The sequence below is a fragment of the Pararge aegeria genome, chromosome 17 (genome assembly GCF_905163445.1).
Source record: "Pararge aegeria chromosome 17, ilParAegt1.1, whole genome shotgun sequence".
Classification (NCBI taxonomy): Eukaryota; Metazoa; Arthropoda; class Insecta; order Lepidoptera; family Nymphalidae; genus Pararge; species Pararge aegeria.
This window is the reverse complement of record NC_053196.1, coordinates 10010565-10154743: the sequence shown is the minus strand read 5'-3', so window position 1 is coordinate 10154743 and position 144179 is coordinate 10010565. Positions and strand designations below refer to the sequence as shown.

General features: G+C 35.1%; 10 protein-coding genes across 17 annotated transcripts; 6 read left to right on the top strand and 4 right to left on the bottom strand.

Annotated features, from left to right (window-relative positions):
- The first annotated feature begins 19715 nt into the window (after window positions 1-19715).
- LOC120630860 lies at window positions 19716-24949 on the top strand. The gene is made up of 3 exons (XM_039900163.1): window positions 19716-20045; window positions 23477-23686; window positions 24181-24949. Exons 1-3 carry the CDS (start codon window positions 20003-20005, stop codon window positions 24390-24392), a joined length of 465 nt encoding a protein of 154 aa, XP_039756097.1. The 5' UTR covers window positions 19716-20002; the 3' UTR covers window positions 24393-24949.
- On the bottom strand, window positions 24869-33949 carry LOC120630857 (polypeptide N-acetylgalactosaminyltransferase 3-like). 2 transcript variants are annotated; one of them, XM_039900159.1, is made up of 7 exons: window positions 33773-33949; window positions 33506-33654; window positions 33321-33418; window positions 32380-32560; window positions 31466-31604; window positions 31125-31310; window positions 24869-29992 (listed from the first exon to the last, which is right to left on the bottom strand). In XM_039900159.1, exons 1-7 carry the CDS (start codon window positions 33785-33787, stop codon window positions 28961-28963), a joined length of 1800 nt encoding a protein of 599 aa, XP_039756093.1. In that variant the 5' UTR covers window positions 33788-33949; the 3' UTR covers window positions 24869-28960. The 2 variants fall into 2 exon arrangements, with proteins under 2 accessions (XP_039756093.1, XP_039756094.1); XM_039900160.1 differs by lacking the exon at window positions 33506-33654.
- A 1853-nt stretch (window positions 33950-35802) lies between these two features.
- LOC120630856 (ATP-dependent DNA/RNA helicase DHX36-like) lies at window positions 35803-47640 on the top strand. Its single transcript, XM_039900158.1, has 12 exons — window positions 35803-36441; window positions 36547-37194; window positions 37821-37990; window positions 38584-38746; window positions 39219-39489; window positions 40463-40928; window positions 42353-42583; window positions 43161-43339; window positions 44327-44651; window positions 45472-45737; window positions 46290-46470; window positions 47106-47640. Exons 1-12 carry the CDS (start codon window positions 36280-36282, stop codon window positions 47212-47214), a joined length of 3171 nt encoding a protein of 1056 aa, XP_039756092.1. The 5' UTR covers window positions 35803-36279; the 3' UTR covers window positions 47215-47640.
- A 121-nt stretch (window positions 47641-47761) lies between these two features.
- On the top strand, window positions 47762-53143 carry LOC120630858 (enoyl-CoA hydratase domain-containing protein 3, mitochondrial). 2 transcript variants are annotated; one of them, XM_039900161.1, is made up of 7 exons: window positions 47762-47859; window positions 47940-48052; window positions 48559-48694; window positions 49587-49685; window positions 51094-51185; window positions 51619-51707; window positions 52311-53143. In XM_039900161.1, the coding sequence occupies exons 1-7, from the start codon at window positions 47842-47844 to the stop codon at window positions 52598-52600; spliced, it is 837 nt and encodes a 278-aa protein (XP_039756095.1). In that variant the 5' UTR covers window positions 47762-47841; the 3' UTR covers window positions 52601-53143. The 2 variants fall into 2 exon arrangements, with proteins under 2 accessions (XP_039756095.1, XP_039756096.1); XM_039900162.1 differs by lacking the exons at window positions 47762-47859; window positions 47940-48052 and adding an exon at window positions 48118-48339.
- Window positions 53144-55319: 2176 nt separating this feature from the next.
- LOC120630855 (ADP-ribosylation factor 2) lies at window positions 55320-60127 on the bottom strand. The gene is made up of 4 exons (XM_039900157.1): window positions 59928-60127; window positions 59540-59802; window positions 58447-58572; window positions 55320-57517 (listed from the first exon to the last, which is right to left on the bottom strand). The coding sequence occupies exons 1-4, from the start codon at window positions 59992-59994 to the stop codon at window positions 57431-57433; spliced, it is 543 nt and encodes a 180-aa protein (XP_039756091.1). The 5' UTR covers window positions 59995-60127; the 3' UTR covers window positions 55320-57430.
- Window positions 60128-60879: 752 nt separating this feature from the next.
- On the top strand, window positions 60880-101822 carry LOC120630871. 6 transcript variants are annotated; one of them, XM_039900185.1, is made up of 10 exons: window positions 75528-76145; window positions 90547-90879; window positions 91184-91213; window positions 93290-93381; window positions 95073-95272; window positions 95422-95540; window positions 96197-96344; window positions 98430-100019; window positions 100088-100329; window positions 100755-101822. In XM_039900185.1, exons 1-10 carry the CDS (start codon window positions 76094-76096, stop codon window positions 100976-100978), a joined length of 3030 nt encoding a protein of 1009 aa, XP_039756119.1. In that variant the 5' UTR covers window positions 75528-76093; the 3' UTR covers window positions 100979-101822. The 6 variants fall into 6 exon arrangements, with proteins under 6 accessions (XP_039756121.1, XP_039756119.1, XP_039756122.1 ...); XM_039900187.1 differs by lacking the exons at window positions 75528-76145; window positions 91184-91213 and adding an exon at window positions 60880-60971 and having other exon boundaries at window positions 93245-93381; window positions 100755-101821; XM_039900188.1 differs by lacking the exon at window positions 91184-91213.
- Window positions 101823-103202: 1380 nt separating this feature from the next.
- Window positions 103203-106040, bottom strand: LOC120630916 (transcription initiation factor TFIID subunit 11). Its single transcript, XM_039900258.1, has 5 exons — window positions 105830-106040; window positions 105645-105749; window positions 104587-105007; window positions 103861-104045; window positions 103203-103447 (listed from the first exon to the last, which is right to left on the bottom strand). The coding sequence occupies exons 1-5, from the start codon at window positions 105879-105881 to the stop codon at window positions 103314-103316; spliced, it is 897 nt and encodes a 298-aa protein (XP_039756192.1). The 5' UTR covers window positions 105882-106040; the 3' UTR covers window positions 103203-103313.
- A 2470-nt stretch (window positions 106041-108510) lies between these two features.
- On the top strand, window positions 108511-126633 carry LOC120630906 (succinate dehydrogenase [ubiquinone] flavoprotein subunit, mitochondrial). Its single transcript, XM_039900247.1, has 13 exons — window positions 108511-108677; window positions 109045-109300; window positions 109690-109763; window positions 110443-110618; window positions 111407-111559; window positions 116022-116179; window positions 117979-118143; window positions 118831-119030; window positions 120197-120391; window positions 122078-122222; window positions 123846-124081; window positions 124758-124922; window positions 125741-126633. The coding sequence occupies exons 1-12, from the start codon at window positions 108630-108632 to the stop codon at window positions 124911-124913; spliced, it is 1962 nt and encodes a 653-aa protein (XP_039756181.1). The 5' UTR covers window positions 108511-108629; the 3' UTR covers window positions 124914-124922; window positions 125741-126633.
- A 6593-nt stretch (window positions 126634-133226) lies between these two features.
- On the top strand, window positions 133227-137631 carry LOC120631301. The gene is made up of 4 exons (XM_039900789.1): window positions 133227-133454; window positions 134402-134533; window positions 134711-134840; window positions 137151-137631. Exons 1-4 carry the CDS (start codon window positions 133322-133324, stop codon window positions 137248-137250), a joined length of 495 nt encoding a protein of 164 aa, XP_039756723.1. The 5' UTR covers window positions 133227-133321; the 3' UTR covers window positions 137251-137631.
- A 97-nt stretch (window positions 137632-137728) lies between these two features.
- LOC120630967 (iron-sulfur cluster assembly 2 homolog, mitochondrial) lies at window positions 137729-139900 on the bottom strand. The gene is made up of 2 exons (XM_039900337.1): window positions 139540-139900; window positions 137729-138004 (listed from the first exon to the last, which is right to left on the bottom strand). Exons 1-2 carry the CDS (start codon window positions 139773-139775, stop codon window positions 137827-137829), a joined length of 414 nt encoding a protein of 137 aa, XP_039756271.1. The 5' UTR covers window positions 139776-139900; the 3' UTR covers window positions 137729-137826.
- Between the last annotated feature and the right edge of the window lie 4279 nt (window positions 139901-144179).

Sequence of the window (144179 nt, the reverse complement as noted above, 5' to 3'; positions counted from 1 at the left end):
GTTCACAAATTATTATTAGGTACAATTTGAATGTAACAAGGAGAAAAAGCGCTTTTTTTTAACTTTCTCGCGCCATCGTCTGCGTTTTTTACAGTTCTTTACAATCCCATGGGAACGTTGAGGGATTCCATGGCATCGTTTTCCCAGGAAAACGACGTGATTTCAGCCAACTTTATGCTTAAAATTAAGTTGATTGGTTGCTTAGAGCGTGAATTAAGGACAAACAAACAAACACACTTCTGCATTTATAATATTAGAGATGGGATGGTAAGCGGCTAGCTGTAAACAATTGCCTACATGTTGCGATCTTATGCCAGATCCAGTTGAAGGCGTGTCACTCAGCAGGAGCCCTCCGAGCGTCACGATCACTCAATAAAATGTTTCACTGTGACTGGTGAGTAGTTATTCTTAGAGCAATCTAAAGATAAGCTTAATGAACCTTTCAAATTAAATCTATGAATATAACTGTTCATAGAAGAATAATAAATAAAACGTTATAATGCAATATAAACATATTCCAAGACTACAAACTAAGGATGTGTAAGATTCAAAAACATATAGCGCAATATATTTATCATCATCATCATCCGCAGCCTACTATAGTCCCACCGCTGGGTACAGGCCTCCTCTCTCATAGGAGAAACTGTTTTAGAGCATAGACCCATCACGATACAGCAATGCGGCTTTATCGACTAATTTCACAAGTTAGTGATATTAACCAGAATGGACAGCTTTACAAGCTCTCCGAGGCACGGGGGTTGATATAACCAAACTCCTAACCCCGGGCTGGTACTGAAAATTCTCAATACCTTAAATTTTTGGGGGCAGACGTGATTCGAAAAAGGCACTCCCAATGCATTATTGCAGTTTAAAAGCTTATATATAGCAGTATTTTTATTCATTAAAAAATCGCCCTTCAATTATTACAAGCCATAACTTTTTATAATTTATTTGCAAAAGTTTACTCAAAGAATATATTATACATTTCGTATAGGCACCTTAGTACAGTGCCCATAGATCCCATAGTGTAACTAAAACTTACTTAGCTTTCAAGTAAAGTAGTAGTATAGCTTTTTGTGACGGTACTCGTCCGTGGAACTACTACCGCCAAGTTTATTCCTGCCGCCAAGCAGTATTATTGCATTGCTGCGTGTTTTCCGTTATTATTGTAGGCACATGAGGTTCGCCTACGCTTACGCCTCAGGTTCATGGATACAGAGCGGCAATTGTAGGATGAGTTCCTTGCACGCCCTGTTTATAGGCGATGTTTTACCATGAGGTGGGTCATCTCTTGGGTCCGTAAATTATTTCAATATTAAAAAAGTAAATATCAAATGTGTATCTTGGTCCGCCATATAAAATTGCAGGTTCTCGTAAGTATGTTAGAAATAATAAAAGACTTATATTCACTAACTACTAACAAGTTATCGCCGAAATAAATAAATATACTACGACAATACACACATCGCTATCTAGCCCCAAAGTATATAGCTTGTGCCATGGATACTAAGATGACTGATGAATATTTTTATGAATAATAGATACATAAATACTTGACTGAAAAATATTCATGTTCATCACACCAACATTTTCCAGTTGTGGTACTCGAACCCAAGGTCTTTGACTCAGAAAGCAGGGTCGCTGCCCACTGCGCCAGTTTCCGCAGTAACGCCTAATCTATGGAGATTCCTAGTCATACATCAAACCGTTCACCAATAGTTATCACCTAAGAGTGAAACGATTTTTTTCAAAAGACGATATCGCCGAAATCATTTGAAATTCGATTCACGCAACGCCTAGGGTTAGTGAACACGGGCAATAATCGCGTAATTTATAGAATCAGCGCAAGATACGACAGTCAACGCATAAAGCGCCTAATTTACATAGTAAACCCAAGCCGCAGGATTTCACGGGAAACAGTTTTGAAAATTTACAGCGTCCATAAAACCACTTGATGGATTGATCGATATCTCTTATCTGATTATGCACCGAGATGGTCCTCTAAGATCCGCCATTTTGGCTTGGCAATTTTGTTTAATTTTTATTATGTTTTTCTTCAGTTCATTTTCGACCCTGGCGCAACGACTGTCTTAAGTCTGGATTTAAGTCTGAGGTCCCGGGTTCGATTCCCGGCAGGGCAATTTGGGATTTATAATTTCTGAATTTCCTCTAGTCTCGTCCGGTGGGAAGCTTCGGCTGTGGCATAACATCCTAGAGACACAGACGAGCAGCTAAACGATTTAGCGTTCCGGTACGATGTCGCGTTACAGGTTAGCCCTTTACTATCTTAAAATGCATCATCACTTACCAGCAGGGCAGTCAAGGGCTAATTTGTAGTGCAATGACAATAAAGTTTTAATAAATCAGATAAAAAAATATATGCGACGTGCAACTTTCTATACTACTAAGGCGATAATTGATTTGAATGAAAATGCAATATTAGTGTTAAACAGATTTGAGTGCGTAATCTAGTGTGAAATTAAAGGTGCAGACAGTCCCAATTGTTTGACCACAAAACTCATTTCGATATAGAATGTGAAATTTTGATAGTCGGAATAAATTCCGCTACGCAACGCTCCAATGTTGTGGTACTCTATTTTCAAACCTAGTACTGCATAGTACCTATTTAAGTGAGGCTCATTCATTCATGGAGTAATTCATTAAAAAATTTATGAATAGGAGGCAACCAAGATATTCTACAACGTGTAAATTAATACCGAAATAATACTTCACAGGCTTTAGAGATACATAATGTACTGTCTCTGAGACAGTGAGAGTGGAATGGAAAACCTAATAGTTTTTGAGTAAACCACTGCCATAGTTTTTACTGAAAGAAATCAGACACAGCCCATCACATGCAAAATTAAAATCATTTGACTCTTGTCACTTCATTAGGAGAGCGTCGCGTAGCGTAGGTACTATGCACGTGTCGGTATTTTATCTTCAATAGGGTTGCCATAAGTAAACACTTATAATGTTTTGAATTCGTTTGTATGTAAAATGGGTCTGGCTGAAAACCAGTGCTGCGCGTTTTAGTTTGCAGCTATACTGAGCCAGCTCCTTTGTCACACATTTTTTTTTTTTAATTTTTATACTTTAACAATTATTTTATTTCACAAATGTAACATTTTACACAAATGTGTGACAATAAATATGATTTTTCTTTCTTTCTTTCTAAAAATAAATATGCTTCTTTTTATTTAATATTATTATAGGGTGATTCTATATCATATATATTTTTGCATCCTTAAATATTATTTCGTAATTCTGTTACATGTTGTAACTTATGCAACGTGTAATTTGTAAAAAAATGTATAATTCTCCGTGTGGTGACGGCAGATAAGAGAATAGAGTTGTCACCACCCTAACTCTTCCAGCGGGTGTTGGACAAGGCGACTTAGGGAATAAAACGGACGAAAAAAGATAGCAGCATTATATCCGCCACTACTACTACGCGTATACACTGCGATCACCAATACGTTGCCCAGCGTAGTGATTACGGGCCGATCATCGAAAGAAAAACGCTAGCTACTAAGTGTTCATGTGTTCGTTTAATCTCGTTATTGCTATTTATGTCCATATATAGATAAAATTAATCAGTGACGACTGTCTGACGAAGTGAGGTCGTGGGTCGCTGGTTCAATTCCCGCTCCTGACAAAATATATTTAAATCGACCATATTTGTGGCTATGTTCTCGCGCTGTTTAGTGCTACATTAATTACCAGTTTATTGTTACTGAAGAGTTTAAAGCTAGAGGCTAAATCTTTAATTTTCTGGCTAGATATTTAGGAATACTTAAGTCGCGAATAGGCAGACAAGAATAAGAATTTTTTCCCCTCGGTAATGAAGTCTTTAGTCCAGCAGAGTTCTTTTATAGGTTATTGATGATGATAATTTTCCGTTGGTCTAATTGTCTAATTGTAAACAACTCGGCCCACTACAGAGCACGGGTCTCCCTTCCACAGAGAAAAGAGTTTTAGGCCGTAGTCCAACACGCTGGCCCAGTGTGGATTAGCAGACTTCAAATTCCTTAGAGAACATTATAGAGAGCTCTCAGGCATGCATGTTTACTCACGATGATTTCCTTCACCTTTAAAGCAAGTGATATTTTGATTGCTTAAAATGTGAACAAAAATGTTTTTTTTTTTACTACTAATTGACGGACGGAAGGCTTACCAGATGGTCAGTGGAAAACTAACGCCTAATAAAAGAGTAGGGTATGCAAGAAGCAAGTCCTGCAGTATGCCGCCCTGTGTCCATCAATTTGAGGCGTCGGTGTTAAACCTCATGTGCCTGTAATTACACCGGCAACCCTTCAGACCGGAACACAGCATAGCAACAATTATATAACTGCATATTATAACTGCTTAGTGGCAAAAATGAGCATGGCGATAGTACTTCCCCGGACGAGCTGTGTCCAGAAAGCTCTACTACTAATAGTTATGTGAACTTAGAGAATTAGAGATGTTTGATAGGATTCGAACTCAGACCCCCGAAAGTGAAGCTGAAGTCCTCCTAGCCACTAGGCTATCACCGCTTTTTTTGAGTTTCAATGTGTTATTAACTGATTACCCAATCGATACAACTAGACCATAGGAAAACATGATACACGCTTTGTATCGAGTTGAAGCCGAAGATATTATGACAAAATACCCGTATATCCTATGTATGCTTAATGCTGCTATAGCAGTAAAAAATCTTTATGGAATCTAATCTAAAATCTTTACACGTTACAATATAAGATTTACTGTTGCAGACCTAAAGTATATGATGTTTAAAAGCACATTTAACACATCGAGGTCACCATACAATTATTGATGAATTTTTAAATGACAAGGTTGCTTGGAAACAGCTTCACTTTCGTCGCATACAAGATGGTTGTTAAAATGAAATTGGTAAAGAGAGTTTCTTGCTAGCTTCTTCTGACAACAATCTTTCATCAAAGCCGGTTGAAGAGGCAGTGCAAACAGACAGACTCGATGTTTTACAAGTACTTGTATTTTTACAAGTACTTGTATTGTAAACCTACTTGAAATAAATTAATACTTAAATATTAAATTAAATAATTGAATTAGTACCTGAATAAATTATATTTCTACGCAACATTAGTAATAATCATTTGGCGGCAAGTCTCTTATTGATAAGATGGTAACCAGCCTCCCTCGAGGCGAAAGAATACATATTTGAAAAATGCCAAATATTAGAGCAAAGAGACGCTACAGCCTACAAAAGCATGAATAAAACGTCAAGGACTCAATGAGTTCAATAAGTAACAATCTATGCCAACATTAAAATAACAATTGGGGACAATATAAATTCGCTTTCAATTGTTACAGTTTAGATTTAAGAGTCACCTCTCACCGTGCCTAGTAAAATGTAAATGGTATTCGACAGGGGCTGTTATATCGTCAGGTGTGGCCGGTACAATGAGTCATGCCTGCACAGGCCGAATTCCGCAGATAACCGGCAACTCCTTTAGGGCCTCTTTCTCAATGTGCTCTTAAACTCAAGAATAGCAAAATAGATAATAATTAAATTGTAACACGCAACCACCATACAACACAAGGATCAAACTACTGACAATGCAAACTTTCGTTATTGCCTGACTTTTTTTAAACTTTGGTTTAGATTGTCCTTTGGCTTAACCTTGCCACAGAATGACAAGTTCTATGATCATCATTATCATATCATGGATGATGGACAATGGACGTGCACTTCTCGACATTGGTCTTTTGTAGAGAATTAATGCCTTGCGTCCAGCGGCTCGTTTAATGTCCACCTAGTCCGTGGTCTACCAAAGCTGCGTTTACCAGTGCGAAGTCGTCACCCTGGCCCCAACATCCAATGGTTCCTGAGTACATAAATAAGTCCATTGCCACTTTCGTTTGCAATTCTTTGAACTATTTGAGTAACTCTACTTCTACTCACTTCTCCTCTCTTACTATCTCCTCATTTCTCATTTGCTCACGTAGAGATACTCTTAGCCCAGTATGTGTCTCTGAACGTTCTTATGAGGTCTATAGAAATAATGTCAACAAAACTTTACACCTCCATTATCTCCACTTCTTTAAAATGTTCATATAATGTACTCAGTGGCGTGCATAGCGTATGCCGATGATATAAAATGAAGAAAATCTCCAGTACTAGCCTATAAATACTTAAGTGTAGGGTTTTTATAACTCTTACAATGCCTATCCTTAAGTTTTTTATAAATCGTACTTGAGATTTTCTTCATTTTATATCATCGGCATACGCTGTGCATACCCTCTATGCACGCCATTGACTGTACTCATGCTTAGCTCTAAATTTTGATTAAATCAAATAAATATTTTACGGTCCTTTGAGCCGCATTATATGATCTGATACCATTACACCTTTTTACGCCTTGCGTAAATTATTGCTAGGTTTTAGTTTTCGTTGGACTGGCAGTATTTTAGTCAAATCTTTTTGTTAAGTTCTAATTATTTTATAATTATAGTAACTGTGCATTGTGAATGACGCCCTTATTCTTTCAGAGCTATACCGAACATGGCTACGTTATTCCTTGTGCCCTTTACTGCCGCGGTCAGATGTTGTCTTGTGCGCTCGGAATATATTTCGGTCATTATTAGAAATGATTGTAATTATCCGTTTAATGTGGACCGAATACAACAAGGCTAGCTTGGATGTATTGATAATGGAGTGCGTTATATTTGGTTATAAGTCTATGTCGTATTTGAAACTGGCTGTTCTTTGTTAGGCATAAGAATTTATGACATTTTGTTTGTCATGTCTCATTGGGTGGAGCAGTGAAATATCTCCTTTGGAGTTTACGGATTTTGCAATCCATTATCTTGTACGTCATCCCAGATGGATTTCTTCAAATTACAAATAGTGCAGTTATGGTCGATAATGGATACACGATCATCTATAAAATATGCTTTTAACATTTAACATTTATCTCAAGATCCTTAATGCTTTATAACAGTAGTCGAAATGAATTAATACTTTAATACTAATGGAATAAAATATCAGCACCATTTATCATAGGGACCAATTTGGGCAAGCGGCTTACACAAAAGTGAATTAATGAAATGCATTTATAAAATACGCTTGCACATTCATTTCTGCTTTGTGATAATATTTGAATAATCGATTAATTTTGATAAGCTTTATCTCTAAATTTGGCCACATTTAGAACAGGCATTTAAATGAAGATAACCTTGAACGAATCCATTATGCAAGACTCAATTTATACTATATCGTACGTCGAGCCACCCTCAAAGTTATTATGAGGTTGTAAGATTTCTTACGGTAAGAGAAGCCTTCTGCGGTCCTAATAATAAAAAGTCGATGGCCACAAAAAAGACGAAAACCCCACAAGCAATCGTGCATTCAAAATGAAATGACTTTAATATGCCTATCATAAACCAGATTTTAGAATTTTTATTTTTTAATCATACGGTGCGGAAAACGGTGATAGCCTAGTGCTTCGGCTTTCCTTTCGTGGAGACAACCGTTCGAGCCACTGACTTTTCCGAGTTATATGCGTTTTCATTTTAAGCAGGTGAAGGAAAACATCGTGAGGAAACCTGCATGCCGGGAGTTCTCCATAATGTTCCCAACGGTGTGTGAAGTCTACCCATCCGCACTTGGCCACCGTGGTAGACTACGGCCTAAACCATTCTCATTCTAAGACCCGTGCCCGTGCCCTGTAGAGGGAATAGTACCAACAATGTAACTCATTACCTGTCCATTGCCCTAACGTTTTCCATGATCACCACGCTGGGCAGACGGGTTGATGATCGCAGTAGATGTTAGTAGCACCCAGGAAGCTGCCGCCTCCGTTCTATTCCCTTACTGGCCTTGTACCACACCCGCAGGAAAAAGGGGGGGGTGGTGGTGGTGACAACTGTATTCTGATCTGACGTCACCATACGGCTCTACTACTAGACCACCGATACATATCCGTGAAACTGACCCATATTCTCAATGGCCCCGTAGCAATTCTTAATTAACCTAAAATATAACGAAGTCTTTATTGCAAAAAGAAATGTATCGAATGTGCAAAGTCATTGGAATGCAATTTAAAATGTCTGTCTTTGTCTGCAAGCGATCTCTATCTGAATGTATTACATAAATATTGACAGAGTACAAACATTTGGAGCTTATGATTGTACTGTAATGAATAAATATTGCAATTATTTATATTTTAAAAGTTATTAATCAATTTTATACGATTCAGATACCTATTAATTTATTTTACTAGTACAATTTAGCGACTACAAACTTACCTGGTGTTGATGCAATTTTAGATGTTTTTTTAATTCCACCACAAGATAGCCCTTGATTGCAATTGCTATTTTCTTGTTAGGGGTAAGGTAGTTATATGAAACCCTTACCCCCATAATCGATATACCCCTGAATCGGTTTCTTTGCGACATCTTACCGGAACGCTACTTCGCTTAGCGGGTCAGCACGCCTTTGTCGGTAGGGTGGCAACTAGCCAGGCTGAAGATACCAACCAGACAAAACCTGTTAGGGGTAGCGGGCTAACCTGTTAGGGATATCGCAGTTATAAGCCTAATCGCGTCATCGTAGCAGAACGATAAATCGCTTGGTGACTCGTCCTTGTATGTTTTTCATAAAATAAATACTTTTAATTACATATTATTAAAGTTATATTATAAACGAATATTTGCGATACGATCAGCTATTTTAGCTGTTCCATTACTTTAAGTCGATTTTGAAATAGTAAAAGTCATTTCTGTATGTTATAATGTGACCTATTTTCAAATAGTCAACATAGCCCAACATATATTTTTTTTAATTTTGTTTGCACTGTTTTATTTCATTTTTGTATTTTATATGATAGATCCTCAACTGTTTATTTTGCAATAGATCAACCGAGTTAGGTTTTTCTCGACCATTGACATTTCACTTTAATTTCTGACAAGTTGCTTTTACTTCATTATACCTATTACTATTATCGCCTAAGAACATACTCATTAGCTGAAGGCTGAGGCCGGTAATAGTCTATAGTAAGATGATGACTGCATAACTGTTTATCTGTAGGTTTTAGTGCGTTACCAATAAGTATTGCAGCAAGGTTATTCCAGTCGCATTTCTGATTGTTCATTAATTGTTTACCAGCTGTTGCCCGCGTCTTGGTACGCGGTTTATTTGCTTTTTCATGAATGCTGCGGGATCTGTTTATTTTTCTTGGATAAAAAGCAGCCTTTGTTTTCAATCCAGGGTATAATCTATCTCCATTCCAAAATTCTGTCAAATTGGCTCAGTAGTTTTTGTATGAAAGAGTAACAAACAACCATCCATACAAACTTTCGCATTTAAATATAATATTAGTAGGTTTCTGGTTTTTGAATTTGATATACTTATTTATTTATTATATTTTATTTAATTCATTACATATTGTACACATTGCAACTACAAAAAAACAAATTTGTAAAAACTTCACAAGTTATTTAGATGTACCTATAATATTTATAGGTTACAGTTATTTGGTAGGTAAATTTACATCGCAAAATAACTATGTGCAATTGTAAAACAATCCAATTGTTCATTGACTACTGAACTAGTATAAACTGTGTTTCAGTAGTCAGCCTTCCTCAATTATACAGGAAAAATTACACAACGACCAAATAGGGAGAAATTTTAACAAAAGGACATTTAAAATAAATATTATTTGCTTATGTAACGATATAGGTAGTAAGACATTATTTTGAGACATCTTCAGCAAAAATGCAACTCAAATCTTTGCTGCCAGGTAAAGTTTCTTCAGCGTCTTAGAGTCCACCATATTGTTCTTAAGGGCGTGTGAAGTCTACAGACCTCAGGCTAGAGCTGAAGCCCTTATTCTGAGTGAAGACGCATGCCCTGTAGTGTGCCAGTAATAGGCTATAGTGAAGATGATGTCAACATAACTGTATGTCAGTAGGTTTTAGTGCGTTACCGATAGGTACCTAATGTTATTTCGGTCGCATTTCTGATTGTTAATTAATTGAATATTGCATTCACTTCCGGTTCATTCCCGGGTTCAGACTTACTGCTGGACTGGTCATTTAAATGTCAGTTCAATTTGTATTGTGTTACAATGTACCTACGTTGTTTGTATCGCACGTTGATAATAGAAGTAGGTTCCTATATAAGCAGCATAAAGTCTTTTGATAAAACACAGATAATAAAGTACGTGACTTTCAGATAATGCTACCGGATGCTGTAATTTTTGCGTATTTCAAATAAGCAGTTCTCGTTACCGAACAATTTTGATGATCTCGAGTAGGTAGATACAGTGATACTATCATCGTCATATAAACCCATTACCTGTCTAATATAGTGATACTATATATACACAGAGCGGTTATAGCCAGTGGGTGGGGCATAGACTTCACTGTTCATGACGCGGACCCGAGTTCGAATCCCAGCACGTACCTCTAACTTTAATAAGTTATAGGCTTTTTAAGCAATTAGAGTATCACATGCTTCAACGGTGAGGGGAAACATCGTGAAGAAACATGCATGCCTGAAAGTTCTCCATAATGTTCTGAAAGATGTGTGGAGTCAACCAACACGCACTGGGCCAACTCGGCTTTAACCCCTTCTCATTGTGGGAGGAGACCTGTGCCCAGTAGTGGGCCGGAAATGGGTTGATATGATGCTGATGGATAGGTACATTTTACTCGATGCAAAGCTGAACTAATTTTGCACTGTAAATGTATCTTCATTGTAAATGCTTTCGAACAGCTTTCTTATACTTTCTACAAATTTAGTAAATTTTATTCAGGCTGTTCTTTTTTAAACAACTGTTTTACCCACGGGACGGGAGTCTATTGTTTTCTAAACATGAGATATAAACGTGAATATTACGGTTCGGAGCTATAAAAATCTAATTTACTTTGTCCCTGACACTTGCTTGCTTCTACATTGGGCACGTTCTATATTTGGATGATTAAGGTTACTTTGGATGAAATCAATTATTCTTCAATCATTCGCCATATAACTCACAATGAATATCCGCAGATCTGTACGTGTACTCAATGTATTGGCTGCCGTTTCAACTGACCTTTGCAACATTACCACAAAAACTGGGATGTTGAATTTACATGAACTAATAAGTAATAAATAGCTCAGCATTTCAATTTGATTTGATTTTCTAGTAATTTAGAAAATAACGTTATAGGCCGGATGAAGAGCTGATGTGGATTGTAGTTGAGTGCTATCTTCAATGGAATCAATCAAAGTTGATCTACAAAACGAGATCGACCATTAAAGAGCCTCCAGCTGTTTTAATTGTTGTACGGTACTGAAAACAAAACCACTCGAATACTAGGTACATAATATAAGGATAGATTTATTTCTAAACTTATGTAAATTCTTCATAAGGATAAGAATTCTTTTCCTTTATGACTTCTTTATGACATATATTGTATATATTAGATTATATTTATTGTTTATAAATATTCTATTATATTTTTTATATTATATGTTTTATTTAGTATTATTTATTTATTTTTGTAATTTATGTTTATTATTTAAGTATTATTTTATGTACACCCTAACCCTTCTTCTTAACTTCATGTACTTACTCAATTTGATTTGGTAGGTTGTCTGGTTGAGATCGCTTTTAAGCGATAAGATAAGGCCGCCTATTGTACCTGTTCTTCTTTAGTTTAATTGTGTATTTTTTAAATGCTTGGTTACAATAAACTGTATTTGATTTGATTTAGATTCTAGTGATAATCAAAAGCCTATAACAAGCCTCTGCTGGGCTAAGGCCTCTCCCAACGGGAAGATTTGTCCAGTATCACCACGCTGGGCAGACGGTAGGTGATCGTAGTATATGGTTGAAGTAGCACAGAGGACGTGGCTGTCCGTTCGTCGTTATATTGCCTTAGTTGCCTCATACGTCACACGCGAGATGAGGAGAGGTGGTGATATCTGTATTGAGGTCCGCCGTCACAACACGGCACACGGTCTCGCGTGATGCTCAATTCATTGTGAATTAATGACGGCCGACTGGCGCAGTTAGCAGCGATCGCGATGTGGCTTCGATTCCTACAATTGGAACATGTTTGTGTGATGAACATGAATGTTTTTCAGCGTCTGGGTGTTTATCTATATATAGTATAAGTATTTATGTATATTATTCATAAAAATATTCATCAGTCATCTTAGTCCCCCTAACACAAGCTACGCTTACTTTGGGGCTAGATGTCGATGTGTGTTTTGTCGTGGTATATTTATTTTATTTATTTAACTTATTAATCTTTAATCGCCGAATATATGATCTCGTATCTCACCGCACTATATTGGATAGAAGCAGGTAGCACTTTGCGGAATCCATGATATATTATGAAAAATAAAACTTAATTTGCTATACTCCCACTATTTTCAAAGCTACCCAGATTACAAACGACAACATGAAATCTCGACGTTTCCGGCAGTATATTAGTGCTGTTGTCGGTGGAAAATTTACAAGACAGCCATGTCGAAAACAGTAAACTTGCTGATACATTCTGATGAGCGCGATTAAAGGCAAGTAAATAGGTCTCCGCGAAGCAATCTCACCTACACTTAAATCGAAAACCACCCCGCGAGTTCTCTGTACCGAATAATAAACGAGTGTAATAATGGGAACGGCTTTCCGCAGCCCATAAACTGCACTGATCGTTGCTCGGTTACGATTACAATATTTTCGCTTCGACAAGGTTTAACGACACTTTAAACGGTGCTCCAACCAATTTTCGCGCCTTCAATTCTTATTTTTTCACTTCCCAATCCAGTTTAACACCCATCGAAGTTTATGTGCTGTGTCGCGTATTCTTTAAAAGTAAATTATGTTGATCGTAAAAGCGTGGTGATTGAATAAGATTTTCATAAAATACAAATAATGAGAAATTACTGGGCTACAACCAGTGGTGTGCACAGGGTGTTCTTTTGATTTAACAGCAGTGGCAGTATGCAGGTAGCAGAAAGATGATATGAAAAATAATTCTTAAATCCAGCTTTAAGAGAAATCCCTGTCCACTAAGTTTTCCGCGTAAATAAATATGATGCCATAATACCTGTTAGTTTTGCCGAACAGTACCCATGGAATCGAACCTATATGCCAGCTCCCCTGGTGACGAGCAACCCCTCAGGTGGTTATCGGCAAGTGTCCATCCGAAAATCACACAGATCAATGGGGTTATACCTCAAAAACTCTAATAAATAAAGTATTCTTGAGTAGGATCGGAGTTTATTGGGTTGAAACAGATATTATATTTATTGTTAAATTATTTAGTGTTAAAAAAAAAAATCATTTCATTCTAATGGCAGACTTGACAGTGACAGTTGTAAACCTAAACTCGTCACCAAATTTGCACGGAAGAACCACGTCGCCATCGGTTGCAACTGACAGAGAACTAACTGAATAGGGAGTTGTCCGAACATCCTGTACTTACCACTGATTACAACGCGCTTATAATCGCCTTTATAAATTCTGAATTGGATAGCAAACTTAGCAGTTTCATCACACCCGATTTTTTGATAACTTCCCATTAAATAAACGCTTTGTATGGTCATGTTTTTAAAAGCTCATGACACATTTTTGTTTATTATTTCTTACTACTACGGGTGACAGTATCGTCGAAGCCTAACTTAACATTGAAAAAAGAATCAGGAACGGCTTCTTATACGCTTGTACTGCTTGAAGGCTATACACAGTATTATATAACCCAAAAAAAAATATATGTCGTTTAAGGCGATGTTATGTCCTTGGAAATATAACAAAAGTAAACTATAGATACCCCGATGAGGGATAGATATAATAAGATATAAGTCCCTTTGATAGATCGCTATGGCGATGGCATCACAGGAAGCTCGTGCAAGTAAAATTCCTTCATTTATTTGTGGAAATAGTAGGTATTTTCTTGTTCAAAGCCTCTGGAATGAGCTCGAATGGCTGGAGTAACCCAGTGGGGAGCCGTACTAGCAGCTCTTCGTGCAACAGACGATCCGGCCAACCAAGTTCGGAGACAGGCACAGGAAGAAGAACAGACTGTTTTTTCACGATGTTTCAAAAAGTGTAAAGGTCGTGTGAGTGTATATGGGAGTGTGTGTAAGTAACTTTCACCAAGTCTAATATCGCCCCTTTTACCGTTGAGCAACTGAAGCTTTTGGTGACACCTGATTGATAGTAGTACTAAGTAGTAACAAGCTGCCGGTACATTTCCTGGATTTAAATGCTTTTCAGTAGTGTCAGTCACGCAATACCCAGTTCACTTATCGCCACTATAAATAAGATACTTGGTACATATTTATTGCTTGCCAATTGAAGTTGATTGCAGTGAGACATGTAAATGTAACGTTAAATATTTTTTGTCAAAATGTCAAACAACTGATTTTCGTTTCTCTTTTCAAACTTTACTTCTTGGTTAGAATACCAATCGCTGTATGAACTAGTACTTACAATTTTGGCAAATTTATTCCAATAAACCAAGAGTAAATTTTTACACTAAATATTGTTTGAATAATAAAATTAAACATTTATATTGTTTTGCAATGTAGGTATATACATTGTAGTTTGTACAAATATATACTTCCCCACTCATGAGCAAAATGTTTAATAGATTGCTCCACATTCGCGCAGCAGACGTGATTTCTTGGGTACGGAGAGTAAAAAGGCATTGGCTACTTAAAAATCCACGCTTATGGGATTGAACTAACACACAATTCGGTTATTGCCTTTTCAAGCACAAATTGCTACGCGCATCTATGGATAATATTTTTTAATAGTTTAATAACTAATTCTACTTAGAATATAAATGTATTTCTTAGTTTACTAGCTAGGCTTTTTTGACCCAGCAAACTCTTGAATTTATATTATAATTTATATTATGGCTTAGTATATTTATAATATACTAAGCCATAAAAACATAGCCAGATGGAAAGCTTACTATTTAATAGTAAAAACAGCTGTCAGTAGGCGAGATAATTAAAGTCGAGTACGGTCGAGTGAGGGTAGACGTGAGCAAGAATATCTCTCGCGATCACGTCGTTCTTTCGATGATATCGGCGGGTCACTATGTCAGCATTTTACCATACCTTTTATGTCTGCCACATCTTCTTAAGATTACTAAATGAACTGAATACAAAATGCGCGCAATCTTAGAAATTGGTTGACGATTTACTTGCAACATGATAAGAAAAATTTACTACAGTATATAGCGAGTATGTGGGGGAATGAAATGTTTTTTTTTTATGAAAAGTTTTGAACATACTGTAAGAAGACAGATGAAAAATGCGCAGGAATAACTTGTGTTAAAACCATTGCATACATAGAAATAATCGTTTCTATGTATAGAATGTAAATAAGCGACGACAAGGATTTTTATCTGCGAGAAATACAATGTTAAAAATTTCAAGTCGCAATACTTTTAATGTTTACATTCTCGTAACTTGACTATACTATAATTATAATAATATTACAACTATAACAGCTCGAATACAAAGTATGGATACCTACTCTGTCTTACTTTATAAACTTATTATTTCCGCGTAAATCTAAATCTCGAATGACGAACAAACTTTAGTGGCCGACGACGTGACCGCATGTCTATCACGCCATTCTCAAAACAGAGCTACCAACTTGAAACACTAACGACAACGTCTGTGAAACGACTTCTTGCCATTTACGTCAATGCGAGTGCTACAATCTCTCTGAAATCACAAGATATTTTGAACATCACATCAAGTGGGCATATTGTTAGAGTACTTGGACCAATGGTTCAAAGCATCACGTTATAGTAAGCATATAAAAAAATAAAAAAATACTGCCAGTTTTTAATTTACCATACGATATGCGTGCATTTCGAATTGAATAAATTAACCTAGACCTAGAATTTATTACAGCAATTAACATTTTAATTCATAGTAGTTACACGTGTGATATCCTTATTATCACTAATTAAAACATTCTGAGTCCTCATTTAGTGGGCTTAAGTTAAGGATGATCTTATTTAAAGCAAAGATAAACATCGCGTCAGCCATGTATTCCGTTAAAAGCATTTTAATTCCAACGCATGTTGCCGAAAAGCAAAGATGCCGCACCCCACAGACGACCCGCTAATCAAGGGCGGTAGCTCAATCAAATGGACGCTATAAATCTCCGAAAACCAGAAGATTCAATTACACGGCTACCGGAAGGCAAGAAGAGTGGCAATAACAAATTGTCCAAGATAAATAAAAACTTTTTAATGCGGCAGATGCTTTGAACTCGTTTTAGTTATCGCGCGGGGTTTTTGTTAAAAAAAATATAGCGACTTAATGGCTCGCTCTGAAATTGATCACATCTCAGCAACATTTTGATACCAAATAGATACTTTTATTATTATTTTTGATTCACTGGTTGGTAATGTCCTCATAAAATTTCAATTTATTAAACTTCGCTAAGTTCTACGACTTTCTTATCGTGTTTAGAAAATTTACGACTAGATAAACAAATAAAGTGTAATATGTAGTGTACAAAATGCACGTACGAATGGTGCTCTAAATAAGATTTCCATGACGTGGGCAGAGAATTATTAGGGCTAGCAACAATCCATCTTAACATCTGTGCGGTTTATCTATCGAAGGCATCCAAGTTGCATGCCGACACGATGCGATGTCGCTTTTAAGACTGATCTCGGCCACTATTTCGCGCTCTGCACTACCAAACTAAAGAAACCCCTATTTATCGTCGTAAACTAATGTTCTTGTGGCTCAATTTATATTGGTGGATTATGAAATCTTGATGCATACATTGGGTCAACCCTATTTGAGAAGATAGTCTCATGCAACACCTTCCTCAATCGATGAAGCGTGACGCTATTTCCACAGTTGAAGACTTATAAGTATGCACCAGTTTATGTCCGCAATTATGTTTAAGTGCACGGGTCGCTTAAACTAACTAAGAATATTTTATTTATATATAATATTATATTATATTAATTTCTATATAAATTAACCTTTACAAATTACATTAAGATAGCAAGGTATAAAGAATAAAAAATTCTACATAATGCCACTTGTTTAACTTAAGGAACACCTATTATGATTAGAATTGGTTCATCATTCTAATTCATTGGTCCTTGTTTACTGATGCTCTAACTTACAATCGGATACCCAACCATAACTCCTTTACACAAAAATCACTTTCTTGGATCTTTATAAGTGAACATGATATATGCAAAGTGCTTAAGTCACTAGATCCCAGCAAAGGTGCCGGACCAGACGGTATACCCCCAATTTTCATTAAAAAATGCCGGAAATATCTAAGCTTACCACTCAAATTCATTTTAAATAAATCTTTGGAAACATCAACTTTCCCTGATACGTGGAAGGCTGCAAATATCTTGCCCATCTTTAAGAAAGGAGCTAAAAACAACGTTCGCAATTACCGACCTATATCGGTGTTAAACGTATTTTCGAAAGTCTTTGAAAAACTTATATGTCCCATTCTGTCCCGTCACTCAAACAATATCTTATCAGTGTCGCAGCACGGATTCTGTCGCAACCGTTCCACAGTCTCTAACCTAGTGAGCTATGTTTCTGATTTATGTAAGAGCATTGACAACAAGCAACAAGTCGATTCAATATACACTGACTTCAGTAGCGCTTTCGACAAGGTCGACCATCATATCTTAATTTTAAAGCTAGGGGCTTATGGAATTCACGATCCATTGCTGTCGTGGCTAAAATCTTACCTCATAAACAGATCTCTAAGAGTAACTCTGAAAGGCTACACTTCCGATCCCTACACCGCCACCTCAGGAGTTCCCCAAGGTTCCCATCTTGGGCCTATCCTGTTCTTGCTCTTTATTAACGATATCACACTTAGTGTTCAGCATAGCGAGTGTTCTATTTTTGCCGATGATCTTAAGATATTCCGTGTGATTAAGAATATTGAAGATAGTCGTTTACTCCAAGAAGACCTTAATTCCATTTACGAATGGTGTACTAAAAATAAAATGTTATTAAATGCCTCAAAATGTGCACACATCAAATTTACCCGTAAAAAACACATAATTGATACGAAGTACTACATCCATAACCAAGAGCTTGAAGAAGTCTCAGTTATTAAAGATCTTGGTATTATAATGGACAGTAAGCTCACTTTTAAAAATCATATAGATTACATTGTCTGTAAAGCTTGGAAACTGCTAGGTTTTATCAAGCGCAATACCGCCGACTTTAAAAGAACTGAGTGTATCTCCGGAATTTACAGTGCGCTAGTACGTAGCATTCTCGAATATGCGGCCCCGGCATGGAACCCGCACTACAAAACATATGTTGAAAGAATAGAGCGCGTTCAACGTTCCTTTACGAGGTACCTGGCCTTTAAAGACAAATCCTGTCCCTACAGAGCTGATTACGACGCTCGCCTAACTCACTTTAAAATCCATTCCCTGGAAAAACGTAGGCAAGTGACTGACCTCTTGACTCTCTATAAAATTGTTCGTAATACTTTGGATGCCCCTGACCTGCTTTATCAGATAAGTATCAATGTTCCCCGTCGTATTCCGAGATACCCAGAGTCAAAAACCTTCGCTCCTAAATTTTCCAACACTAACCTAGGACAATCCTCACCTATTAACCGAATGACTAATCTTTTTAACAACTTAAAAAACCCTGACATTGACATTTTTCACGACACTTTATTTAGCTTTAAGGCGAAATTGTACTTAGAGTAATATTTTTCAAATTCTTTTTCTTAATTGTTTTAAATTTTTTTATTTTTATTTTAATTTTAATCATTATTTTCATTTGTTTAATCTTACTATTTTTGTTTTAGACTTAATTTAATTATTTTTAACCGGACTTACTTTAATGTTGTGTATACCTGTAAGTGATAACTGTACTCGGACATTAAACTATAATGTAAAATGATAAATGATAATACAGTGTATCGTTGGTATATCTAATGAAATAAATAAATAAATAAATCATCAGCCTATTGCATCCACTGCTGGACGAAGGCCTCTTCATTAGCACGCTATCTTGCTACATTGCTGGTGATCCATCCAGTTCCTTCCTACTGCCTTTACGATACCATCCCTCAATGGTGGTTGCCAATGCTTTTGTGCCGCGGTAAGAATTGGCTATTTAATGCTTATATTTTCGATAGTTTTTTATATTACTAGCCGTTACAACTTCAATTACCCGCAATTAAATCAATTGAATCGTTCAAATACGTACTTAAACATTGACAATTACAAATAACACACAAAATATGACTGCATATATTGAAATAAGTGTGTCCTAGAAGCACTATTCATAAAGGTAAGTCGATAGCATCGCTTCCGCTCGGATATTGGGTAAAAAAAGTATTGACATGAATTAAATTAGTATTTACGTCATTGAAATATCCCTATTACAATTAAATTAAATATGTATTACTTATCTATCAAATAGATCCTAGAACAATTATCAGTCATCTCGGCATAGAATGCGTGATGAATTATCATTTTTTACCACATATTCGCTAAATTACTCCGAAGAATTACCAATTAAGGGATAATTATATCAAGGGATGTTTAGTCAAACGTAATAAGCACAAACAAAGACATCTGAAGAGCAATATTTGATGACGATAAAAGTACGTTATTATAATGACGTCAACGAGAGCGATATGCCGCAAATTATTTGTATGAATGGCATTCGGAAATAAATTTTCCATGCCGAGTAGTGGCGCATCTCTGCGTATTGCAATCGCAGACTAACAATCCGTAGCTCACGAATTTATTTTTGTCTTCAACTTCAGATTTCACAGCCAACAAGGCTTCTGAGCGTTCTATTTCCATTCTAATATTAGCCCTGCAATCTTTGTTTTTCGTTTGAAAACGTCGAAATAGTTTACCGTCCAGTGATAACGAACATGTAAAAGATAAAACCAAAGGCAGTGTAGATTAGTATGATAAACGCTCCCGTGTGAAGACGCGCTTCTAGTAATATCCATACATTGTTTTGTGTATAAGAATCGATATGTTTGTGTTTATATTAACTATTTCAGGAGTTATATCACTGGGTAAGTGGTAAGAACATGAGACGAACGATATAATTCACGAAGGCCATTATGTACTTTATGGAATAATAGCGGTTGCCCACGACTTTGTCCGTTTTTGTTTTTAAGGCATCCCGTAGGAACAGTTTATTTGAGAGAATTGTGGCATTCGATATAGGTGTAAGTAATTCGACTGATATTTTTTAGTTCTGTAGGTACCTATTCTTGTGAAAAAAATCAGGTGTAGTTTTTAGATCAAAATTGAACAATTCACTTAATATAAAGAATAAAATATATGAAAAGAGCTGTTTTGTATAAGTTTAGGTTCCTTAATTTTTTATAAACTGGCGATAACTTTTAAATTAAATGTCAAATTTGAACGATCTAATAAAAATTTTACTGGAGATTAAACCATTCATTTGAATAGGAATTAATACTGCGATACTAATGCACCTAACCCACGTTTGTTTGTACCGGCGATCTAATAATTTTTTTTAACACTAAAGCTTCTAATTCGACTTAACTATGATAGTTAGATAATTCCCGTTACGTAGTTAGATACACTTTTTGTAGGTATAACGATTATTTTAATTATGTAATACATAATTTTAGTGTTATCAATAGGCGCACGCAAAGTATTGAATTTCATAGGCAAAATTTTGCGTCCTAGGGTTACTTAATTGCAATTTAATTTTATTTGTTTATTTATTATTATATGTTACTTAATAAAATTTAATTTAAGGATCTCCAATTTAAATAATATAATATTATAACCTGTGTTACTTCGTCATAGTTCAGCTGTCTTTTGGTAAAGAAATAGTTAAAATCGGTACAGTACTTTCGAAGCCCACTCGATACAAACAAACAAATAAATCTTTCCTAATTATAATATTAGTATAGAAGTATAGATGGTAGTTAGTAACCTTGTCTATCGCATTAGGGTAATCTGTAGGATAGATTTAATTAGGTATGTTTAGTTAGTTAAATATTTAATTTAAAAAACAAAATTAAAGTAATTTTTAATATATTAAATGATTACCAATAAAAAATAATATAAAGCTATAGCTGTTTGCAACATTCAATTGTGTAACTACTGAGTTTCGTTACATACTTTTAGTTTGGACCATCGTTAAGAATTAACAAACTCCAACCGCCCGCGTCCCTGTTAATACACAATGGACCAGACGCATCTCGCTTTACAACTACCGGTTAATAAATATTTATTTAATTCACTGTTGACAATCTTATTTACATTGTAACAATGCGCCGCGCCGTGTCACCACGATGCGTGGGTTTAAAGTTTTTATGATGAGTACCACTAGTTTTGAATTTAGGTTAGTGTTACAAATGATAATCAGCCATATCGCAGTTGGAATAGATAGCGTTTAACGCGTGTAATTAATGTAATAATTAATGTATACACTGTACGTCACTATTTAGTTGCTATAGTTATATGGGATATATTTCTCACATCAATAACGTTTGTATTTGCTCTCAGAAGAATTTCAAAAATTGCTTATAAAAGTACAACATTACTGGCATATCATGGGTACGTTGCATCCAGTATACGATACGGGATTATGCTTTGGGGCAATGCTACGGAATTCAAGATCAAGACTCATTTTATATTTATGAAATAAAACAGTACACGGATCTCCTTTGAGCATGAGATGGGGTTAACCACGCTGGACAATGGCGAGTTGGAGACTTCACACGCATTTAAGAACGTTATAGGGAACTCTTAGGCATGCAGGTTTCCATGATGTTTTCCTTCACCGTTTAAGCAAGTTATATTTTAAAAGCTTTAAACTAGCTCCAAACAGGAAGAGCGGCAATCCGAGGATTGAACTCGAACCCCCGAAATTGAGGCTGCTGAAGCCCAGTGGTTAGGGTTATTTTTACGTTTAAATAAAACAATAACATTAGGTTATTGTTTAATTTGCCGAATACGTAAACAATATATTTCATAGTCAACTTTTCTACCGTGAAAGCAAGTTATCGCTGTGGCTATTGGCTAGGTGGGTAAGTATCTCTCGATAAATATCTCCTCGTATTATGTTACAATCTAGACAAGGTGAACACGTTATTTGTGAACAATTATGTCAAACGTCGATCATACACTTTCTCTGACGATGGGCGATCTTTTCTCGCATCAATGAATCTTTGAAGGTCGCTTGATTAAGTTCTAGGGCTTTATGAACTCCCTTTCATAACCAAAATTTCTAGTTTAATTTATATGATAGATAGACAGGACACCTACATTATGGCAATAAGTTTGACTAGGGATTACCAGATTTTACTGTAAAGTAAAAGTCCGAAGTTAGGGAATAAGCGTTAAGCACCCTCGTGTCTCGGAATTACGCTGTCAATTGCGGTTATCGTCACTTACATGTGATACAAACTTTAATAAAACATGCCAACCAGTTTTGGAATAGCGTGGTGGGTCCCAAATAAGAAGGATTTGTGCCCTAACACCAACAGCACATTCATATGTAAAAGACAATAAAATTATAATATTAATTTCTGTAAGATACCTTCCATTCCTATTAGTCATATTATTTTAGCTGCTTGTAACTGCTTAATCCCAACGTAAGAGTTTATCTTCATCGTTTGACGAACTATTCAAGCTGTGATTTAAAAGTATAATGATAATTTTAGATTGCTCAAAAAAACCTTTTTCGGTTGGTAACAGCAACGCTGCCTATTTGTAAACAAGGTCGTATTAAAATTCACATTCCACGTTAATAAGGCAATAAATAAATATAGACTTTTATCTATATTTATTTATTGCTTTATAAGAGCAATAATTCTAAAATAGCACTTCAGTTTTACTATCTTAAATTTAATTTAGCATGCATTATAAGCAAATAGCGATTTTTATTTGTGATATAAAAGCACAGCAATATAATTACTTTTAATTGGAAAAGGTAAACAGTTTAATAGATGAGGAAGCACACAGAAGCGTTAATAAAAATACAAGCCAAAGAAAGCAAAGCAAAGAAATCAACTGCATAACGATACACTCTGAGCAGATTCTCTCGCTTTCGATAATCATGTATCATACGTGCGGTTCAGATCCGAATGTTCTGATGGCCGGTAAAACGGTGCGAAACGCGAGAAAATGACGTATGATTGCAGCCTTAAAACAAACGTAAACTGCGCTCTGGAGCACTCATTACACGGGTCTATCTGTTCCGGGCGAGAAGGCTGCTGCACAATCCGATTCGACACGCTGCAAAAATGTCATAAGTCAAGTGTAGTACGAATAAACATGACAGGTTATCGGACTTTCATTAATCCTTGCGATTGTTTAAAAATTACCGGAGTATGTACGAGAGCGGACCAAATTAATTCGTCATGTTAACCTCAATATTTAAGCGAGCAAAGCAAAAAAGCATTTTAATGTATCCATTAACTATAATACACTAGTTATTAAAGTTGATTTTCGGTTTCAGTGTCTTCAGAAAGCTGCATCTATCGACGATGCTTAGGTTGTCATCCTCAGGAAACAGTTTGGGAAGGGTCCTCGGTAGAATGCAACCCATCCAACTGGGTGTCAGCACAATGGGTGCACAATCTTGGGCATCCTCCACCGTCTACGGGTTCAATTATACCTATAGAAATGCGATGCTTAAAAATGATAGCAACACCGGATGATAAGTCCTGTAAGTACCAAACTCACACACATCCAGCTGTGTCGTAAAATAATAAAGAAATATTGATGAACCTAACCAAACTCTTTATAAAACTGACATCTCCTTAATATTTTTTTTACAAAAACCCAAAAGAAATTCATTATTTCATTCAAGAAATTTAAAACTACATAGTTAAGCACGAAAATGTAAAGATGCATTTCTAAATTCAAATATAACGCGTATGGGTTTAATATAATTGCCATACTCTAACAGATTAGCCCGCTACCATCGTAGACTAACCGAAACCTACGAGAATTGAATTGAATTTAATAATATATGAGACGTGCGAAATTTCACTCACGAATTGGAAGTTACCTATATTCGTTCGGTTTTTTAAACAAAAACGGGATCCTATTTCATTACATTATTGATCGAAATTTATAACAATCTAAACCTCTATTTAGTTCCACCTTTAGTTAATCCAATATGCAACTAAAAATCTTGTTATTTGAAACTTGTTACAGTTGGAAATACAGTGGACACAATACGAGGATGTGTGCCAAAAGCACAAGTAGACTCAGTCTGCAACGCACTCGTCGCAGTAGAACGAGCTCGAGGGCACAGTGACGCTCGCTGTTTTATTTGTTACGGCGATAACTGTAACTTTGCGAAGAAAGACCAAGCGCCTATAAATATCCTATTAGTGTCAGCGGTTTTATACTTTATCCTAAGGTGAATTTCCGTCCTGTTAATAGCTATTTTCTTAACATTATCCGATTTCCAGAACTTGGGTTGATAATTTTCGTAGGTGAGCGACAAACTCTGTATTCTGTAAACACAAACGTATGTCTGTAGACCCGGGATCCTTATAATTGTAACCAAGCAAAACCGCAGCCTGTAGTATTTCAACTCACGGTAAATAGGCGAACTTTAGTCGGTTTAACTTTAAAATACGTTCGTTGCAAACGAATTGAATTATACTAAAAATTTATTTAGAGCATCAAAAAGATTGGTTAACGAAAAGGGATGCCTGAGTATAAAGAGAAACCTACATAATGAGTGATTTAACAGGACCGTTGTTGTATGCATTTAGCAAGTTGCAGCGATAACAACGGGTCTATTTTTTATACAGTAGCTTTTATGTCGCCCACCTAGAATCAATTTCCTAATTTTGTACTTTGTAATTGCGGGTCTTAGAATAAAAGAAGAAAATACAAAAACTCGTGTTAACTTTAATAAAAATATGAACTACAAAAGTGAATATACTGTGTTAATAAAAACATTCGTTAAGCACCGTGGTATAAAATTAAATACATTTTTCCCTGTGATGTTAACACAACCTTGTAAATATTTAATACTAGCTATTGCCTGCGTTTTATTGGTATTGAGTAACTGCACGCTCCTTAATGGAGTACCTAGTGTGAGAATTTCAACCTCCGTTTACTTATTCGACCGCGTGAAAGTTACCTATATTAATATATTTATTAAATCGAAAAAGTGCCATCTAGTTACAATACTAGGAAGCATGAATAAGTAAACGCAGGTAGAAAATATCAACCTAAAATATTATATTATGGACACCCTGTACGCTTAGTTAAAAAATTATATGCTTATGCCCGGTGCCTACTGATTTAGGCGATGTCTATAAAAAACGTTTCACCAACCCTTAAGTGATAACTATTAGTGAACGGTTGATGCATCCCTAGGAATCTCCTTAGATTAGGCGTTACTTATTTAGAAATTGCCTTGTTCGTCGTTAAAGAAAACGGGCATTAGTCACATAGTAAGACAGTGTTATTTCGTTTTATATGCTTTAGAGCTATAAGAAGATAATGGTTCCGATTTTATTGCACATAAATATCTTAACTAACTAATTTAACATTCCTATGAGTAAGAATAGTGCTCTCCTTGTCACAATGTTAGCCGTAAATAAGGAAAGCACTACTTTAGGTAAGTTTTGAGATTTGCGTTAACAGAATTGATACCATCATTAACAGTTTAAGGAGACGTAAAATTGAAATTCTCATACATATTATGTTTACGTCATAATTACATTAGCTAACATAACTCTACCAGGAATCTACAGGTACGGGACTTGTAGGGCTAACTTGCGTGCCATGGTATAGTCTACCAATTTTCTCGTTATGTCTAAAAGAAATAGGAAGAGAAAGTGGTAGACCTTATTGTCTCACGGCGAGCTCGCAACAAGCTTAGCCTGGTAAAATCCGTAAAACATGTGGTATGTTTTTGGGACAATCTTGAATATCATACTAATTGATACTTATATTTTTTTTAAATGACAAAATTACTCAGATCAACTTGTAATCCGAACTGGCATTTTGGTAAACGCATCTCAAAAAGGCGATTTTCGGTTTCGCCAGAATAACAGCGCTCAGGTTTTTATTTAAAAATTTGCAGCACTATGCTGCGTCATGTCATGTAATTTTGTTTCTGCGGCATATGGAAGCAGTTGATTTAGAAGTAGGTTTAGTTGTTACCAAGTTTTTTAATTTTTCAGTTCTACCTTTTTTATTTTTGTATTTCTTGTGTTTTATGTTGCAGATCAAAAAAAACTTTTTCTTTTAAAAATGTACACTAATGTGCAAAAATTTACCTACTACAAATACATTTTTGACAAAAATATGCCTAGTTTTAACAAGTTCAACACATTAACACCATATACAGACTAGCGATTATACAAGTACGTGTGTCTCAAATATTAATAAATGCTTTAGTCTTTTCGGGAGTTATTTGTCGTTAATATACAATTAATAATAATGTTTACTTACTATTCTAGATTTTATATAAATAATAATTATGTAAAGCACATATTATAAATCAGCCGTTGAATGAATGTGTTCCTGACCCATGTCAGTTGGTCATATAAAACATCAAACTTAATTTATTCGAGTAGGCCTAGTTTATGCACTTTTAAAATGTCAAGTCAGTCTATTTGTAGAGTCTCTTCCACCGGTTCGGATCGCCGAGCCTACCGAGAAGAGCCGGCAAGAAACTCAGCAAATTGCTCTTTTTCAGCATCATTTTACAGTTTACAATCTTTAGAATTGTTCTAGCTTATGGGTCATGTGAGGGGAGCGGCCTGCATCCACGCAGGTAGTCCAGTATGAAGTTTTACAAAATATTGTTTTTTACACGCGATTCTGGAAATATTACTTGCGATAGTGATGAAGGAAAACATAGTGTGGGACTTGCAAGCCAGAGACTTGTTCACTATGGTGAGGCATGTGAAGTCTAACAATCCGCACTTGGCGTGTTGGACTAAGGCGGTCGGTAACGGATTCATAAGGATAACTGGTTTCTCATTTATATAACATTTCATTTAGCGCAATATTAGTTTTATAATCATGCATTAGGATGGAAAATTAACATTAAAAATATTTTTATCTCCAAGCAACGTCGCTTAGTAAATGTTACATCGTCCATTTAATATCGACCTGCCCGGAACACATTTATTAAACGACCGAATTATAACACAAAATTTCTCACTGTGAGATAATTCACTGATTTCATAAATAATAAAGAAAAGGTTAATTTACAAAAAAAAATTTAATCTTACAAAAAGTAGTTAAGTATAATAACACGCCTATTGCCTATTTGTAATAATTTGACAACCAATAAACAAAAAAAAATCATAAAAAAAATAGGAATCCTAACAGATTATAACTAGGTCATTAAATTAGTTGACAACATTTTATTATCTATTTTTTAGTAAAAAAATATAATCACAGTTAGTGTTCGATTTACAATACTGTATTAGTAAATTAAATACATACGTACAAATGTGTATATATAAATTCAGGAACCGACATACATTTTTAGGATTCCCTACCCGAGGGTGCCAACAGATCCGTTTTACTAGGCCAGACTCCGCAATCTATCTATCCGTCTGTCCGCCCGTCCGTCAGCGAGCTGTATCTCATAAACCGGCATAGTGCCACAGCATGTGCGTTTCTATTGCAAGTTTTAAATTGAAGTACATCACCGTACTAGAAATATAGTTTTTTTATGTTCTTGGCCGATCCTAATAATGTTAATACCAAGTAGTAATATTCAAAATGAACCTTGGTACTGAACCCCGCGTGTGTGAATCACACACATTTTATTTAGCCAGTTATATTTGGGTAAGGTAAAACCTTGCTTGTAAATTTATCCATAATAATGGTTCGGCTGTATACCAAAATTGGCAAATAAAACGATACTAGGAACATCGCGACTTGCTCTACTCTTAACTTTCTCTTTAATTCAATATAATGAGCAATATTAACGCTTGTGATCCAAGCGGTTATCCGTGGGTTGATCAAGCAGATCAGTTAACCTGGATGTATCCATATTATATCAAAAAGGTATTTATTAGTTGTATATATTAATTTAGTATGTGAATAATATTGTATGAACTGCCTCGTTTGTCTAGTGGTTAGCATGTTCAAATACGTTTCACGAGGTGCTGGGTTCGAATCCCAGGTGGGGCCAAAATTTTATGGTATGGTGTTTTTCTTTTAAACATTATCAGTACCAGCCCGTGTTAGGAAATCGGCGGTGTCCCGAAGAGATTATCACTTGCTTGTGGTAATTGTCGTAAAGCCAACATACCCGCATTGGAGCAGCGTGGTGGGTCTACGCTCTAAACCTATCCCTTCAATGAGAGAGGAGGTGCTCAGCAGTGGAACGTTAATAGGCGGCTGATGATGATAATCTGCTAGATTGTAAACTTTGAACTAACCTCGATCATCCTAATCATTTTAATGGTTTAACAAACAAACAACAAACTGACATCAGCAAGTTGCAGGAGTAGGGGTGAGTCTTGTACGTTATACCCTTAAAACTCCCCTTGAAACCTTGATTAAAACGCACATAACTTCGATAATTCATAGGTGAGTGCCAGGGATTTAGCTCGGTCTCTCCGAAAGGGAGGCCAAAATCCTAACCATTAGGCTATCACCGCTTTCTCGTTGAGAGTACCTGTCGGCAAATATAGCCGAGCCAGCCAAACACAAGCGCCGCAAGCAGGGGTGCGTCACCTAAATATAGTGTAATTCACCAGTAATAGGCCGCTAATGGGATGTCAATGATGACTATGAGGATATATATTATATAGACTCTACACATAAACTATTCAGCAAGCAAAAGATTGAGTACATGCTAACAACCAGTAAAAAAACTTATATTATAAATAATCAGATCATATACTGAAATATCACTTTGATTGTATTCAAATTGTAACTTGTATGTTAAACTAAATTATATTGTTCCTAAAATTTGTACGAATATTCATAATATCACATATCAACGCCAAGGCACTCTCTCAAAATGCCAAATTTGCCTGCTCTCGTTCAAGCATCGTTTAGCCGTTAACGGATCACCACCATCTTTACTGTCACTAGCTACCAAGGTCAGGCAAAGACCATCCACTGTTTTTAACCTTGGACCCTTTTGCTGCCATATTTGTTTTTTGCTATTACTGCAAGTTTTCCACACCGCCCTGCCGTTTCCCTGCTCTAAGCACAAACCTTCGTCGGCCATAACTTTTCCTTCGAGCGTATAAACTAATAACCTGTCAAGATCTAGGTCACTGCCGCAATTTATCCCTGATGCAGGACCACCGAGTCCAGGCGTTCCAGCAACCACTCCTATACAACTTCCTTTGTCGTTACGTATTCTTCCAAACCAGCGCTCGCTGTTCGGGAAGAAGTTTTGCGGCCACACGTTATCCAAATACCATTTAAAGCTTTTACAGTTTAAACTCTTGCGCAACTCTACTCTGTCTGCCACACTCTGGGTATCGCGGATCGCAGCTATAGAAGGATTGAACTTGAAGAAGAAATCAGCCCATTCGTCCATCCAAACTGTTGCTGCTCGAGCTAAATTCGAATTGAGCACTTTGGCGACCCCTCCTGGATATTTGTATGGACTGTGCCTCCTGAAAATGTGACCTACTCTGGAGCATGGTGATATTTCTATTCGCGCACCGCATTGCCATGCGCGCCAAGAAAGTTCGAGATTCTCAGCACCCCATATAATCATACCTTCATCGTATCCACCTAAACGCCAAAATAGGCTCTTTCTTACGGCGAATAGACCTCCAGCCATCGCCGGTGTTGGGTACGGTTTTGAAGGGTTTTTAGATTTGTTTATCATTACCTCATTGCTCGGCATTAGCCAACGGAAATGTAATCGCCAACTGAACGCGCCCCAGTGCGCGTCAATGCTTTTTGTGTATGCTAATGTGTCGTCCGAGAGGAGGTCAATGTGTGGACAGATAAACACGTCATCACTTCCCGCTCTGTCTAACAGTGGCTCGATCCATCCTTGCGTGACCTGGGAATGTAATAAAAATTCAAATGACACTCATCTGCTAAGAAAAAATATTTATTTGATATTACACAATAAACGGACTGAGATCTAACCTAATGATACGTGGTGAGGTAGTCAAGAAGGGGCTGTGGCAGTTTATTAAACGCATATTTTATTTATACCCTTTATTTGTACACCACTCAGAAAAACGCGAAAAAAAAAAGAACAAACATATGAAGAATGAAGCAGGATACAAAAGGCGGTCATATCGCTAAATAGCGGTCTCTGCCAGGCAACCTTAGGATCCTTAATTGGTTTATAAGAAGCATCGTTTTAGTATGCTAAAGCAACAGAACTTACTGTCAGTAATAGTGTAGCTTATTATTACTTTTTTTTAAACAATTAAAAGTTTTATAATATTCATCACTTCAACCGATAGATATAAACTGCTGGACATTATTATTTTGTAAGTACTTCGACAGTCCTCCACAGTTGGAACTCGTTTAGCTATGTCGCAACTCTGGTTCTTCTACGGATGTTCTCATTTCTGATTTTGACACGCAGCACACGGCTTCTATGCTTGCTCAGCGACTCTGAGCTTTCTTATGAAGTTCGCGACCATGTTTTGGAGCCACAATTTATAACTGGCAATAGGGACAAACAAAATAATCGATCCTATTGAGAATCTGTAGGGCTGCCGGATGGCTAGGCTTATTGTTGTAGGACAAGGCTAGCCGAAAAGGAACGGTTGGCTCAAGCACTGAGCTTTATTAATGAGTCAGTTCGAGACAATTTGGGACTAGACGTCTCTCACACCCAACCAAACAAAAAAAAAAATTTGTACTTGTGCATTTAAAATTGTTATTTCTGCTCATGTGTGTTATATTTTTTTTTTATTTAATTAAGTGTAATCAATGTAGCTTGGGGAAACGACTCGGAAACTGTAATTTCTCTCTGGGTGTTTAAATATATAAACAAATAAATAAATTCCCACTTTGTATCGCCAGTCAAAACCACTGCGCCAGAGCAGTCGTCGAAGCTTAAGGTGGAAAAGACATACTATCGTGGAATGGCTTGGCACCACTCGACTTGCGACATTCCCACTTTCAAAATTGATTTTATGCAAAAGTTTACTTTAATAACACAAAACACTTGCCTCACAATGTGCGTCGAGAAATACCAAAACATTTCCTGTAGCCACCCGAGCGCCCATAAGCCTTGCACCCACCAAACCGGTTCGATTTACACTTCTTAATAGCTTTACTTTGTTTAATCTAGCTACAGCATCTTCTAATTCTTGACCTAAATACTTTCTTTCACTTGCGTCGTCCACTAGAATAATCTGAAATACAAAAGTACATGACTAAAGTGATAATGGTGTTCACACTAATCTCGAAATTAAATGGTTGGGTCTGAAAAGTAAAGCTACAAATAGTAGAGTGGATACCGATTTCTAAACGTTAGTTTTAGTAGTAGATTTTAGCAACATGTACTTGCCTGTTTTAGTAATACTACTGGAGTTCTAATCAAAACTGACATCACAGTTCTCATCAGAGTAGACCAGGCTTCATTATGGAAGACTATAATTACACTCGCTGTTGGCAGATCACCCAAGTTATATAGAATACTCCTACAGCTGCAAAATTATGACCATCATTAAACAAACAATACCTCAAAATTATGTTCGTAAATTAAATCAATTCATCAAAACTTTTGAACAATTGCAAGTGGACTCTACAGTCATTTGATAGTTGAAATGCTGTATTTTCTATTGTATCCAAACTGCTTTTTAGCTCACTTCCAGTTTAAATAGCATCCTACCCTACCCTTACGGAGATAAGCTAGACTATATATGTAACCTTCAACCTGTAGATGGATACAGGATTCTTTCTCCTGGAAATACTTATGGAAACATTGTCTGCTGCTTTAAAAAAAATGCCCTTGTCTTCACAGCTAAACTAATATCGATGGAATTTTCCATGGGATATCTTGCATTGTTACCAAAGAATACTTTTTATTCTGGGTAAAACAATTCCTGTTTTTTTTTAAATACCAAAAGAAACGAAAGTGCAAGAGCTAGTTTTAGTATTAACCTAATATATTATATATTCGGCTATCACCACTACCCAAAAATTAGGTTGTGTACAACCTAACCCTTAAGTATAAGTGTTTTTTTACCCTTTCCTTTGTTGGGTTAACTGGCAGAGATCGCTTTTTAGCGATAAGGCCGCCCATTGTACCTGTGTTTTATTTAGTGTTGTTTTGTTTATAATTTCAATCCTGTTAGGTGTACAATAAAGTTTATTTTCATTATTCTCTTTAAATTGGGATTATTAATTCTGTATTGATGAATCAGCAAATAATGAAATAATCAACAAGTACAAAACTTAGGTATGAACCATGCATCTCACCTCTCACTGCGCATATCAGGAAGACTTCTGTTAATTGATATTCTATCACTGACAACTATATTGTATGAATGCAGAGAATAAAGATCACGTGCTGGTATGATCTCTCTTTGGGATAATTGGACTGGCCTTCCACCTTCACCAGCCCCTTCTACTGGTGCATAATGGTTTGTATTGATCACATCTTTGGAAAAACAGAAATAGTTATTATATGTCATATTTCTGTAATTATATTTAAAAAAAAATCATTGAATTAAAATTATTCTCAGAAAAAAAGGGTATTGTAATACCCTTTTTTTTTTAATTTTATGTCATAATCTAAACACCAGACTTTGGATTTATAATTTCTTATTAGAATCATATTGAAATTTAGACTTGCCTAATTGAATTGTTTCTTAACTCAAAACTTCTTTATTCAAACATGTTTAATGAAGATACTTATGAATCATACATTTATACACTGAAGTGTGTGAGTAGGATAAATATGCTCATAACACCCAAGATATTTGATATTAATGGTGAAACAGTGTCTATAAATTTTAACTGCTACTCCGCTCTACAATTATAGATCTAAGCAGTATGCAATGTGGAAATGTGGATGGAAATCCTATAAAATGCACAAAATCAATGCAGTATACAATAGATGCAATCTTTTTTTATATATATTCTTTATTTCAAGTAGCATTCCCTTACAAACTCTTTTAAAAATTAAATAATGGAATAAAATAAGTAAAGGATGGAATGCTGATATTACTGATAAGAAGCCTGAAAGAATCTCAGAGTTGTTCTTTTTAATTAAGGTAAACTTTTATGTGACATATCTTTTGCAAGGTTCATTTTCCAAATATTTTCCCAGGATCTGAGAGGAAGAATAATGTTAATCTTAACTTCCAGCCTGAGTGAATGTAAATTAAATTAACTTTATTTTTCATTGAGTCACATACCTTCAGATAAACTACCTCCAGAGTTTCCTCCTACATAATGTCCTACAATAACTCTCATACCAGTCTTGTCTACATAGGAGTCTTGATCATAGTGTAAACTGTAAACACACATAAAAAAAAATTTAAGGAGCTAAAACTAATTTATATTAGCATGTTTCACTATTTATTGTTTAATATAACTTTACCTCTTGTACCATGGCTCTTTATTCCTTTTCTTTATAATATTGTATAACTCTAAACTTACATAGAACATAGCATTTATCAAAAATATCAAAACTATGACTAAACTTGTTATTTTTTTTCTACGTCCTCTGCACAAAAGTGCTCGAAGTTGCTAAAATAAGATAAAGAACATTATTTTTTTAGTAATTGTGCTCAACTGCCTAAGGTTACTTTCACAGTTACCGTAGTCAGATATTGTTTTAAAACTTAGTGCAAAAGATTACACTTACACTTTTCAAAAACATGTTTTTTCTATCGATGTCTGTACAATTACTTTTAATATGAAGTAGATTAGCTCTATACTAGTAGAATTAAGTATAAAAATATGTTCATCTTTTCCCGATAAATATGTTGCTGTGTAAAATTTATTTGAGCTCCACAGTGGTCAGTGACATATCATCACAATAGTTCATACTACAGAGTACAGACCAGGTTCTTTCTTTTTTGTTAGTTTCTTTCAAAGTTCAAACTTCAAAATCGATTCATCCAATTGGCTTAGGTATTTGGCATTTCGTTTGATTTTCTGTGACATTTCTGTGTCAAAAACTAGTCAAAATTGCGTAGACAGAGAAGTAAATAGACAAATGGATGGCATCCGTCGCATTCACACAAGTAAGAGAACAACTTATGTATACGTCTTGTAAATAAACGAGATAAAGCGATAGGGTCTTTTGTCTCATACCGCGTGCCGGTTTTTTCATGGATTAGCAAAGCACTTTGCGAAACAAGTTTGACTGTTAGCCATCGTTTTATTAGTAAGAGATACTTTTATTAGTAAGAAATTCAAGATAAACTGATTGTGAGCACAAAAATACAGACCCAACTAATTTGACATTGTTAATAACCAGCTTCCGTGAAGAATTTTTGCGAAAACATGGTTCGGTGCAGTGTTTTAGGATGTAAAGTGATAGTGAACGTAAATTTCCGGATTTGTCGTTCCACTCGTAAGTACAATACTTTTGATTTGCTAAAAGTATAAATAATTATCGTTTATTATATTTCTATAATATACAACATAATTTGCAATAGAAAATAGATCGTTTATAAGGTTTTATGCTCATTTTAATCATACATAACCTAAAGTATGATAGAGTGCAGTGCTGCCTACATTCAACATGAAAATTGCCCAAACTGCGCAGTTTAATTTATTAAAATTATAGAATTTCAAGTTTTATGTGTCAATAATCATAAATTTAATACCATGGATGATACGATGTTGATTTATTAGAGAAAAAATGTATTTGGTGGAACGGTAAGAAAAACAATTGTTGACTCCAACAAATATGCAAGCACTACGTTGTAAAGTCTAAAGCTAATTTTTTTTTATATTTCGGAATCCATCGAAGATAGTCTTTGACCATTTTCATGTACAGAAAAGTAAACTTAAAACTATACTATGCGGGGAAACGAATCTCCCAACTATAATTAAAAATTATGTTTAAAATATTTTGTTCCAGTTTTCCTACGGTCCATAATTTATTGTTGCTATGGGTTGAATCCACAGGTCGCACTAATTAGACTCCCAAAAAGAGTTCAAAGATTTGCAGCAAACACTTTCATAAAAATATATGATCATTAAAAAGAACAAGCTAACGGTTCTGTATCCTAACGCTGTTCCAACACTGGTCAGTGAATAATTTAGCTTTTGAGTTTTCATTGTATGGAGATATGCTGGATGATATAATTATGACACTTTTTGTTTATTAGCCTACTATAAAATCATCTTTAGTTTGTATATATATAGATTTATAATGTTAATGACAAAGTTGCCTGGAAGCTAGCCGCTCCGCTTTCATCTCACACAAGATAGAACAATGATTGTTAAATTGTAAAATGATGTTGAATGAATATGAATACATTTTGCTACACTGATAAAGTTTAGTATGTAGGTAGGCATAAGTATCTACGCTAGTGCATTAGGAAAATTCCTGTAAAACTAGTCGTAAGTTGAAAATAAATAAATATATTTTGTATGGAACAAATAGTAATAAACAGAAACCAACAAACTATAAGTGTGGTAGAAGACCTGAAATCTGGGACCTTAGAATCGGGGTTAAAACAATGTATGGCAACACTTCTCAAATATGCTCTGTCTCACAAGCGGCACGCTAACCATTCGTCTATTTACTTGCCTGTCTACGCAAAATTGAGATAATTTCATCTGTACGGTTTTTTTATCCTCTGTGCTGAGATAATGTTATATACAGATTTTATCTTTGGAAAATTTAACAAAATATGGACTTCATAATCTGTAGGGAGCTTTGAAAGTAGAAGCAATATCAAAACAACCGGTCTGTGTTCAAAATTTAAAAAAATAGAATAGTATACCTAATCTAGGAACTGTGGTAATAACTATATAAAGCCATCTTTACTGTTTTATAGGAGGTTAATGACCTCCTATAAAATTTATAATAATCGTCTGATGTCTATAGCAAATCAATAATAAGACCGATTGATGCCTACCTGAGGTACGGCGAGCCGCTAGTTGCGCTTTGCGACCATACGATTCGGCTTCTGCGCGCACGGCTCAGGTTAATAATTGATTAATGATTGTATGCCCGGTGGCCGGCGTGGCGGCCGCAGAGTTACGGAACAAAGACTTATTAAGTCTACATGTTGATGCTGTGTTTCTAGTAATTCAAAGAACAAAAAATCACCGATAAGTTATGCACAGTAAATACTTGTTTATTTGCCAATTTGAGAATCTCCGGAATTTTGCTTGATTACTTGATAAATCATGTCTCGGAATTTTAACAACTGGACCAGACCTCGAGGAACCAGAGGCAGAAGTTGGGGTTCATCGAATCAAAGGGGAATACCGCCGGGACTGCGAGGCAAACAAATTGGATTATATTTCAGGGATCAAAGCTTGAAAAAAAAGAAACCGAAGGATCGTGTGGTAAATATTATTGTTTTTATAATATTCCAAACATAACATGCAAGCTAAGTGTATTGCGTTATTATTGGACGCCTCCAGGTATTATCTTCTTCAAAATTGTTGCAGATTAATTTGACCATTCCTACCCATATTATGTCAGCAGTGGAAAAAAACTTGTCAATGATATCAAAAATAGCTTCTCGCTGTAATATCAAAATTCCTCAGCCTAAAAGTTTTATGATAAAGAAAGAACCAGATTTGGACATGGACAGTAATCGTGATACTAAAAAAATCAAGGTTGAAAAAGAACCAGCATGGACCCAATCCAACATAACTGAAGTTAAAACAGAAACTGAGGTAAAAAGTGCAATCAAAGTTGAAAACACTTGCGAGCCTAGTACCTCTGATTTTATTCCTATTAGTAAACAGGAACCAGTGTTGGATTCACCCAAATCAAGATGTCTTAGCTTAAGACGCATGTGTGACTACAAGTATGGGTATGAAGATATCATAACAGGAACATTCAATGAGAAACTTGACATATGCCTTTCAAAAGGCATCAGTATTAATTTCATAAATGAAGAAATCCAAAATTTAAACACAGCCTTGTATATAGAATATGAAGAAATGACAAAGAGTCATAGTTACAAAGAGATGTTGAAGTTTAGAGAGAGATTACCTGCTTATGTGAAATCCAAGGAAATTTATAATGCTATCAACAATAGTCAGGTTGTTGTAATAAGTGGAGAGACTGGTTGTGGGAAATCTACTCAGGTAAATTATTAAAAAAAAATCTCTGCACTTTTGTATAATGCTCCCTTATCCTCAAGGTTTCATATACATAGTATAGTCTAGAAGCACCAAATTAATTCTGTGCTGTGCGTTTTTACAGATTTAAGTTAGTGTTTATGAGATGTGTGGGAGTGAATTCAAATTTCATGCTAATGGCTGTGCATTTATTTTATATTATAAAGTCATCTAGACTTATTTGAATTAAACTTTAATGTGTGATAATAATAACCTATGCTTTATGGACAATTTTAATATCTATAGCTTGTGTGCATATAATATAAAAGTCTACAGCAGTATTTTTGGCGAATTATAAACAGGATCTTATGCATGGGTGTATTTACCCTAGGGCCAAAAGGGCCTGGGCAGCACAAGCAGAGTCAATTTATTTATTATTGCATTGTAGTGAAAAGTACTGCGGACAAAGCTGCCTGCACTTCTAGTATTAAGTAAGTTTTTTGTGGTGCCTAAACTTACCGGCCCAGGGAGCTGAATCTTAAAATTCCTTACTGGTCTTGTGCAGAAACTGCTGATGAATATTCCATAATAAACTGCTAAACTCTTCATGCATTTGATTGTCAGGTATAATTTACAAAAATGTGTCATTTTAGGTACCGCAAATAATTTTAGATACAGCCCTGCAAGCCAAAAAAGGTGCTAATGTAAAAGTTCTTGTTACTCAACCAAGGCGTATAGCTGCATCATCATTGGCTATGAGAGTTTCCAAAGAGAGAAATGAAAATCTTGGAAATTCTGTAGGGTATGCTGTCAGATTAGAGAAGTAAGTTTGTCTCTAAATGCTTTATTGTTTATTTAAAGTAAAATTCAAAGTTATTTAAACATTTTGGTTGCGGTATCGTTCTAATCCTGAAAAATGACTTATGAATGGCACACTGATGAACACAGGCCTCCTCGTAGGAGGGAAGGAACTACATGACCCACTTGCTCCAATGCTGGTCGGTGGGCTTAACAATAACATATTAGTTAATTTGGAACAACAGCTTAATTTAATCATCGAGGCACATAGACAAAAAGGAGGGTTGATAAGAGGCATTTTATCGCCCATCAAACATTGTAATCAAAAAGTTTCGGTATCCGATTATTTTTAAATGCTTTTGTATAGTTCAAGATGTATATTGTATTATTCAAATAGATTTAGGTGATAAATAAAATCTGATAAATTATTTGAGCCAAAAAAGTCCTAACTCTGGGTTAAGATGAAATAATTTTTTACGTAACACTGATACCTAACAATTATTGTACTGACTGATGCATCGGATCGCGGACGTTGTGGTCAGTAGTCTCCATTATTAAAGCTACCCAACCTCCACCAACAATCACCACTCTATGATACTTTTTCTATGATATTTTTAGAGTCGAAGAAAGACCCAGAGCTAGTATCCAATATTGCACTACAGGCATTCTCTTGGCGAATCTTGAAATGGACCAATCCTTGTCGGACTACAGCCACATAATTCTGGACGAAGTACATGAAAGGGATGTTCATGTCGACTTATCAATGTGCATGTTGAAACAGGTGTTTATTTTTTTTTAAAGATACATAAATAACAACACTAGAATACATATATGGTTGTAGAAAGTTTAATGCAATTTTGTCTTATAAATCGTTGAAAAGTTGAATGCTGCACGAACGAAAACATGACTCATTGTCACGTACCGCCTGAGCTGAGCGTGTAAGCTAGAGCGCATAGTAAGCGATAGAGAGGCAAAATCGGCCTAAGCATTCGGCTCATGACGCATACGTTTTCCTGTGACGTAATCACGTGAAATTATCGTCCGTAAACCGAATTTAACGACACACGACTTTTGTTTTTACAATGTAGTGCATATGCCATAGGTTCCCAGAGGGGTATCATTTTTCGATCCAAAAACCTAAAAATTCCTCTATCTAACTAAATGTTAAAATCATTTCGCTATAAATTATCAAATTATAACAACTTGGTATTCTGACAATATAATAATTAAGATTAATAAATACTTTATTTAAGGTACTAAAAAAACGTACAGATTTAAAACTAATCCTTATGAGCGCCACAATAGATGCTGACAGTCTCTCCCAATACTTTGATGACTGCCCTTTGTTGCACATAGAAGGGCTAGCCTACCCAGTCCAGGATATTTATTTGGAACAAATACTGGAAATGACTAAATTCAAACTGCCTTTGGAAAAACCCAGAAATGTACCTAAATGGAAAAGATATGCAAATAAAGGCGTTCCTGATGAGATGGAGAAAAGTATCAAATACAGAGCTGAGATCAGTATGTTTTATCTTCTATCTATTTTTTTTTAAATTAATAATTTATTATCTTTAAATTGTTAACAACTATAGTAATTTAATCATTTTTTTATTAATTATGTATTGATGAATCAGCAAATAATGAAATTATCTTAATCAGCAATATGAAATCCGCATTGTTAGATAATAATTAGATATAATCAATACATATTTGTGATATCTTAATGATTGCAAAAAACCAGGATGAAAATGTAACATTTATGAATGCTTTGTAACAAAATCGACTATTCTGGTTTACATATGGGCCTTATGGCTATCAATACTAAAAAGTTTTAAATATTGGATAGAAGCAGGCGTTACTTTGCGGAAATATTATGATAATTAAGCTTAATTTGCTATACCCCGCAATACTATTAATAATTGTTAAGTCTTAACAAATTCATTGTAAAGTCAACATCTCCTGAGGATGCTCCGGTTTCGGAGCGAAACGTGCGTAGAGGGTACATTGCCGAGGATCTGTTGGGTGTGGAGTATACGGATTGAAGTCATTATAAATTACACAATACAAATTCTCCTGCTGTTCGCGGAGTATAGCAAATTAAGCTTAATTTTCATAAAAAGTTTTAAAATAAATGTTTAACTTGACGTTTTTTGTATTGTTAAAATTTCTAAATCAGTTTGAAAATCAAAAAACTGCATTACAATTATGCTGTCCTTTTCCAGATGATACAATGTGAAACGAACAGCACTACTTTTAAAGATAGCCTGTCCTTTTCTACAGGGAATATTGAGAATAGGATAGCGTTACTTGAAAACCTGTAGATTTCGTTTAAATTACAGATTTTCGTACAACAAAACTAGCCATAATGATTTTTTTGCACAAATCTCTGAATAAAATCTCAAAGATTGATTTTGATTTTTCGAGGATTTATTGTTTCTGCAACCATGCGGACTGGCATATTTTGTATAATGTTAACATAAAGAAAATGTTTTAGGTCCTTGGCTGGAATCAAAAAAGAGCGAGCTCAGTAATGAAGTATACAAAACATTACAGGATTGTAGGATTGAATCGTTACATTTGGGACTGATAATGGAACTATTGATACATATTTGCGAGAAGGAACCACCGGGTGCCATACTAGTATTTTTACCGGGAATGGGCGACATTAAGAAATTAAAGTCGATAATGGAAGATTCGCAACAATTCCCGCCTTCACGTTTTGAGATATATCCATTGCATTCAAAGTTGGCAACACTTGAACAGCATAAGATATTTGCGCGGCCGCCAGAACATATAAGAAAGATTATTATAGCAACTAATATAGCTGAAACGTCGATTACGATAGATGACGTGGTATATGTTGTGGATTGTGGGAAAATAAAAATAAACGGTTTGAATATCGAAACAAATATATCGACCTTGAGCACAGAATGGATGTCACAGGCTAATTTACGTCAAAGGTAAGTTGATTTTACAAACTTGAATTGATTTATCGTGAGTATCGAGTACAGAGTCTTATGGTTCCATAACTAGTTACGTCGCGATGACAAATGTCAAAACGGGCCTATTACATTTTTACGACTATAATAATTGTTAAGTCTTAACAATTTCATTGTAAAGTCAACATCTACTGAGGATGCTCCGGTTTCGGAGTTAAACGTGCACATTGGGTACATTGCCGAAGATCTGTTTGGCGTGGAGTATAAGGATTGAAGAAATTATAAATTACAGCATACAGATTCTCCTGCTTTTCGCGGAGTATAGCAAATTAAGCTTAATTTTCATAATATCTATCTATCTTCATCTCCTGTTAGCTTAGCTTCGGTGGACAGCTGATTTAAGCTGGGGTCCGGTGAAGTAATACCACCATGATTATTTTTGTCGCCAAGCAGCATTGTTGCAATGTTGGTTCCGGTGAGCGGTCTGAAGAGCTTGGTGACGGTTTAATTATAGGCACATTAAGCTTAACACGTACCACGGACACGCTCCTTGCATGCCCTGCGAAGTGTTCTTCTGTTTATACGATTACGATTTTCGACTTACCACCAGGTGGGCTAGCTGCTTGGTCCGCCGATCATTACTATAAAAGCTGAAGATGAGGCTACAAAACTTATGAGTCAAGCGAAATGATCGCAGATGCGTTCTAACCATGGGATCTATGGCTTCGGAATTCCTTATACTTTGAACAGCGATCAGAGACTCCAATTATTGGCTTAACGTTGGTGAAACATTTCTCACCATCTCGCATCCCGCTTAACTTACTTATATGAAAAGTAGTGTAAACAGTTCATGACGTACAACTGCAGTGGCGTGCACAGGGTTTTCGACCAGATGCACAAAGCACGACAGTGGCAAAAAAATGGCAAAATTGCCCACCTATAAAATAATTTAGGTAGGCAGTGCTTTTGTGCATGTATAAATAATAAAATAAAAAAAATTAAAATAGTTTATTTCAGTAAGAAACAAAGTGGTATCAATATATCGCTGAAGCCTTCTTTTAAGAGTAGTATTACTACCCCTGTGTCAGAAGACACGCTCTTCCATTACAATTAAAATAAACTTTACAAAATACATTAAAATGAAGTTAGGTAAACAAACAAAACGATACAATGATATACAAAAGGACAGACATGTTACAAAGAAATTTAGATGATAATAAAAAATTACAACCTATATACAAAATAAGTATGCGTGTTTCTGTGTATGTTTGTGTGTGTGTGTGTGTGTATTTTTGTGTGTGTGTGTTTGTGTGCGTGATCAAAGTTTGTAAGACAGAATTTGTGAAAATTAACGACTGATAAACGATGTATGACGTGTACGCCACTGAGTACAAGGACATTTGTAATATTATTTTGAAAATAAAAAAATATTTTTTTTCCCCAAGACGAGGCCGTGCCGGTAGGTGTCAACCGGGTGTGTGCTATCATCTCCTGACTTCTTATCGAGCGGAAGCTATCCCAGAGCGTTTGTTACCTGAGTTACAGCGGAGCAATCTCCTGGAACCAGTGCTCATGATAAAGAGGCTCAGGCTTGGTTTAGCGGCAGAGGCCCTAAAAATGGTCCCGTCACCGCCGGCTCAGGCCACTATCAGTAGGGCTGTGCAACACTTGCAAAGGTATGATTTGCGTTACTAATGTTAATACTGAATGGGGGTTCGGTAAGGCTTCTTGCATCAACTTGCGTCCATTTTCATTATTCCATCCATCTGTAGTCCATAGATTTATTACTACTACTACTTTCATTTCTATCTTTTCCGGTTACTAATCTTTTGTAACGGCAGATTTCTGTATCGTTAAGTAAAACATAAAAATAAAAATATATGTTCATAAATTTTGTTCATCAGATGAACTAAAGCAATAATAAAGCAGAATTGTTTGAACGCACTCATATTTGGAACTACCATCATGTCTAGTCCAATATTTTTTGGTAGGCTATACAGGATAAGTTTGAAACCACTGCGGATTTTTTGTTTGGTAATGGAACATATTTCCACTAAATTTTTCATATATCTTTGTATAAATTAAATATACTACAACAATACACACATCGCCATCTAGTCCCAAAGTAAGCGTAGCTTGTGTTATGGGTACTAAGATAACTGATGAATAATTTTTATGAATGTATATTACATAAATACTCATAATATATAGATAAACACCCAGACACTGAAGACTATGGTTTTATGTATTTAGCTGTGGCGCATTAGATGAAACGGAAACTTTAACACCCTTGGGATGGCATCTAGCGAGGTTACCTGTACACCCAGCGGCTGGTAAACTGTTACTTCTCGGTGCACTTTTCGGCTGCCTCGATCGAGCTGCTAGCGTTGCTGCTGTTTGGGGCTTCAAGGACCCCTTCCAACTAGTCCTCGGTAAGATTTTTTTATTGTTACGTTTCTTGGAACTCTTCGTCCATACCCACCTGTCACCACGCAGCTCCATAAATAAAAACATAATCTACGCTTATAAAGTCTATTTGTAGTAGTCAAACTTATCTTTATTCAAGTAGGCCCATAGCTGGCACTTACCAAAAATATTGGACTAGACATGATGGTAGTTCCAAATATGAGTGCGTTCAAACTATTCTGCATTATTATTGCTTTAGTTTACGAATGTGCGTGCATTACATGAGAATTACACGGTATTGAGATGATGGCGATAACCATATTCGTAAACTAAAGCAATAATAAAGCAGAATAATTTGAACGCACTCATATTTGGAACTACCATCATGTCTAGTCCAATATTTTTGGTAGGCTATACAGGATAATTTTGAAACCACTTCTGATTTTTCTTTTGGTGGTTCGGTATCGGTAATAGAACATATTTACACTATTTTTTTTTTTTTATTATGCCCGAGCTTAAAATAAGCAAATCATGGCTAGTCGTAATAGGTATCTACATAAATAATAATAGCCCACTACCATCTTAGGCTGCATCATCACATACCACCAGGTGAGATTGCAGTTATGGACTAACTTGTAGTGGATTAAAAAAAATACATCGTAATGTGTGGCATGCATAGGTATGTAATGGGTTTTTTCAATTTCAAATGTTTAAGTCATTATTATGCGACGATAGAACAGAGTGCGAGAACGTTGATCACAAGTTAACAGATGAGAGCTATTGTAGGATGCCCATAATTATCTTTTCCGCGGACCAATCTTTTGTAACCGATAATTCCTGTATCGTTAAGTAAAACATAAAAAAATATATATATGTTCATAAATTTGGTTCATGACATATTAAAATATCCGCACTGAAAAAAAAATTATCCTGTATGATATGAACGGGAGCATGGGCCCAATGTTTAGGTATACCCTTAGATACGAGACTATACCATTACGTTTTTGGTTCAGGTAAAGAGCAAGAAGTGGACCGGGCAAAACGTAGTTTCGCCCTAGGGGAACCCAGCGACCACGTTGCGATATCCGAAGCAATCATCAGATGGGAAGAGTGTTGGGGAAAAAAACGACGCGCATTCGCATACGAGAATTTCCTATCCAACAATACACTAGAATTACTGACTGAAATGAAAAAACAATTAGCCGATAATCTGCGACAAATGGGATTTTTGTCGTCAGGAAATATAAAATCCTCGTATGAAAACAGAAACTCGAACAATATGAGTTTGTTTAAAGGCATAATAGCTGCGTCGTTGTATCCAAACATCGCTCATGTCAGGTACGCAAAGGAGTTTTATTTTGAATACTCAAAACTTTAAAATGTAATTTTATTTAAGTAAGGGTAAGTCTAGCAATACAAAGGGGTTATAGCGCCAGCATTTTGGGTACCATGCCCATAAGTGTAACAGTTAGTTCATACGCCTTCATACATTATGGAAAACTCAACCAGGTTTTTGGCGATTTTTTAATACACCGATAAAGCAAATGATATTTAATTTATCGGACATAACTCTGTGGACATAAAGGTGCGTACGTGCGGGGATTGAAATCGGTATCTCCGAAAGGGCCGTAAGGCTAAAGTTTTACCCTTTAAGCGATGACCTATTTTTTTTTGTTATTGCTGAAAGAGAAATAATTTAAAATCCGCGTAAGCTATGAATGAACTATCGACTTATATATTTTTTTGTTGTGAAGAAGGTCCTAATGAAGGATCATTAGCCAATGTCAAGATGATAAAGTCTAGCTTAAACAAGAACTATCGAAATATTTATTATTAGCCCATAAAGGAAAAAATACAAATCTATATATATAAAAATGTTATGTTGGTTTGTGTACGCTTCAAAAACTCAAAAAGTTCTGCACCGATAGAGCTGAAATTTTAGCATTATATATAATACGCATCAAGGATTGTTTTTATCTATTTTTCTCAACCATTCAATCACTATGTGCCACAGCGAAGCGTGGCAGAGTACAGCTAGTATTTCATAAAACAATTATACATGGTACTGAGTAGATAACTACATTTGTACAGTCAAATATGAAATTACGAAGTTTTATTAGTCGCCTACGTCTAAGTCTGAATTGTATTGTTATTACAGATGGACCTGCTTAAACCAAGGTCGTAAGGTTCCAAGATTTGTGGCACGCAGCCCTGAAGATGGTAAACTGACCATACACCCAAGCAGTGTAATGTGTATGCCCAAGTTCAAAGGTAGTTATGGTAGCGTGAAGCTATGTGACAACCCAGGCGCCAACTGGTTGGTGTACTGGCTGAAGCAAAGATCCAGTGATCTGTTTATATTTGACGTCACCCTTATTTATACTCTGCCATTACTGTTCTTCGGGGAATTTATGATTACCGACGGTAAGCTACTACAGTGATCATGTAACCATGTCTTGGCGTGGTGCGAGTGACGTTTTCATGAAATCAACCGATTGACGTCCACTGTTGGACATAGGTCTTTTGTTAAGCGTTCCAAACTCCATGATTCTGGGCCGCTTGTATCCAGCGGCTCTCCGCGACTCGTTTGATGTCATCTGTCCACCGGTTGGCGGTCGACCAACGCTGCGCTTACCGGTGCGGGGTTGCCACTCTAACACCTTGGAACCCCAACGTCCATCGGTTCTCCGAGCTATGTGCCCCGCCCATTGCCACTTCAGTTTCACGACTCGTTAAGCTATGTCGGTAACTCTAGTTCTTCTACGGATCTCCTCATTTTTGATTTGATAACTTAGAGAGAGATACTCCTAAAAAAGCACTTTCCATCGCCCGCTGAGTGACTCTTTCAAATTCTTACATATACATACTGCATAACATCACTTGCACCATGCTATTGAAAAGCATGTCATTGAGCCATTATAGAATAATAATTTTCTAGAAAATTAAAAGCTAATAATATTTTATATTTTATTACAGATGAAGAAGATCCGAATAGCTGTTTTATGTCGATAATGAATGTCAAAGTCCGATGCAAAAAAGACAATGCAAGCAAACTCTTTGAACTGAGATGCCTATTGGATAAGGTTCTAGCGTCAAAGATCACCGACACGATGAGTCATTCCACACAACACAATGAGTTTGAAGAACATGTTCTAAAGTAAGATTCATATGATCATCATCATAAACAGCCTATTGCATTCGAATTCGTGGTGATTAAGGTTGGGTTAGTAAGAGGGTTATTCTTTATATTCCCTTAGTCTTTTAAAGCCGGCAACGCATCGGTTGCTCCTCTGGTGCAGATGTTTATTGGCGGCGGTGATCACTTAACATCAGGTGACCCACTTGCTCGTTTGCCCGCTATTAATATTTAAAAAAAAAAAGTCTTCTACGAAACCCGCGTGAAGAGAGGGGTGGTGACATCTTTATTCTGATCTGTTTTTATTTATATTAGAAACCATTTTATTTGTATTTTTTCTTTAATGCGTAATATGTGAACATCGGAAACAGTCTGCAACAGCAGTCTAGACTATCTGAATCGAATGTGACTTCAATGAGGCTATCGGTTCTACGTGAATATCATCACAATGTTTTGTGTAAAAAAACATCAGCGAATCTACCCCTTCCTCTTAATGTTGTAAGCCGAAAAAAATATGAAATAATAATGACTTCAACTTTGGAATTTGCATTTTTACGATAAAAACCTGCGATAAGAAAATGTTGATCAAACTAAAGAAAAGTTCTAACACTATCAAATAAACGTGTATTGTATCATTGTCTACCTTTTTGTTCTAGCACATTAATTCAACTTATAACTGCAGAGGACGAGAAAGCTGAATATTTGGGTGAAGACTTCCCAGAATCCGATAACTCTGAAAGTGAATATGATAGTAGAAACTATTAAGAAGATATAATGGAATTATGAGATGTCATGGACATTTACCAAAGATCTTTATTGAACTATTTAGAACTAAGAAGACTTATATCTTAAGCGAAGTCATTGTTTAAAAATTTCTGGCTATGTGCAATTTTAAACTTAGTAACTTTTGTAAATCACTCTTTTCTTATGTGTATTACAGACTTGTATTAACAAAGAATGAAGTCAAAGTGTATTGATCCTATCTGGCATAGCAACCGTCCGCCATTTAGATTTTGAATGTAAGTGGTATGGTTTGTATGGAAAAGTCTATGCCAGCTTCAATTCTAAAATGATACGATCAATGTTTACTATAGTCAGCAATTTCTAATATAATATTAGACAAGGTTCGATTATTCGGAACGTCAATGTAATTTTCATAAAATACCGTAATAAAACGTTTATTTATGTGTCGTAATATTGTTATTAATTTTTCCCGATTTTCCTATGAATTTCGACTATGGCAACACGAAATTTGACAAGTCGCCAGTTTGTTTTAGCTCAAGACTGTCATAATATGTCAAGATTGACAAGTTCTATTTTAGGTTATTTCGTGTTTACGAAACTGCAGATTCTGTGTTTTTTACAGATTTGAAAAAGTGAAAAAAATTTGAAATGTTATCTATAATCCAGGCAAGAACAATTATAATTCATATATTTAACTTGTTAATTGCTACCTAATTACTAAAATAAATCTTAATCTACTGTTTCAGAGGAAAACAGTTAGACCTTTACTGATATTAAGCCGCTATGCACATAACCAATATCTTATAACAAAAGAAAATAATGGTACGCGGGAAATTATTCTTAATCATGAGAAAACCAAGTAAGATAAATTAAATTATCGAACTGATTTTTAAAGTACAATAATTAGTTTCATCTACTTTTACAAAATTTTAAACATATCACTGTTAATCATATATTTTAAGATTACCTATGGATAATAAGATAAAATATTCACCATATCAACCCATTGCCGGCCCACTACAGGGCACAGGTCTCCTCCCACAATAAGAAGAGGTTAAGGCCCTAGTCCACCTCGCTGACCCAAAGCGGATTGGTGGCAGATAAATTATGATTATGAGTAAATTCTACACTGTTTTACAAAAAGAGGTAACCTCAATAGCATATTTATTGTTTTAACACGAAAAAATTTATTTATTTTAAATATAATATACAGCTGATAAGTTTAAAATAACTCAAACCTGCTGTTCCCAGCAAACTTCTAGTAATTCTTATAATCATATTTTTATTTATGGAACTAAGTCCAGTTTTTAAATTGTTCTAAACTTGACTAAAAGACTAAATTGTTATTGATGTATTTTTGTTCAGAAACTCACTATCACTTGATATGATGAACCAACTCATTAATGCAATTAACCTAAACAAAGGAGACACTGCATTAAGGGCAATAGTTTTATCAGCTAACGGAAATGTATTCTCTGCTGGTCATAATTTAAAGGAATTAGTAAGTATTGAGTAAACAACCAAATACTGGAGAAAATGCAATCTTTAAGCTGACCTAAATAGATTAAGTTACTGTATTTGACGTTTTGTGTGTGAACAAACAGCATAATTAATAACTATTAAGTTTGTTATTAAACACAATAAAAAAAAAAAAGAATGAATGTAAGCAAAGGTTTTAAATATTTGTTTGTATTTTAAATGCGTTAAATGGATTAGGCTGAAATTTGGTATACAGATAGCAATCAAATCACAGGCGTCTGGGTTTTTATAATTTCATCACCTTTTATCATTTCTAAACCCATCAACTATTTAAAATTAATAGAACTTTACGTAAGCGCAATTGCGGGTAAGAGCGAGAACCAGGCAAACCTGCACGGTGCGAATGTTGACTTGTTTGTTGTGAAGTCAATCTCATTGCCCATTCTCGTGTCGCGAAACGTGTGTACAGATTTAAACGATCTGTTAAATTAAGTTGGGCCGTGCAAATTTGTCTGATGGGCGCGGATTATAGCAAACTAGCTTTTGCCCACGATTATCTGAAGTTAAATTTGTTTGCCGCAACGCAATGCATGGTTCTATTTTGAACACAAATCGACCGAATATGCAGTCTCATTTTTTTAAAGCAATATATGGATACGATTACAATTATCGCCAACTGGGCGACTTATAATCGTATCAATATATGGATACGATTATAAGTCGCCCATTCACGGCAAGCGTGAATGGGCGACTTATAATCGTAACGCGTTGCACTCAAGATTTGCTCACGCGTTGCACACCAAAGCTACGCGTATAAAAAACGGATAGACAAATTCGGGCATCCGGATGTTGTGATAGAAAAATGAAGGAACACGATTGTGATGACATTTAACATAATCTCACTGTATTTACAGCAAATGTCTTCAGGGATTGAACAACATAAACTAGTGTTTAGTACAGCAACAGAATTAATGAAATCTATCATCCAAAGTCCTGTGCCAGTGATAGCAAAGGTAAAAAATATTTTGTTAACATTTATACTGCTCCAAGAGTTTTGCGTTTTGAGTTTTTTGATGAATGTTTATAAAATAGTAGGTACCATATGTTAGCGACGCAAACAGCCCTCTAGTTAATTATTAATGAATGAATGAATGAATACACTTTTATTGTACACCAAAGAAACAAAAAGTAGTTACAAAGATATAAATACAATCAAGAGAAATAATATAAATAATTAATGTTATATAATTTTGGCTGCAATAAATATTTGTCTATGTTTTTTTAATAAACAATGTGCCAAAAACGGAACGTATGTGGCGGGGGTGGCAAACCGTCATTGGGACAACCGGTTCAAATTTGAGAAGTTCACCGCAACCGACCGCAGCCGCATCGTTTTAAATTTAAAACCAACCAACCGCCCGCCAAGTCACTTATGAAATCCTGTGTTTTCACTTGCCCTGACCCCTACACCATTCCTTTGTAGAAGGCTGGCAGGTGCTGATTTCAGTAAAATTCTCTACTTTTAATACGCTCCGCATTTCTCCGCTTCAACGTAAACAACATACCTACCTATAATAGGCAGTACCTCGTCAAAACTCCTTACCAATTCATAGTGTACTATCTACAATGCCCATCCAGTAATAGTTTTCATAAGAAACAACCACTTTGTCGGATGGTTCTTGAATAGCTTCTAGGAATACTTACTCTAGATAGATGCTACTCATACCTATTAATTAGTGCAGAAAAATTACATGATATTATATAAAGGAGATTGCACCGCCTCTTGCTAGTCTACATATGGTATATCCCGGAAGTAAGGCTCCGATGATGTAACTTCTCATGGAAATCGCAACCTACCCAAATACACATGGTAGGTACATGATACTGTACGTTTTTGTTTCTGCTCAAGTCTCCTTACAAGATCGCTGTGTACCTAAACATTTACATAGATACACTTATTTTAAAAACTTTGCAAATCGAAGGCAAGATACTCTACTCATGAAAATATTTTTGACATTTTTAAATTTTTACATTTCTATGGTAGTCCACATGCTCTAAGTAAGTTATCTTCGAGGTAACCTGCTTATTAAAGGATTTGTTGAGTGCTCCAATTATGTACAGTTCGCAGAACTTTAAAATTGATTCTCCCAAATGTTTGCTAATCATTTTCTGTGTGCAAATGGCATCTCAGACTATTATTGAAATCCTCAATAACTATCTTCATAGCCACTGGCGACTAGCCCGGCCAACTTAAATCACGTCTGGGCCGAAAGCTATTAAACCTGTATTAGTTCAAAATGGTTTTGTATAACACACTTAGGTTAGGAACTATGAAAATTCAGAAACAAGACCGTCAACAATATTAAAATAATTCTTATTTTAGTCCCGTATGTCATTGATTGCGAGATTATTTTTTTGTAGGTAAACGGATTTGCAACTGCCGCGGGATGTCAGTTGGTAGCCACTTGCGACATTATTGTATGTTCAGAAACAAGCAAATTTTCAACACCAGGGTAATAATAAAATTATACTGACTTGAAAAATTTAACACATTAAGATCATTTTATTAGCATTCGAACGTGCCACATTTTCTTTAACTTACATAGACACTTAGCGGTGAAATCTCTGCCTCGAATGGATCCGAATTGTTTCATCAGCGTATATTGGAGGCGATTTAGAATGGTGGCATTAAATCAAAAGTTAATTGAAAAGCTTACGCATACAACCTGCTTTTGAGCGGTGTGGCGGGTCTATGGTCGATATACCTCTCTCATATTAGATAAGCATTGGGTCATTAATATGGTGAAAATGATAATGCATTACGCTAGTAAAAACTTTTAACGGCCAGTCGTGGTCAGCACCTAAATAAAAAATAGGTACTCAAGTTTTATTATAGTACCTACGTATTTTATTCTTATTTTATTTTTGTTTTATTTGAAACGTTAGAGCCAACTTTGGGATATTTTGCTCGACGCCGGGAATCGCTGTGGGAAGGAGTGTGCCAAAGTCTAGAGCCATGTACATGTTACTAACTGGTCAGTATTTCTAATTTATATTTCATTATGCCACGAGGTAGCACTTGAAAACTGCTAATAAGAATTTGAAAATGCCACCTATAAGTTTCTTCCAGTAATGATAGTAGAAACATAATGTTTCGTGAAACTTTTACCTATTATGTGTCAAATAACCCCTTTGCGCAAAAGTGGAAAGACGAAACGCTGGTGTTTTTCACAATAATGGGAAACATCGGGCTACGAATAAAGTTATTAACCCCCGACGCATAAATTAGGGGGTGCTATTAGTTTAACGTGTCTGTGTGTGTGTGTGTCTGTCTGTGGCGTCGTATTTACCAAACGGAAGAACCGATTTTGCTTGTTGTTTTTTTGTATGAAAGGTTAATTCGTTGGGAGTGTTCTCCCATGCGTTGATTAAATGTAATGTTTGATGAAAATCTAAGCTTAGTGGCTTAGATACATCTTCACAACTCGACTCGTAGGTAGGTAGGTACTACAAATTGCAAATCCAAGATGGCCGCCACCCTAAAATGACGGATTATATTTTTTTGGGTAACAAAAGGGCTAATGATGATATTGAAAGTCGGCGGATTTTTAAATGTTAATTAAATTCGAATGTTTTAGGTGAACCGATATCTGCAAGAGAAGCATACGAAAGCGGACTCGTCACTAGAGTAGTATCCGCTGATAAATTAGATGACGAAGTAAATTCAATAATTGAACAGATTAAAAGAAAAAGTCGCAGTGTTATCACACTGGGCAAAGAGTTCTTTTATGAGCAAATAGACCTAAGTGTTCTTGAAGCGTACAAGTTAGGTGAAGAAACAATGGTTCGAAATATTAACTCCGACGACGGACAAGAGGGTATCAAGAGTTTTGTTGAGAAACGGGAAGCGTCGTGGAGTCATAAATAAGGAATAACAGGGAGGTACTCAAGACACTAGTGGGTAACTACGTTTAAATCTACTAAATCAAAGCTGAATGTACTAAAATAAATACTTTAGAATAATAAATATTCTTTAATAGCTGCTTATATCTCATCACAGCTAGCATAGCCAGGATACAAAAATGATATCCCCTGGCAACGGATAAAATTAACGTGTCAACCTGCCAAAGCACGGCAACAGGGAGTAGAAGTTTTTCGCCGTGTATTATTAATTGCATATTATTATTACCACTTGTAATGCTCGGCGAGTTGATAAAGCTGGGAGAGAAGATCAAATTTTATCCTCTTCACCGAGGGAGAAAGTTCTTCTGCTAGCCGTGCAGAAACTATAAGTTTTCGTATCATAATATACCTAAATATCACTTATTATTATTGTATGTTAAATGATATTTAGGTAGTACATTATGATATGAAAACTTTACATTTAGGAGTTTCGTGAGCACGTATATTTTAATGCCATATTTTTAAGACAACGTAAGTAATTAAATAATGAATTTTGAAAATATTTTTGTACACGTTTTTCAGTTTTATTTGTTGATTATATTGAAAATAAATAAAATTCTGTTATTATTTACACCTATATTTATTTGCCACTATATTTACCTTTAGTGTATATCCAAAGCAAGAATAATATTATCTGAAAAGCATATTTTCTTCACATACACATCAAAACATTTGGCCAAACATTTCACAGTATATACATTAAAATGTAATTTTTTTTATTTGATAAATATGCAAAAAGATTTATACTCACAACATATTATAGTTTATAAATGTAGGAAAGTTAATAATAAAAAAAGTGCAGTGAAAACACGAGCTTCATCAAATCGTGAATTCTCAGTTTCCATAAACAAATAATAACTCTTAATTAAAAATCCAATATAATTAATTAAACATGTCTAATGAAATGTTATTTTTACTGTATAGAGGACGAGAACTTATAATTATTGTCAGTATTAAAAAGATAAACCAGATGGTATGATAACATTTAAAAATAAGAGGACATCATCTGTTTAAGGCAATTTTAACTGGACTACACAGTTACACCTTTAGAAATTTAAAATGCAGTCTAATGGCTAGCAAATCCGGTGACAGCGCGTTACAAGGCGTAGAAAGTAAAGTTATAGCGGTAAAACAAGGAATGTCAAATAAAAGATTTTAAACTAAGATTTTCGTGGTTATTCAACATTTTTTAATTTAGTTCAACGGGTAAATACCACGATAATATTTTTGGATTTGACTCCCGGGGTCCCGTCGTTACCACGATCCATGTAACTGTGTCGAAATAACGACAAATCCAAAATATTATCGTGGTTCGTCCCAACTCGACGACTGATTGGCGCAGTGGGCAGCGACCCTGCTTTCTAAGCCAAGGCCGTGGGTTCGATTCCCACTGGACAATGTTTGTGTGATGAACATAAATGTTTTTCAGTGTCTGGGTGTTTATCTATATATTATAAGTATTTAATTTATATAATTATTCATCAGTCATCTTCGTACCCATAACACAAGCTACGCTTACTTTGGGGCTAAATTGCGATGTGTGTATTGTCGTAGGATATTATATATATAACTATTTTGCGGGTATTCTCTATCGTAGGAAACTACAGGAAGTACGTTAATTTCCTAACTATGGGCTGGTGTTAAGAATATGTTGGTAGAAAATTCCATTATCTAACAATTTCCAGCCCGACATAGGGAATCGAACTGAAGACTTGCTAAGAATTAGATGATCTAATATCGTAATTTAGATCAATGAGGCGTCGTTTGATAAGTTTGAATAACCATAGAGATACAAAACTAGGAAGGTGTTATAGAATTAAAAATAAGTTTCGGTAGGGCAAATTACCAGTAATGCTATAAACATCGTATTTATAATTTATAAGGCTAGAAATATACAACAGTTGACCAGATGTTGACAAATAATTTACACAAGTTTTTGATTCCGTGCCATTCCTTTGCCTTTTACCCTTTTACTTTTCTCCTGTCATTAGGATAGGTTTATTAGGGCCATCACACACAAGGGCGGGACGCGGCCGACCACAGTGCCTAAATGCATGTAATCGGCATTTAGAAAGCCTTGCCATTCAGTCCGTTCTCGAGAAACTCTAAAAATATAATATGTTATTGCACTCCAAATAGTGCTTAGTCTTTTACTTTTGAAATGGTATGAACAATAATTATAAATGTACTGAACAATAGAACATAGAACTTTGTTATCTTTAAACATATACATATATTATAATAATTAAATTATTAAACTTATTTTTAGGAATCCCTGATAAAAATCTAAAACATTTCGTTAAGTAATTTTTGTTTGATACATTCGTTACTTATGATACAAGTGTGCATAGTTGGTTGAAAAAGGCGCATTTTTAGTCTAAGCCAAAGGCGAGAATTTCGAAATGTTTAAATAGCAATGCACACTTGTGTCACAATGTATTTTAAAACATTTGTTAGTCAAAGCCATTCGAAGCTATGTAAATAATACATTGTGTATTATTTAAAAACTTTTAAAGGTTTGCAAAAAGAAAAAAATATTTTCGCAGATTTTGTAGGCAGACCGCGTAGCTAAAAGTATAGGTATTTATTTTACAGTCTGTCTAATTATTCCCACTCCACTTTTGAAACAAATGTATTAAAAATGTATTATTATTAATTACAGATAAATGAAAAATCGTGCAATCTAAACGTTAACTATTTTTTAATTTTATTAACTATTACTAATAATGCGTCATAATAAATCATGTAGTAACAAACCCTAAGATAATAATAAACATTTTCTTTTTCACATCACACAAATGTGTATGAAAATGAAAATAAATGCATACATTTGGTTTTTAAACACATTTCTACTTTTATTGTAAGCCAATATTGGACGTAGTTATGCGAAAACGTTCCAACCATGATCCATTGAGCTCCAAAACGGTTCAATACTTATTATCTTTCAATAACAATGTTTGTGGGTTGAAACCTACATTGAAAACAAATACTTCTTATAAAAGTACCCGAAACATTTTTATATCAAATTTACACATTTATTTGTGTGGATGTGAATGAACATTTGTAATTTTTCTTTTAATATAACATAGGACCTTAATCTTTCTTCTATTGCCATAAAATTTTCTGACTCCCATTTGACCCTAACTGTATACACAGCTGATGTTATGGTTGTCACTGCGTAATTTTTATGAAAACAAATTCCTTTCGTTATTAAGTAATTCTAATCATTTGTAATATTATTGATCCCCGGATAAGTAATAACTAATAACCCCTAGCGGCATTATCGGCTACCCCATTTCCATAGACCAGCGCTCGGCTGCAATCACACCTGATGGAAAGTGATCATGCAGCCTATGGAATGAGTACGATGCCTTGAAGATGCTGATGCCTGAAATACTTTATACTCATATTTAGGTGGTGAGTACAGCAGCCATTTAATCTTTGTAGTGCGTATTATAAACGAGAAAGCGAAGCTTTTCTTATGTCCATGTGATACCACCAACTTAAGGACGCAGATTCTTATGATGTAATATAGTAAAAAGTTATGAGAACCGTGACTCGAGGACTAAAAACATTTTTAGGGTAAAAACGCAATATATTAAAAAGTGTAGACTAGCACTTTATCTCAAAATTGTTGACTTGCATGTTGGTTTGTTTTCGCATAACTACATTATATTAAAATTAGCCAAGAATAATAGAGTGGGATACTTTTTTAAATTAATAAATTATACATCACATTAATAAATTTGGAATGGCAGCAATATATTTTTTAGCAAGTTAATTATTTTCCAATATACATAATACTTAATTTTCACATTTGACAATTATAGTAACACTTCATAAGAAATAGAAATATTATAGACAAAATAAGATATTAGACAAATTAAATAATTATACACTTATTGAAATAAACCATGTTTCTTTTTTCATGTAGCTCATTGAGAAGTTGGTTTCAAATCAATTTCAAAATTGTACCCAAAGATATTACATAGACCAAAACAAGTTTTTAAAAACATGCTAATAATAAAATATGAATATTGGGGCTTATAGTTTTTTACGTCATTTGGAGATCATAAAGTCACTGAGTCCAATGAATAACCAGATTGGTGCTGGATTGCTACTGGAATAATTTGAACAACATTTGGATTCCAGTAACGGAAATCACAGGAACTTTACTGGATTTGGATATGTTTTGACTAAAAGCAGGCTTAAATACAATTATCGTTTTAACATAAACATAAAAACTGCTTGGGTATAAATTGCTGAAATTTAGTACTTGGTTTTAGGATCACTGTACCTTTAAAACTAGAGTGCATTTGGAACCTTAATAGCTTTTAGTTCAAATTAAAAACAAGTAGGTATTACCATCATAGATTGATTAATTATAAATGTATACCATGGTTTCAGTCTAGACTGCTTTTATATGGCTAAATATTGGTTTTTTCTTCACAATAAATTTTAACATTTTGTCCATACAGTTACCTTCTATTAAATTGTCAATAAATAGTTGAAGTGGCTTTAACAAAATTAAATTAATTAGTATGTAGTATTCAGCTGATTGGGACTTAAATTTCTAACTGTGGGTATTTGTTTATAATTTTGCAGACAAAGTATATAAGGAGTTTATAATAAATAACTGCCACTTACACAATAATTAATTTAAATAAAGATACATTTAAATAAGATTTAAAAAAGGTCTCAGTTTTATTAAGTCTGAACAGCATTCACAATATGCAAGTTTGTTGTGCCATTTGGGACAATTGGATGTTCTTTCCCAGGATTTAACAGTTAGGTCTCACTTCTTTGCAAGTTCATTCGAGAGCCAGTCTAGGCCTTCGTAGAGTCCTTGCCCCTGTGTGGCACATGTTGCTTGGATATACCACTGTAATCAAATAAATTAAAAAAAATTAATATCTTAAAAGCTCTCAAAAGTTACCTGATTTTATTTTATATAACAAACTGACAACAGAGTATCTGGCTTAACTCGTTTCTGTTTCTGTTCTCAGGCGAAAAGTATTTTAAGTCAGGATGCAAAATATACAAATATTACGTGCCAAAATTCCATCCAGATGAGTGCTTATAGAAAACAAGCAAAAAATAAATAAACAAACAGACACACTTTCACATTCATAATATTAATGAAGAATAATTAAAAATCATTGACGGCCGATTGGAGAAGTGGGCAGTGGCCCTACTTTCTGAGTCCAAGGCTGTTGGTTCGATTGCCACAACTGGAAAATGTTTGTGCTGAAAATAAATGTTTTCAGAGCCTGGGTGTTTAAGTATTAACATACATTATTCATCAGTTATCTTAACTGTACCTATAACACAAGCTTTGATTACTTTGGTAGTAGATGGTGATGTGTGTATTATTATTTATTAGTTATTTATAATACTCTGCAAATACAACTAATCTTTATTTCAAATTAAACTATATATTTTACTTGCTTGTTTACCCGTTATAAATATTTTAAAAAAAACCATACATAACATAAAAACACACATTTTTAATGAAATGATAACACCCATAATAGTTTAGGAGAAAATAATGGATCAATGATAATCAAAACATATGTAAGAAACATAGGTTCCATGGTCTACATAAACACATTAGATAACTAATTGACTTTCTTATCTAAAATTAGAAATTAACTGCTAGTAATAATATAAAGATTACCTGTTTTTGTTTAAATACATTATAAAAATTCATCACAAGTTGTATGTAAGGCTTAGGGAACAAGAACTGGGATTTCAGATAAAATAATTTTTTGCTCGCAAATTACAATACAATTGGATAAGCAATATACTTACACGTCGGTTTCTCATGTTGTTCAGATTTAAGGCGTTTGTTAATTCCGCTGCTGTCATTGCATTAGGCATGTCCTGCTTGTTTGCAAAAACTAGAATAACTGCATCTCGTAGTTCATCTTCCTTTAGCTGCAACAAGTGACTTATTAATAGGCATTCTCACAGGCACAGAAATTAATAAATATAAAAAAAAATATTAAAAACATTAAATTAATAAAATAATAAATATTGAATTATAAAAAATTATACATATTCTTAGTTTGTAATACATACGATTAATCCTTTGAACAATTATTGATTCCTGAGGAATTCCTAATGAGGAAGGCATCAGCTCCCATTGAGGCTTTAAATTTAGAATCTAATTTTTAATAGACAAATAAGCAAATAAAAAATGAACAGTTCAACAATATTTAAAAATCTATTTAAAAAAAATTATGACTTATTGTAATTTCTGTTTATGATACAAGTGGCTGGAACCATAAAATGTAAATGTTCTTTGATATTCCATAAATTGCATGTAATTTTAATGTGAGGATAATATTAACTGTAATAAATTCCTTTGACTTAGTCAAACCACAGGTGTCGAATTGAGATGCTAAGCAATGGTATTGTTATTAATTGTATTGTATTGTACTACATTACTAGTAAACATATAAAAAAATATGTTTGAAGTACAGTTTTCCTGACAGATTTCCATTAAGATTTTCCAACTACATGGAAGAAATTATACTGCAATTGTGCTCCGTGTAGTATCTCCCGTGGGGTGAATCAATGCCAAATTAAATCTCAGGGCTGGTATTAAAAAGTTCTTTGTAGAAAAACGCAATAATAATCCATGGCCCAAGCCGGGAATCAAACCCAGGACCCTTGTGATCTGCAGGGAAATAAGCTAATTTATAAATGTGTGTTTGTCTATTTGCTTATTTGTCTGTTTGTCCTTACTTTACATCCTAACTAAGAATCCAATCAACTTGATTTTTGGCATAGTTAGTTTAAAGAATGTGGAGTGACAGTTTATAAAACACTTATATTGACATAAGATGTAATCCATTGGCAGAAGTTTAATTTGGTCATAAATAGATGAGTAAAATCTTACCATATTAGCTAGTTCATTTTCAGCTTCGGCTATTCGCTTCGTATCACTTGAATCAACAACAAATATCAATCCTTGGGTATTCTGATAGTAGTGACGCCACAGAGGCCTAATTTTGTCCTGGCCACCAACATCCCAAACAGTGAAACTTATGTTCTTATACTCCACTGTCTCAACATTGAAACCGATTGTAGGTATAGTCGTCACGATTTCACCCAGTTTTAGTTTGTAAAGTATTGTGGTTTTGCCAGCGGCATCGAGTCCGACTAAGAAACAAAGATATTAACAAACTTTTAACCAAGTACTCACAGCTAAATTGTTAAACTACAAGTGTAAGATAAACAAAAAACATTCTACGCAATCTTGCATCACGGATTGTCGTGTCACTTACCCATTAGGATACGCATTTGTTTTTTTCCAAATAACCTGGTGAAGACACTTGAAATTGTTAAACCCATGATGTATTTCTCACAAAGTTTTAGTTTATATACAGGATAATGGAATAAAAACACAGTTATATAGACAAATCGATGACAAAAACTGGAATTATACGTCAGTCGCAACACGGTATCGTCAACGCGGGCAACGTCATTAGAGTTGCCATAACTAGTATTTTTAAACTGCCTTGCTCTGCTTCTGTCATTTTGAAGATGAAGATCAGCTGATTATTTTATAGCCCCACAACCTTAACTGGGACAGTGTCAATTTATTTCAGTGGCGCTGATTTTAGTTGCGAGTGGCAGGCGAATTGACATTTTTTTTTATCTATGAAAGAATACTCACTTTTGATAACATTTTCATGGCATAAATTAAGAAACCATAAACACTACGCAGTAAATGAAGCATAAAGTGTTAACCAACTGTCTTCAAGCTCTAGTAAAATTGACAACAGTTAATAAAGTAGAGTTAAAAATTATGAAATGCCATTTCTAATTAGGATAATTAACCACTTGACGCGAAAGAATGTAAAAAATGCTGTTCAACAAATATTTGCCTCAATCAAGGGACAATATATTTAGTTTGGTAACATTATCTAACCATAAACTAGAATAATTTGGAGTCAACCGGAAGCAAAAGGAACACAAAGACTTATAAGCGGAAGTGAAGTAATATATGCCACTCTTACAATCTCGCTTGTGTAAAAATTACGGCAATTTTTATTACAGGTACATATTTTTAAAATAATCAAATAAATCTAAGAAGATAAGCTTCTGGCTTTCCACAGTTCCAAGAATCGACAAATACAGACCCGCCGACGATATGGACACCAACATTCGCAGGTCGCATCAGTCTGATACAGCCTTCACTATGTCTATGAGATTGTTTATTCTGTAACCAATAAGATTCAGCGAAGGCTGCTGTCATGCGTCGTCATAGAAACGTTTTCGAAAACTTTTGATTTTTTTGGCCGGGACCGACATGGAGATTTATGAAGGTGAGTATTTAAATATTTAATTTAAATATTGTTTGTGTTATTAGTGACGTGTTATTCGGGAATAAACGCACTTTAAGTAGTGTTAGAGTCATTAACAAAACAGGTTCTTCTGAAGGTCCTATACGGGAGGATGATTGTAATTATTAAGTTGTTACTTGATTGATTAAAATAAATACAGTCCTACGCAACAATACGATTTATAAATAAAATTAAGTAATACGTGAGTCTATCGTGCTTGCAATTAATTTTATTAATCGTTTAAATTAATTGTAGGCAGTGCCCTATTGTTTTGAATTTTCCAGGACGTCAAGTGTCATGCTGGGGGTGTGGGTTTTCCGATGGGTTTTCATTTGAATTTAATGAAATAACTACTTGCTAAATTGTGCAAACAATATAGATAGGTACTACGGTAAATAGATTTTAAATATTTGTTATCTACCTACTTAAATAAATATCATTAACTAATCATTATAGAATAAAATATTTTCTTAGCTTTTGTTCCGCAATCTGTTGGTACAAACTACTATCCTAGCAAACTAAGTAGGTGTACTATTTCCCTACTTATCTAGGTAAGCTTAACATGAATTACTTGAATATGTAGGTGGTCTAGCAAAAAAGTACCAGTTTCAAAGATCATTAGGCGTTATCACTGGGCTTGCTTTTTAAGGTAAAGGCAAACAGCAAATATGGAATAAGCTGGTTTATCGACTAAGTAAGTCGACATGGCTATTGCTGGCTATGGCTTTAGAAATATGCAATGGCGCGCAATTCGCACATTACGTCATCAAAATAAACATACAAGTCCACACCTATGTCAGGTGAATAGGTATCCGTACGCCCTTGAACGCGAATAATTAACAAATGCATTAGCTTCGATCTTTTTCAAGGTTGACCAACTCTATAATATCTTATTTTATGTAGTAGTAAAAAAACGTGTGAGCCGTCACGGGACGCCTGGCAGATGAAACATCGAAATTGTTTTCTGTAAGTTATTGCAGATATTGCATAATGAAAAGATAAAGCATTACAAATTTGTTCCACAAATAAAAAATAAAAATACAACCAAATGGATAACCACTCCTTTTTGTAAGTCGGTTAATAATGACTGTTTTATTACAAAATTAATATTCATTTTAATGTTACATACGAAATACAAAAATTCAATCATACAGCGTGGCTATGCGTCGCCATGGCCTGCGTCGCCACGGTAAAAATCAGGTTTACCCTCCGCGTATAGATGTTTCACATCAACAAAGCTCTACTTTTTGTGACAGAGACAGCGTTGATGTATTCTGGTCTAAAGCCTGAAGGGCGTCGTTGCCGATGTAACTTACGGTATATGAGTCTTAACACCTACGCCTGAGTTTGATGGACTCAGGGCGACACTTTGAAGGACGGGTTCCTTGGATGCCCTGTGAAGTTTTGCTCTGTTTATAGGCGATTGTTTTTCACCGATCAATAAGGGGGCGATCTGCTAGGTCCATCAATTATTACCTACTATAAAAAAACCTGGTCATTACATACCTATATTCGCACTTATAAAATATTCATACAATATCTTTAAAAGTAGGTGAGTACTTGATATTAATACCGCTTTTATATACGGAAACGATTAGGCGCTTTTGTATCGTCATCCCTCTTAAAAAACGCAACGTAACTTTGGTGCTCCACTTTACAAAATAGATAGGTAGTTACTTTAATACACCTACATAAAACTAGCGGTCCCTCGCGTCTTAAAAGATAGACATAAACTCTCGTGACTTTTTTAAGAACATCTAAAGGGGAACATCTTTGTTATACATGATTTTATCGAAACTTCAACCGTTTACGCAGCGCACGCAGCGGTCGCTCGATCGATTTTGAAACATTCTTCAATGGTGCTATGCTCCTAAGCGTCTTAGCGTGGTGATATATAGCCTACAGCCTTCTTCGCTAAATAGGCTATCCAACACTGAAATAACATTTCAAATCGGACCAGTAGTTCCTGAGATCATCGCGTTCAAGTAAACAAACAAGCAAACACAAACTCTTCAGCTATATATATTTTATTAGTATAAGATTCTCAATAATCGTTTTTTCGCTACTTAATAATTCATCCATGAGAGCTCTAAACTTTTATCAGTGTTAAATGCAGGTAGATTCTGACCTCTATTATACTTTAGTACAAGTGTACTACGTAGATGAGCGGTCAGTCGTCATGTCTCAAAAAAAAACAGTTTCACTTACGATTTCGGAGTAAATTTTCGTTACTTTTTTATTGAAAAAGCCAGCTTAGCGTATGAAAAGCAATAAAATTGACGAAATATTTTATTTTAATCAAGGTTATGAGTACATATGGTTTATATTCAATGTTTTTAAACACTTCACTTCGTTTAACCTTTGTTGATGACAAGAGCATGCTAGTTTTTTCAACGTTATAAAATAGTGCATAACCAAGAAACAAAAATTTTATCTTCCCATTATATTCACTGACATTAGGATAAAATTTACTTAATTTAGCACAGTATAATATGTTCAGCAAGGAAAATTTGAAGTTTTTAATTATTATTTTCACCAGTGCGCCCATGCTCGAATCAGCTATGTGGGAGAAGATAAAAAATTTCCCGTGAAGAAAATGTCTTAATCATGCTAGCCTAGCCTTGCTGATTAAACTTGATTGTACCTACAATAAATACAATTTCTACTGGCGGCTAACTTGGGTATAACAGAGAAACACGAATGGTCCAAATATTCCGTGAAGTTATTTTCTCGTTTGGAATTTAACTATAACCAATGCCTATCTATTTACTTCTATTACTCAATTCACGATTAGATCCATCAATCAATTGTTGGTGAAAGCGATTACCACCTCAAAACCAAACAGTCTGGCTCTTTTCATGACTATTAAAAAGCTTTATCGGACTTTAAAAACGCATGGTCATCGGATGTTTTGTGTGGGACTCACGACATCGCCCACTTGAGATCGGATGTGATCTTTTAAGACCGTTAATTAGGGTTCCGTAGCTCTAAATGGAAAACAGTTCATATTGTTATGAATCTTAAACAAAGGGAAATAGTCGCCAGCAAAATAGTGTCCCATAAGAGCACCCATGTGTCTTTTTCTCGAATAAAACAACAAGAAAATTATACATTTAAAATCGATATTGAATGTTTAAACAGAAAATCATTAGTTTTTAAAGCCCGTGTGAAATTATTACCGCACTAAGTTTTATTTGCGGTTACACGCTATATTAAATTAACCGCAAACGTACGTATGTCGCTTCTTAAATTGAGATCCCAGTTTTCCTTTCCCGTTAGGTTGATGTTAATAAACATGGCGTAATGGCAGGGAACGGTAAAACAATATTGTGGATTCTTATTAAATATCATCCTCAGCGTATTCCCAATTTCCCACAGCTTGTTTTTTTTGAACATAGTCTCAACACGTTGCCCCAATGGTGGAGGACTTTAACGACTACTTTCGCATGTCAGTGATACTAAACGTGACCGACAAGGCTGCATTGAGCAAATTTTATATCTTTGGGCTTGTACTGAGAATTTATTATAGAAAACCCCAATCAATAACGAATTTTGTATGTATCTCGTTATTCGTAACCAAACATGCTTACCACTTTAGATACTATCGAGATTCGAGGCAGTTGAACGGCTCAGGACTATATGTGTATTCTAATTAATACAGTCCACTGTCCATATTTGCCCATAATTACCACGCTGGACAGACGGTATTATATATTTGTGACCGTAGTAGATGGCAGTAGTAGCATAGAGAACCCTACTGCCCGTTCTCCGTTATACTCCCTTAGTTGCCTCGTTCAACCCCCCCGGGAGGAGGTGAGGTGATGACTACTGTATTCTGATCTGCCGTAACCACATATTATTAATATAGATAATATAGATACCACCTACCTAGGTACCACCTACAAAAAAATATATACGGGACCATCTCACAGCACAAATCCCGCTCGCAACTAGCCGCCTTTTTGCAATTTATTTTTTGGATGTCATTGAACGTATTGAATCATTCGGATCGCAAAATACTAAATTGATAGCGCTAATAAGAGCAGTTGTTGAAATGATACTCTGTTCTACTTTCGTGCTTCGTTATAGCAAATGTATCAGACCAACCGACAACGTTTACGTTTAATTGGTGAACATATTTGGCTCTTATCTACCAATTAAGACTGCGCTCTTCAAAATTCATAGTACAAATATCTGAAACTCGGTTACAGATTCTGGTACAAATGTTATCATTGTTTTTTAATCTATTTTAAAGCCTTTAAACGAGCAATTATTTGTGTATATGTATCTATGTATATATATAAAATCTGAATCTCGGAGACGGTTCCAACGATTTTCATGAAATTTAGTATGCGAAAAATCGATCTATTCCGTCGTTTTTTCCGTGTTTTCGGGCGATGAAAAACTGCTACAATTTCCTTAGAATACGAATTATAATAGATCAGGTGGGAAATCGGGCGGTTTCGCAACCAGAAGATCCCTGTTCAAGTCCAGATGATTTGTGATTGTTCTTTCCCCTTTTTTTGCTCAGTCTGTTTTTAGTAAATAAAAAAAACTTGGTCATCCTGGTACTTATACGTCTTGCAGACCTTTGTTCATAGGGTTAGAATTGAAGATGAATAATTTTATAATTATCGTATAGGTACTAGTTGTTCTTTTGGGTTTTCTTCGGGTTTTCCGATTATATACCTAGGATGCTAACCATGTGCATGATGATAAGCTTTTGATGGTGTACTTTAAAAAATGTGTAAAAACGCATCTAGTACAGCGAGGTTACTATACATTTGATGAATTCCTCAATGACAAGGTAGAATGGAAGCAGCCAGCCTCGCTCTCATCTCCCGCAAGATAACAAAATGATTGTAAATGTTGATGTTGGAAAAGAGCAACTACTGAGTTTCTTGCCGGCTCTTCTCGGTAGAATCTGCTTTCTGAACCGGTGGTAGTCACACAAACATACATACTTGACGTTTCAAAAGTGCTTATAAAGTAGGCCTACTTGAAATAATTGAATTTGAATTTGAATTTAATCCAAACCATACGGCTGGGATTGAGTTTTTTAAATCACGTTTGCAAGAAAGAATAGATAACCCGAAAAAAGTATTTCTTTTTCTTCTATCTATACCTTTGCCATAATATAGGTTGTACAAACTATGGTCCAAAAGCTTCACTACGTTTCATTGCTTACATTTATGTCAAATTACATCTAATTATGTAATTGCCTTGCGTTGCCGGAAGTCGGCAACCATAGCAATACAAATAAAAAATTCACTTAAAAAATTTACATTTTCACGTCAAAGAATGTAAACTTTTGCATATTAAAGTCCAGACAAACCGCTCCAGATATTTTCCGCAAACTAGGTTAACTTTATGGTAAATTTTGTATGATGTAACGAAGAGAATAACTCTACCAAAAATAACCCAAACTGTTTTTAAAACAGTTGATTATATTTCGGATTAAATCCGTTGTCCTCAATCAGAACCGTAGGTATAGCTTTAAATTAAGAATTATTGTAAGTGCTCCAGTCCAACAAATTCACATGTTCACATTAATTTGTATTTTTAAATTTATGAAGTGTTTTGTCAAACTTCAACTGAGGACACACATTATTAATGGGCTAATAGGCCCTAGAATACTTCCAATTCCAAAATAATAATTTCGGCCTACGAGAAATCGAACAAGTTTCGGGCTGGAAACTAAGAAACGACATCAAACAATAATTGTTTGATGAAATCAAAATTGTATCCGCAATACTCTACGAGTAATCTATGTTAAAGCAAACGATATATATGGTTAATCAGGCATCTCATCTGTCGGGACTGAAAGAAATTGGATTCTAAGATAAGTCCTTCAGCCATCGATATCTAGGCTGAAGACCTCTGATCCCAATTAAATTAATAGCCTTATGACAAGCGAGCAAACTCTGATATTATATGGGTAGTATTTGCGATTTAGATCCGCGAGTCGTCTCGGCCTCGTTACACAAGACAGTGCATTGACTCCGAAGTCGGCCTACACTGCAGCAAAGATGCATTGTTTAAGATCATCGTTCAGGAAATTTAAAATTAAAATCGATTATAATATAATCCGAGTGGCAAAAGAATGTGGAGTATTAATAAAGAGAGATAACTTGTGAACGAAGCGATGTCAAATAAATGATTAACATTAAATCAAATGCATGTATTTATTTATTTTTATTAATTTATACTCTTTATTTGCACACAAAAAAAAAGATACAGTAAAAGAATAAAAAAACACAGACAGAAGCAGTATACAAAAGGCGGCCTTATCGCTTTGTAGCGTTCTCTTCCAAGCAATTAGGATAAGGAAAACAAAAGGATAACAGACTGCAGGTTGTGCATCTTAAAAAAAATCATCCGTAGAAATATTATAAATGCGAAAGCATGCCTGCTTGTTTATTTGTTGCTAAAGATAGCATTTACCCTAAAGACTGCACTTACAATGTTCTGTTGATATAACCATCAGCACCAGTGACTTTTCTGTCGTACATCAGTTACCGAGTTAATTTGATCAATTTGTACTATTCATTAGTAAAAAAAAGAACCCTACAAAGTATGGTGTATAAGAAGTATGTATCTTATATGGAGTGTATGCGGTGCGACGGCGGCGGTATCAATTCACTCAATTCTGGTTGCTACAGAAGAAAAAAAATCGTATAGATACTTAATTTGATAAGCTGTCCAAATTTCTAAAGGCCGAAATTAATGTTATATTTTTTAACACTGGTGTCGTAAACTACAATTATTATGTATAAGTGTTTCTTAGAGCTACTTAAGATCGGATTGGTTAAAGGGGTTGTCTAAAGTAGTTATTGTCGATGAAAAAATCACTGTGTATAGTTTAGACACCCACATGTTACCTAACTCCTTAGGCGAATAAATGCTCTGAAATAAAATGCTCGGATATATATCGGTCAATAGGAAATTGGGTTCATTGATCAATTCTTTTATCGTTACACAATAACTCGAATCTCTATAGCTAGTCATAATCTACCAGTAGGTAATTGGATCACATAAGCAGAATGGCCTAATGTGCATTTTAAGTATGTGATAAAGATTTTTTTTCCAATAAAGAAAAACCGCGCGCCCGTTGCCTTATTTTTATAACTAAGAGTTATAAATTTTAATAAAAAATTGAAATAGTAATTACAATAAATTGTAAAAAAGAACAAATACAACGTACACAATCAGTACATATCAAACAGTAAAAAGTAAAAAAAGGGGTAAAAGTTTTCTAATCTCATCCCCTATTTATATAAATATGTATCTATAATGTTATATGTATATAATATTTCGAATATTAGCGAGCAAACCGAAAGACACGTAAAGTGGTTTGAATATTTTATTATGGAGCCTGATTAACCTACTAGTTCGACTTTATTTTCTTTGCAATCTGAGTCTTCGTCTTTTAGTCGCTAGGGTACTGCACATGGGTATTGCACGAGTCATCATCGACAAAGTTCCACGTGGATTAAAGTTACGGGTAAAGTACCACGTCACAATAACCACGTATCACTGGAAAGGAGCATTCCGACTGGGAGGAAATGCGTGAACAAATGTGATGAAATGTATCTGATGAATCATTTAAAATTGTGGCCAGTCATTTGTAACCATCTTCCTCCGACTTTTTGAGGAGGTTATGAAACCGGATGTTTTTTATTTGTATGTTCGGGCATAACTCCGTAATTTATGGACGGATTTGCAAAATATTTTTTTTGTTTATCATACAAATATTTTTGTATGATTAGAAATAATATGTATTACACTGGTTGCGCCTCAAGTATATAGTTTTTTTTTTTATTAATTTAGTTTTCTTACAGTTACCAGTTTCGTAAGGTACAATTTTTGAAAAAGAAAAGTAAAGCCCTGCTTCTGCGATTTGATACATCGGCCAGGTTGTTCTTCCTATACACATTAGATAAACTAAAACTATAAAATTTACACACTTATAATAATTATTACTAAAAATTTTTAATATACTAAGTGTTGTTGAATTTCTTGAGGTCACTCAGGATGGAGTTTACCGAAGTTTAACCGAAGATAAACGTAAAGTCGCGGGCAACAGATTATTTAATAATATTAATACGAATTTACTGCAACTAATCCATCCAGATCTCAGTTTGCTCAACAGACAAAAGCTCGTTCAGCAATGCGAACAAAGCGCAATACAGGCTTCAGAATCGTATCAGCTATCAACTATCACGACCACGACATAGACATTTGATTCCAGTGACAAGAGCTGATTATAGTCACGTCTTGGACATTACCTGTTGTAAATCATTACATTAGAAAGTGATATACATAGTGTTATATACTCGAACATTAGCATTAGTTGTTAGCTTCATGGCAACTTTCTTTGCTTTTATGAATTAAGTGCCGTTTGTGTGAAAAGTTTAAATTTGCTAAATGCCACTACAGAATTAAGTCATTCATTCATTTTTTTTGGATTTTTATAGTGAAGTTTTCAGCTTCATCCTTAGTTAATATTATAAATGCGGAAGCGTGTTTGTTTGTTTGATTGTCCTTTCTTTACGTCCTAATTCAACCAATCAACTTGATTGTTTACATAGAGTTAGTTCAAAGACCCCAGAATAGCATAGGCTACTTTTTAGCCCAGGAAAATAAATGGTTACCAAGGGATTTGTTAAAAAATAAATAAATGCGTAAATACAAATAAAATCAGCCTTTTTGGAAGTCGGTTTATTTTTTATCACATTTCGTAACACAATGCAACTACGTCGAACCGAAAAAGCCAGTAATGTGGACACCTGCCATTGCTTTAATTACAGCTTACGTGAACATCTCAAGTTTTTTTCGTGTTAATTAAGCATGTTATGATATATTATGCCACATTTTAGGGTTCCGTAAGCGAATGATGCTGACAGAATCTTATTACTTATCTTCCGCTTTCTATCCCGACATTAAGCTCGGTTCCTTTGAGAGAGGGGATTAAAGTGTTTGACGATTTTACACCATAACTCCGACAAGTTATAACCGATTTAAATAATTATTTTTGTACTATAGAGGTTATTTTATGTGTGTTTGTGTAGATCTGATGAATGTGGTTGGAGATTGAGGACAGAACTCCTCAGCGGACTGCAGCAAACCCCTCATTTAAGGCTTAGCGATACTGAATACTTTAAATTTTTTCAGAACTACTACTAAATTGAATGCCACATCAAAAAACAAAATCAAACGCAGACGAAGTCGCGGGTAATAGCTAGTACATAATAAATAGACAATACACACATTGCCATCTAGCCCCAAAGTAAGCGTAGCTTGTGTTATGCGCACTAAGATGACTAATGAATATTTTTATGAATAATATACTTTAAATCTTATCATACACAAAAAAACACCCAGACATTTAAGAACATCACACAAACATTTTCCAGTTGTGGGAATCGAACCCACATCCTTGGACTCAGAAAGTAGGGTCACGGCAATCGGCCGTCAAATAACATATCAATCAAAAAATAATAGATAGACGGTTAACAAAGGGTTAACAAGGGAGGGTTTTGCATTGCCGCTGTAACAGAAATATCTAAAATATCCAAATATACGAATTGCAAAAAGCCGGTCATCATTCTGCATGATGACGCCTCTTCACGTCACGTCCCTTAGAACAAAGGCGTTTGTTGAGAAATATTGTGTTGACAACCTTACTTAGACTTATTGTCCCTGAGATTTCTTTTTCTCAATAGTAGAAGGTTTCCGAGCGGCAAATAAACGGTGGCAGCTTATGAAGAAGCGATTTCGGACCTATCAGATCCAGACTGACAAAAGTGTTTTCGAAGTTGGCTTTAACGAATGGAACTCTATATCGAGCACGATGAAGAATATTTTTAAAAAGATGTAAAATTTCGAATACTTTTTTGTCTCTCAAAATTTATTGCGTGACCTGCGTACTTGTATGGACGGATGTAATTAAATTAAACAGTAACCTCATTTTCTTTTCCTTGCTAAGGAAACCTTCACACGCTAGTACGACTCGCACTTGGCCGGATTTATACAAAACCATGACTTAATCTAAAGATATAATATTATTATTATAGGACGATAAAAAAGCTGCCTCTACGCACCACACAACGAGGCACATATCTGAGGCCTATTTTCTGATGAGCCTTTGGAGCCTCAACTTGTGATGAGTGGCCGCCGAGGTATTCTTTAATGAATTAGGGGATCCACATATCCATACTATCTCTCCATTAGAATGTCGAGTATCTGATATTAACTAAATCCTCCACCAATTCCGTTAACAAAATACGGTTAAATTTCAGATATTTTGTCATTTAATCATCAAATCATCATCACCCTGTTAACTTCTGGCTGCTCTTTGCTGCACAGGCCCCCTATCTGATAGAGAAGAGAAGAAAAAGAGAAGAGGCCTATGTGTGCGGGTTAGAGGACTTTCGATTTAAACGATGACTCTCAGCTTGTAAAATTTTTTTATGTTTCCCTTTCCGTAGGACCTTTACTACGCATAATACGAGTAATTATAACTAGCGGACCCGAGCGACTTTGTCCGCGAATGAGCCGACTTAAAAATTATTCGTATGTTGTCGCGAACTTTAAAGAAAAGTAGTTTGGCGTAACGTTTACCGTTCACGCATCACGATATTTTTTGCAGTTTTTGCCCGAGATTCCAATATAAATGAATCCTAGCTAGATCGATTTATCGCCCCCGAAACCCCCTGTATACTAAATTTCATGAAAATCGTTGGAGCTGATTCCGAGATTCCAATTATATATATATAAGAATTGCTCGTTTGAAGATATAAGATTTACGTATCTATATAAAATACCAGTGTCCCCAATCAAGGGATTAGCTTTAGTTAAAAATTAGGAGCTCTATCTTAATTATTCTTAGGGTTTTGTAGCAAAGTTAGGTATATTGTCGTAATAAAAATAATGTTAGATGCTACAGATTACAAATATAATAATAACTTTTCGTCTTGTGGGACTTTTCTTTAGGCTGCTGTTGAAGCTGATTTGCCAATTACATAATACGCGATAGTCAACTTTAATTTGACTTCACGCTCTTTGTCTGCTGTCTCACACGTCCATATTATAAACAATAATAAACGATTACCCGTCGGTCGTGTGACTCCATTACGTCATTTCCTCGTTATGTAGTATGAACGTTTAAGAGGCCAAAACCTGTTTGTCATAGGACCACATTTCTTAACCGGTAAAACATAATGCTCTGCAAATCTTTGTTATGCGAAGCAAATAGGCTTATGTGCTTATGTCCTTTGTTAGCTACATAGATGAAAACAATATTCTTGTGTTTCCTATTACATATGTATAGATTTTCTGCAGCAATGCTGACTTAACCATTTATATCTAGTGTTATAACTTATAATGCACTATCTACTTATCAACGTTAAGGCAAATATTATGAACGGATGTAAATTGAAATAATGTAATAAGTAAAATCTATAAACACTCAAAAGTGATAAGTAACTCTTTCCAAACTAATGTAGATTCTTGCAAAGCTGAATCTTGTAAATTCAAGTTTAATTAGGATACCTATGATTAAGGTTGTTTACGATCAATAGTAATAATATTATGACTGCCTACAAAATTTCCGGAATTACTGCATCAATGCTCTGGCTTTACATAATATTTGGTTTCAATAAATAAGTACAAATTACTGTACTAACTTATGAACACAATTATATTAGAAAACATTACAATACATAACTACAGAATAGGCTGACAGTTAGTAGGTTGGCTGACCAAATAAAGCTGCAATCACAACGTTCATTATTCAACAACTATTTTTTTGGTGGAAGTCTTCTGTTTCTTTTTATCACTTTTAGTGTTAAAAAAAAAATCGAGTAATCGAGATTTTTTTAAATACTATAATAATTCAGAAAATACGTAGTATATTTTGATCGCTTAGTATTTATTACTCTAACTATGATATTTTTTGGAACTATTAGAAGATATTCCCCTAACCCATCGTCATTTTAAGTGTGCAGTTCAATGCTTCTCATCTGTCTTATAAACTTTTTGATTATTTTTGGTGTTTATTTATGACTTGTTTTATACACAAATTTCGAAACTATACATAACTGACTGCTCTTATTTCTCTTTTTTTTCTCTTCTACTTTACTTTTTTTGACGTGTTTTTTACTTTACTTTTGAGATTTATCTACGACAAAATTTGCACCAGTAGAAACAAACTGATGTTTTCAAAATAAAAACAGCAGAAATTCTAAATAATTAAAAAAATATATGAAATAAACAGTGATTAAATTGTTTATTTTCTCTTATTTCTGTTACTTTAATACTGGATTTTTGCTACCAAATGCATAAACGAGATTTTTCGTCGTGAAGTCATTGAACGGGTAGACGCGTACCGTTGTCTTTTTAAAGTTCAATAATTTTGGCATAGGTATGATCCGTCTATTTATAAGATATCTATATATAAAAACAAAAGTTCCGAATCATTCAGTGACTCATTCATACACGTACAGTCCATTCCCTAAGACCTAGGAAGCCCAAATTTTGCACAGAGGTTCCCTTTATTGATGAAGAAAAGGAATAAGGCCAAGAGTTTTGAAATACGCACGGAATAAGGAAATTAATAGGATAGGTTCGCTTTTAAGCTGTCTTGTATTAAAGCTTTCAAAGTATTTAATGTATAGCCTAACATTTTAATATTATAAAAGGAACCACTGAGCATAGTTAGTCATAAAAAATAACTTTTGTAATACTGGTGCACTTGAATATAAAGTTAGTTTTAGAACTCGAGATGGTAATAAATTCTTCTACTTAGGTTAGTGCTTATTAAGAAACTATTAAATAATATCGATTGTTACGCATTAAACGAGCTGGCGATCGTGAAATACAGTTCGTTCACATTGTCTGTTTATAATCAGACGTAATGGTAAATCGAGAGGGGAGTTCATCAATTCACTACGGATTTCTTAGTGTACCAACTAGTTGCGGAGCGTAGACTAAAGATCAGACAATCTAAACTGCTTTACGAAATACTTATAAATTGGGCATATTTTATAAGCATTATATTGTACGTATAAACTTATCAGATATCACTAAAAAAAGTTTATTTTTTCTCTCTTAATAACTGTTGCATTCAGGCTTTATATTCTGTTGATTTACTGTCTAACTGAAACTTATTTTTATTATATTAATTTTGTAAATAGTGATAGCTATTTTCTATTCTATGATTTCGTGTGGATAAATGATTTTATTGGCGGACAATTAATCTGTCAGCATCGATTAGCGAACATAACAAAATGCCTGCGGGCCACACTTCATAAGCCACTCCCACCGAGGCTATGTTTTCTTTGCGCTATTTTTGAGCAGTAGTTATGCTTCTATGTTTTTTCATTCGCTGCCAATACCTAAACATATCTATCAAGAACTGTTAGACAAATCCAAAAACCTTTTCGGTCTTATGTCTGCGCTTTTCGAACACCGTAGCTGTAACGCAATGGTGCAAGACGGGACCGCTGTCTTCCACTTGGATGAGTTCACGCATAGGTACTACCTACTGGATTGTAACTACTTTAATATATAAAAATATTGAACATTTTACCTCTTTTGGTACTGAGTACTCCAAAATTAGGTTGAAAGAACTAAAAGCAATTTTTTTTCGTTGATTTTACATATTTGTTTGTAAATGATTATCCGCTTTACACGATTTATTAAAAAAAAACAGATTAAAAAAAAGACAAAGTAACCACTAATTTATTAAAATTTCGGCATAAAATAAAATAAATATTTAATATATGTATGATTATTTGGGTTATATATTTTTTATTACTTATTTATATTTCCTCCAAGCGTAGGTTAAAACACATCAATAACAATATAAAATTTAATTTATGATGAACATGAGAATTGAGACTCGTTGAAATTATCAAATGCAAAAAGTTAATAGTTATTTTACAAAAAAAAGAATAAAAACAAAAGCAGAATCTACGTAACAGTAATATTTATTTTAAGATTGCAAGAACAAATTTGTCTTAAAACAATTCTTAAAGTCGTTATTCCCACGTATCGTGGCTACATTTTTAAAGAAATTCTGTTGTGTTTTTTCTATATTTTGTCCCTTTCCGCCCTAAGCAATATTTATATTCAGAACCCTTCGCACCCCGTGTGATTTATGTCCGCCCTTCTCCTGAATGGAACGTCAAACGGCTCTTCCCAAAAGTGCCACTCGTTAGTTCCATTTTTAAAAAGGGCCAACGGATATTGTGTCTCCGGTGTTGTCACCACCGTCATGATGAAACGATTCAAAAGCTTCGTGAGATTCGTTCATTTCATTCCACCGCTTGATTGAGTTTTAGGCGGAAACGGAATTTTTGTTAACGGAAAGAGAACCATAGTTTCGTAGTAATTTTTGTGTCAGACCAGTGCGTCCTCGGGGGCCAGCAACGCTCTATTATACTCGCGCGCGGCGTTTGCGCTGCCCTACCGCTGCGTTTAGTATATTCCGCAGCACGAACAAGAATAGCCGTCGGTTCAGAGTGTACCCGGAACATTATACGCTCATCTTATTCTGAATTAGTTCACTGATTGATTAACCACTTGTTGCGTTGTACGCGGCGTTTTCAAAACTCAAACATTTAGTGCTCCAGAGGTATGCGTTCCTAGTAACCTATTTAAAACTACTTTATAACTCAGTGTTATTATTTCCGACTTTTATCACCATGCGTATACTTATATATGATACCTAATTGATAAGCCTGAGTATATACAGATAACACCATACCGACACTCAGTTACGCATACTTCAGTTAGTGTAGAACCTTGCATAATTAGTGTTTACGAAACGGACCAGTTTTCAGTGCTTGTTTTAGAAACAAATCAGTGATTGTGGTGATATGTATGAGTGATGCGCCCGCGCTGATGCAAGTGTAGAGTGTAGCGATAGACCTATTTTCGTAGCACGGAAATAAGAGCGGCAAAAGGAGCAAAAAGCATTCACTACCTAAAAACTTGAGGACGCATACATCTATGTCGAGAGTGTATTTTTGTCTGATGTGATTCAATGTCCATAACGGTTGAGTGTGAAGTTTAGTTTTAGTGTAATTATAACTACGAAAATGAAGAAAAGAACGATTTCCAAACTGATATCAATATTTGGCTCGAAGAAAGGTAAGCATATTGTTCTTAGTTCTAATATCGAATAAATCCAATGAGAAACCGTGAGAGCTATGGAAACTTTTACTATAGGTACATACCTATGTGTTTTTGATTGTTTAGTGATTTGTCACGTGCCGCCAATTACTTCTCTTGCTAAGGCTTGTAAAACAACACCGGCTTGTTATGCAAAGTTTTGTTTAAATGAATGAAATCTCCAGTCACAATTTTTTTTTAACATTTTTAGTGCCCCCTCTGTTAAGTATAGTGTTGCTTTGGAGATTTATTAAAAATTAACTAAAATAATTTGTAAAAACATCCGATTATAGTTTTCCAGAAAACATATAGCTAAAGCCACCACCTCCAACGTAAAACATTTATGGTCATGTTAAATTAGCAATGTTTGCCTCATGGTTTTTTTTTTTTGAAACTGCTTGCAAATATAATACATAAATTACGCTAAGTTGGCTATTTAAAAGCTTATGAAACATATGTTTCCACACTTACTTAATTTTCATTACTCTGCTACTGTAGGTACTGGGTACCTATAGAAAGTTCTCAGGAGGGAAATTAATACAATTTCTATTGCATCAATATCTTGCTACAATGTTGGTTCTTCCTCGAGACAAACGGAAATTAATACAATTTCTATTGCATCAATATCTTGCTACAATGTTGGTTCTTCCTCGAGAGTTACTTTAAAAATTCATTTCGTATTCCAAGTAAGTTCTACATTATTGACACGTTACGTAGGTTTTGAATTATTTGAAAAATTTACATTTCCAATAAGCTTTGAAATAATCACTTAACGCATACGTTTTCCAATCGGCGCACTTTATTGTCACGCGATCGAAGAATGACAATATTGCTAATGAAGTTAATTCATCGTCAATTATTATTTTCGCTGGCATTCCTGAATGAGATTTTATTAAAAAATTGATCTTCTTCGCACGCTAACTCCGCAGCTGTTATTATTTTTTTTATATTTTACTTAACGCACACCCCGCGTAAGACGTGCAGCTGCCCGTGTTAACATTAAGCCAAGCCTAAAGTGATTTTAAAAAGCCCTATAAATTTTTGTGTCAGTTAAAAGAAGTGCATTATTTATTGCAACGTCTTCCCCATAAATAAATCTACCGCCACGGACGTAATTGGTTACGTGATTTATATTAACTTATTTGTCAATTAAACATGCTAACTAATTGTAATTAGATTGTATTCAAATAAACTAGGTAGTGTGTTTATTAAAATAGTTTTAGTATGCAGCAAAAAGTGAAACTCCAACCAAGTATTGAAGATTAATGTGCGTTTTAAAGTTAAAAAGTTGTTAGCGTTAAAAGTGATATTTATAGTGAGTGCAAACAATAAATAATTTCATTATACGAATTGAAGTTGAATTTTCGGCGATGCATTATATAAATATCTGTTTTTAAGATCCTTGAATAACTTTATCGTATAATATTTATAAAGTGTTAAATAGTTAAATACCAAAGACTTTACTCAGCTGACATTAATGAAGATTCTGAGAATTTAATAATATGATTTCCTACTATGCATCGCCTGTAAAATGACTGAAGACCTATATACATGATCGAGATAACCTAGACTCTTTAGTAAGCATAAAGCTGGTGATAAGCACGTGTGGAACAGTGTGATATTGGTGCCCGCTGTTTACGTGTGTTATTTTGTGTTCAGTATTCGAGATAGCGCGCTTAACGTTACAAGTTTCAGTGTTAGTTACAGTTTTATAAAATGCTTGCTTGCTTTTGTGTTAAACGGAAACAAGGTAAGAATATCTCATGTTTTGTTTAATTACAGACTTAAAAATACAATCAAAAATATGTTTTTGGTTTAAAAAGGAGTATACAATTTGTGTTCTGTCATATGGTACGTTAAATATATTGAATCAATGTTTTCATTGTTGTGTAATTGTATCATATAGAATTTTCTCAAATAATCTTGTTAATCATATTAATTTCTTGAAATTATATAATTTTGTTGTGAAACTGAAATTTTCTAAATAATATAATATGAAATATCACTACATTGTACAAACAAAAGTCCGTATGTTAATAATACAATTTTATTGTTTTAAGTGTTCATGGGTACAAATATGAGTTCAACAAGGCTTCAAAAACGTTAGACATCATAGAATCTATATTATTAATGCGAATGTGTTTTGTTCGTTTGTTTGGATAGTTGTTTGTTTGTCCTTAGTAAAGTAGCGTAGTAAGCAAACAATCTCTTTGAAACTTAGCTGAGAGTAGTTTAGTTGAAAGGACGGAGAGTAACATAGGCTACTTTTTATCCTAGGAAACGAAACGGTTCCCACGGGATTTTTGAACAACGTAATAACCGAGGACGAATAACAGGGGCTACAACTAGTATCCCTATATTATCTATTAAAAATTTGCTCTTTACAGCAATAAAGATTGGGATACAGTTTAATATAGATACCTCTACACATCTCATGTCCAACAAACTACTTGAATACGTTTTAGAAGTTACTTACCATAAGAGATTTAGGTAGTATTTATTGCGTTACTATGGTAAATAAACCGATATTTGTAATAACGACAAGAAAATAAACTTTCCTTTAAAAACCTTTAGCGGAATATATTGGATGTATCAGTTGCAGTTCCCAGCTTTGTTATGTATTATATAAAAAAATGTATACCAAGGACTTTGATGTCAAGACAATCAGAGTCACAATCATGAGAGAGCCATCAATAAATGAAGCACGATTTAAGTTCTTCAGAAATCAATTACTCATATAATTTGCAATGCCTTTAATTATTACTGCTGATACTTTGCCTTATCCACGCATAACACTAGATACATTTAACGCTTGACAAATGCAAATATAAACGTAAGGTCATAACGAACACGTTAAGTCAATTGTATACACAAGTTTCAAAACGTCCATTCGAAATTTTTATACATTTATGTTAATTTGTGTACATGTAGACATTTTTAGTTTTGAAAGAGTTGTGATTTACGTATATTTCCAAGAGACAGATGTCTGCGCTTACCTATTTGTGATTTACATTGTTGCAAATAATGTTACGTTCGAATACAGAAGGTAAGCCATGATGCATAAAATATCAAACTGTTGAATACCTACACGAAAAGAATTCAAGTAACCAAGTATGTATACACTTATTGTAAGCAATACACGATAATGGAAAACAAACTACAAAACATAAACAGTTACAATAGGAATCTTCAGTTCAAGATACTAATCTTTAGTTCAAGATACTTTTTGGATAAAATGAGAGAAATCTGTAATCACAGAAGGTTTTCAAGAATACAATTGATATTTAAATTAAACATTAAGAAACATTGTAATTTAACTTCTACTTAGCATGCATCCGCGTGCTAGTAACGTTTTTTGTCAGTTTTTTGGCCATACACACTGCTGGAACCAAATGGGTGGCTAGCTTTCACAATAACAGAAACGAAAAACCGATGTAATTTGCGGAAGGAAACCCACAACTTAGATTTTAATAATATGAGCGTTCCCGATGGGATACTAGTAAAAGTGCTCGCTGTTTCACTGGATATTTCGAAAGCTTTTGACTGGGAAAGCCTCGTAAACAAGCTTCCTGCAAAGAGGATACCTACTAACTTTTGCAAGTGCACATCAGAATTCCTGAGTGGGCGAACAATTGACTTGCTCTTATTACTACATATATGGTACTATAGTAGTACCTTTTAATATTGTATTAGTATATGCATACTAGTGTAGCTGTGCCTTAGCATATAGAACTCATTAATATAGACTTAAACAAGGTCCGATTTGCAGTACTATCCAGTCAATATATAATGCAACCGAAACTGAAGCGTGTTATATCACCGCTAATATCTACGGGGACTTATCCCCGTGACTCGGATTTTCCGTTCCAATATTTCGTTGAATCTCAACTTGAACAATTTATCGAAACCAATGAGAAATTATTAGCAGAAAAACTTGGTATCCTCAATAAGGTCATGCGGTACTTCACGCCCAAACAAGTTCTACTCTTTATACCAAATTCGGTAGCTCACGGAGTACTGTATTATGGGATAGCCTAGTACCAGCTTGATGAGTAGAATTCGTCCCGTCCTACGTTCAGACCGAAAGGCATCTGTTTGGCTGATCATTGTACTATATTTTATATTTGATACATATTTGTTTGGACTATATTGTTATATTTGATATCCCAATCCCAAATCCCAAACCCAAATCCCAATCCCAAATCCCAAAATATCAAGTAGGAAAATTCCCATCGGGCTTTCGTTTTTCCTGCCAATCTATGCTTCGTCAAATTTAATTAATCATGGGAACTCAAATAAACTAAAATTCTAATTTTTAATTTTTTCGTTAAAATATAACCCATCGATGAAGAACAACTTTATCTAATATTGTTCCGCACACATAGTAAATGCTACATATAACGAACAAACTTGGACTATCAAAAATCGAATTAGAAATAAAATAAATCGAATATTCAATTAATATTCACAAATCGATTAACTGTATTGTTATTTTTTGTAAATATTATAGTTTATCTTTTATCTAGCACTTAATGTTTTTGTTAAATAAATTATTTTTTAAAAATTAATTAGTTTAAAAGTGAAAATGAAAAAAGTTTTTAAAAGATATTTTTTGTTTTTCAATCATCGGATTCATTACGGTTAAGCGACTCTACTATGAATCCTACTTTTTTCGGAAACTGCATTTTAATCATATTATACCCTTGGTCAAACCTCTAGGCTACCGCAAGACTCATTTGAGGCATATAAGTATTAATTTTCATAATATGAAATCGCGGGCTCGGTTGCGACGCGACGCAGCCAACGTGAACGTAGATTTCTATTTGTCTATTGGAAATATGATTCAGATTGCTTTCACTATACTTACTAATTCATTTTCAGTTGTTTCAAAAATGTTTGACAACAATTTAAATAATCTATTTAAATTGTTGTCGAACATTAAATAAAAATTAGTGATCAAGATCTCGAGGTAAAAGATCACATCCTTCTCAGCTATGCGTTTCGCTCTTTTTACTCTCACCCTTTAGCTTCTCCTAAGAGGCGTCATATTGATTTACTATTTGGATAACGTGTTGTATATTAAAAAAAAACCGAGTTTGGGATCAGTAAAGCAAATTTTCCTCAAAATTAAAGATTAAATCCAATGTGATATATCAGAAATTGAAACTAATTAAACACCTTTGAGGATGTTATATGTTATATATTTATATAGGTATTTATGTTTTATATTTTATTTGTATTTATATGTAAAATATTTATATATATATATATATATATATATATTATAGTTATATTTATATATATATATATTTTATTTCTATATTTGTATAATTTTAAATCTTATTTATTGCACCACCTACCTCTTTTCTATGTTTTTTTCCTTTTACACCATTGGTTGCCTGGAAGAAATCGCTATGTAGCGATAAGGTCACCAAATTGTACTCTCTTTATATGTATTTATATCTTTGTAACTACTTTTTCTCTTTGGTGTACAATAAAAGTGTATTCATTCATTCATTCACCTTTTTCAGTAAAACATGCAACTAGTAATCTATCTCAAGATCGTCTTCAATGTTTGGCGTTATAAACTATAAGCTAAATGCACGAAATTATAACTTAGACACACATGCCTGACCTTTGTTTACGTAAGGAGCGTGAACCAGCGATGTAAGCACTGGCTTCATATGTTTTTCTCACGAGTCTTTCGTATAGGTAGATGCGGTTAAACGTAACCTTTCGTTCGAAGAAAGTGTCCGACATTGTCTAATAGACTTTAATGTCTTAACCAACGTGAGAGACTTGTTCCCCACATTAGAGTATAGAGATCACGTGAACAAAAGTATTGGTGTTTGTGGGTGGGCTTAATAATTTTCATAGTAAAATATTAATAATTATATCCAAAAATTTTTTAATAGAAAAGTTCAAATCATAAATTATTAAAAGATTTTTATATACTCGTATACAGTAGGTAACACGCCTTCGAATATATGTCAAAACTTCTTTAATATAAATTTATATAAAACGTCCTTTGCTTCTATTCAAAAAGTTAAAAAAAAACTCAATAACAATTAGTCAATACATTTTTTGTAACACAACCTTTGAGTGATTTTGTTATAAGAGATGCATTTCATTGGTACAATGTCGATGTCATTTCGTGCCGGGTATGGGATATCATTAAGATATAATGTTTCTTTGTTTCTGGTGATTGGATCTGATATATATTTCATCAATTTATTGAAACTTTCTAATTTTGCATCTATATTTTATTGTAGTTATAATGAAACTGTTACTAAGCTTCGGTTAATGTTACTTTCTGTGACACGGGTAACCCAAAACACATCGAGGTGCATACGCTAATTTTTTGATACAACTTTTTATTTCAATTGCATTTATTAACTTTGTGTGCAAATTAAAACATTTGTTTCGTATAATTTCCTGTTGTGTAAATTGGATCAACTTTTTTAGGTAGCTTACATTTTCGTAAATATTCTTACATATTCAACTTTCTTTAACTCTTATGAAATGGTTCCAACGTAAAATATCTTGAGAAAAATTTCAATCTTGAAGACCAATGCAGACTGTAAGATTTTTGTTCTCAATCAGTATTTTACGATTTTATATCAGAATTCAACATGAGTAGATGCAATTGCTAGGCAATAAGATATAAACAAGCCATTACATTCCAGTTAATATAAAAGTATCGCATAACGTCGGGGTGAACAAACTGTTCATTTGCAATTTTATTATCTACGAGTATTACAGCATTAGATATAGCCACCGAGTAATTGTCTTTTATTAGTTCAACGGTAACATTTTTCTCTTATTGAATTTAATGGTCGAACTAGCTTGCTTTGATAAACCAGTTCGTCATCGTCTACTTTTAATTTATATTACAGTTGGGGTAATTTACAATTTACTGTATCTTCTTATAATTTGAGGAAGGTATTTCTGGCTAAGACAGTTCAAAGTAAAGAATCCTTTAAATGACAAGACTGACTGCTATCAAGATATGCCCATTTATGTATATATGTGTGTAGTAAATTATCTCATGAATTTGTATAGAGTTATTTTAAGTTATGTTTACGTGTTAGTTCTCGTGTTTTTTTGTACGAAATATGCTAACCCGAATGTTTTGCATTGATATATTATATTCAAATATAATGAAACTTTAAAAAAGAGTACTTGGTCTTTGAATACAAACCTATGACCTTAATTAAGTTTATCTAAACTGTTTTAAAATTGTCTTAAGAAAAACCAAATTCAAAACTCCAAATACGGTCAGATTTATTACTAAGCATTAAAACAAAGCCCTTAAAAGCTCCCTTCCGTCTTCAGTACCTGGTATTGCCCAGCACAGGTACCCCTCAATACAATGACGTGTTTTCTTTATCCCTAAAAACACGTTTCTTACACTTTATGATATTTTAAGCAACATAAATATATTCAAAACAATAATTTTTAACTAGTTACTACATATCTGTTTTAAAAACATATTCTAATTTTGAAAGAATGTTTTATAAATTTAGACTATTATTCAGGATGTTATAATACTCATCACTTATAAAAAACTATTATCGATAGACCGCGAAAGTAGCATGAAACATTCTAGCCAAACTGTTCTGCAGCTTATCCAACTTTGAGTCTTTCACGTTGGTATTACAGTTAAAATACGGCTACTGAACTTTCAAATTGTCGGATTTTCTTGAGCGGATAAAAGTTATAAGACAAGCTTATTTCTGAACACAAAAAGTTCGTAACTAATTTAACTGATTGAAACATTCAAAAAGTCATTCGTTAAGAAAACAACGCCGTTTGAAAGAACGAAGACCAGACTAGGTAAAAAAATTTTTTACCTTCATAATGATAGACAAAGATGACACTTAAGATAAGGCGGCAAAAAATAATCAGTGGTATCAAAAAAATCCGATACCTTTCTGTAGCCACAGGCCGACGCAACGCTGCCATCCCACATTATGATTGTAATTAAAAATAGAAACAAGTCATAAATAACGTAAAATAATGAGAGATAAATCGTAACTAACTTGCTTTTCGCTTATCTTTCTTCGTATCGGGACCTCAATCGTAAGTTTTTTTTTAATTATGCCTACTGCTTACTTACCCACCACCTGATATAGTGAAAGTCCTATCAAATTTCTAATGTTTTTACAACAAGATTAAATATTATAAGATACAACTTATGGTTGTTCGACCGTAGCTTCTGTTCCGTAGATTGTAAATACGGAGGCAAATAAAGATAAGTGGTGTAGTTTAATAAACGGTACTTTTAAAATCATCGCTACTGAAACAGGATGAATGAATTATGAAATAAGAAGTAGCCACGTAGGTATCATTTCTTGTATTGAAACCATGGGACCGCCAGGAACTGTTTTCTAGTAGCTTGATTTCCTATAGCCAGCCAGCCGGTATCTCTGCACAATATAATATATTTAATTATTTATTCGCAAGACAACACATAAATCCTTTAGGCTCTTTACGCGCGTTACTCTCTGATTGCCTCCTCCTCCAACGCACAATTGGAAAGAGACGTCTATAAAATACTAATTCAAATAATAGATAGGCTGGCGTTTGGCGAATATCATGCCTGATGAAAAGGAATGACGAGGTCTTGGTTGGGTCACGCTTGTGTGTTCTCCCTGTCCTTGAAAGCACTCAAGCTCTACGGGGAACACAGATGCCGGACGAGCGTTTCACACTTTTCCTGTCAGAAAATTTAATAAAGAACGCTTCTTTTCCACTGCATCACCACCACATCTCACTATTCTATAATAGCCGCCGGGGTAACAAGATTGAAAAATTCCTGAATAACCTCGCCAAATTATATCCTATAAAAACCAATAAACAGGAAACGTTACAGTTACTGTGAGCCATGCTCAAGCTATTTTCATGTTAATGCCTTCTGAATATTTTCTGCAAAAACTTCTAGTATGTTAAAAACCTTTCATCCCATTTCCCATGAATGACCCATTTCGAAAGTTACACCGAAAAAATGTTTTCGGGCTCGGTTAATTAGTAACAGGAGCCAGTTGTTTGCTTAACGCTCATTACTTGTACTACTCTTTTGATGTGCTCGGAACCGGGGTCGTCAGACAGCGGCCCGCTTGTTAAAACACTCCATGTAAAACCTGTAGCAATTTACGTTCTCGGCACGCGTGAGCGATGAGCTACGCATCATAATGGGATATAAATGCTCTTTAGTATTGGGAGCGGCGAATATCTTCTTGGAATGGCGATAATTGGTAAAATCCTGCACACGGTCAGCCTTCACAAATATCTTTTATTTTGTCCCATTAGCTTCAATATTATGTAGGTAGATGTCTTATTATGCGATAAGCTTCTTCTGGCTAGTACAGTAAATTTTATTCTATTTTGTTGTCTGGCGACCCTGCTTTCTGGGTAACACCAGGCTGGTAGGCACCAGGCTGTGGGTTCGATTCCCGCAACTGGAAAATGTTTCTGTGTGAACATGAATGTTTTTCAGTTTCGGGGTGTTTATCTGTATAGTAAGTATTTATTTACATTATTCATAAATTATTGTTCTACCACCGGTTATACTAGAATCTAACATTATGGATGGAAAAGATCCAACAGCACGATCATTTCTTCTGCGCACATGCTAATAATAATTGAACAACTTAGATATGTTGTACAAAACTAGTTTTCAGTGGCATGCACAGGGTTTTCAACTAGGATAGGCAATAGGAATGTAAATTGTAAAAATTATATAAGTTTTGTTCTTTTTCACTGCTTCCAAGTGACCTTCGCTTAGACCACTCCGCTTTCATCTAACACAAGATACAGCAATGATTATTCAATTGTAAAATTATTATGGAAAAGAACAACTGCTGAGTTTCTTGCCGGCAATCTGCCTGCATGCCGGAACGGTGGTAGAGTCTCTACAAACAGACATTCAAAAGTGACGTTTCAAAAGAACTTATATTAGACCTACTTGAAGTAAAGAATTTTAAAGGATCTTTAAAAGAAAATCTAACACCAAAAAAGGTTATAAAAATATATTTCTCTCTGCTAGTGCCTTGGTACCTATATACCTATATACAAGTGATGAATTAACAAATTCCTTGACAACCGAAAACGCTTCGCTAGTAGGACTTAAAATACCAACATATTAAAGTCCTTTTTGCCATTGCGGTGACCTTGAAACGGATTCTCAATTTAACGAAATTCGTGTTGTTTTTTTATCGTTATAATATATCTAAACGCAATATTACTTTGTTTATAAAGGCACCGTACCGTTCAAGGTCGTAGACGTAAAGCCGGTTTGGATTTGAATGAAATTTCTTGATAATCGGTATAGTACACGTTGCATAAGCTTGGGCGATAAAGGTGTGTCGCCTGTCAACAGAACCGGAATCGGGTGACACTGATGTTATTAAAGAAAGGAAGCGGCTATTCAACGTCGGGCTTGGGCTTATTATCAGAATACGAAATTAGTAGTACTTGGACTTTATGTTATATGGCCGACATCCACAATTTCGAGCAATGTATGTTTAGATATTGTAATCTGGTTTGTTTATGGTCTTATTTTAACAAAATATGAAAAACCGGTTCTAAAACCTTCTATTTGACTTATAAAGTCACATAACAAACTAAACAATTTATAAAATACTAGCTGTTGCTCGGGTTCTTCGTCCGCGTTTATGATGGTTTTTTACAAATCCCGTGGGAACCGTTTGTTTTCTGGGGTAAAAATATAAGTTACTCTCCGACTTTTCAGTTAACTCTATGCATCAATCTCTAATAAAATGTCTATGCCAAAAATTAAGTCGATTTTTGACTTGGTTACGGGCTAATGTAAGGACAAAGAAACATACTTTCGTGTTTATAATAATAGAATGGATTTATTAGTAACAACACGTCACCACAGAAATGTTGTATTTTGCAACTATTATAACCATTTGGTCACATTTGTTTACGAATTATCTCTAAATATTGCTTCATCTTATGAAAGTCATGTTGGAGATTATTTTTCTCCTTAATGACGAAACACGCATAGATATTTAGGTATCCTCTTCCACACAATCCATCCATATCTTCTTTGGCTTCCTACTTTTTGCTTTGGCACTTCTTTGTCTTTCCACATAAATAAATAATAAATACTATTAAAGGTATGTTCAAACTTTAATAAGATCATACCCTTTTTTGCGTGAGCATCTCCTGTCTACCCATATGAAATAATATTTCATGTAAATCTGTCTAGAAACGGCGGAGATATCGACATACACTGCGCAGTGTAAACATTACGAACCGCTGCATGTTTAAAAGAACTAGTGTTACGTTTGGCAGTTGTTTAGTTTAAGCAGTAATATTATTCAATTCATCAATTACGTGGGAAGGCACACTGTGAACTAACTAATGCATATTAGGCAACTTGCGAGACTTCGAATTTATCGACTTGAAAGAAGAAAAATTCTCATGCAAAGTTACTTCCGCTAATCTACACAATATACCTATATACAGTGGCGTGCATAGAGGGTATGCACGGGGTATGCAGATGATATTAAAATGAAAAAAATCTCCACTACGAATTATAAAAATCTTAAGGATAGGCATTGTAAGAGTTATAAAAAGCCTACGCTTAAATATTTATAACTCGTACTAGAGATTTTCTTCATTTAATATCATCTGCATACCCTGTGCATACCCTCTATGCACGCCAATGCCTATATAATATAATTTGAATTTGAATTTTTTGAATTTGAATTTGAAGGAAGGTAGTATAAATGGGGATACAATATATCCGAATTATATCCCCTGACAAGGGATATAAATAACGTGTCCAGCTGTTAAAGCACGGGAACATTATATTTACATTATCAACAATAACAGTATATATTACACATATATTATTTCGTTATTATTACCACTTGTGCGCCAGTGCTCTGAGAGTTCATAAAGCTGAGAGAGAAGATAAATTTTTATCCTTTCTCCGGGGAGATAAATGTCTACTGCCCATGCTAGCCGTGCTGCTGTGATAGCTTTAAGTTACGTTACGTGGCTGTCATAGGAAAAAAGCAATTTATTTACAAAACAGTGAAATTAAAATTCCACAAACTCAAACTCATGCAAGGGCATAGAGAAGGTAACCATGACGCAACGGCGTCTCCAACCTCCATATCGATTTTGTTAATAAGTACCAAATAGTCACGCAAGTTTCTAGCTCTATAACACGAAAATACTTCGTTATTAAAATAATGCGAGCGCGAAAACTGAAAGCTATTATGTAGGGATACTTGCTGTTGCCCGCGACTATCGTGCTTATAAAAACACCTTTGCGTAATATTATAGTTACGTTATAAATATCTACATGCCAAGTAGAGTGCATACTAAGAACCCAGTGCATACTAAGAAATAAAAAATTAAAATAGTTCTATACCTCAATAGAATCATACGAGAGGCTATGTTGCTTTTTGATGTCACTTTACTTTGCTCAGATTTTATGGAATTATAAGAAATAAAATATTTTTCATTTTGTCAATATACAAACATTTTAGCTTGTCCCCAAGCTCGATACAAAGTCGTTTAATACTACTTAGTTATACTATAAGAAAGGTTATAGCGAGTCAACCTTAAAAGATAGACTTGCCGCGGACTTTATTTTTTATAAATTTAAAATGGAAAATTTCATACATTCGTAATTTATGGGTATAAATTTTAGTATATTTTGGTATATTTATGGCATCTTCCTTCTTTATGCATACTCTGGACATAAACCCTGTGCACGCCACTGGCCGTACCTAACGTTTATATAACTTAAATATTGAATGAGCGCATTATCAATACATTTTGCTCTGTTTCAATAAAAAAACATTCAGGGAAGAAGGACTGAGCTACAAGTTAACAAGAAATAAAATAAGAGACAAAAATTTAAACATTATATGTCATACTATTTTATAATTTGTCTGGTAACAAACAAGATGATAAGGTAATTTTAAAATGTAAACAGAGTAGCAATGTTTGAATAGGTAGGTACATAGTTTACTCTGAGACCAAACAAATAAAAGCCCCTTCACAAACATTCCTTGACTTCAATTTGCCACTCAAAGGTAAGATACACTTAGCATAAGCTGCAAAACAACCGTGATTGTCAGTCGTTTTAAAGATAGGAGAATAATTGATGTATACATTTTTATCACTACCTAATCTAATAACATGGGTACCTATCTATCTTTTTCGTAGAAGAATAACGCTCGGAATAAGACGATAACACTTGAGTTTAATGTCAACACCTTTGAGATTTGAGGTTGTGACGACACATATCTCATTAATTAAAGCAGCTACAAATTTTCAAGTGCTACTTTAGTATTAATTGGCAACTTTATATGATTGTTTTTATAGGTGATTACCTATATATAGACATTAAGACCGAGTAAAGGAACTTTTTTAAAAATCTGAATAGTTTTCCTAAATGACCTTTTTGAAAAAGCCTTAGTCAGTTATTTTATTTTTATGCCACTAAACAAGTTAAGCGGAAGCGGTGATAGCCCAGTGGCTAGGGGCTCGACTTCCATTTCGGGTGGCAAAGTTCGAATCCCAGCACGCACTTCAAACTTTTATAAGTTATGTGCGTTTGAGGTAATTAAAATATCTCTGGCTTCAATGGTGTAGGAGAACATCGTGAGGAACCTGCATGCCTGAGAGTTCTCCATAATGTTCTCAAAGTTGTGTGGAGTCCACCAACCGCAATCGGCCAGCGTGGTGGACTACGGCCGTAACCCCTTATCATTGTGGGAGGAGACCCATGTTCTGTAGTATGCCGGTAGTGGGTTTATATGATAGAAATAGTTAGCCCTTGCAACATCACCTGGTAGTAATTGATACTGCAGTAGAAGATGGCAGTGGATGGTATCAGGCTAACCTGTTGTCTATGACAATTATTAAAACCCATACCTAATCAGTTCCTACGACGTATCGTTCCTAACGGAGCTTGTCGTCAAGTTTTCGATAGGATGATAACTAGTTACTACGCAAGACAGAAATAGAAAAGTCCTATTATAATATAAAGGACTATGTAATCGATAAAAAAGCTTGGGTGTGAATTATTGCTCTAATCAGGTTGCTCTTCTAATAATTTTAAATGACAATGTAAGATGGTGATAACAAAAAAAACACCCGGCTAAGTTTGTTGTGGGCTTCTTCTTAGACCAGGACGCGTTTGGAACCCTCGTAGCTTTAGTTTTAAGTTTACGAATGTGGGTATCGCCATCATCTCACTACCGTGTAATTCTTATGTACGCATCAAAAGTGCCACCTATGGGACTACTTGAATAAAGATATTTTTGACTTTGACTTAGAAAAAAACACGCAATTAATCATACTAAAACAGCAATAATTTAATTTGCAGGCAAACGACAAGCACAACAGCAATCGTCAAAGTCCTCGCGGTCCCCGTCGCCGGAATCAGCGGGTCCGGTTTCCCCGGCCAGCAATGAATCCTTTCGACCAATCCTCCGAACTCCGCCGCCTTCCCGTGCTGGTCCCCCACCTTCCCCGCCAGTACCAACTCACCCTATAGCCCCTGTCGCCCCAGAGCCATCTGGGCCTTTACCTCTCCTACCATGTCCGGTGTGCGACAGAACCTTCGTACCTCAATCCCTCGCCAAACACGTGAAGATCTGCGAAAAGATGACCGTGAAGAAACGAAAGACCTTCGACTCCTCGAGACAACGACGTGAAGGTATTCGTCTTTTCTATTTCTTACCATTTTTGAACTCGCTACTAGTACGAATAGGTGGTGGTATTATATTGCAAGTTTAGGGTTTGAGGTTTTTTTATGTTACTAAAATAGGTAGTTTTCGTAGAGTTTTTTTAAACTACTCATAGATTGTTTAAACATTCTGAATTGTGACACACTGAGCTATTATTAGTTTTACATCCGATGACCCAAATAAGCCAGATATTTTTTCTTATGAGGTTGGATGCAGTAGAGCATGATTTGAATAAAATGTTCTGATTGAAATATTTTGTTTGTGGGTAACAAGGGGTGTCCACACCGAGCGATTGTAATCTTGGTGAGTGAACATGACACGTATTCCTTGCCAATTTAACTGTTACTGTAAATGTTTTACTAACACAGCCCGTACATAATGTTTGCATGTTCCAAGTTCTACGCGAGCGCTGACTTGAATTGTATATCTTTATTGACCTACAAATATAATGTTTATAGTTATTTGCTCGAGTAGCCTACATCGTGAGAGACGCGTGAAAGTTGTCTTGCTCTTAATGTCCCCTTTCGGATGAATGAGTCCCGATCTCGTTAAGTACTAAGGACAGTTAGTTCTATGCAAAACCTATCAACTTTTCAAACATATTCACAGCGCATTTAACTTTGTAAGTGAAATGAAAATTAAACTCCATTTCATATACTCCGCGAGAAGCAGGAGAATCTGTACGGTGTAATTTTTAATTTCTTCACTTTGTACTCCACACCCAACAGATCTTAACAATGAGCTCTCTACGCACTTTTCTCTCCGACTCCGGAGCATCCTCAGGAGATGTTGACTTTACAATCCTGAGGATGATCTGGTGTCGCAAAAATTATGAATCACACCGTACCTCCTGTTTTCCTTGCCTGTCGTCTCCTGCTTTTCGGGTATAGCAAATTAAGCTTCATTTTCATTGTATATTATGGAATTTCGCAAATCAACGCCTGCTTCTATCGAATACTTGAAGAAGTGTCTAAATTATTAAAATAACAGAGATATTTGCTGACGACTTTGGTCATACTGCTGTAACTAGGTTTAAAGTTTTTGGAAGGCTTCGGGGTTTGACTTAGTTTCCATTATGAAAATGCGTAACGTAAGACGGTCGAGAAACCCACAAATAACTCGCTTCTATTCTATATCTTAGCTATGTAATATGATATGTGGTAAGGTATGAAAATGAAATGATGAAGAGAAAATATAAATGGCCAACCCTTTATGGGATCCACATCTAAGCGGGAAGGCTGCCATGAGTCTGTTAGTTAAAAAAAAGAACCGCTATACAATGAATTACTTGTAAAAAGACGAAACAAAACGACATTGATAGGAAAATATTGACTCTTAACCGTCCTTGACTTCGAATTACGATTCAAAGTCACAAAGATCATATTACACAGTGAATACAAATGCAAAATTTAACCGCAAAATCTAGCACCTTACCTGTACACGTACCTTGTACCCATCTATCTTTACTTACTGTGAATAATAAGGAAGAACGACATCTTGTGAATTTGCGATGTTTTACGATGACTTGAGGTTTAGAACTTCTGATTTTTAAATTTATTTTGGCAAATAATATTTAACACTTTATTTTACAAATGCAGATACTTGTGCTGGATAAAATGTCTTGGATATAAAACAAAAAGAATAAACAACTGACTAAACCGGTCCCTCTTAGGGCAGTCTGATATTATTTACCATTCCTGTGCACTTTTGGTTGGTCTATAAATGTTACGTATCACATTCAAGGTTTATAGAACTTTTCTTAGAATTATAAATTGTATGTTTCAGCATAGGCATCAGAGATAACAATTTTTGTATTACATAAAAACATAAACTTTTCGCCACATACTTTCGTAAATTTTTCTGCTCATTATAAGAAACCAAGCCTGTGCTTTCTAATCTATTTTTATAATGAGAAGCGCGATTAATTTCAACCTATACTAAGGTTAATTTGCAAATCTTACGTCTTAAATATCGTTATATTCCTAAATAACAATTCCATAACAAATAGCTGCGTCCTAAATCCCAATACAATAAAGAAGACAACATTTGCATCAAATGTGTGTGTCGCGCTTAGTTTGGTACCCGACGCCCACGATAATCATTCTAACTTACTATACATATGGCAGTATTGAGTCATGATTAATAAATAAGCATTGTGAAGGCATGAATGGTGTTTGCTCTGCCTGTTACGTCTTGGCGTTTCGATTAAATGCACGTATTGCTTAATCTAACTATCTCAGTTTAATGAATAAAATGCGATCTAAAATTTCAAATAGAACACGGATTCTGCAAGGATTCACTGTAGCATGCTCACACCATGTACCGCAATTGCAGGCACGGACTTAGAACAATACTTGCCAAAGAATTTCGGTCTTCCAGAAAACAGCCCCTTCATCGAGAAGAGCCCGCCCAACACTGCCAAGACAACACTGAAGCCCAAAACTCAGTCAGTCAGAAAAGCTATTATGAAGGTAAGAGTTTGAATTACTTTTTCAGTTCTAAATATTTACATTTATGTTTTAATTGTGTAGTTTATTTCTCAGTTTAAGTAAAACTGATTTTCATGGTGCTTAAATATTTCAATGCTTTTTTTGGTTGTTTAATCATAATAGAGTGGCCATGGACTCAGGGTATGGAAAACGATCCTTTTGTTATCACACTTAAGTCTTAACCTACCTCTGAGTGTTGCATTTCGTTATGAAGGAGCAAGTTGCAGATCTGATTAGGTCGGTCGTGTTAGGGATCGACTTCGTGAACTCGTGACTTCTACTCGACCTTCTGCCATCAAATGTTATATGGTATCTATTTGGTATTTATATATATTCTAACTTATGATATTGTTCAAGAAGTAATAGATTGGATTAGACATTTAAAAAAAGCGTTCAAAGTCTCTACTTTATTTTAAGTTTCTTGATTATTGAGACATTTGTCTGATATGCTGTCGAGTTGTGTTGAATACTCATGTTCTATTTATATGACCTTTTCTTATGTTAAGTTACTATACCTGCACTCACGCGTTGCATTGTTGACTGCTAAGAAATTTTTGATATGCTAATATATCCTTCCCGTGTGACATGCTCAATGCTGGCAATAATGCTAACGCCACACGTTTTGAGTGGTTCGTTTAAATAATGGATGGAAATCGGGAAGAACTTCAGGAAAATTTAAATCGGGAAATGTCTTTATGTTTTACATACGTACCGTACGTTAAACGCACGTTAATACGTGCGTTTAACGTACGGCAGCGGTGATATAGCCCAGTACCCACTGGGCTATAACAACATTGACTTCACTTTCGGGGGACCAAGTTCGAATAACAGCACGCACCTCTAACTTTGCTAAGTTATGTGTGTTTTAACCAATTAAAATATCACTTGCTTCAACGGTGAAGGAGAAAATCGTGAGAAAACCTGCATGCCTGAGAGTTTTCCATAATGTTCAAGAGGTGAGTGGAGTCCACCCATCCGCACTGGGCCAGCGTGATGGACTACGGCCTTAACCCCATCTCATTGTGGAAGATCTGTGCCCTGTTATGGGCCGGCAATGGGTTGATATGATGATGACTATGAACGTGCGGCACGTGAGGCTTTATTTGATGCACTTACGTTCGGTCTATTGTGATTTAAAGATTTGTGGACAACGGAATTGGCATATATTTCTTTCAACTAGCTTTTTCGTCTTGCATGGCGTTTTCTGCAAGTAAGCATATCGCCTTGTATGTACGTCGAACTATCCTGTTTTTATACCTCGCTATCGCGACGCAACCTCGTTCGAAGCTTAGCGGGCCACCCCGGTCGCTAAAGACTTTCGGGAATGTGGCTGGCGATCTCGGTAGACGAAGCGATATTCTGCCACGTCTGGTTTTTCCAGCATTTGCCTTGGTGTTTCGTCTGCTTTTTATTGTACACCACAGAAAGTTCTTAAAAAAGTGTTAAAAACTTAATATAGATTTAATTTATTACACCACTTATGCAAAACCTTAACCCTTTAACATGAATAAAATAGTATTATGTGTATGAGCTACCTAATGATAGGTTATCGGTGTATATACATTAAAAAAAACCAACCTCCTCCTTTTTGAAGGAATGGAAAGTTTTTTTTTTTTTATGGGCTTCTTTCAACTATATTCAGCAGTAAATCATAAAGGTCTGCTTTATTCCAGCCAGCGGCGGATTTACAGAAGTGCCCGCACTGTAGCCGCAACTTCGGAATGCGTGCGTTCGAACGCCACGTGGAGTGGTGTGCGGACAAGGCGAAGATACTGCCGGCCGCACCGCAACAGCCTCCGCCGCACATCGCCGACGCAAAACAAAGACTCAACGCACGGACACAGTACAAAGCACCTCTTGCTCGCGGGAGACGGTATGTGTCAGTCTTACGATATTATTAAATACAAAAATCTCGTGTCACGGCACGGCTTGATAGTAAATAACTTAATTTTATACCGCTAGGTGATAAGGGTGTGAAGGTTAATAAAAGTTTGATAATGATGATAAATCTGTTCTTTTCAGTTCGTCGCAAACTCGAGACAAATCTTCCAATAGTCGGTCTGCGTCAGTAGAGTCGGTTCGCGGCGTATCCCCACCCCGCGAATATGGTGACTACAGACACCCCAGGACAAGAGCATCGGGTACGTATTTATTATGAAAATATTATTTAGTCTCTACTACTCTCCACTCTCCACTCTTTTCCTGGTAGACTTGGGGCTAGTTACCACTCTAGCGACAAAGAAGTGCCGTCGAACGATCTAGCGTAAGGTTTCATATAAATGCCACACTCCTTAACAGGTTAGCCAGCTAACATCTAAGACTGCATCATCACTTACCACCAGGTGAGATTGTCAAGTAGTCAGTCAAGAACTTTAGTGAAAGAAAAAAAATAGATGACATGCGCGGAAGGCTTGGTGTGGGTCCCCAAATCCGTCGGTGCCGGGTTTTTGCTTATGCAGCTCGATGCTTAGTCGTAAAACTCCGTCACCTGCTTTTCAATATAAGTTCTCTGCTGTATTCGTAAAATAATTTTGCATGCTCGCGGAGTACCTACATTTCTAGTATAGCAAAACTGTAAAGTCAAAGCAAAAGGAACCTAATAAAACTCTTATTAGAGTCGCAAATTCTGTAGTCCTGTTTTTTATTTTGCTAAGAGCGCTTACTGTAGAAGTTCGGATGAATTGGATCTTTAATACAGGATGCATTCATTTCATTTTAGTCCGACGTTACACAAAATCGCTGGTCGATCTGAACTCCGATTACACGTAATGATATGAGTTGTCCTTTTTTTTTACAGAGTCGATGTCAAGTAATGACTGCCACGAAGAAGCTTCCCCTCACGTTCCAATTATCAGGAATTTGAGGACATCGCAAAATAACTCATCGGGTGATGCTAACATCAAAGCGAGACAAGCGAGACTGGCTAGAGATCTAAGCAGTTCTAGGTAAGTTTAAGTTATTTTTTTCCCTATAACATCACCTGTTTCTATTAAGCAAATAAGGGGAAAGGAAGCAGAAAAGTTAATTTAATCGGGTACAGTTATTTCGATGCAGTATATATCTATTGTGTTTGTTCCTGACTCCTTGTTTGTTAAATGTATCCAAAATTGATACTGAAATCCTTCCTTTCCCTTTCCATAGAAATAAACGAGAACCAAAACCGTCCCCTATCCCACAAACCAATACAGTTCCTAATATAAAGCAGGCATTGCAAAGAAAACCTCGTAATCAATTGAATTCTAAAAAGAGGCAAGAAAATTTTAAAATCCTTGAAGATACGGTCTGTAAGTACAATGAAAAAATTATTGAGAAAGCAAAACAGGAAAAAAGTTCTAAAATAACCGCAGAGTCAAAAGACCTTGCAGTTAAAACGCAAATTCCAATACCAAAGAGAAAGCTTAAAGAAAGGAAGCAAGTTGAAAAAAAATTTACTGACGATAATAAAAGTGTAGATATAAAAAAGAACAAACCATTATCAGTGAATAAGTCAAGCATAGGGTCACCAGGATCATTGAAAGCCACTTCACAAATAAAACTAAAAGAACAAGTCAAAACAGCAAGAAAGGATTCCAAGAACCACATAAAAGAAAGTACTATAAGTTTGGATAGTCTAGATGACGGTTCACCGATTACGAATAATAACAAAACCTGCCAATCAATAGGTGTAAATACAGAACTTTTATGTCCGTGTGTACCGTGCGTGATACATGATACAATGGAGCAGAAATTATTCATTAAAAGGCAAAATAAAACTAATTATAAACAGCTAGATCAAAAATCCCAACCAAATCCAGAAGTAGAACTATTATTTCAAAATCCAAAAATGACTAGTTTCTCTGACATTATGTTTAGCAAAAATGATCTGCAGCTGGAATCAATCCAAGATTCATCATTAATAACTTGTAATCGACCGGCAATGACATTACATAAATCTGTCGATAGCAATAAATATTCTCTAGGTAAATTAGATAAAGACGTGAACCAATTGGACGCTGTTCATGTAGAAAATACAGAAGTAGACCATTTTATTAATACAAATCATTACAAATTAAACCAAAATACAACAGATGATATTGCAGATTTATCAGTAGAAAACATAGTAGAAAATTACGAACACGATATAAGTGCGAATAATTTTGAAGAGTCGTTCGAAAAAAATGAAGTTGTTGAAAGCAATGTAGTATGCCGTCATGGAAGTGGAGACACATATACGAAATTTACAGAGGATCCTGCTGATTTAGAAGAATTTCTTCAATTAACTGATAAATTGATACAAAGCAAAAATGGAAATCATCTAAACAAAAATAATTTAGCCACATCACTTGAAAATATTCACACTCCTCAGACCAGTTCACTTGAATCTATCAACGAACAAACGGAATATGCAAAGCGCGACTTTTCAGACACTTTACAAGAATTAAAAAGTGACTTGAAAGATCTTTTACAAGGAGCGCGTGACCAAGAAAACGATGTTGATGTTATAAATAACGGTGGACATCTTACAGATGACAGTGGACGAAACGTTTCTGATATGGAACATATCACTGTATATCAACTCAAGTTTTATGAGGGAGAATCAAACACAGATAGTAATTTATTGGATAAAATTTCTTCAGAACTAAAGTTACCTGCAATAAATAAGACGAATAAATTTACACTAGGAGAAAACAGTAGTAGAAGTCCGAATTCAAAAATCTACAAAGGACATAAAAAGTATAAATTATTTGGTCAACAAAATAAAACTGATAATGAATATCGAACATTTATCATAAAGAAAAAACAGGAAGACAACAGCGATGAAGAACCACCCTTGAAATTGCCCCGTATCGATATAAAGAGGTTTAATTTTAACTAATTTTTCATTGATTGTTTCATAAAATTACCGAATATAACGTAGAAATTGTTTGTAGTTTGTTTAGATTTCTAAATTCGCCTAACGCACTCAAAATCCAAAATATCAAGTAAATGTCTGTCTACTCAACTACTCGTTAGAAATCACCGTTTTTATATTTGACTTTGATCTATTTCAGACTCGATGACACTTACGATCCCTTTGTGTCAGCTGCTAGGCAGATGAAGGAACTCATGTCATCTGACACAAACATTCCTAAAAAAGTTCATAATATCTCCAAAGATCCTAATAGAACCTTACCTAGCTTACGTCCTGTTAAAGATAAGCAGTCTACACCACATCTGCGATCAGACAACTCTAAAAAAATAAAAGACACGATAAACAAAACTTACCAAAAAACACCAACCTTGCAAAGAATGAAATCTTTCGGTAGCACAAATAATGACAACAGTAGTAACTCTTTCGGTGGTAGGTGCAATTCCTTCAGACTTAACAGAAATGATAAAAAAGGTAATCAAAAGCTAAATACAACATTTACGAAATCTAGTAAGGAAAACATAAGCACAACCGAAAAATCTTACTTCAGTCGTAGCAGTAATTTAAATAGGTCCTTTTCAAGTTACTCAAATTCTAGTTACAGCACACCTAAACTAAAAGACAAAATCCCAAAAATATCACAATCAATGCATCACGGTTTTCAGCGTAATACTACTAAACAACCTCTAAAGTTAGACAAAATCAATAAAAACGAAGGGAAGAAAGATTTCATAAATCTCAATTCATTACTTTCCTTTGACAATAATACATCAATGACAGATAGTAATTACATAGACCCTAGGCTTATTAACGAAAACGACAACTTGCCAATAAATGTTAATACCATATTCAATAATCCAGACATCATAAGTAGCATGGAATCACTGCTTACCACAGAAAATTTACCCGCAAAATTCGAATCTTTTAGTGCAGCTAAAAATAACCATACCGAAAGTAACAACATGACCGATTCCTTGTGCCTTAAAGTTGAAAAGAATAACAATCTTAATCTCAAAAAAAATAGCTCTTCAACTATTAGCGATTTTAGCTCTAAGTACGATAAAATTATGTCTTCTATAGAACAAACTATAGCATCGAAGACTTCCGTTAGAGATGATGATTCTCTATGTGAAGACTTTGATCTTGAAGAATTTATGATTTCTTTTGATGAAGAGGTTCATAAACAAAAACCAGAAAATATGCGCATTTGTAGTTCCACAACCAGAGTCGTAGCGTCTGACATGTGTAATGATGTTAGAGGTTCCGAAACTAAAGTTGTTAATTCTCCAAAAGTAGTTAATGGTGTTAGTAATGGATTTATTCCAGTAAATAAATCTACGTCCCTTATTTTTAGCAGTAACAATGTTGTGGGTGATAAGCTTTTCCCATCCTCTGTCAAACGTTCCATGTCCCTCCTCGATTCCATTCAAAAGAAGGCCGGTACAAAGATAGACAATTCGAAAGGACGTCACCAAACAGACCAATTAGAAGAAGATTTAATGCAGTCTCTAAAGGATTTTGATAAATTTTACGAGTCAGAAAAAAATGATAACCACTCGTCGAACAAAGAGGTGGTCAGTAATCATAACAAAAATACATACCACAATACGACCAAGAAAGAGTTTCGTCGAAAAACTGACCATAAGAAAGGAAAAAATGATAACATCTCCAACGGAAACTACACACCGAATGGGAAATCAAGCACAGATTCGGCGTATAGCAGGTTAGTCAGGTAACTGTTCCGTAAAAAATATTGAGATAACTATTATTGTATATTTTTATAAATTGTGTATGTTTCAGCTTAAATAGAATTTCTCCATCTAAACTATCTTTATGCAACGCAAAAGAATCGAATGGAGTCGCATCATTGGAACAAATACCTGCCGGGTCAGATACAAGCGGGAGTCACAAAGATGACATTCGCTCCATATCCAGTGAAGAGTTCTTAGCGATGGAACGATCGGCGGAGTTAGATGGACCAATTAAATCTTCCAATGGAAGATTGGACATGAACAAGGAATTGGAACCTTTAGCAATCAATGGTAACTTTATACGTTTCTCTCTTTCTTTGTTTATCTTCTCTGCTTCGTATTCACGTGATGAAAATGCCAGCTCATTACCACGGGGCGTGGCCTCTCTACTTACAACCTTTCGATGGACGATGCGCTGTTAGAGCTCTGCTTTCTAAATGAGTTGTGTACGTCATTTTTCATATATTTTTAATATATGAGACATTTAAGTGTTGCGTCTTCGCAAGGCAAGTGTCTGACTACAATACGTTGATCGGTTGAATACGCAACGCATCGCTAATGAAGCATCGCCCCTATTTGGCTCTTTGGTAATTTCACCTGAAATCATCTATCTCATTTTTTTAGGAAATTCTGTACAACTGTCTTTGTTATGAACTGCATTGAAATACATTGTCGTTTACTTTGCTGTCACGTTATATTTAATTTATTTCTGACAGATAAGCGCGTCAGTTCTCGCGCATCTTCACGCCACAGTCCTACGTGGCGAGCTCGGCCGGAACCAATAAGCTCGAGCGGGTCAGAGTCATCGCTACATCGACCCCGAAGAGACTCTGTTCCCGCTCAGCGCCTATCTCGCTTCTGTCACGAATGCGGAAATAAGTTTCCCGTTGAAACCGCCAAATTTTGCATTGAATGTGGTGTTAAAAGACTTTTAATATAAAATTTATAGTGACCGTGTGTGAGCGATTTCTAGTCTAAATAGCTTATCGAAGAGTTTGAGCTACGTCATATTTACTGCTCCAAATAAGGCAGTACCAATGCCATTTAAAGCGTTTTTATTGCAGTGTTTGATGCAGAGATACCGAGAGTTTTTTCCGGTGTACCATTGTAATGTTTGGGTTTTGCTAATTTTTAATACAATAGGTATAAACAAATTATGGTCTCGATAAATACAATGAGTAAAAGTTTAATATTACATTCGTTATTTGTTATACAGAGTTTTGGCTTTGTTATTTTTATGCAATCGTGGCAAAGGATCTCTTTATCACTGGCAGCTATAGTAAAAATGATTTTTTAAAAATTTAAATACCCATTTAAGAAAGAATGTCAGATCTTTGAAAAAGAAAGCATATTGCTTTTATAGAAATAAAACGTAGGAAGTAGCTCTATTAATTTTGTAACTACCAATAACATAGTGTTACCAAAAATAACTGCTATAGTAATTAGTGCCTTCCCCTGTATTTGATTAAATACTAAATAATCCTAGAAATATTTTAAATTTTATTTATTGAACTGGGGCCAGAAGCTTTCAAATTAAAAAAATCTGTGATATATCAGAAAAACATGATCGATAAAAATATAATTTATTTCAATCACAAATGAATTAAGTGCCAATTTTTCTTTCAGTTTTGAATGGAATTTTACGAATCTATATTTTTATTTAAGTTTTGCAATTGTTGTTAAAAGAATGTTTACTTATTCTTTTTTAATTTAAACACACTTAATTGAATTCTAATAATTAACATCTCCTATTCTACAAATGTAGCCATTTTTAACAAGACTGATTTTATTTTCAATGGTTTGAAAGTATGATCCTAACTTATTGTTGTAATGAATTGTTTTAATAATTATTATTACAATATCATCATGTAATAAATTAACATTTGAATATTTATTTGTTTTAATTATCCCCAGTGGAATAGTCAGTATTCCAGAGCATCTTTTACAAAAACAAAAAGCAAACTGCTAAAGATCGTCAATCTTCTTTTACCTCTTTGAAGCTGGCTACTCAATCTTAGAGATTAACATAATTTATGAAGTACTAGAAGAATCTTAAGAAGAAAGTTGTTAGATACAAGCAGCACAAGACCATGGATGTGGAACTAGTTTTGGAGTGGGTGTGTAGTCCCCACTACCTCAGATTGCATCATTATTTATCACCGGGTGAGATTGCAGACAAGGGGTTACTTTCAGTGGATTAAAGTGCTTACTCCTCGTTGTGCCACCAGCTCGTTCCACCAGTGGCACGAGAAGGAATTATCTTTCCTCATGGTACCACTGGGTGACTACTTAACTTCACTATAGATATACCTAACTATTATATTAAACTTGTTAATATATTTGCGTGTTATTGTCTTTTAATTACTTCTCTGAGTATATCATTTATTAAACGATTTAGATTTTTTGTAAATATACTTCCTATGTGGTCCCATTATCATCTTGTTGGATTTTTTTGGAAAAATTAAGGCAAAACTTCAAAAAAATTCAAAATTCAAAATTCATTTATTTCAAGTAGGCCTAATATAAGCACTTTCGAAACATCAAGTCTGTCTGTCTGTAGTGACTCTACCACCGATTCGGAAAGCAGATTCTACCGAGAAGAAGCCGGCAAGATAATCAGCAGTTGCTCTTTTCCAATATCAACAATTTACATTTTTCATTTTAAAATTCATTTTTAAATCTTGTGAGAGATGAAAGCGGAGCCGGATGCTTCCAAGCCACCTTGTTATTACTACTTATAACAATACAGTGGTACATGTTCCTTCCTTTGTATGTTAAATCCTTTGGTAGATAGAAATAATGATTTTCTGGCGAGTTCCCGTGATCAGATTGGTACTTAGACTAATCTAGCCAACAGAAAGATGTGTGGTTCGCCATTATCTAATAATGGCAAACCACACATCTTTCTGTTGTGTTGTTCAAATTAATAATTGCTTGCAAAATTGATTTGTTGGTAACTTCGTAGGTAACTCATCTCATAATGTAAACAATCTTTTCATTTATTTTTAGTGTAAAATCTATTTTAAATTGTTAAGAAAATAATAAAAACCCTCTTTTTATAATTTAAAAATATGTTTTACACTAAAAAGAAAAGTCAGAAAACATGCAAGTGTAGTGTGAAATTAATAAAAAGTACTTATTAGAAAACAATAAAACCAATGCAAATATAATTCCAGCAGACTGAAGATTTATTTTATGTTAAACAACTCTGTTTATTTATTTTTTATATTAGAATAGAAAGTTAATAGTAATATTTACAGTAACAATGTTGCATGCTATAATCTGAATGAGCCTTTATAGGCTTTCCTGGTAGGAATGGCCCCTCTAACTCTAAGTCTTCGCAAGGCTTCTCGAAGATGTTTTGGTTGTAAGGGCCCTGGCTCACCAGATGTTTCCAATACTTCTAATGCTGGAAAAATAAAAAGTAATATGAACTCTAATTTTGCCTTCATTTCAAATTTTTATAGGTAAATTCTTGTCTTTATCATCTTTGAGTCCTTTAACACCTGGTGGTGAATAGGGCGGTAACTACTTTTTTCCATCCAGACCTATCCCAAGCTACAGACTTAATATTGTTCCAAGATAAGTTTAAAGCCTTCATTTCCATTTATATTTTCAGTTTCTGTTTATAATTTAAATTCTAGATATGTGGCGTTAGTTAGTTTTTATCATATCCTTAAAAAAGTGTAGATATGACATCAATTTTACTTACAAACATTTCCAAGAAGTTTTACTTAAAAGACATTTTCAAGTATACACCCTAGGTGGGGTGAGGTTACGGTGATAAATTATGATGAAAATATAAAAAAAAAAAATACATACCTTCCTCAACCACCTCTCCCACAAATACTTTGGCAATACCAGACATGGCTATTACTACATTCTGTCCTACTGAACAACCAGTTATAGTCTGCATCAATCTTTTTACAGCTGCCTTGGGGAATGCTGCTCGCCTGTACATCTCATATCTGTTTAGTTGTTCTTCAGTGAAGTTTGATACTAATACTCTGTGAAGAAGGTTCTTTTTAAGGTTTCTCAATTTGTAAGGAATTTCACAGACATCCTTAGATGGCAAAACAATAAATGACTCAACAATAATAAATAAAAAACTAAAACACTTGATTCTAAAACATTTACAATACAATATGTTTAAATCTGCTTTCAATTATAAACTAAACTTTACTTTTTCATTCTACTAGGTATCAGTCAAAGAAGGCATGGCATAATTATGGCACAAATGCTATTTGAGTCAAATTGAATCTTAATCGGTGGATCTAAATCGGTAATAAAATCTCCACTCCATAAGGATAATAATTGTAAGAGTTATTAAAGCCTACCCTAAAGTATTGATAACTTGTACAGGAGATTTTCTTCAATTTATATCATCTGCATACTCTGTGCATACCCTCTGTGCACACCACTGATCTTAATAATAAATAAAGAATGGTTGTATGGTGGTGTGTTATAGGTATACAAACACACGAACTTTAAAGGTTAACAGTTTGTCTTATATTTAAGAAACAGTGTTAATGTAATACAATAACTTACTGCATTTTTTCTCTTTCCTCTTCCTCCATTTCCTTTTTAGTTTTTTTCTCTCTTTCTCTTTCACTCATCAGCATTTCTTCTGTTGTTTGGTAATCCATACCAGACATATCATTTAGTTGATAGTGATCCATATTGGATATATCAGTCCCATCTCTGAGGTTGAATACCTCCCTACTATTTAACTCAGACTCATCTATAGTATGGTTATTGTCAAAAGAATAATCATTTAAATATGACTCATATTGATCATTTGCATCAGTCAATGTATCATTGTTAAAATTTAATTTATCATTTGTTTCAGTATATACATTTCCGAGCCCTTCTTCCATTGCCACATTTTGTAAATTATCAGAGAACTGATCTCTCATTGTGTTGTCATCTGCGCTGTTTATGCTTTCACTGCAGTTAGTTAATGTAGTGTCTGAAATGTTTTTAACATGATACATATATGTTCATATTTAATATTCATATAAAATATATTTAGTTTTACTAATTAAATTTGGTTTTACTAATTAATGTTCAACAGCTGAACACTGAGCAGCACTCCACTCTCCAAAAGGAGAGAAGTATACTATGGTATTGTAGTGGTAGAGCTCATCTGGGGAGTACTGACCCCATGCTAATTTCTGCTGCCATGTATTGCTATTTTCAAGAATGAGTGTTGTATCATAGTTGCTATGCTGGTGTAGTTTCAGGCACATGTGGCTTAACAGCTTTGTGGTCAGCAGGATGTGTTCCTTGCATGCCATAATTGATTTGATGGTCCAAGCAGATTGCCCTCTTGATGAAATTTGACAAACTTTATTAGGTTTGAAAAATTGTGATGTTTTAACACAAAAGATTTTAGTAAACATAATCAAATTACCCGCTTCACTATGCTACGCTACTACTAGTAGAATTTGTAGTACCTCAGGCAATAAACGGCCACATCAAACCTCTTTCATTCAATATGTACAAAAATAATAAAATTCAATATTCTTTTGCCTATATCAGATTCAAAAGCTACTAAAAAACCTCATAGTTGACTTGTATACATAAAAAAATGTACTCTTACTTACATTCAGGTTCATCTCTAAGCAACCTATCTTCTATTTCTAAGGATATATCTTGTGAGTCGTCTTCATTTGAATCACTATGATCTAACTCTTGTGCCAATTCTTCCTCTAAAAGAGTAAAAAGTATCAAAAAATTAAAAACTAATATCATAATACAGTTTGTTTTCAATTTATCACTTTGCACTTACCTCTTAACCTTTCAGCTTCAGACATACCATCGCTACTTGGATTATCAGCCATTGCGTTATACAGATTTATTATGGTTTAGTTAAACAAACATATAACACAGTTTAATCCACACATGATCAGACCATCGAGAAATCAGGATTTAGGACAAGTTCGTTTGCTTCTTTCATCGTTGACAAATGTGGAATGACAAACAAATGATTTAAATTTTCAACCTTTTTCAACTAAACTTGACACTTGACAGTTGACAGTTGACGGAGTAGTGTTGTAGTTGAAGTTGATGCATCCTCCTCACATAGCAATGATTATATACTCTTCGATCGTCTTCTCTTTCCTCTAGTCGCTTTTCATCTTTTTTTGTTTTTGATCGGTTGCTTTTTCTGCAATATAGTAATTTAAATTTCAATCTTAGCTACACATTGTTAAAAGTAGCCAAAAGGGCTGAAAGCGAGTGTTTTGGTAAAAAGTGAGGGCTAAAAACAAGCACATTTGGCATTAGCACAAGTTCTTGCCCGATTTCCCGCCATAGCCATGATTATTATTTAAGCTAATCATGGTCGAACTAGTTTGTAAGACGCGGTTTCCTTGGTTAAATTTTATTAGCGCATCGCAGATGCTACACGGGAGCAGAGGCAGAGAAAAACGCAACCCAGACGGGATGCCAACGCTGTCAGGTCTTTGATGATTTAATCAAGTGTCGTGCTCTCAAATTACTAGTGATTACGTGGTCCAAATCACAAATCGAAAATAAAATGGTGTAATTCAGTAGTACCTTCGAGCCATGGCTTTTGAACAGCTCAAAGAATGTAGTATGAAACACCCTCTTATTAGCTGCTAATAAGATTGCTTTACCACGGTGGTAGTCATGCTAAATGTACCATCATTTCAATATGTAGGATCCTTTATTTCATGTACTAGCGCTGATTTACCTAGCTGCATCGAGAGCGTTGACTGTAAATCACAGCCATCCATATATCTAATAGCTTTTAGTGTATTTGTACCAAAATAACATGTATTTATTCTAATCCATCGTAATCGTAAATGGTTGTACTTTACAAAATAAATAAAAAACGTGTTACCATAAAATTGTTTTCGTGTACTGTATTAACAGGCTGATTTTTTTTCTGATACTTAAAAATACTTCATGAATAATTCCCTAATTTTAAGTATGCGCAATTCAATATTGAAACAGGCAGCACTGATGTAATTAAACCAATCCTCATACAATATGAGTATTGGTCAATCAGTTAACGCGTCAAGGATGATTAGACTAACATCATTGGTCGACAGACATTGAAAACTGAGAGGTCGTTGACTTCTTGCAACACATCTGACTCTGAGTAAAGATAAAAGTTCTATGATAATTATTATACGCAGAGTATGGAGGGTAGAGGTAAGGAGAGTCATCTTATATGGTAGAAAAGTTGAAAAAGTGTCAAGTGTATGCGCTAAATAACAGTTCAAAAATCCTCCACAATGGCGCTGGTGGATGCACAGGGTATGGTATGAATGTAGCAATCGTAGATGAATTGAAGTATGCCGAGTTAAAAATTTTAATGTCATTATCGACTAAAGTAGTTAATTATTGAGAATTTCAACAACTTACGTTGTACAAAATATTGTGGTAAATATAACCTTACTTCCTTGTATCTCCATACTTCCTTGTTTATTTTTCAAGCCTACTCTAACAATATTTATATTTAGCGCTTCTTTTAAGAGTTACCCTGATGCAAATGTGGCGCCATCCTAATTTAATACATTTTGACGACACTTTTTCATATACACAGATGACTCTCCTTATCTCTACCCTCCATAACGCAGAGGAATATCGTGGCGCCCTTCTCGCTGGCGCCAATTACAAATTTTATTTGTTCTCATGTCACCACGCCACCTCTTCCCGCGTTTGTCGTACGGTTCGATTAAAGGATTATACAACGCAGAACGGGCAGTAGAGTCCTCTGTGCCACTACTACCATCTATTGCGATGACAAACACAAACACGTTTGCCCAGCATGGTGATTAAACTTTCCCATCGGAAGAAGCCTTTATCCAGCGGTGGACTGTTTTAGCCTCTTGATTATTGTTTCATTGTAAATTATTCAATAAGATTTATTTTATTCAAAAGAGAAATCATACGATATTAGTCATTACAGTAATGGTGGTGGGGCCAAATTACAATGAACAGTTTGCACAAACCTCAACTATTGCTATTTTGTATTTCTCTTTCAACATTCAATTTAAATATCAAAAATTAAATAGGATAAAAAAAATACATTTTTCGGCGTTGGTTTGTTGCTTTTTGCAACTGTATCTAATTGATAATAACAATTTCTTTTCATCCTTATAAAAATCATCAAGATGAATCTTTCCCGGGTTTTTTTATGATTTCCCCAAAGTTCTGGGCGTTAAAATAACATTAAATGGATGTAAGCTTTTTGGCAGTTAAAAGATCATGTCTGAAAAAAACCCTGCCAGTGTCAATATAGTTGGCATTATTAAAAACGAATCGAAAAAACAAGAAGAAATACGAGTTTATTATACATAATAAATGTATTTAATGGACAAGTACGGGACAAGTACTGGACGAGACCATTTAACTTTATTTGTTGACATTCGATTTGATTTTGAACTTGACAAACTTGTTTTAACTTTTTTGACACTCGATAGTCGTCATCTGACAGATAAGGTCGATAAAGTGCTTATTTTTTCTGTGAGGTGGTTGTGTGAATGTCGGTGGCGCAATAATTCTAGATTGTAAATTAAAAGTTTAACTGTACTCCGGTGCGGACAGAGAGTTCCATCATGAGTGCGTTAATGAAAGCAACTTTATTTCGCAGTCCTGCCGCTCTGGTTAGTACAAAATAATAAATATTGGTGCCTAAATTCCACTAATATTTGTTATGTAACGTCGCAGAAATGTTTTCGTAAAACGCCGTGTTTTTATGGCATCAAATAATTTTTATCTCCCTTTATATGTATCAAACATAGAATGTCACTTATTATTTCTAAATTTCTCACATGCTACAGCATTGTATTTGTTAGAGCAAAGGTGTAAAATTTTCGTATTTCATAACAATAATTTACGTCTAAAATTACCCGCTATTTTAGCTTATGAGATGCCCCTAACATTCCGAACTAATATATTTTAAAATGTTCCAGTATATTAACATCAAATATAAACTTAATACAAGCAAAGACTTCTCTTCTATTATTTCAGGCCACTCATTTCTATAGGAACCTCCATTTGTCAGTGGGAGGTGCATCTCCACTCAAAGATGCTTCAGTTAGCACAGGCAAAGGTTACACAGTTGTTGATCACCAACATGATGCATTGGTGATAGGTGCTGGTGGGGCAGGGCTCAGGGCAGCCTTTGGCTTAGTTCAGGAAGGGTTTAAGACAGCTGTGGTAACTAAGTTGTTTCCAACAAGGTCACACACAGTTGCTGCCCAAGGTGGCATTAATGCAGCTCTAGGTAAGTTGTACTAAAATGCTAACTTATCTAGTAATTATTTTACTACTAATAATATTTTGAGTAAGTAATATACTCTTAATTGCATAAAAAAAACTATATTCTATATTTGGCAAACTGAATCCAGCAAGTTGTTCAGAAATCAAACCAAAAACTGATTTAAACTGTCAAATTACATAAGCAGTTCAAGAATAATAATTGTTATGAAATTTTAGTAAACCAAACTAAATAAGATACTTCCTTTTTAAATTGGTTTAGTTTGAACACAATTAACTCAGTCATAATCACATGTGTAGTTAAAAGTAAATTTGCTGTAGTAATATTAATGACATTTAACCAAAATACATGGTTCTAACATGTTTTTTTTATTTAACAATTGTTTGTTATTAAAGGTAACATGGAAGAAGATAGTTGGCTATGGCACATGTATGACACTGTCAAGGGTTCTGATTGGCTTGGAGATCAGGTAAGCAGAACTAAAAAATCATAAATAATTAAGATTTTTATGCAATTGGATTTCAGCAATTATGCCATGTCTGGAAATATCATATTTATTGGACAATATTTATATCATTGAAATTTTTTGCATTTTTGTTTTAAACCATATTGTTTCTAGTGAATGTTATTTTTTTGTTTCTGGGACATCACTGTTAACATGGGACTCATTTGCCCTAGGCATTGATTCTATAGGACATAATATGTAAACACACCCATAACTCACTCACTTAGTGATAAGGCTGCCTTTGCACCCTAGCACTAAGTACTACTACTGTTTTCCTCATGTTTTCCTACTGTGTTGTGTTGCAATAAAGTTTTCTATTCAATTTTATTACTGCTATGTGAAAATCCTATCAGTTTTTGATGAAACCTTTTAAGTTGACATGTTGCAGTTTGTTAAAGTTTTAATGACATATAGAGTTAGAGCCCCTGATAGTTTAAATGCTATTTAAATTTGTAAGCTGAAGCTCAAGAAGATGTAGTTTAATCAGACCCATGCCCTGCAATAGATGTCTAGTAGCATTGTACTAAATTTCTTTAAGGCTTAATCTTGCTGATATTGAAATATATATTTAATTTATATACATTATATATATTATTAATCCAGTTGACCATGAACACAACCTGCTACTTCTGTTCAATTTTAGGATGCCATTCACTACATGACAAAAGAAGCACCTCATGCTGTCATTGAACTTGACAACTATGGCATGCCTTTCTCTCGTACACCAGAGGGGAAAATTTACCAAAGGGCTTTTGGTGGACAATCTCTGAAGTTTGGAAAGGGTGGACAGGCACATCGATGCTGCGCTGTAGCTGACAGGTGAGTAAATATTGTTATTCAGGAAATAGGCCCAAGTATAATGTGTCAATACATCCTGCTTTGGATATTCCTGGACAATTGTGTGTTGTTGTTTCAGGCGGTCGGTCCTACTGTCCCAAGAAAGAGCTAAATGTCCAGTTTACTCAAAACATATTAAAGTAAATTTGATAGCGCTATAGATGAGAGTTGTTTTCCTGTAGTTAATTAAATATAGACTGTTAGTGACAAATCTTAGTAAATAGAAAGAAATAAAAATTATTTTGATTAACAAATCATGTTGTAATGATCTCCATTCCTACTTGAAATTTGTGCCAACCAATAAATACAAATAATTTAAGATCTTTAAAGCCACTAAGGTTAAGTAAGTAGCTCAGCTATCATGTAAGTCGAAGTCCTACCAACTGGGCTATCGCTGCTCCTTCTTCAAATAATAAAATGCCTAGTTCAAAAATAAAGATTTATAATTTTTGGCTGGGTGTTTAATATTATTAATTATGAAATAAATTCCTTACTATTTTTAATAATATCATCATCATCATATCAATCAGTGGACATCTACTGCTTGAAATGAATGGACCACAGTCTTGTGCCGCTTGAGTCCAGCGGCTCAATGCAAGTTTTTTGAATAACTAACATTACTCGCTTTTAGATAATGTTATACAGTACAAAGAAAGGTTTGGTTGATTTATAAAATTTCGAATTCTCTTTATCATAGTAAAATAAACAACCTCTTTTTATGTTTGTATGTATCACCACTTAAGATTTACTACACTTATTCTTGTTTATAGAACTGGTCACTCACTGCTACATACACTTTATGGACAATCCCTAAGATACGACTGTGAATATTTCATTGAATACTTTGCTCTGGACTTGTTAATGGAAGACGGAGTCTGCAAGGGCTGCATTGCAATCAACCTTGAAGATGGAACCTTGCATAGGTAAGAATAAAGTTAATGCAATTTCTATAAAGGACTTAATACACATTACCAATAAACTTTGCACCAAAACACCAATACTCATACACATATTCTGAATACTAGCTGTTGCCATTGACTGTGTTTGTAACCTGTCTTTAAAACATCTTGATGATGATTCAAATCATTCACATCAAGATGCTTTAAAAACAAAACATCTTGATGCAAAATTTTGTCAAGAACTGTTTAGATACAAGCCATGGATAGGTAACAAAGGTTATAAGCCAAGCAGGAACACTTCCCAGTGGCTCTTCTGGGAATAAAAGTAGCCTTTAAGATGCAAGGTATCTTAGTGCTTTTTTGCAGCGACCCTGCTTTCTAAGTCCAAGGCCGTGGGTTCGATTCCCACAACTGGAAAATGTTTATGTGATGAGCATGAATGTTTTTCAGTGTCTGGATGTTTATATGTATATTCTAAGTATTTATGTATATTATTCATAAAAAATATCTTATTACCCATAACACAAGCTACGCTTTCTTTGGGGCTAGATGGCGTTGTGTGCGTTTTCGTAATATATTTATTTTATTTAAAGTTAAATTTCCTTCTAAAACACACAACATCAGTACAAACAAATACATCAGTGCTAAACTGGCTCCAAAAATAGTCGTATTTTGCGATAATAGTTTTTAGTTTCCTTCCTATTAAAAATGAGGGCTAGTCTGTGCAATACATCCTCCATACTTTATATAATAAATACCAAATTATGAACTATGGCCATTCAACTGCATCTGATGTTGACAACATTTGTATTAAGCGAAAGCTTATAGAAAAGTCCTATTATAGTATAAATATTACGTAAACGATAAAAGCTTGGGTGTGAACAATTGCTCTAACCAGGTTGCTTCCTAAATATTTTCAAATGACCATGTAAGATGGTGATAACAAAAAGAACACCCGGCTAAGTTTGTTGTGGGCTTCTTTTTAGACCAGGGCGCGTTTGGAACCCTCGTAGCTTTAGCTTTAAGTTTACGAATGTAGTTATCGCTATCACTACTCACTGCTATGTACACATTTTGTATATAATCAAAGCATCAAAAGTGCCATCTAGGTGCCTATTTGAATAAAGAAATATTTGACTTTGACTTTGAAACATTTTGGATTGTATGAACATAAGATACCATCTTTTTATCCAGGAAGATCAACCGGGAAACATTCCCGTTGGATAAAAATAGCCTTTATAATATATATCTTTGCACGCCTTTAAAGTGTCGCATACGGCACGCCTAACCGTGCCACTCGATAATTATGTCTACCCATTAGTCATGTCTTATCTCATACATGTAGGACGAGAAAATGGTAGATATAAACATCTTCAACAGTACTATGGACTACAACAGTAGTCTTTATCCCGGAAAATGAATAGTTTCTTAGAATTTAAATATTAAAACAAATGCGACCTTAGTCATATTCAACAACTAATATATTTCGTCATTAAATCAATCTGCGTCTACTCAATTTAAAAAATAGAAATCGTTTTCAAAATGTATGATCTGCGCCGGTAGTTTATACTATATTTTCGTTTAAACGCTAATTGAATAACAATAGAGAATGCAAATATTAACTCAGCTGTAAAAAATCAATAATTATTTGGACAAATAGCATGTAGGTGATAACTGCTAAGTAAATAGATCGTATGAATTGGTAGTCTATTAATGTCAATATGAGTTTCTTTTCGTGTTTTTCAAATACATCACTTTTCTTTAAGACATACGAGTATCCGAGCCTATCTTCAGAATCTTCAGCTTTCTTGCCTGTTCTACTAGCTGAAGTTAGCAGTCAGCTATGTGTAATACTGTACTAATCCGGTTAACTCAGCCAGGACTTTTCTGAGACCAACGCCCCATCTTCCGGCTACTTTTCTGTAGATTATATCTTCTACCGAAGTTCTTATCAAATTCAAATTTCAATTCAAAATTTCTTTATGTAGGCCTATCACAGGCACTTATGAAGCGTTCAAACATATATGTTTACATAATTTTAAGGGGATGGTGATAACTTAAACCTAAAACTACGAGGGTTCCAATCTTCTTGGATCTTGCAAGAGCCCACAACAAACTTAGGCAGATATTTTCTTTTTGTTATCACAATCTCACAGTAAATTAATATCAAGCTATGAAGTTAGAGCAATTCATACCCAAGCTATTTTATCGCTTAAGTTGCCCCAGATTTGCAACTTTTTTCAGCTTTCTCACTAAAAGTTTGCATTTTTGTTTGATCTGTCGCTAAACTTACACGTTGGTGGCTTTATCGCAGTCGCAGACGGCAGCCTGGCGCAGTGGCTGTAGATAATGATCAAAATGCCTCTCAAAAAGTTCAATACGTTTTAGCTGTATTTAACGGTCCACGCGCTTACATTTAGATTAGATAATATATTTGTTAAATTTAGATAGGTTTACTAAAAGCATACTTTTGCATTTATAACATTCGTCACTCCATTACCGGACAACTGCAGGGCTACCTCCTTAAAAAATGGAAAGATCCACCACGCTGGCCTAGTGCGGATTGGACTTGCCCAGATTTCGCACGCCTTTAAAGAGAACATTAAAGAGAACTCTCAGGCATGCAGATATCTTCACGGAGTTATAATGCTTCACCGTTAAAACAAGTGATTTTTAATTGCTGAAACAACATTAGGAAAAGTTAGAGTTTGGAGCCGGGGATCTTACTCTGTTCCCTAATGGAAGTCGTTCCCTCTTTGCTCATCGCCACTTTTTAGAAGGAATAAACTGTGAATTTGTTATAAAAAAATCTTATTTTTTTTTTTACCTATTATAGTAGTTTGAACAGAAGATAAGCAATATTCGCTGATATTAGGCTGATAATTTTAGACTAATTTGGTAATAGTAGAAGAATATATTTACATTATCGCGTTAAGATGGTTTCTGTCAAAACACTATCTTACAACCTTATCTCTTGTAAACAAATGGATTCAGTTATCTTGCCAAAATTACCACAAAACACCTAGGACCATAAAATTGATGGCATACATTTTTTAAAATATACTTTGAATGCAAGCTAGCCCTCAGATAGTGGAACCGGTTCCTGTGAAAACTGGAAAGTATCTGCAAAAAATTTGGTACTTTGGTAATTTGTCCAGACTAACGCGAAATTCGACACGAGAATAAAAAAAATTGCAATGTTAAGTAAATATTACTAAATATTGTTGACCTGGCCTGAACTGTGAAGACATGCATGTTGTAAATCACGTAACAATATTCCTCTGTGAGACCTTGATTATTTTTATTCTATGTTCAAATATAACATATAGATAAAAATCTGATCATCAAAAGCATTAACAAAATAATCTCGACAGTTTCTTAATCAGTTTTGATATTTTTCAAATGCATTACCTAGTTATTTCGTTTATCATAAAAATCAATATTTTTAATGGTAGATTTGGCACGCGTCTTATTTTAAGATATAATATTTTATCTATATTGGGTCTTCTTTGATTTTAAGGCATGTTTATATCCAGTTAGCTGTTTAATTAATAGTAACAACTTGGGCAATACAAGGCGTTTCATATCTGAAGAACACCTCAGTGCACGCGATATAATAACATTTCTTTGTGTGCAATGTAGATTAGCATATCTGTGACCGCGTTCAAGAGTATTACTACTAGTTGACAAGGACTGAAATAAATAAATACAGCAAACAACATACAACGTCATGTACGTTCAATGTACTAATGTAGGTATAACTGCAAAATGCAAATAAATAAAACAGATTTACAGAAGCAATTTTTACAAACAGAAATTACAAATAAAAAAGACATTGTTCGTGCAATTCAATTATTTATAAAGAGGAAATTTCCGAACACCTTTGTATCATGTTGTGACGGGCTATACAGTCACACTAGTTTGGTCGGCTCAGCACTGCAAAAATAGCGATTGCTAGGTCGGAGAAGGTCTAACCCTCAAAATAAAAATAAACCTTATAATCTCAAAGCGACTGCATCCTTACGTGGTACAGGCCAATGTACCGTTTTTAAAATTCTACCTAACGGTGAAGAAAGCTGATAAAACTAATCAGGTATACCTACCTACCCACCTACTTATAAGTAACCCTCAAAATAAAAATAAACCTTAAAATCTCAAAGCAACTGCATCCTTACTTGGTACAGGTCAATATACCGTTTTTAAAATTCTACCTAACGGTGAAGAAAGCTGATAAAACTAAACAGATATACCTACCTACTTATAAGTATACCTGATATACTGACGAGTGCAGGCATTCGTACACTACAAGTCAAATAATACTCAACCGCAAACTGCAATATGTAGTAAGTGTAGGCAAAAAAACTTTGACATAAAATGTCATCTATGTGAACTCGATTACACCAAGAATACATGAAAAATTGCAAATCGCAACGTTGCATATTTAAATAGCATCAATAATAAAGGAGGGCCTCATGTTTTGTTTCAGGTTCCAAGCCAAGAACACGATCCTAGCGACTGGCGGCACGGGTCGCGCGTACTTCAGTTGCACGTCCGCGCACACGTGCACGGGCGATGGCACGGCAATGGCCGCTCGTGCCGGTCTGCAGAACGAGGACATGGAATTCGTGCAATTCCATCCCACTGGTAACTATACTCCGATCCTTAGACTTTGCTCGGGGGTACAACATCTCTCAAGTTACATCTTAGTATTAGTTGATCGATGGTTTTCCTTATTGAATAATTTGTTTTCTGTCTGCCCTTCCATTCGTTCAAAGCATATTTCATAGCCGCCTAAATGTGTAAACTAGTTTTTTATAACTTTTCCTATGTTTTTATGTGGTGTACAATAACAGTGTTATAATATTCATTACCTCACAGTAACGGCTTGAGTTATTATCTTGAATTGTTGTCTTAAATAGAAGTCTCTCTTTAGACACAGTTTATTAGCTCACGGTTCATTGTCGTATAAAATAAACAAAATATATTACTTTTTATAGTTTTCAACTTAGTGAAAATGGCTCGATTTGCATATTTTAAAATAGGTGTTTATTTCGTTAGCTAAGTTGAAATTTGTCGTATAAAATAACAAAATATATTATTTTTTTAAGTTTTCAACTTTTAAACAGTTTTTTTTAACAAATATAGGAAAACAACAATTACTGTCAAACTAAACTAAAGTTTTGTTTAGTTTTTGATTCATTTGTTTACAAATAGCAATCGCCAAAATCTTTAAATAAATCAGAGTAGTCGTTCAAAATCTCACACGGCGATACCATATCAACATGGTATTATGAAAGGATTTTTTCAAATCCAGTGAGATAAAATTAAATTGATATGTTATCAATGTTGTAGCCAAATTCAAGTAGATATTGCAATAATTTATTGCAATATATTTTGTTTGCTATCTTGGGGGGTCTGATTTCTTGAGGGGGTTTATTAAGTGAATTTTCAATTACGTGATTGTTTATCTAATAACCTTAAATCAATAATTTGTACATTTTATATAAGTTTTTTTTAATTTTTTATAAAACATTTGAAATATGTATAAAAAGAGAATTGTCAAAATAGCATTGTAGACTTATTGTTATAATAACAAATATAAAAATAAAATTTGGCTTAAAAGTCAGTTTTACAGTTAATTTGAAAGAAAATTTATTGGAATCGTTAAAGTCAAAGTCAAAAATATCTTTATTCAAGTAGGCCCATAGGTGGCACTTTTGATGCGTACATGTGGCTCTTTTGATAAAACAAACCTAATAATACCAAAGTCAAGGGGCTTACTAGAAGTCATTGTTATTGATATTAAATACATTCGTGAAGTTTCTAATCCTTTAAATAAATCATCATTATCATATCTACCCGTTACCGGCCCACTACTGGGCACTAGTCTCCTACAATGAAAAGGATTTAGGCCGTAGTCCACCACGCTGGACTAGTTTACTAGCTGGATTGGTAGACTCCACACGCCTTTGAGAAAATTATGGAGAGCTCTCCGGTATGCAGGTTTCCCCACGATCCTTTCCTTCACAGTTGAAGCAAGTGATATTCTAATTAACTTTATAAGGGGACGAAGTAATTACATTGCTACGCCCTTTTGATTATTTGGGTGTTTATATGTATATTTTAAGTATGTATGTTATTCATAAAAATATTCATAACACAAGCTACGCTTACTTTGGGGCTAGATGGCGATGTGTGTATTGTCGTAGTATTTTTATTATTTATTAATTATGGTTATGATAAGACATTAATGCATATAAATAAATAAATAATTGTTTTAAACGCACATAACTTGGAAAAGTTGAGGTGCGTTAGAGTTGTGTTGCGTATGGATTTAAACTCGGACCCCCGCAAGTGAACCCTTAGTCCTAACAACTAGGATAACACGCTTCTATATTAAATTGTATGCAACAAGGCATATTATGATGGTAATTGGAACGCAGGTATCTACGGAGCGGGCTGCCTCATGACAGAGGGTTGCCGAGGCGAGGGAGGTTTCCTCGTCAACGCGAAAGGTGAACGCTTCATGGAGAGATACGCGCCAGTTGCTAAGGATCTTGCCAGCCGAGACGTCGTGTCCAGAGCCATGACTGTCGAGATTATGGAGGGTGAGTTGACCACATCAATAGCCAGTGGCTTGCATACAGGTTATGCACAGGGTATGCACAATGGTGAACACTGCGTTTTTTCCAGGGTAAGCATAAACAGGAAGATAGCGGTAAATAGAAAAATCCTCCTTCTATACGAGTTATATTAAAAATATGGGTAGGCAGTGCTTTTGTGCATGTATGAAATGCACGCAACTGTCAATAACTGAAAGCCTCACCCAGCTTCAAGGTTTATAAGCACTACCTACGCCTCGAATCGGCAGCATGTTGCAGGACTTGCTCCTTTTATGCCCTGTGAAGTGTTATTATGTTTATAGGCGATGATTTTACACTTACCAGCAGGTGGGACATTTGCTTGGTCCGTCAATTATTACTTTAAAAGTAAAGTAGTATCTGTGATACTTACTGGGTTTTAACAAAAGTCCTGAAGAATTGTAGGCAAATATGGCCCTTAAACAACAAAAATAAAATACATTTTGCTCTGTTATTCAAGTATTTCGATACTCACAAACGACTCCTTGATCGCGTGCGAGCACATCTTGTACATATCTGTGTTGCTGTATAGCAAATGGAAAGCATTCGTTGACGATCGAAACTCTCGTTCTATGGTTTTGTTCACGCCAAAATGGCTCAATACTCCTATAGAAATTCGTGTATGTTCGTGAATGTTCGTGTATGTTCGTGCAGGTAGGGGTTGCGGCCCGGAGAAGGATCACGTGCACTTACAGCTTCACCACTTGCCCCCCGATCAACTGAAACAGCGTCTGCCCGGCATCTCCGAGACTGCCATGATCTTCGCCGGCGTTGACGTCACGAAGGAGCCTATTCCCGTGCTGCCCACGGTGCATTACAACATGGGTGGTACACCCACTAACTTCCGAGGAGAGGTAAAAATATAATTAGATAATTAATTCACTGAGTTCTTCGAGGGCTCTTAGACTAGGTCGTGCTTGGAACAACAACAACGACGCTTCATTAGTGCCTGTGTTCATCATCATCATCATCACCTCAACCGATAGACGTCCACTGCTGGACATAGGTCTTTTGTAGGGAGTTCCAAGTTCCACGATTCTGAGCCGCTTGGATCCAACGGCTACCTGCTACGCGCTTAATGTCGTCTGACCACCTCGTTGGGGGTCGACCAACGCTGCGCTTACCAGTACTGGGCTGCCATTCCAGCACCTTGGGACCCCAACGTCCATCCTTTCTCCGAACTATGTGCCCGGCCCATTGCCACTTAAGCTTCGCGACTCGTTGAGCTATGTCGGTAACTTTGGTTCTTCTACGAATCTCCACATTTCTGATTCGATCGCGTAGAGATACTCCGAGCATAGCTCTCTCCATCGCCCGCTGAGTGACTCTAAGCCTTCTTATGAGGCCCATAGTTAACGACCATGTTTCAGAGCCATAGGTCATCACTGGCAACACGCAGAATATTCGAATTTCGAAATTCATGTTGGCCTGTGATAGGCCAACATGAATTTCGAAATTCGAATATTCTTGACTAACATTTGGCAGCGATTTTGTCGCGTTTGTTTCGATTTTTAAATAATCCATTTTTTTTGTAAACTTTTAAATGTTAGTTTTAAACATTTTTTTAAACTTATGCGATGGCAGATCTGAAACTTTGGAATAATATCACAAAAACAGATACTCTATAAAGTATGTTTTGCGATTTGGTTTTAACGCCAATAAGTATAATGCCGTTTATTTTTTTCAAGGATAATATAGATTAGTTTCGAGGAAATGAAAGTTCATTCAGTTCACATTTCAAATATCGGAAATTAGAAGCAGGCGCTAACTTGCGGAATTCCATGATATATTATGAAAATTAAGGTTAATTTGCTATAATATGCGAAAAGCAGGACAATCTGTATTACACCATACAGATTATTCTGCTTTTATTACATTTAAAATTTCACTTTTTATACTTCCCTTATTCATCCTAAAGTCAACATCTCCTGAGTATGCTCCGGTATAGCAAATTAAGTTTTATTTTTATATCTCATTTAGATACGTTAGCCAAATATTTAATGTGTAATTTTGTTGACAGGTTATCACATATAACGGCGAAGATCGCATAGTACCTGGTCTACTCGCGGCGGGAGAAGCTTCTTGTGCTTCAGTGCACGGGGCCAACCGATTGGGTGCCAACTCCCTCCTCGACATCGTGGTGTTTGGTCGGGCCTGTGCCATCACTGTTGCTGATACAAGCCGACCGGGAGACTCGCAGGCACCTCTCAAGGAGGTAACATGATTAAACTAATTTGAGCTTTAAAATAATGCAGATAAAATTCATTTTACTCCGGTGATTTACGACTCTGCGATTGCGAGCAAATTTTGGTGGTTTTTACAATACCTAACTAGATGGCGACACAAGGATCCTGCATCGCGCTAGCGATGTTTTCATAAATAATGACCAAATAAACAACTTCCACGATGAATAGCGTATCACAATAACATCCGTACATTAAGGCTACAGGTCTCTTAGTAGCGTAAGCTTTCAAACACAGCTCCAGCAAACTTGGCGCGAACTTCCTCCCCTATGTAGTTTAATATTTGATTGGACCCTATTTTGCATCTCTGTGGATATTAAACAAAGTTAAAATCTAACGCTAGTAACATTAGTTGTCAAACAAGTACTGCTAGAGATTGAAGAATTATTATAACAAAACTGTGGAATATTCTATAAAAGAACATTATGTGCAACAATTTATCCGCGGACTAAATGTAATCAAACAAAGGTCAGACAGTTCGCTTAGTGAAGGGGTAAACAACATTTTAGTCTTCTGCCTAAATTAGAATAAATATTAATCTTCTGTATAAAATTGAAAAGAAAATATGTTGTTTACAATAAATATGTTTTCTCGATAAATTGGCCGCACTTTAGTCAATAACGGACTATAATCGTAACAAACACCGTTTTACAATAAAATTAGATTTTCTTTATGTAGGTAGTATCGGCGTGTTTTTATTTTTTCTTATGAAAATAGTAAAAAGTAACGTAAAGACTGTTTACATTACAAGTAAGAAAAAATAGACTTTAGTTATTTTCATTGTATAAATAATTAGAGCTTACGGCTAATATTGTAATTGTATAGGTACTTGTTAATTGCTCGTGTAAAATAGATATAGTTGACCTATAACTTGAATTATCTTAAAGTCTTTTGACTTCGCATATAATGTTCATAACTAACACTCGGCTACTACATTATATTAAAAGTACTAGAAAAATTAAATAAACTAGTTAAAAATTTAAATAAGATATTATTAAACAATTATAACATATTGTTTAATTACGTGAGGGTTAAGTTTTTAGTGGTTTTTCGGGTAAAGTCTCGGTTTGTCTGTGTGTAGGCTGAATCTCAAGAACTGTAGAGTAGAAAACTTTACAGAATGTGTAATTCCATTTCCTCAATAATAGTAAATAACAAAAAAGTTTAGTATTAAAAGAGGGATCTTACGGGTTTTTGTGTTTTTTGTTCGACTTTAATAATATTAATACTATGTAATGTATTATATTCGAATTAAGTACGAAAGCGGTGATAGCCCAGTGGGTAGGAGCTCGACTTCACTATCGAGGGGCCGAGTTCGAATCCCAGCTCTACCATCCAACCTCTAACTTTTCTGAGTTATGTTCGTTTCATGTAACTAACATATCACTTGCTTCAACGATGAAGGAAAACATCTTGAGGAAACCTGCATGCCTGAGAATTCTCCATAATGTTCTCATAGGTGTGTGGAGTCCATGAATCCGCACTGGGCCAGCGTGGTGGACTACGGCTTTAACCCCTTTTTATCAATTGTGGGGAAGACCCACAATTAATATTACAGCACACGTGCTGTAGTGATGTTAGTTAGTAGATGATGATGATAAGTACGAAACCCTTCGTCTGCAAGTCCGACTCGTACTTAATTTATTTTTTTGTTTCAGTCAACTGGACAAGCGAGTATTGCGAACTTAGACAAGTTGAGATATGCGGACGGTAACATTTCAACCGCAGATCTGCGCCTGCGCATGCAGAAATGCATGCAAAAGAATGCCGCCGTGTTCAGACAGAAGAGCACACTTGAAGATGGTTAGTTACAAAAACATAATATTGGATTGCCTATGAAAAATAATTTGCTTTTATCTATGCTATCTCATGAAGTAATCTCATAGTTATCCGCAAATAATAGTTATTATAAATAATAAATAATAAATAAATATACTACGACAATACACACATCGTCATCTAGCCCCAAAGTAAGCTTAGCTTGTGTTATGGGTACTAAGACGACTGATGAATATTTTTATGAATAATATACTTAAATACTTAGAATATATGTTTAAACACCCAGACACTGAAAAATATTCACGCTCATCACACAAACATTTTCCAGTTGTGGGAATCGAACCCACGGCCTTGGACTCAGAAAGCAGGGTCGCTGCAAACTGCGCCAATCGGCCGGCAGTTATTCTATTTCGCGTTGTCTCCCCACTTAATGTATTTCATAAAAACAATAATCGCCTGTTATTATGATTATATAGCTAACGAATTCAACCATCCTCTATAAATTTTAGGAAAGTAGGAAATATTATCTCGTCTTATATCATAGAAATTAGACGAGAAAATGGAAGACATAATTCAATTGATTGGAAAAGGTAGAGTATATTTACCTAAACGAAGAACAGTCAGAAAGCGGTAGTTAGAAGTTTGACTTGCCTGTGTCTGTGTACGTTTGTCTTTGGCATCGTGGTTCCCGAACCGATAAACCTATTTTGACTTAAGTTTCTATTGTTTGGAAGGTAAATCAGTCTTGTGTTATCTTAGCTATGTTTGATGAAAATCAGCCCAAAATGGCCGCTGCCACAAAATGGCGGATCACATATTTTTCCACACTCCCTCAATATGGGTAACAGAAGAAAGGGCTTGAGTAAAATACAATACACTATGATAAAGGAGAACGCCGGAACACGGTTTGCCTCATTTAAATTGGTATCAAAAATTAAGTTTTTATTTTTAAAAAACAACCTTCAAATCCCAAAAAAAAAAATCTTTTAATGAAATAGATTAGTGGTTCTTATATATTGTGAACAGTACCATCAATATGTATAATAACCTTAATTCACGAACTTCATTTGCATGTAACTCTGAAATCCGGCGAACTACAGTTTTAAAGTCTTTGGCAATGTATTGTAATTATTAAACCCTTCAAAATGAGATAAATTCCAAGAAGGCACCTTATAAGTACTATGTGAAACCAAATCCCATACTACATCCGGCATTCTCCTTTGAGGCTGGCAAGATGGCCACCACCACAAAATGGCAAATTACCATTTTTTTTTTCAAATCTAACTCTTTATGGGTATCAAATCAAAGGGGCTTGACTTGAAGCATAATGCAAACACTATATTGAAGTTCTGAAGTTTTTTTTTGTTATTTTTTTTTTTTTTTAATTAATTAAAACACCATGAACAGTCCACTATTGGTCCACTCTAATCACGCTGGGCAGACGGCTGAGTGTTCACAGTAGGTGGTAGTAGTATCTCAAAGGACGCTGCTGGCCGTTCTCCGTTGTATTCCCTCAGTCGCCTCGTACGACACCCGCGGGAAGAGATGAGGTGATAACTGTACTCATGTGTCCTTCACTACACGACACATAATTTACATTAAGAAGTAATATTTTTTTTTTTTTTATATTACTCCTAATTTGCGCAGGCCACAAGCAGATCCACGAAATCTACAAGCAGATGGCCGACGTCAAGGTGTCGGACAGGTCTCTGATATGGAACAGCGATCTGGTAGAGACACTGGAGCTTCAGAACCTGCTCATCAACGCGGTACAAATAGTGGAGGGAGCCCTGGCTAGGGAGGAGTCTAGAGGCGCGCACGCTCGCGAGGACTTCAAGACCAGACGCGATGAATATGACTATTCTAAACCTCTGCAAGGACAGGTTAGTTTTTTTTTTTTAGATGATTTAATTTATACATTGATGATCTCTCTGGGGCAGCGGTGAGCGCTGTGGTTAACACAGCGCAAAGTAGGAGATACCGGGTTCGATTACCGGCTGGGATAATTTGGAAATTTAAAATTTCTTTATTTTCTCTGATCTGGTCTGGTTGGATGCTTCAGCCGTGGCAAGATACCACCCTAATGACAATGACGTACCGCTTAGCGATTTAACGTTCCGGTACGATGTCGCGTAGAAACCGGTCTTCTTCTTCTTCTTTGTAGTAACACTCTTGCCAGAGTGGTCGTGGTCATCACGGTGGCACATTGTTTGTGGCAGTTGTTACTCGCCTCACGATCATTCGCCACTTCTTCCTATTTGCAGATAGTCTGGTACACTCATGCAAGCTCCCAATCCCTCATCAGATTCCGGTAAGGGGTTAAATATAACATCCATATATCCTAACAAGTTAGTCCGTTACCATCTTACACATCATCTCTAATCAGTAGGTGATATTGCAGCCAAGGGCTAACTTGTAGTGGAGTAAAAAATAAGGTGTTACTCTGTTTACAGACGATGGATTTACCTCTGTCAGGCGGGCCGGCCATCTTTTTATTCAGTCAGTAATAACTATTAAAAAAAAACCGTTCAAAATTATACAAAACGAGCTTTGTTCTAGACAAAACTGCCGTTCGAGCAACATTGGAGGAAGCACACGATAGCGGAGACCGATCCGCAGTCGGGAGCCACCAAGCTGAGCTACCGGCCCGTCATCGACAACACGCTCGACCAAGCCGAGTGCAAAACAGTGCCGCCCGTCATACGCACGTACTAGGATAGTTAGGTGAGAGACATGTTTGATTTTCATGACAGAAACTGAGTGCTGCTAAATGAGGTTGGAAGAACTTTTACTATTAATTTTATTAAATAAAAAAATTTAAATGCATATACAAATTTGGGGAACCGACAGGATCTCCAATAGGAGAACTGTAGCTTAGCTGTCAAAGCGCTCAGATCGCGATTGCCAGAGAGTTGTAGGTTCAAATCCTGTCAGTTCTGTAATTTTTTATATTCATTTTAAATTTATAGAATTTATATTTTCTCCAAGTGTAAGTAAAAACACTATTAAAAATGACAAAATATTAATAATCTGTGTAGTTTTTCATTGGGTAAAAATTATATATTATTCTTGACCACATTTCTGACTATGATTATCCTCTTTATACGATTCAGTAAAAAATATCTCGATAAGATAGAATTACGAATTTGCGTCTTGACAGAAATTCTTGGTTATTTATAAAAATTTTAGGATAACATAAAATAAATACTATACATGTTGGCATTATTGAGTATTTTGTTGATAATTTTTTTTGTATTACTCATTTATAATAATTCACTTATTTTGTTCTGTCTCAATATCTTTAATATAGCATAAGTCGCGACGTCTCATAGCGATCCATGTGTTCTTACATGAATCGCTGAGAGGAAGCCACGAAGCGACTTCCAAATTATTAAAATCGGCCGAAAGGTAGTCACAAAACTAGAATTTATATTAACATACATAGATTATACACACATCATTTAGCAATTTCATCTATTTTATGACAAATAACCTTCAAAGTATACGATCAAAAATGAAAACATTATTTATTAACTTTTTAGGTAATCTCTCAAAATGGCTGCTGACTGATCTAAGAGCAGTATTCCTTCAGCGCGTCTCTCGGCCTGACTATTTTTCATGTCATTATTTATTTTATCCATTATTTAATGTAGATCTAAGGGTAACAAGCGTTTATTGTGGGCGATAAATACGTTGTTATATTTCACATTTAAGATGTCTGTAATGTGCTTTTAAATAATTCATAAAATTTTAATCATTGACGCCTATGCCTGTTCGTATTTATACTTTCTTTAAAAAAATGAATTCAAACTATAGATTTTAATGTTTATAATTTATGGTTTGTAAAATATAGCTTGATTGTGACAGATGTTAGTGGCATTAAAGATTGAACAAAAACTATCTATTAATTGCTATTCTATTAACTTATTGCTACTATTCTGTAATAAGAACTTATTTCGATGTATTTGCAAGATCGACACATTATAGTCTATGGTTTAAATGACACAAAAAACAACACAATTCGAGTGCCACCTCAAAGTATTTTACTATTTAAAAAAAAGCTTGTAATTTTAATGATATCTGCCAAGCGCATCAAACTATATTGTACGAACGATATCCATGTAATTATATTAATCGAGCAGCATTTTTAATTGTATTTTTAGTGATTTAGAAATCAGCAGCACCGAGGTACTTAAGTTAGTATAAAAACATATATGTGCTCGGTATTTTCCCACTACAAATATTTATTTATTTAACTCTTTAATTCTACATCAATAAAATTGTTCAACTACTACTGAAGGTATACTGTATTGTATAATTTTTGACTGAGGTTTAATATTCGTACAAAAATAATGTTCTGTTTGCAGTATTAAATCGAAATTTTATTTTATAATAATGTACAATTTGTTGTAGACGTTAAGACCATAATTATGTTAAATATATAAATATGTATGTAAAAATATGTTGTTTTATTGTTTTCCATCATATGCCCTGTTTCCGATATTATTGGTTCATAAAAATTAGGTATTGTTATTTTATGGGGTCAATACAAAGTTGAAATTCTCAGTGTTGACGCACGCATCACATCGCGTAATTGACGTCATCAATTGGCAGTGTTTAAAAACAAAATCAACACAATGAATGAATGCTCTAGATTTAGTTGTTTAAAAATACTCGTTTTTTCCTCAATCGTTCAGTAAGGTAAATTGGCTTAAGTGTTTCTTCATTCCCTTTAACCACCTTAGTGGGGTCAGCTATCAAAGAAGACAGGCTGTTTATTTTAGTTTTAGCATATTTTTTACGAACTGCCTGACGTCAACCTACCTTGAGAATATTTTTGTTGGTGAAATAACCGTCACCTTTAGGTTAAGGTTGTGATCCCATTTAGTTGCAACTTCTTTGCAAATTAATCCCTACGTTTCTCTTCGAAACTGGCTTTGTCTCAATCTTTACTAAGCAACTCTCAACTTAACTTGTGTGTGAATCTTATTGCATAATGTGGTATTTTGGGTTTGTATTTTCGTATTCATTGTCCGTATGGATTTAAGGTTATTAAAAAAAAAAAAACGAGTATATTTTTTTTATCTGTCAACTGTCAGTTTTCGAGTTAAAACATTACGCACCGCCGAATTTGTGTCGTAACTTAAGATGGCGCTTAACCGATATCATCATTAAGAGCCATAGCACACGGCGTATTTTATACGCGCAGGCGACGCACAGATGACGCGCGTATACGCGCTTCATACGAGATTTGAACGCAACCTTCTAACCTTAAGCACACGGGGCGATCGTGAAACGCGCCTCTACTGCGCGTATACGCGCTGTAGTCGCTCGTAGCTTTTGCGTTTTGATCAGAAACTCCTCGAATTCAGTGTTATCGAATGTCATATCCGTCATTCCAAGAACTTTTTTTGTATCTAAAACCGGAGTTAACTCGCCAAAATACAGTAATTAGATCATGTATATCGGCAGAAGAACGGTAACTCATCACATTGAGGTAAGAAAACAACCAGTATTTATTTATTTATTATGTACCTATTTATTTATTGACCAGTTACAGTTCTAAATCAATCTTAAAAAGACAAGTGCACTTTGATTATTAATAAGAGAATAAGATTTATTTATTCAATATCATCATACATGTCAGATATGATATCGGAGTCATTTGTAACCGATTCATTGCTATCCCCATTTAGGAGTGAACTGCCAGATTCATTTCTTGACGCTGATTGATTACTAGGATATTGTATAATGTAAACGCAACAATCAGCGTCTACGGCGCTGAAGACGCGCGTTCCTAATACGCGCGTCGTCTGCGCGTTAAAAATACGCCGTGTGCTTACGCTCTAAGAGTTGGCGAAACGCTTTTTTTTCCCTACGCATCACCAACATTTTTACACAGCCGATTTAAGAGCGTAAGTATACGCGCAGTAGAGGCGCGTTTCACGATCGCCCCGTGTGCTTAAGGTTAGAAGGTTGCGTTCAAATCTCGTATGAAGCGCGTATACGCGCGTCATCTGTGCGTCGCCTGCGCGTATAAAATACGCCGTGTGCTATGGCTCTAAGCGGCTTAACCTAGGTTAGGCTGAGGTTAAGTGAAAACTGTCATTAGAGTTTATAGACTTTTTAAGTATAAGAAATACAAATTGGTAATTAATTAGAAACAGTTTTCTTTTAACGTAGAGTTACAATGTAACAATGAAACTTTGGCACTTTAGACATTTTGGTTCCGATACAAGAATTTTAAGTGTCTAGTGGACTTGTGATATGGCCCTTTGTGTGTAAAATACTAGACAAATACTGGAGTAGAGGTAGAGTTCTTATTATTAATAGTAGAGCTACTTCTGCAATGCTTATTTCCGTCAGGCAGCATTGTTGTCAATGCTGTATTTTCGCCGGGATTGCGTATCTCACAAAAGGGGTAAATGCTGCCAAACTCAGCCAAAAATCTTTGCTGACAAGCGTCACTTGTATTGTCATTGTATGCGTAACCACACTGCCGGTATGAAGGGCAGTGTTTTCTTTATATAATAATAATTGACGGTCTTAGCACCTAGGCCACCTGATGGTTAGAAAATAGCATTGCCTATATACAGTAGCAGTTCGCAGGGCATACAAGGAACGCGTCCTGTTTCCTGCCGCCCTGTTTCTATCAACCTAAACCAGCACCCACGCCCTTCAGACCGGAACAATGCTGCTTAGCGGCAGAAATGCGGCATGGTGCTAGTACTTCCCCGGAAGAGCTCTGTCACTAAATGCTCTACTCGTACTACTACTAGAAATGACAGTGTTATTACATGAAGGCAGAGGCTAATGGACAGGGCGGCACTTGGCATGGCGTGATCGTTGCAAGTCTGATGATAGTTTAAACTAACCATCAGGTAGGCCATCTGCTCAATCCGGCATTTAATATCACTAAAAAAACCCTAAGTGTCTTCGTCTGCACAGTAGTACCTAGTGATGATTTAATATTGATTGTATGAAAAAAATATTATCAAAGGCAGCTTGTACCCAGCACAAGAAAGTTTAAGTTTTATTGAAAACCGGTGTGTCTACAAACAGTTACAATAAGAATGATATTACAAAACATAGAAGCACAAACAAAGATAGACACAAATCTATTTTTGTTTTACCGGTCAAATCTAATAAAAGTTAAAACTTTATAATGAGGCAGGAAGTATTTTTTTTATCAGTCACTAAAACAACATTATGCGTGATAACACTTGTTACAAGATCTGATTGACCCCTGCAGAGTGTATCTTAAAAGAAAATTCGTATAAAACATACCTACCTCAGACTAATTGCTTACAACTGATTAACATTCAAAAATAGCTGTTAATCTCTGTCGCTACGAGAATAAGGCCATTTAGTCGAGAGTTTTGCAATACAAAAAATTGCGTAGCATGGCGTGGTAGGTCTAAGCTCTATATTCCGCTCTCCTATGATGGAATATTCGTGTTCTCCGTAGTAGAACATTGGTAGACTGATAGCCGTGAGAAAAGAAGAAAGTCGTCATCCAGCAGTGAGATATTAATAGGCTATTGTGAATGGGGGCACAGGTGGGCCTTCGTATGACCATGAGCAAGGCGAAAATTATGTTTAATGCTCATGTTCCGAGTAATTGTTGGGAGCTCTATACTCGAAATTGTAGACTAGTACATGTATGTACCTATCACACACGATCCAGTTAGGTAGGTCCATTTCATGAAAGAGGTGAACCGCCGAATACAACTCAGATTGGCAGCGTTCGGAAAACTTCGTGACATCTTTTCGTCCAAAATCCCTCAGTGCCTGAAGACTAAAGTCTTTGAACAGTGCGTGTTGCCAGTGATGACTTACGAAACAAGGTCGCTTACTATGGGCCTCATAAGACGGCTCAGAGTCACTCAGCGGGCGATGAAGAGAGCTATGCTAGGAGTAATCTCTACAGGATCAAATCAGAAATGTGAAGACCCGTAGAGGAACTAGAGTTACCGACATAGCTCAGCGAGTCGCGAAACTGAAATGGCAATGGGCAAGGCGCATTGCTCGGAGAACCGATGGCTGTTGAGGTCTTAAAGTGCTGGAATGGCGACCCCGCACCGGTAAATGCAGCGTAGGCCGGCCCCCAACGTCGCTGTCGCTGGGAGCCGCTGGAGGCAAGCGGCCCAGGACCGTGCATTGTGGAACTCCCTTCACATGACCTATGTCCAGCAGTGGACGTCAATCGTTTGAATTGATGATGATGATCATTGAGAATGGGCATGTATGAAATAAAATGTTAATACATTTTATCTATTGGTGTCAATACAGAATGATTAATAAACTTTTCCCTAGCGATAAAGTTCATTCTCCCGCACTCGTAATAATAAAATTATTTATGTAGCGTGCCACATGCCTACTGAATGTAATAGCGTCACTACCTTAGACATAGTGAGAATTGTAAGTACATTATAGAGAAGACAATAATAAAGCACAGTACAGTTGTCACCACCCCTTCTCTTCCCGCGGGTGTAGTACTAGGCGAAAAATGGAATATAACGGATAACGTTCAGCAGCTTTCTTCGTGCTACTACTACCAACTACTGCTATCACCAACCCGTCTGCAAACTGGGCAAACCCACTCGTTGGGAGGTCTTTTGTCCAGCAGTGAAATTTTGATGATAAGCCTAGTTGACTTCAGCTTCTCTTTCGGGGGGACCGAAAATATTTTCGAAGTTATGTGCGTTTTAATTAAAGCAGTTTAATATCACTTGCTATGTGGGTGAAAGCCAACATTATGAGGAAACCTGCATGCCCTGAGACTTTTCCACAATGTTCTCCAAAGCGTGTGAAGACCAGGCCGCACTTGACCAGTGTGGTTGACTACGACTTTAAAGCATTTTCATTTTGAGAGGAGACTCCGGCTAGAAGTTTATAATGAAAATAATCAAAACATTAATAGAGCTAGTAAATAGTATATCTATGTCGAAGTTAATTAATAGATTTTTACTACAAGTCACAGAAAATAAGAAAACACGGCAAATAAGCTCTCACTAACTACAATATACTCGTAGTTATCGCGACATAGCGATCTTTTCCAGGCCACCAAAGGTGTAAAAAGACGAATAACTATAAATATAAAGATTTTTTTCGAGTTGTTCTAAGCGTTAGGGTGCATTTCTCTTTTCTATATTCCTTCAATGATTTCATAAATGTTGACGAACGCTCAACATTAAGTACCTACAATAAGGTTGGAACTTCGCAGGTACAACTTCTATTTTGTAAATATCTTCTAATAATTATTTATATCCTATTAAATAACTCTAAGGATTTTGTGTTCGCGGAATACTAAGAGGTATTTTATTTAAAACTATTAATCAAACTACACATCGTAATGTCTCTATTTTCAAAATTCTCAATTTACCTTCCTTTTGATAAAATGTTGCGTTTTAGGCCTAAGAAGTTGCATTTGTCACTCCCTCCACCCGTCTGTGAAATTCGGTTCCAAATAATTGTGTCAGCCGTTCATAAGATGGGCCCATACAGCCACACAAAAGATTATTAAAACAAATTTAAGTTAATTTTGTACCCGATAATTACAAATTTATTAGAGGCTGTTATTTCGCAATTAAAGGCATACGCATCAACTTTGTTTATTTCCAGATAGATGATAGAAGATGCTGTGACGTATCTACTAACAAACTTTAAAAATATTCCTCTCTCCTAGTCTCCCTTACATTGTAACCTCTGATTCTTTGTTTATCACAATCAATGTGCGTGTTAGTTTAGATTTAGGTATCCACTTAGTAGTAGATTCTCAAATAGATCAAAGGTCGCCAGGTCAGAACAAATATAAATATCAAAATGATACGAAGAAGCCCGCCACCCGACATAGAAGCAACGTACTGTTTCTAATTTCTACGTCTATGAGAGACACTAATGTCCAACAATGGTGTATGATCAGAGTAAAATAAAATCTTGTTATAGTAAGACAATCGAAAAGGATTGATATCCGATATGGAATGCTTAATCGTTTGAGTTAAGTCCTTCAGAATGTTTCTAAGGAATTCCTTTGATTTCAGAGCCATCAACAATGAACGAAACTTCAAAAGAATGTCATAGTCGCCCCCATGGTGACTAGCACCATGGCGGCTACTATGGGGGCGTTAATATTATATAAAGATATACTTATATATATAAGAATTGCTGTACGTTAGTCTTATTAAACTCGAGAACGGCTGGACCAATTAGGCTAATTTAGGTTTTGAAATATTTGAGGAAGTCTACGGAAGGTTTAAAGATTTAAGGTGAGAAAAAATACTAAAACTGACAGTATTATATAACACACTTCTGTACGTGTGAAGCTCGTGACGAAGCTCTTCCTAAACTGCAGGACCGATTTTGATGAAATTTGTTGGTTGGTTTGAAAACACATATTTGACCTTGTAGGTAACGCTGCTTTACCGTGCAGGTAGATTTCTGCAGAATACACTTGATTAACATAAATATGTCTTCAAAGTATAAAGTTAATAGTCCCTATTTCTTTTAGGACAACTTCGGAGAGTAATTTCACTATAAAATTAAAAAAAATAAACGACTGACTTTAATCCACTAAACTAGGTTAAAACTAGCTAGTTAACCTACTAGTCTAAAGAGGTAGATATTTCAATGCGTAAAATCAACGAACTTCAGACTTCGTTGCCTGTATAATATTTTGCTTTTTTTTTCTATCAGGAGTTATGGCAGATTAAATGGCTGAACGAATTTTAATGCAACTGATATAAGGATTCTTTTCTTACAAATCTTTATATGAGTTAAAGAGTGAAACAACTTCGGTCAAACGTATGTAATCGATTTAAGTGTTAGGCATATACATATTTACAGATCGACTAATATATTAATTACTATTTTAAAAACAGAAAAAATAACTGTAGCACGTTTGACGACGTTTATATTAAAATTATATGTAGCTACCCAATCTCTGGACGTAAATTTAACGTTATCACAAAATGACCTATTATGCTGTTAGACGCCGATAAACCCGCGGGGGTCAGTATTTCGCAGCCATTTTGAACAGTGGTATCTCCGACCCCGTCCGTTCCACTTGTCTCCGCGCTTTTGTCTGCGGTTTTGTTTCTTCAATTTTCCACAGGCTAAGGTTCATGGTGCTGTATCACGCATTGAACTCGTTCTCACCCAGCGGTCTCTTACCGGGCCCTGCAGCAAAAGGCTTCGTTAACTTCGAGGCCTCTTACTACGATATACCAAGAGACCTATTCGTTAAAGTGTGTAAGGGTAAGCAAATTTGAACTGTTTTTACTTTAGTTTCTACAAAAACGATAAAGATATTTAAACTACATATTTAAGAAGTTTCGGATATTCGAATCCCTTCACTTTTGAGCAAAACCAAACTTTTGACAAGTTGACAAGTGTCGACCTATATGATAATTAGGTACAAACCAACGATTATTGATTTATGTTGGAATATAAGTATATTAGTATCAAATAATCTAACTGACCATAATCATAAAAAATGAGGAAAATTATTTGTTGTTATCATCTCAACGTATGTAAGGTAAAATACCTACATTACACCTTTTGGTTCTTCCGAACCGACAAAGATTCTCAAATCTGTCAAAAAAACTTTCTTGATTTCAAGAAATGTTTTATTAAGGAAGCAAATTCCAAGATGGCGGACGGTTAAAAACATAATATGTAAGGCGAATTTTTTCTCTATTTCTATACAAGCGTACTACTGTAGGTACCTACTAAATATTGGTTATAATTATAAACCTACGTTCATCGTCTTATTACTAAACTATATAATACGTCAGATACCGAGCACTGACCTTAAGATAGGAAGGTAGGTTTGATAAAACGTGCAGAGCACAATAGTAAAGTACTTATATATGCACTTCATGCAACAGTTAATTCGGGCCTCAAGAGAAATTTCAAGAGTAGGTAGATAACTTTAGTTAGGTACAAGAGTACCCTACAAAAAACTTATGTCCAGCAGTGTCACAGATGGCATCGGTTATGATAGAGAAAGTCTTTTTCTTTGTCAAAAAACTTCTTATTTTTTTATCCATGCAGACTTCTGCTACTTTTAAAGTTTCTTTTCTTTAACACAGTGCTTGCTTACTAGCTGTAAGATTAACTTGTAACTTGCTAAATACCTACCTTTGCGATACGGAGATCGATAAGAGATTCTCGATTAGTAATTATTTGATAATACATTTCAGTTTGTGAAGACAACATGGCTTCTATCCCACCATCTGCTTTCTCCGCTGGGCGCATTCGGGAGACGCAACGTGACATGAAGGTTTCGACTATTAAAAAGGGAACAGAGCAGACCCAATACTTCCGTACAAAACGTAAGAGAAACCAACTATAATAGTTAAGTAATTATATATGTGAATTAATTTATTTTTTTGTGTCAAAATTTATTGGTCGGGTATTTACCTGAGAGCTAAGGCTCTCTTGTATAGCACCACGCGTATAATTTTAGTTTAGCCAATTTCTGCTAACATAAACCACTACACCTTTTACAGTGATGGAACTGTCGCCCCTCAAATACAATAGCAAGTATATGAATAGCATCTGGGGCTGGTACAACCGTTTCTCGCCGCACAACGTGAAAAAAGTCAATGATGCTTTTACTTTCAATGAGGAATTGCAGCAGTAAGTACCCTAACAATCTTAACACTAACTCTGAAACAGCGATGTTTGCCGTGGTCTTCCAACAAGTTTTCTACAAGTTGTCAGATTGTAATGTAACATTTCTAAATCATCCGATACCTGCGTGAAGGCAAGTACCTACTATAGGGCGGGGACTTTTTCTGCATCATTTATCACTTCCCTTGTCCCTATCCTGGATACATACCTAAACATAGTTATGAAAAACCGATGACTGGAATAGATTTATCCTTCTGTTATACAATAAATAGGCCCCATTTCTCGCATTCAAAATAACACGCACTCTAAAATAGGATATGATGTATCTACGACATATCTCAGAAACTATCACGGAACGGTCAACATTCACACCACAAAATGCATTTTATAGCCCCGAGGATTTAACTGCCATTCCACACACAACCACCCACCTGACCGGAATTTTATTGTCATACCGCACCGCCTATGCAAAGGGACTAGACTGACCGACCGTTTGCCCGAAAATCAAATTAAATAAAATCTGTATCTCCAGATCTCACAAAAATCGGTTCGCGCGAGGCGTTTTGTTCCGTGGCAAGCACGTTACAATAAATAACATAAATGTAGTGAAAAAAAAAAATTACAAATCTTAGCTAATACAATGTCAACATGCTATCAAAAGAGGATTAAATATATCTGTTTCTAAAGCTTAAATATTCTAGTATCCACTGTATAGTGTAAAGAATAACGGTAGAACGACCTCTTAGTATTATAAGGCCGTACAAGTAACTAGTACGCTATACGACACTCGGTGTATAGAATTGCAGTAAACGGGAACGCAAATGAGAATATACCGTAACACGCTATGTCAAGGATAAGTAGGTAGACTCTACATAATAGTAAGTATTTTGTTTTAACATAAATCTGGGTTTGACGTAACGTGTTCTAGTGGGATGCTTCGGCCCTGGCGAGGTGTCTCCCCACCCACAAAGACGACGACGCCAAGCCATTTCGGCAAAGACGCGATGTCGCGTAGAAACCCGTAGATAAGTTAAGTTACCCGTAGACCTCAGTTAAATATGATCAATCAATAGTTCATGTTATGCTTGACATGGGTTATGACATGATATCCTTACATAGATATGAATTTACATTCTATAATAACTGTCATACCCCTAACGGGATTTCTCCTCTACCGTCATACACCGTCGCGCCGAAAGTTACTATGTGTACCATTCTCTCGTCCTATTTCTATGAGATAAGACAAGATAATGGGTAGGCGTATCTAATTATCTTGAGGCGTGCATTTTAGCTCTGCAGGCAAGGTTCTAGTTTAGGGCTGGCTTAATTGTAAAGGAATACAAAAACCGGACGGATTAGTGGGCGATTTATAAGTGTAGCCAAATACTGTGTAGCTACTATAGGGTTGGAAGTCACCTTGGTAGGTGCTGGAGTACTGGCCCACTCGTTCGTTGACAAGAGATGTGGAAATGCGGATGTCTGTTTTTCAACAAAGATCCCTTGTTGAAAGGCTTTTGCCGAGTGAAGTGGAATAATAGCTGCTGCATCTAAACGATAAAATTCAAAATTTATTTATTTCATGTAGGCCTCCTGTACAAACACTTTTGAAATGTCAAGTATATGTATGTTTTTAGTGACTACCGCCGGTTCTAAAAACAGATTTTACTGAGAAGAAACAGACAAGAAACTCAGCAGTTGCTATTTTCATACGTTGTTTCACTTTCATATTATTACCAAACTGCGCGACGAAAAGGATGATAATGTGTTAATCAGATGTTTGTTTCTATTGTATATAGATGTAGTTTGAAAGTTCTTACGTCATTAGAAGCGTCTTAATTTTGCGTGTGCCGATCATTTTCATTTCCTTTTTATTATAGGCACACACTGAGGTAGTTTTTAATAATCATGCAGTATGAAAGTAAGTTTACGGCCACACATTTCCGTGCAAACTGAACTGCTAATGGACAACTTAACAAACCCAACGGTTATTGACCCAATATTGGGCCTCGATCAGCTCCACTCTCTCCTAACAGAGACAGATTCAGAGCTTGGATCCCATTGTCCTGAGCTAGATTGTTAGGTAACTAGTTCTAGCGGTTAGCATGTATTACGAGGTCTTGCATTAGAATAATTTATTATTGCGTACCAGTCCGGAGTTTTGAAATGCGCTTTAGCTGTTTCGGCTATTCGTGTAAGCCCGCCAATCGTCATTGGCTCGGCGTGGGACCCATGCTCTAATTCCCTATGAACAGGGTCTGTGTGCAATCAATAAGGCTGAGAATGCTGATGACTCAGAATAATAATTTTTTTTTACAGATCTGCTGCCAATTCCTCTATCAAAAATGAACCTATGATTACTTTGCCTGGCGCCAAGCTCGACAACGTTTGGTCCATCAATGTATCACAGTCTCACTAAATATAAATGTTTTTTTTTTCATTCAGACACGTCTTGTTATAATTCCCTTTAGAATATTGAAATGTTATTATTTTTAAAAGTTAAGTGTGTACCTATATTTTTAATTTATCTATAAGAAGATCTGCCATTTCTTGTTGGCACAGAATCAACTGTAACTTTTCGCAAGTAAACTAAAGCAATTAAATCTTCAAAAACATCATCTACATCATTCACAAATTATTATGTACCTCAAATTTCCTTGCTTTGTGCAATAATAATTATACTGTAGGGACAAGGGCCATAAATGCTAATATACCATTCATGTTTAATTAGCTAAAATTGTGTTCAGAACTATATAAATGCTAATAATTGACGAAAATTGATGAATAAACATTTTTTTATTACAAATTGTGACTTTTATTCCTTTTTTTATTAATTCTTCTATTCAAAGAGTTGTACCAAATTTTTATATATGCTTCACATAAATAAAACAAACTAATGACTAGGATAAGGAACTAATTATTATTATTTATTACACCCTTAAGTATACACATCATCAAAGTAGTTCTAAATTATAATTGTCATTTTTATACAAAACTAATCAATTTTTATGGAAAAGCTAGCACCGCATGAGCAACCAAGATCTGCATTTGGATTCTTCACTACTCTAAATGCTGATCTGATCAATTCTGTATGGTAGTCAATTGTAGAACCTTTAATGTATTCTAAAGAAGTTTCGTCAACCACTACACGAACCCCATCTTTCTCGAATATCCTGAAAAAAAATAGATAATTTTTAATGTTTTGTATTTTGTATTCAATGCCCAACAGCTAGGCAATATTAATCAAAGACAAAATGTTTATCTTCTTCCAGAGTTGTATCCATTCTGTGGGCATGGATGCACAGGTTGAAATCTTCATCATCATCATAAACCCATTACCGGCCTAGTAAAGGCATGGGTCTCCTCCCACAATGAGAAGGGGTTAAGGCTATGGTTGGCAATGCTGGCCCAGTGCAGACTGTTGGACTTCACACCTTTGAGAACATTGTGTAGAACTCCCAGGCATACAGGTTTCCCCGCAATGTTTTCCTTCAACATTCAAGCAAGTGATATATTTAATTACCTACTTAAAAAGCACACTAAGAAAAGATAGAGGAGCATGCTGGGATTTCAACTTGGCCCCCAGAAAGGGAAGTCAGGCTCCTACCCACTGCGCTATCACCGCTTATAAAACAAGGTTGAACTTCTACTTTGGCCTGTTGCTTTGCAAGTGGAAAAGTATATAGTATAGTGTTTATCCATTGTAGTAAATACACTCAGGGGAAATAAAATTGTTGTGGCCTGCTTACTCTAGCCATGCTTTTTTTGTTTTTACCAATAAAAATAGTTTTGCTTCATGAATGTTTGCGTTTTTTGTTACATTGTGTAAATAATTATTGTTGTTTTATGGCAAAGCTATTTAATTGCTTCCTTATTCAATAGATTATTCACAAATTAGCCAAAAGAGACACATATTTCCTTATTTTTTTTACTCTCTAATAGGCAACTGTGTCTACTTTATTCTATTGAAGGCAGCTGCAAGTTCCTAGCTTCCGGAGTGGTGACACTGTTCCGCCACCCTTCCATTCCACCCTATTCCCTATAGTTCATTAGTGAACTATAGGGAATAGGGTGGAATAGTCCTTACAGAGGACTAATCACCCGTCTGTCACTGGCAGGCGTCCCCTCTATAATAATAATATAAATAATAATACTAATTAACTTTCTGTCAGAACGATTTAGTTAAACCATCTCCTTTCTACTATTGAACTGCGAGGTAACAAAAGAATCTGCACCGTTACGTTGTTGAAATACCATCAACACATACAAAGAGTTTTGCTTCTTTCTTTCTGATCCGCACCGTAAAGGCCTGTAATGCCCTTCCATATTCCATCTTCCCTGATACCTATAAACTGGGTTCCTTCAAATCAAGAGGCAACTTCTAGGCAAGCGCGCTTATCTTAGGCTGCATCATCACTTACCATCAGGTGTGATTGTAGTCAAGCACTTGTCTATATATTTATAAAAAAAATAATGAGACATAACCTTGGAATACTTATGCAGTGTTTTTTTATGCTGACATTGGAAAGGACATGTGAAACATACATACTATTAAGGTAACGCCCGTAAAGGAATTGGGAAGATCCTAAATATCTCAAAACTATTTCAATATGGGTGATTCCTTTTCGTTTAACTACATCTATTATTTATTGTTTTAGTAGCAAAAGATGCACTTCGCTGAAAAGATCCATGAGATACAGTTACTTACTTGTCATCGTTGGCCAATTTATCATCCAAATCAAATTTGTACTGGAATCCTGAACAGCCACCACTCTCCACACATAGTCTTAGGAAAAGATTACCGTCACATAGCTGTTTTAACTGTTGTACACAAGTATCACTCAGGACTACTGCGTCACTCACTGACGTCTGCGGGCTCTGGGACGAAAGATATTTACAATAATTATAGGACACTCTGATTGACCTCCACGATCTTAGAAACATTTTAGTTTCTATTTTTTAATGAAAAGTTAAGTAAAAAGAGTCATTTCAATGCATTTTGAATAAAACACACTTGGTGTAAGTAAAACTAAAATGTTGACAGTCGATATCATTGTCAATAGTTTGACTTTGACATGCAGGGTTGCTAGATGTGCGTAGATTTACCTGTGGAAAAAAATCAGGTTAAGAAATGTACACAGCACTGTGCAAACTATTGGCCGTAAGCTTGAGCTAACCTAACTTGAGCGTTCGGACGTCCGAGAGAAATCTGGCGCACTGGATGTTTTGCACTATGACCACTTATCAATCGCGGTTTACAGTCGCGACTTATGGATACGTCCGATAGTTCTTTAGTTTAGATAGTAGTAGAAAAGTGCTAAAAAACAACATGTTTTTTAGCACTTTTCTCTGTATTTAAGTTCCTCATCATCATCATCATCACTTCAACCGATTGACGTCCATTGCTGGGCATAGGTCTTTTGTAGGGAGTCCCAAAATCTCTCAGTGCCTGAAGACCAAAGTCTTCGAGCGGTATGTGTTGCCAGTGATGACATACGGATCTGAAACGTGTTCGCTTACTATGGGCCTCATAAGAAGGCTCAGAGTCACTCAGCGGGCGATGGAGAGAACTATGTAGTTTAGTTAACCTGTGGTATCAATGTGGAACTTACCAAGTATTTTTCCCTATTGCTAATTGCCAGAGAGTCGAGGTTCAAATCCTGACGGTTCCGAAAGTGCATTTTTAATTTATTAATAACTCCTCAAAGTGCAAGTAAAAACACTAATAAAAATTATAAAATTATATGAATCATTGTTACTCGTACGCTCATTCTAATTTATAACTCACCACATTGCAGGCTAACCAAACGTAAGTAGGCAAGTAATGCATAAAAAAAAACAATTTCCTAACGGTTACTATTTTATTTATTTACGGTCTATATAATTTTAAAAAAAGAGTTTTGTATTATTTAAAATAAATTCGGTTTGCAAAATACAATTGCATTAGCATTGTTAAATAGTTGTTGTTGTTTGTTGTGTTTAAACAATACCTAAAAAGTATCAAACATATTGGTGACAATTCTGATAATGCTGTCGTTCGTGTCGTCTTGTGTTGTATACACTGACGTAATAAGGTTGTACAAAAACTGTAAGACATTTTAAATCAGTCATTACAATTGTAGAAGATAAAAATCGGCTAGGTATTAGGATTGATAGCTTATACCACGGATTCCTGACTGGCGATTTTGGTTTCAAATAATTTGTACTTATTTGTTTTGATGCTATACTATTTAATAATGATTTATGCGTGTAGTAAAGGTAGACTTCACACTATAATATTTTAATGCCAACTCCATGCATTGTATCACGAAATGTTCGGAAACTTCGTTTATGATATTATAACTTTTCTATGATTTATTTCACTTTTCTTATTTATAATAAAGCTATAAGACATAAATCTTGTTGAACTACACGAAATCTACAAACAAATTAGGAAAACATTTCCCGCCAATTCCATACTTATTTTGTTCTTCGAGCTCAAAAGTCTGATAGAAGTATAAAGCAATATTTTTCGGATTTTTAAACATATATTTACAAATTTAGATTCTTAGCGGGAAGTTAAAAAAAATAACATTATTCAATTATAAAAAAATATTAGGGTGGTTCACTCTTCATGTCCTTTCTTTAATTTTCCGTTAATTTCATACCTAAGTGCTCAAAACTGAATTTATTACATCGTTTTTGAGTTCTTGCAGCTCGAAAGTCTGATAGAAGTTTCATAAAACACTATTTTTTTAATTCTCTAATTGTTATAACTTTTGAGCCAATCATCCGATTTTCACGTGGTTGGCGGCATTCGACGCAACTAATTGAATCGATCGACGGGGTTTATCAAGCTTAAGAGCTGATTAGTTTTTGGGATCGATCGGTAGAGCCGTTTAAAACTTATTCTAAAAAAAACAGTTTTTCAAAATTTTTATTTTTAAGATTTCTTATAATCTATCGGTCCGAATCGATCTCGAAATTGTAGAATCTAAGTTTAGTGAAGCCCTTTCTATTGCCGCCAATCGCGATCCAATCGATCAAGCCGTTCAAAAGATATGAGAGGTTTACAAACATACATACGCACACACACACACACACACACACACACACACACACACACACACACACGTACATACAGACATGATGACACCATCGCGGGATAGTCAGGAAAGCTAGGACCTAGTAAGCTTTCTAGGACCTCAAAACGTCGACGTAGCGGGAAGTTAAAAGGTTTATATTAAATGTCGCAGTTTCAGAACGAAAACAAAAAAAAAAATTAAAATGACAGAAAACATAAACTTCATTCGTTTCTTGGAGGGACAATTATTTATTCGCTAGGCGCAAGTATGAAGGAACTGAAAATAAAAAGGAAGTTAATCTATTGGTGATATAGATTTTTTTTTACTACAGGTATTTATTTTAAAAATCTAAGAAATCTAAAATTATCTACCTACCTAATATCTACCTTAACTGAAAATCTATAAAAATACTGCAACTGTTCAGAGACTGCTATTTTAACATATTTCTTAGAATTTTCTAAAACAAGGCTACAATTAGAATACCTACCTACCTATGTTTCAATCATAAATATAAAAAAAATATCTTCCTTACACTATAATCTTGTCTATTTTTCCCTATTTAAAATGTTGTGTAACTCGAGAGCACAGGTATGAGGTAGGTACAGGGATTTTGTTAGCTCAATTCCGTCCTATTCCTAAAATTCCTTTCCTCTCAATGCTGTTTAGATACCTAACAAAAATGTATTATGGACTTCAAACACGGCAGCTATAATATAAAGATGTACCTATATTATAGCAAAATACATCTCATCACATCTTTCTATAGAAATCGTCAAGAGACCACACTCGACAACTATAATGTATATTTTTACATCTTCGTAGGTATCTTAAGATACAGAACGATAGATCTTGATACATCTCAATACATTTCCGTATATTACTAAACTTCTCTCTTCAAAATGTTTATCAGACAGAGGCTCAAATAGTACAGTCCTTAGGTACAGCCAGTCAATCTGTTACCACTGTTGTTGTGTTAATTAGACCATGAAATTAGGAAAACGTTGATCTTGACTCCCGGAAATAACCACAAAATTTTTCGTCTGATAATTCATCATATGATTTAATTTAGTAATAAGTATGTCAACAGATCCATATTATTACAACATTGGACAGCCGAATGGCGCAGTGGGCAGCGACACTGCTTTCTGAGTCCAAGGCCGTGGGTTCGATTCCCAATACTGGAAAATGTTTTTTGATGAACATGAATGTTTCTCAGTGGATATTTATCTGTAAATTATAAGTATTTATGTACATTATTCATAAATACAATCGTAAGTCATCTTTGTACCCATAACACAAGTTACGCTTACTTTGGGTCTAGATGGCGATGTGTGTATTGTCGTAGTATATTTATTTATTAAAAATACCAACACCTTAGCAGCTGGCAAGTGCGTCAATCGAGACGTATACCAATGGAATGAAGGGAAAGATTCATTACATTACCTGTTGTGTGTGTGATACGTTCAGATAATTTAAAGCTATACATCCCAGGATGAATGTACATTAATATACATTATAGCTGCCGTGTGTGCCGTGTATAGTCCTTTAGAAAATAGGTTGTAATTATTGCAACAAATTTCAAAACAAAAGATAGAAATTCATAATAATTTATACTCACATACCTATATCTGTGTTACCTTTATACCTACTTATTATGTACGTGGTTTGTTGAATAAAACCGGTTGGTATGGCAACCTGACAGACAAGTTACACAACAAACAATACGTGCAAACTGCAAAGACCAAATACCAAATACCTACCTACTCGGAACCAAAATTCTCTCAATGCTGTTTAGATCATCATCATCAGCTCTACAGCCCTGGGTGGGCCTTGGCTTGGTCAAGCATATTTCTCCATTTGAGGCGGTCAGAAGCTGCTTCTTTTCAGCTCAGAACTCCTAGAACCCTCATATCCCTCTCAACTCCATCACTCCACAGACCCCTAGGTCGTCCTCGGCCTCTACGCCCCTCAAAAGTGCCCTCCATCAACATCATTGGGGCTCTCGTGCCTTCCATGCGTTGCACATGCCCTGCCCATTACATTCTTAACAGTTTAATAGTCTTGACGAAATTTGGTATTGGATCTTAGATCGATGCTGTTTAGACATCTAATAAAAAAAATTAAAAAAAAATCCTGTGCAATTTATTCACACACGGCGGAAGTGTAACTTCTGAAAAGTTACGAGAGATTGAGGTGGATGTAGAGTATCAGAACTATTATTAATAATAATAATAGTATACAGAAGAATACAGAAGGCAGTAATAATAATAATAGTATAGTAGTA

Coding starts and splice junctions, on each gene's coding strand:
- LOC120630860 (XM_039900163.1), top strand. CDS start 20,003: ATGTTTGTGTTTATATTAACTATTTCAGGAGTTATATCACTGG. Junction 20,046..23,476: donor TTCAGGAGTTATATCACTGG/GTAAGTGGTAAG, acceptor TTTCGGTTTCAG/TGTCTTCAGAAAGCTGCATC. Junction 23,687..24,180: donor AACACCGGATGATAAGTCCT/GTAAGTACCAAA, acceptor AACTTGTTACAG/TTGGAAATACAGTGGACACA.
- LOC120630857 (XM_039900159.1), bottom strand. Junction 32,561..33,320: donor TGGAGGTAGTTTATCTGAAG/GTATGTGACTCA, acceptor GTTTTTCCAAAG/ATGTGATCAATACAAACCAT. Junction 31,605..32,379: donor CCTGATATGCGCAGTGAGAG/GTGAGATGCATG, acceptor ATAATTTTGCAG/CTGTAGGAGTATTCTATATA.
- LOC120630856 (XM_039900158.1), top strand. CDS start 36,280: ATGTCTCGGAATTTTAACAACTGGACCAGACCTCGAGGAACCAGAGGC. Junction 40,929..42,352: donor CAGGCTAATTTACGTCAAAG/GTAAGTTGATTT, acceptor TTTTTCCCCAAG/ACGAGGCCGTGCCGGTAGGT. Junction 46,471..47,105: donor TTTGAAGAACATGTTCTAAA/GTAAGATTCATA, acceptor TTTTTGTTCTAG/CACATTAATTCAACTTATAA.
- LOC120630858 (XM_039900161.1), top strand. Junction 48,695..49,586: donor GTCATAATTTAAAGGAATTA/GTAAGTATTGAG, acceptor CTGTATTTACAG/CAAATGTCTTCAGGGATTGA. Junction 51,186..51,618: donor AGCAAATTTTCAACACCAGG/GTAATAATAAAA, acceptor TTGAAACGTTAG/AGCCAACTTTGGGATATTTT.
- LOC120630855 (XM_039900157.1), bottom strand. CDS start 59,994: ATGGGTTTAACAATTTCAAGTGTCTTCACCAGGTTATTTGGAAAAAAA. Junction 58,573..59,539: donor AAAATGAACTAGCTAATATG/GTAAGATTTTAC, acceptor CACTTGTTGCAG/CTAAAGGAAGATGAACTACG. Junction 57,518..58,446: donor ACAACATGAGAAACCGACGT/GTAAGTATATTG, acceptor ATTTGATTACAG/TGGTATATCCAAGCAACATG.
- LOC120630871 (XM_039900183.1), top strand. CDS start 76,094: ATGAAGAAAAGAACGATTTCCAAACTGATATCAATATTTGGCTCGAAG. Junction 95,273..95,421: donor CCTCTTGCTCGCGGGAGACG/GTATGTGTCAGT, acceptor TGTTCTTTTCAG/TTCGTCGCAAACTCGAGACA. Junction 100,330..100,754: donor GGAACCTTTAGCAATCAATG/GTAACTTTATAC, acceptor TATTTCTGACAG/ATAAGCGCGTCAGTTCTCGC.
- LOC120630916 (XM_039900258.1), bottom strand. CDS start 105,881: ATGGCTGATAATCCAAGTAGCGATGGTATGTCTGAAGCTGAAAGGTTA. Junction 104,046..104,586: donor GAGGAAAGAGAAAAAATGCA/GTAAGTTATTGT, acceptor CCTTCTTCACAG/AGTATTAGTATCAAACTTCA. Junction 103,448..103,860: donor GGGAGAGGTGGTTGAGGAAG/GTATGTATTTTT, acceptor TTATTTTTCCAG/CATTAGAAGTATTGGAAACA.
- LOC120630906 (XM_039900247.1), top strand. CDS start 108,630: ATGAGTGCGTTAATGAAAGCAACTTTATTTCGCAGTCCTGCCGCTCTG. Junction 109,764..110,442: donor CTGATTGGCTTGGAGATCAG/GTAAGCAGAACT, acceptor GTTCAATTTTAG/GATGCCATTCACTACATGAC. Junction 124,082..124,757: donor CTAAACCTCTGCAAGGACAG/GTTAGTTTTTTT, acceptor GCTTTGTTCTAG/ACAAAACTGCCGTTCGAGCA.
- LOC120631301 (XM_039900789.1), top strand. CDS start 133,322: ATGGTGCTGTATCACGCATTGAACTCGTTCTCACCCAGCGGTCTCTTA. Junction 133,455..134,401: donor ATTCGTTAAAGTGTGTAAGG/GTAAGCAAATTT, acceptor AATACATTTCAG/TTTGTGAAGACAACATGGCT. Junction 134,841..137,150: donor TTCAATGAGGAATTGCAGCA/GTAAGTACCCTA, acceptor TTTTTTTTACAG/ATCTGCTGCCAATTCCTCTA.
- LOC120630967 (XM_039900337.1), bottom strand. CDS start 139,775: ATGTTTCTAAGATCGTGGAGGTCAATCAGAGTGTCCTATAATTATTGT. Junction 138,005..139,539: donor AAATTGGCCAACGATGACAA/GTAAGTAACTGT, acceptor ATTTTTTTTCAG/GATATTCGAGAAAGATGGGG.